A 122,942-nucleotide genomic window follows, 5' to 3' on the forward strand; every position below is an offset into this window, starting at 1 on the left:
AGGTGTAATCCAATTTATCAACCCAAATTAGAAAACTCTAATGCCGAGCATCCATTAATCATATTTTATGACATTTGGATGACCGAAAAATGATAATTGAAAAAAAGTGTCAAAAAAGTAAACATGAAAATATAACCAGCTTATTTTCATAACCCAATAATTTGATTAAAAGATGTCTCAGATTTAACTGAATTAAAATTTTATTGTTTGAAAAACTAAATGCTAGTTCGCATACCAAATATGACGTTTTTTTGATATTTTATTGAAAACAAACATATACTGGACAGCGAAACGACGAGGTCGATGCATTTGACATTTTTACATCATCTTATCAACCGAGATCTCTAACAAATTGCATTGCCATCAATTTATTATAAACGTTTTCCTTTTTAAAATAAACAACATAGCGTATCTTTTAAGCAATTTGGATCAGTCTTGCGATGTGGCGAACAGGCGTACAATCTCGTCTTAACAGCAATATGGCGTTCTATCGTTCAAATAAGGGGGCAGGGGAACTAAAATGAGCAGTTTCAGTGTGCCCCAGAAACACATTTCCAAAAAATTTCGAAATCTATTATGCTGGTAGATAACAGGTTGCACAGCATTATTCAAGGATATATGACATATATTGAAAGAAATTACAGTTTGCATGCATTCCTCCTAAAGAAACAGACTGACAGCAATTTATATTTACCCCCACCCTACAAAATCACACCTTAAATATACTAATATGGGCATCTTGATGAAGGTGCAGGATAATCCAGAATTTACCCGATTTCAATATAAAAAATCACTAACACACGGGCAATCAACTGTCAGTCATACGTTTAGATTTTTCACAAAAATATTATCCAAAGTTTTTAAATGTTTGTCGCCAACTGTCAAAGCTTCAAACTTTTTAACTTCAATTCTGAGAGTCACGTAAAAATGCATACATAAAAAGCTACCAAACTGCTTAGTCTCGGATAAAAAAAATACTGATCATTTCCTACAGAAATGCAATGACAGAGAAATATCAAAAGTTTTCACTGCCTTCAAAACATCATGTATGTATTATTTATAAATTTGAAAGGGGCCATAGTTCAAATATGTCCACGCCCCTTATATGCAATTTAGAGAACTGTCATTTATATGCAATATGGCGACCTGTCGTATGTATTTACACAATGTAGCGATCTATCGTTTTGTAAATGAAATATTGCGTACATGTACTATTTTAGTAAATATGCAATATAGCAGACTACTGTTTTTACACGAAATATGGCATAATACCTTTTTGTGCAATATACAAAATGTATACATTCGTCGTAACTATGCAATATTGCGAACGATCGTTTTTAGACACGTTATGGCGTATTTTAGTTTGTATATGAGACATGTCTTACTGAGATATGTTTTACTATCATTTGTGATTTAAAGAAATATCGCTATAAGAGGTATGAGTGAATATCGTCTATACGATGTGGCGTACTACGGTTAAATATTAGGCGATATTCTTTGAAAAGCGCTGTGTGGCCTATTATTCGTATTTTATCCGCGATATCACGTGATATCGTATTTTTATATGAGATTTGGAGAACTATCTGTTTTATAAACGATGTCGAGAACTACCTTTTAAAATGAGTTTCGTCTTCTTTATCCTGTAATATAATAGTGAGAATCAGATGAATCATTACATTAAAATGTCCATTTCTCAGTTCCAAACGACATATGATCTTATTACTTAACAAGGTCGCAGAGGCGGCTGTCGGTGTAAGCGTACGGTTCGAGTATTCAAATAACAGAAGCGTTCAATTTTATAAATCTCTGGTGATATATAAATCATTTATATGTGTACATATATCTGCACTAACCACTTGCCTGATGCAGATATAATGGGATTACACCAAAACCAAACTATCCTACCTTCAATCATTTATGAATAAATTATATAATTTAAAAGCTTAAAATTTTTTAAATTAGAACCCAGATAAATTACAACTATCTACAAAATGGATTATTAAAATAAAATGGATATTCTATATAAGTTTAAATATACTTAATGTTTGCTTGGAATAAAAGGATATTTTTAAACAAATTTTCAATATAATATTGATCTTCTACAAACTTCCCAACATACATTTGATTTTTTTTTATTTATTTATTTAGAACAGAGATATTGAACCCTTGAATAAGTGTCGTCCAGGCTCGGTTTGTTTGAACCTTTTTGTTGTGCCCTTAGCACCGTGATCATTATAAAAATCTATGTCTTATATACATGACAAAAGTTATATGTTATATGATAAAGTACACATTTATATTATGAATTTCTATGCCATAAATGCATGACAAAAGTTATATGTTATACATTAACGGACAGATCAGACCCATATGAATCATATTTTTCTAATCTATTGTACAAATTATCTTTCGGTACCATATTTAGAAGGGAAAATATAAAAACACACATACAAATGTTGGACAAATATTCTATCAAACCTGCCCCGTCTCACTCTTTAATTAAACAGAACATTAAAGATTAGTTTAAGATTTAAGAATATAGCTCATTATCATTATCATGATAATATATACATGTATGCAAGTAATATACATAATACTAGTATATATAATAATATACTTATATACATATATAATAAAAGTTTACTTTTCACCAAATAGTATCTAAAATCATCTTAGTAATCAATCAATTAGCGTACAAAAATGGCAGAATTATGGAACTAATATGAAACATCAAATTCAAATTTTATATTTAACTATTACTATTATGATAGAATAAGGACAAATATATCTAACACAAATCAGAAGCTAAAATGATTCTTTACAAATACATTATTTCAAAGTATAAATTTTAAAAAAAGGAGATTAAACAGCGGTGAATCGATTAATCGGAAAGGTTACATATGGATAGTTTATATAGTTACGAGAACAAGTAACACTAGTCTTGCTGTTCAAAAAATGAAAAATTCAAAACAAACGGAAAATAAATATTTTTGAAATAACAAAATGTGGGACATTTTAGTACATTATTTCGAACGTCTTTTGTGTCGATAATATTTCTGACGATAAAGTCGTATAATTATGTGGGTATTTTACGAGTCAATAAGTATAATTATATGTTCCAGATACATGTATTATTACTGAAGTACAAGTAAGTGATTATTTGGTACTAAACTAACAATTATTAAGTAATAAAGAGGGCTTTGTAAATTATTTAATGTAGTACTATATTTCTAGGCACATTTCTTAAGAATATTATATTTCTATTGATTTTTCATCTTAATAATTTATGGTTATATTTTACATAATCCTACAAATATTTTAATACAATGCTTTTTTATCCAGTCTTAAAATTTAAAACAATGATCGTTGATTATAAACAATTTCATAATTTTTGACACAAATGTATCTTGACTGTTTTACGAAGAAAAACAAAAACAATTTAAAAAATGTATATAATAAAATTAATTGTAATAACTTGTGAATGCTTTTTTTGGTTTAATTCGTTATATCAACATACAAATTCTACCATATTTATTACAAAATGATAAACAAAACAATAATTAAAATACACAGATTAAAAAAAATCTATTGGACTTTAGAAAATTAAAGAAAAAATTTAAAATGTAAAATTCCCAACAATTTAAAAAAAAAGCTTCCCAGCAAAAAAAATTTTTCTTACACCAACGTAGCAATCCCTAAAAATTGAAAAAAGAAGAATATTTTAAATTATTTTCAAAAAACCCTAAAAAATTTAATCTTACCCTATTCAATTCTCCCCCCCGTTGAAAACTAAAATCCCTTTTAATCACACCGGGGAAACCAAAAAAAAACCAAAATTTTTCTTTTTCCCCCTTTCAAATTTTTCTCGTTTTTACCCGAGTAAAAAACCCAATTTTACGTCACATAGAAAAAGTAATCAAATTTTTCCCCATTAATTAATTAACTTTTGATACGATGTATCAAAAATTCATTTCTTTATAAAAAAAAATGTCACGGGGGGTCGCCGGTAACGAAAGAACTGTATATAACCTTGGAACTGCAACAAAGGTTTTTTGGGTTTTTACCAAATTTTTAGATCCCCTGGGGGCTAGATTCCCCAACAATATCTAAATTGGTTGCCAGGCTATTGTACAAACACACGGGAAAATGATATTGTATAATTAAAGGGATACAGTGGAATTTGGCGTTCGTTATTTTATATGAGCTCGTAAAGACTGATTCCATTTTATCACTGGAAACAAAGCTATTTCAAACAATTGCAGTCGTCATGATAAAAATGATGTGTTTGTTTGGCAGTTGACAAATATTGTAAATTAATAGTGAGTATAGGGCAGTAAATTGTAGTTAAAAACTGGACATAAGTAGAAACTAATTGAGAACAATGATTAATTCAATGACACATGATGTGGGTGTGGTGATCGCATTGTGATCTACATCATTGGAACTATTTTTTTGGTGCGCAATAATTCCGAGAAAATTGGAAGAGTAACTAAGTACTGGAGAATTGTGAAAATATTTGGGGTTAAATTGAATTGTTGCACTATTGTCATCGATATGGGAAATTAAAATTGTGTTCATTGATTCAAGATGTTGTGCTTCATTGTTAGTCTTGCATGCTTTGGTTTGGTCACCGCCTCAGAAACAACGTTAAATGCAGGTAAGAACGACAATTAAAATCAAAATGACATTTGATGTAATATCGGGTTATAAAAAAGATCTGTATTTATTTATCTAAAATAATATTAATGTTGCTTTGTTTATTGATTTATATTTTTTTCAAATGAAACATCCTTGAATGAATGAAATAAGACAACATCAATATACATGCATTTATATGTAATTGATTATATAAAAAATATATCTATATAAGTGTCATTTCATGCCGTATTTCAATGCATATAGCTGCTAATACATTGATATAATTATATACTCAATGCGATGATATTAAAATTAATAGCAATCAATAACAATCATTCTAACAATTTTATGTTATGAAAATTTTTTCTAAAAATTCTTTTCCCTCGTAAATCCCTACTAAATTGTGATCTTATTTTTAAAGGATAAATCTCCCCTTTAAAATTTAAATTTGTAAAACGTGTGTGAAATATTATAAGAAAATGCGCATAAGTCAATCTGCAAGAAATTAATATAGAACAAATTAGTTACCCTGTATTTATATCAATCAAATTTTACAAATCCAGTAAACATAACCTTGTTGTATAATTATTTCCTGAAATAATGCAGCTGCCATTACTTGCGTTATATCATCTTCTATATTTGGTTGTAGATGATGATTTTCTGAATTGTTAATAGTGTATAAAGTCTCCTAAATGATTATTAGATTGCTAGGAAATCTAAACAATTAGATTAGATAATTGCCAATATATTAATTATGTAATATTTAGTAGGTGGTTTTGTTTAACATTTTCATGATTATTTCTAAATTGATTTTGACAATTTTTGGTTCAAGGAATTACTTTATTCACGCTCTAGTTTATATTATTTAACATAGGAAAATTAAATATAATTAAATATACTAACACCTAAATTTTTGTTCTCCTCTAGGAAATTTCAATTCACATAAGGTCACGCTTTTCTTAATTCTTTGTCTGATAAACAGAAAAGTAAATTTATTTTTCCAGTCGTTGTGGGTCATAGGGGCAAAGTGAATATTAATGAATACGTACAAATTGCTGAAGTTCTTGGTAACGGTGAGGATAGTTACTGCAGAATTAACTTCACAAGTCTCGAATACGACACCACAGATGGAACGTCAGTATACGAAAGCCTTAAAGAAGGTACTCTAAATTATATTCAGATTTATTTGATACTGCTTTGAGGATTATTCAACCTATAAGATGAGCGAATCAAACAAGCTTTTAATAGTAATAGATTGCTTTTATTAAACCACATTTCATTTATTCATATACTGTACACGATATGTATTTGTTTGTGAAGTCATAATTACAATTAGTTATTGAGTACATATTTATCATATACTAGTATAATGCATTTCAGTTACTATTGTATTTATACTCAGTTTTCCCCCTTAAGATGTAAAACATATTTATAATGTGTCTAATGTTTTTACCTTTAAAATGTAATATATATTAACAAAAGTGAACAATGACATTTAAATTATGCCAATTTCAAAAATCATTTCTTTTTTACAGCAAGAAAAACATTTGAGGATACACACATTGCAGTTGCAATAGGTCCTCAAATTGACGTTTTTACATCAACTGATTACGTCATATTACACCAGACACTTTTTGTGACGTCATCTGATGAGACTATTACCGAGGCTAACCGAACAATGCCGATTTTACCGGATCCTCAAACTCTGTCGAAGGGCATTGCAGCTATTGTAAAATTTCTGAAATGGCCAAAGGTTGCCTTTCTGTCGCAAGGTTAGATTCGTGGTTCATTAACAGTATTAATAATGTGTTCTAAATATTATCAGTTGTGAGTCCAGATGCAAAATTAGTACGTTTTCATAATTTTTTCGAAAGCAATATAAATATTGCCCTTTTAGAAATCAAAGAAAACAATTTTCACAATTCAGGTACCTTTTTTAATGAACAAGCAAAATTCATTTTTTTATCAAACAATCAATAAAAAAACAGGTGTAAATTAAATGAAGGGTTACTACGAAAAATTTCAGACGATTTCTCCCCCGTTCTTGCTCTTGGTGGAATGGGAATATTTGTGTCCCCAATACGACTGCCATCTAATCTGTCGTCAAGCTATGCTGATACTGGGAAGAACATTAATGGTACAAAGAATGGTAATGGTCATAGAGAGTACGAGAATCCACAGCTACAGCAAACGTTGACCACATTGAGGGAATCACAGATGGACACTTTTATACTTCACTCAATGAAAAGAGATGTTGTGAAAACAGTTTTGCTAGCGGTAACTTGTTTTGTGTCTGAAATACCTTCAAATCATTCACTTTCAGAAATTTTTCAAAATAATAATTTAAATTTTACGCCATCTTTTTTAAAACGATGTTTTGCTTGTCAAAACAAGTTCAATGCACAATTAACTTGTATGTACGGTGAAATAAAAATGTTCTTTGATTGAAAAAAACAACAACACTTCTTACATTTTGTTGTTATTAATTAAATATAAGGTTGTTGCTTAGATACAGAAAATACTAATGTATCATTACCAAAAATGACATGCACGTTTGAATACTTAACTTTATAATATCATTTCGTATCTACATTTTTACATTGTTAATATTTGTATTTTTACAGTTCACTTATGATAGTTGTCTGTCTTAAACACTGTACTGATTGGTTTGTTTTTATTTATATATCTACATATAACAAAATTATATAATCCAATAAGTATTACTAATAATAATCATTTTGTTTGGGAATGTTTTCGTTCAATTTTCAGAATGATTTAGAGCTTTTAAATAAAGATAAAAACGTTATTCGAAAACCATCTTCTCATCATTCTGTAATGTACGACATATTGAGATAAGCGTCATTAAAATTAAAATGGTTTATAAATCTAAGCCATTTTCATTATTTTCAGGTATCACATAAACTTCATCTCCTTCATCATTCTATCAAATGGTTTATCACATATCTGGTAAGTCGTTTAATGTTTTTAATTGATCGAATATAGGCCTACTACAGTTTGTATTATAAATAAATGTTCATGAAACAAGTCCATAGGGTTGTATTGTTTCAAAACAGCATCTTAAGTTGCAATCAATAAATTTGCAAACAGTAAAATATCATTTGTTCTTTTTTTTCTTCTATATACCAGGATATATGAGTTTTAGAATTAATAGTCTTTGTGAATTGATATTTCGTGTGTTTATTTATTTGTCCTTTACCTATTTTACTGGGACCAAGAATTTGATCTTTTCTTTTAGTCGCGCCAAATGACAACTTCGTTGAATTCTTTAGAGGTGATTTTACATGTAGAAGATTGAGGAAGTAAAAGGAGAAAAGCGTTGGATAGATCTCTATAGGACACTTACCTGTCTAATTCTAATCATCAGATGAGTGCATTTAAAATAAAGAAATTGCCACCAACTATTTGTTAAAAAAAGACAAAAGCTTAATAATTTTGGTTATTGAATCTTTTGATATTAAAATAAAAGGTCAGAGAAGGAATCTTTCTGTATTTCCAGAGTTTGATACCGTGTGTATACCAATCTTTCTATACATTACATTTCTTACTAAAATCAATATTTCCTCAACAATCAAGAAACTATGATATCACGTTTTTTGTAGCTTTTAATTTTAAATTTGACATTTAAATTAGGATTTTGCGGATATATCGGACGAGATTCAGGGTATGGCAAAGATCTATGGTTTACAACTTCTCAATTCGGACAACTTTCCTAAAGGATTGAATGGTATGTTTAATATGCATTTTATCTATGTTATGTTTATTTTGTCTCTAATATTATTTTCAAACCAAAAATAAATCCCCGAGATTTAACATTGATTATTTATTGATTATTCTGCTGGAAATGGATACTTCTATACATCATAGAATTGTAAAGATTGTTCCAAAGTTTTGAACATGATTGAAGGAAATTTGCATATCTAAACGTCTGATTTTCAAACACCCTTTGGAAAGAACATTTTCATCCACTGACTGATTTATCATTCAAAAATGATATGTAAGTCTATTTCAACTGAATTTAAAGTGAATTGGTTTATAATGAAAGTCTGTAATACAATAAATAATTACATAGATAGTAGACTAGACATAAAAACAAACCATCAAAGAATTATACATAGAAAATATTGGCAAGTGTGAGATACAGGATCCGATATTACATACATTTATATACCGGTACCGTTGGCCTAGTGGTTAAGGCGTCCGCCTTCGGATCGGGAGGTCGAAGGTTCGAGCCCCACGGGGAGCGTTAATTGAAGGATGAATGTTTCTCGTGGGACTCGTTCCGAAATGGCCGCTTCGTCAGCCGCGAGGTAGTTAAAATGAATGGTTACCGATTTCTATCCGCCTGGCGCCTGGCATAGTGGTAGGAATTGGGAGGTACATGGTATGCAACCAAAATACATAAATAATACATAGATAGTGGCTAGACATAAACAAACATCAAGATATACACATAATAATGGCAAGCTTGAGATACAGATCTGATATACTACATTTATATAGCAGATAATAAAGTGTCCTAAAACAAAATATTATTATCCGTCAGATAAATGTTCATTCTGAATCACTATGAACTTTATCAAAATATTTTTCTTTTCAAACAGCATTTTATAAGAATTACCAAATTATACATTTCTATTGTTTTATCAATACATGTATTTGAATTACTGATGGAAAATGTGCCCATTGTAGACTCGTCCACTTTAATGGAAATTGCTAAATCGAAGAGATTTCAAAGATTGTCATACAGCGCCTAGATTTATCAGCTTTGAGAAGTTTTTTTTTATTTTCGTTTCATATTATTAAAGAAATATTCAAGGGGAACAAATCACGACTGGAGCAAGGATTGATGAGTGACGTAGTTGGTATTTTACGACATTATCTCCAGACCCACGTGCAAGATTGTAAAAAAGAACCTGCAACCAACTCAAGTATGACGGCCGACGACTTCAGACGAGTGATATTAAATGCTGTAAGTTTCAGATTCTGCCATTTTAGATCGACTAGATTTTAAAGTATATTTATTCATCTAGACTAGACCTGTGCTTGTCAATCCTTTATGGTTGTGTTTCTCTTGTACCCGTAGGACTTGAGACCAACGTCTTTCCTTCCTTCATTTTATCATTTAAACCCATTTTTTTCTAAACTCCTTAACAGCTTTGTTTTATAGAGCTTATTGCTAGGAATTATTCAAACTTATTGGTTTAAACATATTTGTTTAAGCTCGATTGCGTAACAAGTTCTTGCAACTTATATTTCAATGTCTCTAAAATTAGGACTCCATGATCCCTGGGTTGAGAGGCAGACAACTTAACCACTAGGCCACCGCTCCCCCTAAAAACTTAACTTATTAATGGTATTGTGTTTGTTTTAAATAAACTTCAAGCTATTAACAAATATTCTATTAATGATGTTGATGTTGTAAGATTAATAGTTAAGTAATTGTGCACGGCATGGCTTCTTTTAAAAATCATTAAGCGTTTGAAAGATTTATATATTTGGCTCGGGTTATATAAGTTTACAACTAATTAAATTTGGCCATATAACATGTCAAAATAAATGTATGACTTATACTCTTCCACTTTTACTTCTTCTGTATTATGTTTATTTCAGCAATGTTTATAAAATTCTCTATTTTTTAGACTAAAACTGTAAGTATGCATGGTCCATATAAATATGAATTAATCAATTGTAATTTGCATTGATTGTTTTACATTTAGTGTATTTACAGAGCATTAACCTTTACAATTTTATTATTTCATAATCAATTTGAAACAATTTATTTTATAGACTATTAAACATACAATTATCTAAAACGTGAATATATTTAGACAGCTACAGAATAATAGAAATCATTTTAGACAAGCAGTCAGGTGAGTCTAATATGATTTCTCTGACTGCCTACGGGTCCAAATTCATTCAGTACAGTGTGAAATCACATAATAAATGTATTTCTTCCCTAGACAAATACATGTTTACTGTAATCTTGTTTGATTTGAAAAGAACATCAATGAATCAACAAACTCAGGCTGTCGTTTATATTCTTTAGCTATATTCTATAGTCTTTACTCTACTGTAACCGAAAGAGCCTATGTCACCAGAAAGGAGCTAGGCCAGCCTGAAAAAGCCTTTATATTGTCGGTAGCTTAATTTGTGTATATTGATATTGAGATCTCTTAAATAATAATTGAACTTTTCCAAACTAAAACATGTGGTCAATTAAGTATCTTACGGAATGTCGGTGGTTCGACTGAGGTATTCCACCATCAGTAAATCTGAAAAGTTGCCATATGACCTATTTTATATTGGTGCAAGGTTAATTCCAACCAAATATTAAAAAAATAGAACAAGACCCGTTCTAATAGTTGAACGACTAAATAACTTCAATAAATACACCAGAATGTACGTACGTAATTTAGTGTAATGTAGTGTAGACAGATAGAGTTCGTATTTCTTTGCCTCCTGAGGCAAGATAACTCAGATGTGACCGAAACTTGAACTTACAAATATGAATTGTTAATGAGACATTTCTAGACGGGAACTAATAGGTTATAAAATAATCTATTAACAATTTACGTAACGGGTTTAAATGTTTTTATGTGTTTAATTTGTTGTCGCTCTCAATTTTATGAAAGAAGCTGAATGAAAACAAGCTGAATGTTCCATTATTACCGCCATTTGAACATATCTGCGGATGTTTTTAAATTCAAAATTTTTTCATGTTGAATACTAATTCAGCCGGTGATGTGGAGCATGGATGATAGTTTGCACTTACAACTGCCGTCTATAAACAATTTTAATCCAACCCAGATTTTAATTATTGTAATTTTGCCGTTTCGGGCGTTCTTTGGAGACTGGCAATTTGTAACGAATTTGATTTTTTTATTGTACGTCTCTATGTTGTCTGATGCTACAAAATTACACACATGTTACTAAAATAAGACCAAACAACATTTTTGTTCTGCTTGACGTTATATATGTATGTACTAAAAATGCAAATAATATGGCACGTGATGCAATGGAATTTTCAAATGTCAATAAAATACGGGACATACTGATAACAGCAAAAAGGTTGATCATATCATAGTTGGGTTTTAGACAATTTGACTACTACTAATAAACTCTAACAAATAACATTATATCATAATTGAGTCAAGCTAGTCTCTACAAATAACATCGGAACAAATGTCCATAGCAGAAAAAATGAGATGATTGAACTATCGTGATTCTATCTGCCACATGGTTATTTGCCGGTATAGGGCACTATCAAGTAGGCACCATTAAAACATCGCTGTATACAGTGTATAGGCACAATTTATCAATGATAGTATGACATGGAATGTTGTTAATTATCACATGCTGTTAATAACTTGCCTTTTTTATCAAAATAAGTAAACACTGATTTGCTTTGTGATCTCATTTCATATCAAAATATAAAAAAACATCATCTTTAACGAACGCACAATACGGCAAAATTGACAATGCTGTAAGTTCGGTTTGATCTGGTCATGGACAATACTGGTAACTGTAAGCTACCACCCAATCAAACCAAGCTAGCACCGGCTTTAGTAGAGTTCAACATTTAAACACGAAAATAGTGAAATGTTGAATTAACGAACATCCGCAAATGTGTTCATACGCTAAAAATCACGGAACCCCCATGCCCCATGTCAGAGTTGTAGATTCGGTTCAACAAAATCTTGTTAATAATATTAGATGGAATTCTTCAAAGAACCCGATAGGCTACCTCTGCGGAAGAAGTTTAATTCTTTACTCATAGATTTTGTTGTTTTGCTATTTCTAGAGGATAGTGGATGAGACGAGCAGATATTTTTTAATATTTTTATACGAAACGGAAGTTTCTAAAATTGTTAAGCACTTGTTTAAACTGAATTTTTGCTTTTACAGTAGCTTGCAGTTACCATTACTGTCTTTCAAGAGGTTGAATCAAACCAAGTCTGCAACATTTTTCAGTTTTGTCGTTTTCTGGCGTTCTTTAAGGTTTCCATATTTAACTAATATATCAATGTGTCAGAAATGAAAATCAAGTTTACAATAATCAGTACTAAAATTATGAGTATATCCATAGTAATGAGTTCATGGCTACGATCTTTGATGTATTGCATGGGAAAATTGGAATCATGCTGCATGGAATAAACAACATTTTAGTGTTTTATGGCCCCACAGAGTGGGAGCATATAGCGTTGCACTTGTCCGTCCGAGTGTCCGTCCGTCCGTCTGTCTGTCCGTCCGTACGTCTGTCCGTCCGTCCGTCCGTCCGTACGTCCCGAAATCTTGTGATCGCAACTCCTCTTAAACCGGATGGCAGATTTCGCTTAAACTTCCAGGGATGAACAACCTTAATGTGTAGATGGTAGTAAAGGAAGGAATTTTTGCTGCGACCAAATTTAACAGAATTATGGCCCTTTGTTGATTTTTTCACTATATACTATGTAGAAATTTTGTGAACGCAACTCCTCTTAAACCGGATGGCAGATTTTGCTTAAACTTCCAGGGATGAACAACCTTAATGTGTAGATGGCAGTAAAGGGAGGAATTTTTGCTGCGACCAAATTTAACAGAATTATGGCCCTTTGTTGATTTTTTCACTATATACTATGTAGAAATTTTGTGAACGCAACTCCTCTTAAACCGGATGGCAGATTTTGCTTAAACTTCCAGGGATGAACAACCTTAATGTGTAGATGGCAATAAAGGGAGGAATTTTTGCTGCGACCAAATTTAACAGAATTATGGCCCTTTGTTGATTTTTTCACTATATACTATGTAAAATTTTGTGAACGCAACTCCTCTTAAACCGGATGGCAGATTTTGCTTAAACTTCCAGGGATGAACAACCTTAATGTGTAGATGGTAGTAAAGGAAGGAATTTTTGCTGCGACCAAATTTAACAGAAGTATGGGCCTTTGTTGATTTTTTCACTATATGCTATGTAGAAATTTTGTGAACGCAACTCCTCTTAAACCGGATGGCAGATTTTGCTTAAACTTCCAGGGATGAACAACCTTAATGTGTAGATGGTAGTAAAGGAAGGAGTTTTTGCTGCGACCAAATTTAACAGAAGTATGGGCCTTTGTTGATTTTTAGTTTTCAACTTGTGGCACATGTAGTCCAAAAAATATTTGACCTAGAGTCATAAGATTGACAGAGCAGTGGCGTGTGGGGGCATCCGTGTCCTATGGACACATTTCTAGTTTATCATAAAAAAGCAACTTGATTTTTTTTACCCAGCATTGCATTACTGTATGTTTCACATTTTCACGTGCATACCTAATAATTCTATGTTGTTATTTATAATTGTACGATTGCATACAATTTATACTTTCCATCCCAATGAAACTAAGTCAATCATAAATCAGAAAATTGATTCAAAAGAAAGCTTTATAGAATTAAACGAAAGTTGTTTTAATAAAATTGTCAAACTTTAATCTGTTTTTATTATTATTATTATCATTATTATTATTATTATTATTATTATTATTATTATTATTATTTTCCTCATATTGTCCTTATGTACAGTATGTTCTGTTCTATTCTGATATAATACCCGGTATATGCATTGTTTGTATGCAGTATTATATTTATGTCAGTAGGCGATTTTGATGCATAAAATATGTTTGAATATTGTTGTTATTATTATTATTATTATTATTATTATTATTATTTTCTAGCTTCAAATAAAGTTTAGGAGGGCTTGTATTTCACCGAGTCTATTTTGTTTATTCTTTTTAATTGTTATCATTATCGAAGTAATTTCAATGCTTTGTGAATTCTCCCTTAATAAGATGCTTTTATCTTATTTTCACCGTTTCACTAAATTTTAATACTTTTGATAATTTTATAATATTTGCGAAAGCAGCAGAAGTTTCTAAAGTCCCTTATAACGGCATAGAAATTGTTTTATTAAAAAAAATGAATGGACTTGACCTACGAAAAATAGAGATCAAGTTATATAAGGTCTAGGTTGAAGTAGATACTGGTCCTGCAAGATAACTGATTGTAACTTCTAGGCTTTTTAGGAAAATTAATAATGATTATGATTTCTTTAAGTCTTAATTTTTGTTTTATCGCATCAAATTCTGACAACAATTTTATATTGAACATGGTCTGTACAGACAGGAATAACTGTTGTCAGTAGGTCAATATATTTGCATACAAACCCCGAATGTGTTAACTTCTATAACATGGAATAATTAATTAGACTAAAACAAAGCAAATAATGTCAGATATCAAACAACTAGGGAGACGATGATCACAAAATATGAGTAAATGATGATCGTCAAAATGGGAGTTTAAACATTTGGCTGTTAAAGGTCTTTTCTCCTTTGAATTAGTAATAGCTATTTGTTTGAAAATATATTTGTACCGGGTCATATCCATATATAAGTATGGATATACATTAATATTTTAACCTTGAGTCAATATAGAGAACTAAATTTTACAGGCCAAACGTGAAGGAGCTAACAATTAGAACAATAATCAGTTGATTGATAGTGATTATAACGTGACATGGAGATGAGCACAATAATTAAATATTTATAATGATTTGCATATTGTCAAATCTAAAGTCACAAAGTACTTAATCATGATGCTTATTCTTATTCTCATAAAATTATATATATATTTGCCCTGACGATGTAGAAACTGGTAGGCATTATATTAAAATACGAAAAATCAGTTAATATCAGACAAGACTAGTTTTGGAACCATCGTGCTTCTTCCTGGTCGTTGCGGATTAAGGACAAGTAAAATTAAATTTCTAAAAGATACGGTACTCTAAACATTGATAATTGTACAAACTGTCACTTAACTGGATGCAATTTTACAATAATAGTATTATTCTTGTAATATGAGTAGACATTTCAAAGTCCTGTTATTATTATTAATAGATAACAACGTAACGAGAAAGTTAATATGATTATGAGTAAATTGAAAGTATCACAATTGGGAACATAGAATAATTTGATTAATTCAATGTTTTTTATTATGAAATGTGCATGGGAAATTTGTATGCTATTATGTTGCATCAATTTAATCATCATTTATTTAATATCAGTATCCACAATTTCTGGAATAGATATCAATTTGAGAGCATCGTTATAGAATAATGCTAGACGATATCTCAATGATAACATATGGAATGCTAGTAGATCTGGGTGATCAAATACAAAACATCTGAACAATAAGCTATGCGTTATTCTACAGTAATGTGCGAACATTTATTATATTTTGCCATTCTAATATGTCAATAATAAAGAGAATCAACTAAAAATTTGCTGAACTACACTGAGAGGTGAAATAATCATAATGCCGCATTTAGTTTAATGACTTAAAAACTGACGTCATATGACGTGTAAGCAGTTCTTTTGAATTCAGTGCATATATATGAGCCACGACATGACAAAACCAACGTAATGCGTTTGCGACCTGCATGGATGCAGACCAGCATGCGCATCCGCGCAGTCTGATCAGGATCCATGCTGTTCGCTTACCAACTCTATTACAAGTAGAGAAACTGATAGCGAACAGCATGGATTCTGATCAGACTGCGCGGATGCGCAGGCTGGTCTGAAACCATGCTGGTCGCAAACCCATTATGTTGGTTTTGTCATGACGCGGCTCATATATATCATGTTATAATGCACTATATTGGCAAGTATGTATAACAAAGAAGTAAAGTAAAGCTTGTAAGACCGATAATTATTAAATTGTACATTACATTGTGTATGTATATAATTTTATATAATTCTTATAATTATAGATATTGTTATTACTGTTATTATTAACCAACAAAGTTTGCATTGTGTTTTATTTCCTATAACATTATTTGTATAATAAACAAGACCAATTTTAAAGGTCCGTTATGCCTCGGAAATGTTTTTATTTTTATTTCTAAAAAGCTTTTTTAATTTTGGTGTATTTATAGTCCAAAATCAAAAAGAGTTACTCATTGGCCTATTACCTAAACCATCTTTTACACATGTTGCTATTTGGCAATAAGTACATTTATAGTGAATTATTATTTTGTATGGAAGTCAAAATACTACTTTGTTTACTACGTTTATGACAATAAATTTCACATTCATCGCTTCTTACTTCAGGTAACGAGCATCTTACATTCTCTTAAATCATGATTTAAACATTATAAAAATCATTTTTGCCTTTTTTGTAAGAAATAAAATTTCTTTGTTTTTGAGGCATAATGTGCTTTTGATATCATAACCAATTCGGTTTATTACATTTAACAAAAAAATTATAATAGTTTGATCTCATATATGCCTGTCGATAATTTACTTCCAAACGAATACTGTAATTGTCGATTTTTGACATAAAAAAGCAGCATATTACGATAATCGATACTGTTGTCACTTATGGGGGTAGGTAAATGAATCATATCATTATTCAAAGGATTTTAGTAACAATAACAACACATCGTTACTTGCATTCATACATAATGCTTCAATCCAATGATAAAGGTTAATGCATTTTTACATGAACATTTTCAATTAAACTGGATATTCGCATGCTTTATTAAAATAATTTACAGAATTTTGTTATTTATATAAACAAAAACGCCAATGAACTTCGATTGTTTTACAATTTCTAAATCAATGCATTGAAATTATAAAAACCGTTTATAGATTATAAACTTAAATTGACATTCAATTATCTAAAACGTGAATATATTTAGACAGCTACACAACAAAAGAAACCATTTTAGACAAGCAGTTAGGTGAATCTAATATGATTTCTCTAACTGTCTACAGGTCCAAGTTCATTCAGTAAAGTACTGTAACAGACGTAACTGAAATTACATAATAGGAGTATTTCTTCTAGACAAACACATATTTACTGTTATCGTGTTTGATTTAAAAAGTACGTCAATGAATCAACAACCTCAGGCTGTCGTTTATATATTTTGTTATTTTGCTGTAACCGAAAGAGCCTATATCACCAGAATGGAGCTAGACAAGCCTGCAAAAAGCCTCTATATTGTTGCCGTTTTGATATTGAGATCTCTTAAATTTCAATTGAACTTTTCTAAACTGTAAACATGTGGTATATCAAGTATATCAATTTAGTAGCTTAAGGGCTAGACTAACGGAACGTCCGTGGTTCTACTCGGGTGGCCGTTTGTGCCTAAAATAATATAAAGAGCGGCACCAGTACAGCTGGAAAGTCGCCATATGAACTATTTTGTATTGGTGCGACGTTTAACTCAAGCAAGCAAGGACAAGACCCGTTCTTATTGTTGAGCGACTAAATTACCAGAATTTACCTACGTAATTTAGTGTAATGTAGTGTAGACAGATAGCATTCGTAATTCTTTGCCTCTTGAGGCAGGCAAGATAACTGAGATGTGACCGAAACTTAAACTTATCAATATGAATTGTTAATGAGACATTTCTAATCGGGAACTAATAGGTTATAAAATGGTCTATTAACAATTAACATAACGGGTTTAATTGTTTTTATGTGTTTAATTTGTTGTCGCTCTCATTTTAATGAAAACAGCTGAATGAAATCAAGTTGAATGTTCCATTATTACCACCATTTGAACATATCTGCGAATGTTTCTAATTTCAAAATTTCTACTACTTAAGCCTGTGTTAGGGAGCATGGATGATAGCTTGAACTTACCACTGCCGTCTATAAACAAATATAATCAAGCCCAGTTTTTTTAATAATTTTAATTTTGCCGTTTCGGGCGTTCTTTGGAGACTGTCAATTTGTAACGAATTTGATTTTTTTATTGTACGGAAAATTCCCTATCTCTGTGCTGTCTAATGTTTCAAAATTACGCACATGTTACGTATACTATTGTTTTTTTGCTTCACGTTATATACATATACTAAAAATGTAATGCAAATAATATGACACGTGATGCAATGGAATTTCCAAATATCAATAAAATACGGGACATAGTGATAACAGCAAAAAGGTTGATCATTATCATGGTTGGGTTTTAGACAATTTGACTACTAATAATAAACTCTAACAAATAACATTATATCGTTATTGAGTCAAGCTAGTCTCTACAAATAACTTCGAAATAAATATCCATAACAGAAATAGTGAGATGATTGAACCATCGTGATTCTATCTGCCGCATGGTTATTTGTCGGTATAGGGCACTATCAAGTAGGCACCATTAAAGCATCGCTGTATACAGTGTATAGGCATCATTAATCAATGATAATATGACCTGGAATGTTGTTAATTATCACATACTGTTAGCAACTCGCCTTTTTATCGCAATATCCAAACACTGATTTGCTTTTAGATTACATTTGATACCAAAATAGAGAACCAACAGCATCCCTAACGAACGCACAATACGGCAAAATGTTCGGTTTTTATTTAGACCTGTTTATGACTATAAGCTACCGCCGACACCGCTAGCACCGGCTTTAGTAGAGTTCAACATGTAAACACAAAAATGGTGAAATGTTGAATTTACGAGCATTCGCAGATGTGATCATGGAACCCCCAGTCCAGAGTTGTAGATTCGGTTCAATGAAATCTTGTTTATAAGTTACTGTAATATATTACATGGAATTTTCCAAAGAACGTGCTGTGATACTTCTGCCGAAGAAGTTTAATTTTATAGTCATAGGTTTTGTTGTTTTGCTATTTTAGAGGGCAGAGGGTGGTGTGGGAGACGAGCAGATATATCTCAATACATCTATTCTTATGACGAAAATGAAGTTGATTACGTGATTAACTTTGTTTATTAGATTTGAGAGCTTGTTAATACTGGATTTACAGCTTGCAATTACCAATACTGTATTTGAAAAGACTCGGTCAAACCGAGCCTGCAGCATTATCAGTTTTGCCGTTTTCTGGCGTTCTTTAAGGTTTCCATGTTTGACTTATATATCAATGTATCGGAAATGAAAATCAAGTTTACAATAATCAGTACTAAAATTATGAGTAAACCCGTATAGTAATGAGTTCATGACTACGATCTTTGATGTATAATGCATGGGAAAATTGGAAATCATGCTGCATGGAATAAACAACATTTTATGTTATTTTCTCATAAAGCAATTTGATTTTTTATACAGCATTGCATTATAACATTTTCACGTGCATAACTAATTATTTTATATTGTTTTTTATATTTGTATGATTGTATACAATTTATGCTTTTCATCCCAAATGAAACTATGTCGGTCATAAATTAGAAAATTGATTCAAAAGAAAGCTTGATAAAATTAAACGAAAGTCGTATTTGATAAAATTGTCATACTTTAATCTGGTTTATATTTTATTTTCCTCATACTGTAATATGTACCTGAGAGAATAAAAAGTATGTTCTGTTACATGTATGATATAATGTACGCAATATGTGCATTGTTTGTTTGCAGTATCATATTTATGCGTTTGAATATAATTATTGTTATTATGCCTGACATAATTCACAAAAGCTTTTCCAACCCCACTAAAGTTGGAAAGACGCCATATGACCTATACTGTGTTGGTGCTACTTAAAGAGCGAGCAAAAAATATTATTATTATTATTATTATTATTATTATTATTATTATTATTTCCTAAATTCAAATATAGTTTACAGTTACTTTCCAGGAACGCCTTGTATTTCATCAAGTCTGTTTTTTTTTACTCTTCTTTTAATTATAATTATATCCGAAGGAATTCCAATGTTTTGAGCATTCTCAATGAACAATTATAAGATGCTTTTATTTTATTTTCACTGTTTTATTTAATGTCACATAATTTTAATTCACAAGGCCGTTTCAGAATGTTTGAGAAACAGCAGAAAATTTTTAATTCTCTCATAACATCATAGAAATTGCATTATCAAAAATGAATGGACTTGACCTATGAAAAATAGACCAATTACATGTATAAGGTCCAGGTTAAAGTAGATCTAAGTCTCACTATATAACTGATTGTAATATCTAGGCATTTTAGGAAAATTGACATTAATTTTGAAATCTGTAAGATATAATTTTTGTTTTATCGCATCAAATTCTGACAACATTTTTGTAATGAACATGGTCTCATAGAAGTTGTAACACAGACAGGTTTAACAGTTGTCAGTACGTCAACATATTTGCATACAAACCCCGAATGTGTTAACTTCTAAAACATGGAATAATTAGACTAAAACAAGGCAAATAATATCAGATATCAAATAACTATGGAGGCGATGATTATAAAAGATGAGTAAATGTTGATCATCAAAGTTGGCGTTAAAACATTTGACTGTTAAAGGTCTATTCTCATTTGAATTAGTAATAGCTATATTAGTAATATTTCTTTGAAAATTCATTTGTACCGGGTCAACTATTCATATAAATATAGATATACATTAACCCTGAGTCAATATAGAGAACTAAATTTTACAGGCCAAACGTGAAACAGCTAACAATTAAAACAATAATCAGTTGATTGATAGTGATTATAACGTGACATGGAGAAGTGCATAATAATTAAATATTTATAATAATTTGCATATTGTCAAATCTAAAGTCACAAAGTACTTAATCATGATGCTTATTCTTATTCTCGTAAAATTTAATATATATTTGCCCTGATGATGTAGAAACCGGTAGGTATTATATTAAAATACGAAAAATCAGTTAATATCAGATATTGTTCAAACAAGACTAGTTTTGGAGCCATAGTGCTTCTTCCAGATTGTTGCGGTTTAAATACAAGTTGATTAAATTTCTAAAAGATACGGTACTCTAAACATTTATAATTGTACAAACTGTCACTTAACTGTATGCAATTTTACAATAATAGTATTATTCTTGTAATATGAGTAGACATTTCAAAGTCATGTTATCATTATTAATAGATAACAACGTAACGAGAAAGTTAATATGATTATGAGTAAATTGAATGTATAACAATTGGGAACATAAAATAATTTGATTAATTCAATGTTTTTATTATGAAATGTGCATGGGAATTTTGTATGCTATTATGTTGCATCAATTTAATCATCATTTATTTAATATCAGTATCCACAATTTCTGGAATAGATATCAATTTGAGAGCATCGTTATAGAATAATGCTAGACGATACCTCAATGATAACATATGGAATGTTAGTAGATCTGGGTGATCAAATACCAAACATCTGAACAATAAGCTATGTGTTATTGTACAGTAATGTACGAACATTTAATATATTTTGCCATTTTAACATGCTAATAGAAATTGAATCAATGAATAAAAATATATGCTGAACTACACTGAGAGGTGAAATAATCATAATGCCGGCATTTAGTTTAATGACTTAAAAACTGACGTCATATGACGTGTAAGCAGTTCTTTTGAATAATTATTCAGTGCATATATATGAGCCACGACATGACAAAACCAACGTAATGCGTTTGCGACCAGCATGGATGCAGACCAGCCTGCGCATCCGCGCAGTCTGATCAGGATCCATGCTGTTCGCTTACCAACTCTACTACAAGTAGAGAAACTGATAGCGAACAGCATGGATTCTGATCAGACTGCGCGGATGCGCTGCAGGCTGGTCTGAATCCATGCTGGTCGCAAACCCATTATGTTGGTTTTGTCATGGCGCGGCTCAAATATATCATGTTATAATGCACTCTATTGGCAAATCTGTATAACAAAGAAGTAAAGTAAAGCTTGTAAGAACCATAATTATTAAATTGTACATTACATTGTTTATGTATATAATTTTTACATAATTTTTTACAATTACAGATATTGTTATTAATATTATTATTAACCAATAAAGTTTGCATTGTGTTTTATTTCCTATAACATTATTTGTAAAATATTAAGAACAATTTTTAAGGTATACTATTCCTCAGAAATGCTTTTATTTTTATTTCTAAAAAGCTTTTTTTAATTTTGGTGTATTTATAGTATCCAAAATCAAAAAGAGTTACTCATTGGCCTATTACCAAAACCATCTTTTACATATGTTGCTATTTGGCAATAAGTAGAGTTATAGGGAATTATTATTTTGTATGGAAGTCAAAATACTACTTTGTTTACTACGTTTATGACAATAAATTTCACATTTATCGCTTCTTACTCCAGGTAACGAGCATCTTGCATTATTTAAACATGATACAAATCATGTTTGCCTTTTCTAAGGAAGTAAAATTTCTTTGTTCTTGAGGCATAATGTGCCTTTAATATCATAACCATTTCGGTTTATTACATTTATCAAACAAATTTATAGTAGTTTCATCTCAAATATGCCTGTCGATTTTTAAACGAATACTGTAATAGTCGATATTTTGACATCAAAAAGGGAGCATATTAAGATAATTTATATTATTACCCATTGTTAATTTCCCATAAACCACTGGGAGTTATTAATACTGTTAATGCAAGTGTACCATTGTACTAAGAAATTTGTACTGCAGTATAAAATCTGGTCACACGGTTTATTTTCTAAAGAAAAAAATTCATAAAAAAATCATCACAGTTATTGCTCCTGGTAAAAAGTCAATAACACATGGGGTTTGTGAGTAACAATAAGAATATCATCCCTCGTAAAAATACTGTATTTTCCTTGGGATCATATTTTTACTGTTACCCACAAACCCATGTGTTATTTATATACTGTTGTCACTCATGAGGGTACGTAAATGAATTCTATCATTATTAAAAGGTTATAATGTTATAAGTAACAATTACAAAAACATCATTACATGCATTCAATCCAATGATAAAGGTTAATGCATTTTTGCATGTACATTTTCAATTGAAATGGATATCTGTATGCTTTATTCAAATATTTACAGAATCTTGTTATTTATGCAAAAACGCCAATGAACTTTGATTCTTTTACAATTTCTAAATCAATGCATTGCTACTATAAAAAGCGTTTATAGATTATAAACTAAAATTGACAAATATATGCCCGTTATGGACCACTTATAAACTATAAGCAACGTGATATTTTAATTTAGTATATTTTATATCATAAAGAGCTGGTGCTTTTCAAGAAAAGGGTAAATCATTATAAGGGTCTATTATGCCTGAGGCAGGTTATTCAAATTGTTGTATACCTTAACGAAATGTGTTTGTTACATGTTAAATTCTCGCTATTATTGTGATTAAGGTGACACCGTACAGTGGAGCACTAGGTGACTACATCTGGCCAAAGGTTAGTCAAAAAGAGACGTCAAACGTTAGAAAAGACTACCCTATCGCAATCTACAGATATATCAATGGAATTGAGAGGGTACGCATTTGTTGTATGAATCGGAACATATTTATTCATAAATAAACTTTAACCCTTCAAAATAATCTGTTTTGAAAATAATCTTGTTTTTTATGCATACAACGTTTGAAAACTTCTATTAAAATATCCTTATACATATATAAAGTATATTTTCTTTTATTTTTTTTATTTTCAAGCCATACAATTCTTATAGACATCACTTCTATGTCTGTAAATCTAATAGATATACTTACAGTTTTATAAATATTTGATTGATGGTATACATAGTATATGATGTATGCAAACAAAATCTAAAACACTCATTATATATTCAAACAGTTTGCTCAGGTTACTTTTGGAAAGAATGAGGCAAAAGTAAACGCCTTTATGCTAAGTGAAGAACCTCATGTTAAGGATCCCTTCATGGGTAAAAAGTTTGATGTCATTGCTAAACAGGTGAGAAATAAAGTGAACCATTTTTCATTTTTGGTACATGTATAAGTCATTTTTTATGTTGAACATTGTTCAATAGATTCATTCCAAGTACGTATGCTTATGCTTCAGGAAAATAAAAGTACTTTATAATAAGTTATTGTATATTATATACCATGATTCTTACAGAATAAAAATTAGTTAAATTACATTGAAAAAGTAACTCGAAGACAAAAAGGCAATCAGTCATTTCACATGATCTAAGTTATAATAATTATTGTCTTTAAAAGTACTACGCATTTATTGGAACGTCCATTACTAAAGTTTTATATAAAAATATTTATTGCACAGGATGAGCCGTTTGTTATGAAGAACGGTGATAAATACGAGGGTTTTTGTGTTGATGTCTTAACAGAATTATCAAGAAGTCTGAAGTTTGACTACGAAATTTTTGAACTTGAGGGTTCAACTATAAATCAAAACGGGAAATCTACAGTCTGGGATGATATTATAACGCAACTTAAAGTCGGGGTAAGTATGATTTTCTTTGATATCGTTAGTAATTTTTAAATATATGCAATCCCAATACGTTATGTTATTTCTATGAAAGCCGAGACAACGGTTATTTAATGTCACCATACGAAGACACGTGTATCTCAGTGCTAATATTTTGTCTAGTCCTTGGAAATCATTGATTCCAATATTGTATTGTTTCAGACTGACTAATGCATTAGACGTTGCAAGAAAAAGGAAAAGTTGCGCCTTTGTTCATCCATCTATAACATCATGAATCAAAGCTTTATTATTTTATGACAGTTGATCTTACCTTCCAGATTTTTACATACCACAAGTTCCATGAAATCCATTGACGCAATTGCAATACGTTTATATTTTCATTTTTCATTCTTATATAGAAAGTATTTATTTATAATGGTTTTCTTCTGAACAATTATCAAATGTACTTTTCAGAATGCTTCGATGGCAATAGGTGCATTTGCAGTCACTGCTCAAAGGGAAGCCAAAATATCGTTTTCGTACACTATAATATCGTCTGCAGTCAGCTTGCTGATGAAAAAGCCCCCGGATACGACAAACTACTTTCAGGTATGTTTTTTTAAATTTGGTATGATAAAATTACCATAATTTTAAAAACTATATCTTCTAATTTTTATGAATCAATAAAATTCCTAATGGTTTCAAATCATACAAAAATGATGACTTCTTTTATGAAATCAGCACCATGTAAGAATTAAAAACAACTCGCAATAAGATATTACTCAAAGCCCTGGATAACAATATTTCAACTTTAAAGAACATTTTACATCTACATGTAATTTATTTGCTAAAGACATGAAACAACCCATATTAAATGGGAAACAACTCTATCAATAAACAAAACATCTAGTTGTCTCAGTTAGTGATCTTTCTAAGTACAGCTTTTTGATTTTAGTTTCTAGGACCATTTTCACCTTTGCTGTGGATGATGATCGTTGTGTTCTTCTTATCGGTTGGTCTTGGTCTGTACTTTATGGCAAGATTTGATTCTACCCAAGAAGAATCTGAACAAAAGTTTGACCTCAAGGAGAGTATGTGGTACTCTCTGACAATTTTACTGCAAGGTATGTCGTGAACGTTCCTCTATTACATGTATAACTAGAAAACGTAACATCTACGATATCAATTTCCATTTTCCATTAGGCGTTTTTTTACCCAATTTATTTGGACATATCAGTAGAAATGAATTACTCAGTGCTAATTTGCATATTTCAATTTGAAGCTATATAGTTGCTGGCATTACTTTAAAATTCTTTAGTGTTGTTGAAATTAGTATTTTGTAAAAGTAATAGTTACATGAAATTTTAATACATTCAAATACTTTTAATAGCAATGAAACGATATTTAAGATTTATGTTTAGAGCACATATTCATATTACAACCTGGAACGTTTTTTTCAGATGTTGGAATGTGATGTATCGGACATCCACCCTGAAAAGTTTTTTTTTTAAATTATTTAAACAGTAATTAAATGTATAGTTATTTTTCAGGTTCTGCCGAATACTCACCACAAACGACATCCATGCGCACTATTATCGCGTTTTTCTGGTTCTGTACTTTAGTGATAAATGCTGCATACACTGCAAACCTTGCAGCATTTCTTACCCTCCAACAGATTGACAACCGAATCAAAACTGTAGATTCTTTGGCCAGACAATCAAACGTCAAATACGGTATCCTCAACAACAGTGACCTTATGCAGTTCTTTAGAGAATCCAGGCAAGAGTGACTTTTTGTCAATGTTGCATGTTAATAACATCTTGTTCAAAATAAAAATACTTTTAAGCATTTTAATAGGTATTTACGCGCATACTCCTTTTTAATAAGCAATGAAGGTTATATTCTGAGTAATATAAATAAAGAAGTTTACATACTCGATGATGTAGATAAAAAAATCGGAAAAATAAACTGTAAATGATTTAATGCAATTAGCCCTGGATTTTTAGTCTGCTTTTTTGGAATAAAAGTATCATTACAATTCAGTTCATTAAATTCGTTTTTTATTGTTTAAATGGTTATTTCAGGGTTGTGGTAGGTTTACACATACTGTTTATGACATTACTTCAGCCAACAAATATGTAACACTTCTTTATGAGTTAATGCTATGTCTAAAAATCAAGTTTCACTTAACTTCACAGGGATGACACTTATGAACGTATGTGGACATTTATGAAACTGTACGAAGACATCTCATTACTTTCTACAAGGAAGAAGGGTTTGGACTTTGTTCAAAACGGAGTACCAACTTCTAGTGGAAAAGCGGAATTCATTTACCTTGACGACGGCGTTATAAATAATTATAATGCACAGCAGAACTGTGAGCTTGAGTCTATAGAAGAAAATTTTGGAGTCAAACACTTCAGTATAGGGTTCCCAAAAGGAGCACCATATCGAAGCGATATCAATAGAGCTCTTTTACAACTCAAAGAAAACGGGGTCTTAGACCGACTTAGAGACAAGTAATTTGTTTTCTGTATTTGCTAAGTAAACAACTGAAAAATTGTTCTTTAACGTTCTTTAACAGTATCAATGCTATAACTTTCTTTTTGTCAATACTATAACACCATTTAAATCTTTCTGTCGTAAAGCATAACTGCTTTTATTTTTATATTTTCATTAACAAATATTTAATTATGTTTGGTATGTTAAACAATTAAGATAGTTGTTTCCTTTAAATCATGGATTGAGCCTGTGTTAGGATCATTTATAACTTTGGCACGGTTGCTGACAAGTAAATAAATCACACATATCAAATAAGTATGTTGACATCCTTTATCGACTTTAATTCAAAGCATTTAAGATTCTTTCATCTTATTAAAACACGAGAATTCTATTTTAAATATATCGTCAGATGGTGGACAAGCCAAAAGTCAAACTGCACTGTCAAGACTTCGGACGCTGGATCCAAGACAAATACAGCATCAGAGTTGAACATTTCTAACATGTTTGGTGTGTTTATTTTTCTAATTGCCTTCGCTGTTCTTGCTGTGTTGTACGAAATCGGTTTGATCATCTTCAAGTTCACTCAAGAGAGAAAAAAGAAAAAGGTGGTTGTTATAGTTATTTAGAAAGTAAGATATCAAAATAACGAATATTTTTGTATAATATTTTACAATAGCGAGACAAACAAGTACATGTATTTCTAACGTAAAAGAAAGATGGCTAAAAAAGGAAATTAACGTTTATGTTTTATCAGATAAAATTATTCTAAAATTATTCTACTTATTTCTGTCTGTTAAAATTATATTGCTTCACTTTTGTATTTAAAAGTTGCATTTAGTACAAATTATGTACTCGAGAAAATTATAAGCAATGTGAAATGTCCAGTTTTTGTAAATGTTATCTAAACTTGAAAATAATAATAAAAAGATTATAGACAAACAATATTTTCATTAAAATTATTCATTAAACTTTAAATACAGTGATGTATAATTACAAACGTATGTCATACAGAAAGAAGAATCTGAAATCGAGGAGAAAACAAACGGAAATAGTGTGCAGTTTGGTGACACCACCTACGTCGATGAAAATTAACGGAAGAGGTTTTACGAATAGACTAGGGATGTTATGACTGGAAAAACGCACCTTATAGACGCATCTGTACATAAGCGACGCTTGTAGAGTCAACAATGTAGACGCTTTGGTGGTTTTCTGGGCTTTTTTAAGTTGATTTCGGAAGAAATTGTAACCAGATTGAGCAGAATTGACTGACATCCTGTTGACGGATTATTAAGAATACATTGTATTGATATGGGGTTCCGCCAGACAAGTTAGTGTGCAAAATGTGTAAAAAGACTTTATTGTCTTTTAATTTTGACTTTTCATTTTACAAATACGTATTGTTGTTTCCAAATTACTATTCATCAAATAATTAATTATGATTGCCTTGCCTTATCTTTTTTACGTTTATATTTTTCTTCTTAGACCAAATTTTCAGAGAACTAACTTTCAAATATCATGTTAAAATGTTTTATATGATTTGGTCTTGAAGATGATTATAAAAATTAAGCCGATATAAAACAGTATTTGAAAATCTGATTTGTTGTCGTATATAGGAGAAACCTATATTTGTTCGAATTACTGTTCCTTCTTGTATCACAATCATCATCATATGCTTTAAGATTTGTATAAAACGTGTCACTTGTTTGTAACTTTTTCTTCTATTTTTTACAGAAAGTATTTTATACTAGTTTCTTTGTACAGTGTTTTTCATTATGCTTGATAATATACTTTACCAAGGATTGGTATGTTTAATGTGTCTTTACTTGTTTAATTTAAATAAAACATGTACATCTTATCTAATTGTTACGTTTTTGCCCAAGGTATTCATACAACAACATAATAGCTACTCGTATAAACATGAAATAATGTATACAGTGGTGAAAGTTCAAATAAAACGTAATGCATGTATCCTAAAGATTGGTTATCATCCCTTTTTGTCAAAATTTCACGTCATTTTTCACATTCTTATACTGGTATTTTCACTTTCTCATATAAGAATGCGTCTTTATTTTTTATTGTAAACATGATATATATTGATTTAAAACATAAAATTCTAAACGAGACTTTGTTTACATATTGTATCATTTTCATTTAAGTGCTACTTGAATAGCATGGTTAGTTACGTTTTTGTTGTATTTTGATGTAATTTTTAACTTACATGTATGCAGGAGTCAAAACCAGGTGTCAAGGATTTCATTGTCTGATACAGATATATGAGTGTGATGATTGAAATTATGCCTATGGTAAATAATGCCACCATACCAAATAGAATCCCTTTAAACCTTCTACATTCTAAACTGACGACATGTATTAGTCCAAAACCCAATGAAGTGCTATTTAGAACATCTTCGTAAATAATCAAAAGTGTCGATAAATGCATATAATATAAAACGTAACAGAGAGCTTAGTTTATCTTTAACGCCAGTCTTATGTTTTGATATTACAGTTGATTATGTGAATCAATATTTGAGCCGTGTCACGACAAAACCAACATAGTGCGTTTGCGACCAGCATGGATCCAGACCAGCCTGCGCATCCGCGCAATCTGATCAGGATCCATGCTGTTCGCTTACCAACTCTATTACAAGTAGAGAAACTGATAGCGAACAGCATGGATCCTGATCAGACTGCGCGGATGCGCAGGCTGATCTGGATCCATGCTGGTCGCAAACGCACTATGTTGGTTTTGTCGTGACGCGGCTCATTTGTTTTTTTAATTAAAAAAACTGTAAAGTATAAACAACAATAAAAAACATTTGAGATCGGCTGAGTAACAAATACTATTTAAAATTTTCGTAACATCTTTAAAAAGCTAGATAATGTAGATTTAGCATTTGAAGGAACAATATCTCATATATATGAGAAGATTGTAATAATTGCATCATTTATTTGAATTTGTAATTTTATTTCATCCCTCGGTAAAAATTCTTTTAAAAACTTTTTGTTCGTTATTGTAATATACATCACTAAAATAATATCTTTTAGCAATGCTTTTAATATTATTTACACTAGTTTTCAATGTTTTCTAGTGGCTCTCAAAAAACAATGGATATTTACAAGCCTGTGGCGCACAAAAAGACCAATAGACATTTACAACAACGATATAAACGAGACCAAGGATTGATTTGGTGTAATTGGAAAACAAACGAGCTGTTAACTTATCTATTCTAAACCAACTACAGAATGTTGTCTATATAATATATAATTCATAAATCTATTTCCTAGTACATGTATATAAAAATCCAGAGTAGAAATACAATATTATAATGGCATGAAATGAACGATCAAATATTGACTTCGATTGACTGGCACATGTGGATTTGAACATTACATGTTTGTTTTTCAAAGACAAATGATACAGTGATTACAGGAAACCATAAAAACAAACATTACTATGTTGCTTCCTTAACACTGCATAGCACAATAAATTATTGAAACTTTTCTGTTATTCTGAAATTATTCATTTTTCAAAATTCAAACAAAAAATTATACATTGTATACTCAAGTCTGTAGGGATTTAACTTTGTAAAATTTTAACCTTTCCTTATTTATGTTACAACATATTTGCCCATTTTCCTGCATTTGACGTTGTTTTTATCAAGTTCTGTCGCTTGTAGAAATGTATCTTGCAAATGTTGATGATTCAGGAAATCGAAAACATTGCAATCATTGTTAAGGTCACCACTGCGACAATGACCCAGCCTGTGAAATTATCAATTTTGCCGTGTGAGATAACGGGCAAGGTTTATTTAAGTGATGTTTTGTTAATTAGCCAACAGTAAAAGGCGGCTATGCGAAAATGTGTAAGAAGAATGACTTGATGAAAAGCCTTTTATAGCTAATTGACCCTTTTATGATAAAATGAAAATGAAATGGAAAATAGCATGTTCATAAATAACAGGAAGCAATGTTTTATGTTGGTTACTATAAACATTATATTTTATTCAGTGTTACTTCATTTTAGAAATATGTATTAATTTATAAAAAAAGGACAGTCTAAATCAAATAACATTGTCAGGAAAAGGTCGCAAATTACCAATGCCTGAACACATCGATGATCATGTTATGAAATATGTATAAGAATATTGAAATTTACCTGCCGTTTATCTGTAGGTAAAATACAATCAATAATTTTCATTCAGTCTACTTGTGTTTTTTTAATTCGCCGCCTGATAAATTACACGATTGCATTTTTGAGTTTGGAAAGTTTTCAGTTTCGTTATTAAAGTAAATTTTAAGCTAGTCTAATTCAAACGTGGTACCTTCAAAAGCAAATATGGATTTGGTTGAATTTGACATAGGTGGTACAATCTTTAAAACGAAAAGATCTACTCTCAAATCCATAGATGGAAGCTTTTTGTCGAATCTTGACGATACAAAAGATAAATATTTCTTTGACACAGATCCTGTTTTATTTAGACATGTATTAAATGCACATAGAAAAGGAATCATTCATGTGCCAAGGGATGTGTGTCCATTGTTGTTTAAGGAGGAAATACTATTTTGGAAATTACCATTAACACTAGTAGCTCCCTGTTGCTGGAAATATATGTATGAGGCTGAATCAGACAAGGACACATATAAAATTCTTCTACAGAATAGAAACAAGTATGACTCTTGTAATAAAGTTGACCAAACTAAAGCTGAAGCATGTATAGCGCATTTCATCTCTTCGGATGACGAGAAACGTACCAGTGACAGAAGTAATACCAATGGAATTGTGGATGGGATCTCTGAAAATGAGCAGACGATGGCTTTCAGGATTTGGCTTCTACTTGATGAACCTGGATCTTCAACTGCTGCAAAGGTATGTTTACATGTTGACATTTTTAGATTAAACCTTTGCTTTGTATTTTATGTCATTATAAATTTTCAAATTAAACTGACACAAAATAGGACGAAGCGTAATCAAGCAATGAAAGTCGAAAATACTGAAAAAGACAACGGTTGTAGATTTTAACTTTATATACTGTTTTAAGCCTCTGATAGAGATATAAGTAACAATAAAGATGATGCAAATTACGGACATTACTTGTCGAGTTAAATTTTATCACGCGCTTCACTTTATTCTATTTAAAACTTTTTATCCAAGACTTGCGAAAGTGAATAAAAACGCTTAAATCAGCGTGTTTTATTGTATGTAACGCAAATGTCGTCACGTCAAATTGTTATTACGCTAGTGTAAAATTATAGTTTTTATCATATAACCGTGCCCGTAAATATGGTATTGCACGACCGTACATATACTTTGACGTGACGTCTTTTGCGTTACACACACATAGTGTAAAGACGCGCTAAATGTTAGCGTTATACTGTAGGCGCGTCAATGAAAAATTACTCTTTTTCACTTTAAACGGTCCTTATTTTTGGTACGTGCTAAATAGAATATTAAATTCATATAAGTTCATTACTGAATTTATTGAACTCGTTAAATAAAATAATATTATGCTCGCCAGAAACTCGCATAATAAAATGTTATTAAACTCGTTTAATGAATTCAGTATTAAACTTACACTTAGAATCTTCTATATACGAGACATATAGAACAAATATCTATATGAGTAAATATGACTTCTTTCTACATTTAATATGGTGACCAAGTTACATGAAAATTAAAGTTATACTGCATTGATGTGAACGTATTAATGCTTCCGAGGGATCACTTTGTTTCCAGATCTTGATACTGTATAGTAATTCATCATGATCTGTTTCAGATTTGGTGTTATTTCTACATATTTATGGTTGTACTGAGTGTCGTTGTGTACATCATTTGGTTGGACCCATCTGTCAGAGTCTCTCCATATCTTACAAAAGACGTAGAGTTAGACGACGTGCTTGAAGATCAACAGTTATATGACTATTTGGTCTACATAGCCGACATAAATGAGAAAATCATAAGGCTGGTATTACTGGATCCTCATCAAGCATTACTATGCCTGGATCTTTTCTGTGTGGTTTTCTTTGTACTTGAGACTATCGTCCATTTCCTTGTATGCCCCATAAAACGGAAGTACTTCTTAAACGTTTACAATTGGTTAAAGATATTTCTTTGTATTGCAATGTTGGTGTCCGTTGTCTTGGAATTCAGAAAAGACCTACTAAAGGTAAATGACTATGCAATCGGTGAGATGTACCATTTTTTCAAAAGTTGCTGTGCCTTACGGCTTCTTTTGATATTCAGACTTCATAAAATCTACGATGCCCTACACATAATGCTTCTATCTGTGAGGTACAGTGTGAAAGAACTATTGCTGTTATTATTTTCATTTCTGATTGCTGTTATTGTGTATGGTTGTCTTATATTCGCTTCCGAAATAGAATCGACAATGTTCGCTAGCCCACAGATTTCCATGTGGTGGTCTCTCATAACCATGACAACGATTGGATACGGCGACTTTTATCCTACCACTACAAGAGGCTATGTCGTTGGGATATTATGTGCTATTAATGGAATCATTGTCCTCGCATTGCCAATTGCAGCAATTGCTTCGACATTCAGTAATTTGTATTCCAGAAATGCAGAATTCCAGAAACATCTGACTGAAGTGAGAAAACAAACTCTGGATACAATTTCAAAGGACAACATTATACATCACACCGATGACATTAGCACCGTTTCGTGTGAAGAGAACGCAAAATGAAAACAATATTAATCCACAAAACTGTGATATGTCGATACAGAAAACATTTGAATGCTTGTTATGTCATAAATAATGTTCACCGATTTATGTCATTACATGTTTGCTTTCCTTTTTTATTTTTATTTTTTCTTGTTTTCTTAAACATAAGATAATAATTGTTTTAATTGTTGAGCGTCTAATTATTAAAACTCTAATAAAGTGAATGTAACAAATTATTGTTTTCAGTTCTAAAACTGCGTATATCCATTGATGTAAATGTGAAGTCATTTGTGTATCTTCCATATAGTCAAACCCCTTCTAGGGACTTACACTTAATGCTTTACTAGTAAAAATGATAAAAGTAAGATAAAAGCTTAAAATAATAAAACGCTTGCCCGACGTGTATATAAGGTGAGGCATGCTCAAATTGGCTTACATGTATTCCGATGAAAAATGGACTTTGGGCAAATGAGTATTTGTAGTAGTCGATAAGTGTTTTTGAAATTACTTGAACGCAATAGGATGGGGAATTCGAGTTGGTAATAATGTTGTTAATGATCACAGCAGTCAGTTTTATGTGTAAACTACATAATTAAAATATAAAGTAAGAATGCATTCAACGTACTGAACGGTGATACGATACATTGTTAATTTTACCTGTTGTCCTCAGGGAACGAACTTTCACCATTTAATGTAGTCTTTCCCCATTCATACGTACAAGTGGTGTTCTTGTTTATTTAATCGCACATACTGGCTGATGTGTTCCTTTTAAGATACTAATATACCTAAAGAGTTAAGTAAATATTTTATACAACGCAATGTATATCTAAATGGTTTGATGGAGTTTTATCTTCTGTATCAATAACAAATCCAGAAATAGCTTCATATTTTCTTTGATTTTCAAAATAAAACGGAGCAAAGCAAATAAATGTGCATTACAGTGTTTAAACATAAACCAATTATTGATGATGATTTCTAAAGTGGATACATTATCTCCATTATGCTCGACCTACATCCCGACAAGTAACTATCTGTAACCTGCTTTTACCAATGAATAAATATTTATATAATCCTGTTTTCAAAACGAACATTGCCATGTAGCTGATACTGATGAAGGATAAAGATGCCGTTGTGATGCAGAAAAAGAAAGTGGAATCGAAATGATAGCTTTAAAATCGTGAAACTGTGTTGTCATTTTAAGTTAAAGGTTTATTAAAGTGTTTCTTGCAATGCAACAAAAAAGAGTAAAAAATGATACTTATGGAAATCACTTATGTCATCGTGTGTTATTAAGTTCTATTAAAACTCAAAGAATGGACTAGAAATAGTATTTTAATACTGTATTGATTTCATTTATGTTAAAGTTTTATAATAAATTTATACCGTTTAATAGTTTTTCTCCTGATTCATACTTTTGTTAAAAATGGAGAAGACCCTTTCGTTAGATATAAGTGGGGAAGTGTTTAGAGTAAGAACTGTTACACTGGACAATATTCAAGGAACACTTCTAAATGAATTAGACACCGACATTAAACGTCATTATTTCGAAAGAGATCCACACTTATTCAGACACATCCTCAATGCGTATAGATATGACTTGGTTCATGTTCCAAGGGATATTTGTCCTCTTCTATTTAAAGAGGAACTTCTATTTTGGAAGATTCCGCTGACTTTGGTTGCTCCTTGTTGTTGGAAATACCTGTATGAAGTCGATAGTGACATAGAAACTGTAAAGATACTCATCCAAAATGAGAAAATATTTGAAAAAGATGAACCGATTGTAAAAGCTACAGAGAGCATTATAAAGACAGTAAATATTGCGGATCATTCAGATTTACCCGACAAAGACAAACAAATGGAAGAGAAAGATAAAATAAACAGGCTTTACTCCTTTTGGCAATTTCTTGACGAACCTGCATCATCGCCTGCCGCAAAGGCATGATATGTTCATTGTAAAAGAGCTCTATATTAATTAATACTAGTATTCTCTACTTTAACAACTTAACAGATGTTCGAACAGAAGTAGGAAAATAATAGATTTATACTACATGAAATCTTAACATAGGGTGTCTAAATTTGTAGACAAAGCGCTAGTACATTTTGACACAAAATTGGGGTCACAATACATTAATTGTGACTTGTAAATTATATAATTATGGTTTTTATTGTAAACTAATTATAAAAATAACTCTTTGAATAAAATTATAACAATCCTTATTAGCAGATAATGTAATACATATTATTTATAGATGTGTATTAACTTTTCAGATGTGGTGCTTTTTCTATAGCGTCGTAGTCTTGGTGAGTGTAATAGTGTTCATCGTTTGGATGGACCCCAGGCTTCGAGTTTCGCAATACTTGTCCGATAATCCTGAAGGACTGGATGTTTTTGCAAATGAGACTATATACAAATACCTGGTGGATACGTACACAGAAAAGGCGGTGTTAATGACTTTTAGTGATCCACATCCTATCTTATTTGCTTTGGATTTGTTTTGCCTGACATTTTTCATAATGGAAACGATCCTTCACTATATCGCCTGTCCAAACAAACTGAAGTATTTCAAAAACGTTTATCATCTGGCAAAGATCTTATTATGTATCGCTATGATTATCTCTACCGGACTCGAAATTCGGAAAGACACGTTCTATTACAACGATTCCTACGGTTATGTGTATTACATTTGTAAGAGCTTGAACGTGATCAGACTTCTACTTATTTTTAGGCTTCATAGAGTTTACAACAGGCTTCATGTAATGATTTTGTCCCTTACTTATAGCTGTAAAGAACTTGGACTGCTTTTGTTTTCGTTCTTCGTTGCTGTGATCGTGTACGGATGTATGATATTTTCGGCAGAAATCCAATCAACAATGTTTGAAAATACGTATATTTCGTTGTGGTGGTCACTCATTACCATGACAACAATTGGTTACGGAGATTTTTATCCGACGACGACGTATGGTTATATAGTAGGCATGATTTGCGCAGTGAATGGAATTGTTGTTTTGGCCTTACCAATAGCGGCAATAGCGGGAACGTTCAGTAACATGTTCTCGAGAAACGCGGACTATCAGAGGCATAAGACTGCAGCAACAAAGCAAATTGAATTTAACAATAAGTCAGATATTTCACCCGTAAAAGATCAAAATATTTTGAAAACAAAAGAGAACATTGATTTGTGCCCCACTGATAATGGTGATAGCGGTGACGTTAAATCCAAACAAGTCAATGAAAGGCAATTTGAGACATGCCTTTTGCCGACTATAAATTGTTAAATACCTAGAACAAAAGAATTGACATCAGAATAGTAATATTAATACTCGGATCAACTAAAAAATAGACCAATGTGGACACGTGTTATTTCGAATTTAATGTTTAAATGGGTGCATTCACTAGTTCATTTTACAAGAAATTTTGAAGTTAGTTGAAAAAGAGACCATATTAAAACATAAGGCTTACACAAGTTAGTAACAGAGATAATGAAACTCTATTGAAATTATACAGGAGAAAACTATCCACATCTTTCAATGTATCAAATGGGACTGCATGTATATATATTTTTCATATTTCAATACCGTTTTTTGTATGTCTGAACAAATAACTTGGGTGGAAAATATCAGATCATTCACTTACTTTGCTGGTGTTTTTTATTGTTTAATTGTTTTTGTTGTTGTTGTTGTTTTTCGAATAATTATTCTAATGATGCAAAATTACCAGAATAAAAAGCATTTAAACTCAAATCGAGATTGAAGTTGAACAAAAAAATCGATTGTACATTCAATTCGAAGTGTATTTATTATCTCTGGTTCTCAGTGTCTCAGTTGAATTTCTAATTATCATGTTTTTTTAGTCTTTTAGACCTCAGAGGAGTGTGTTTTTATTCCTCTGGTACGGTGACAACAAACTTTTTCATACGCTAAGAAATTAAACATGTAAAGAAGTATTTTTATCCTGGGAGTTGATGACTAAGTTTATTCTAATATATCCAGTAAAAGCCGTCCTAAATAAAACAAATCTATACACTGTAACAGTATGTAACATCAGTGGGCGTTTTTAAATCTATTATGCTTGTCGGACATATTTCGGTCATATTTCATATTCTAAACAGTTTCGGTTTTTCATATTTCATTAAATCCGTACGCATGCGATACACATAAATAGAAATTTTATCATTTGATACTTGTACAATTGTTAAAAGGCCTTACTAATATTAATTTATTAATTTATAAAATGTGGCATAAATTTATTCATTCGTTCAATTATGTTTTCAACATAACAGCTTTAGTGGGGGAAGTGACTGGCAGATACACAGTAGTGCATTAAGTACACATTCCAACTTTGTTGTAAACTCATTACATTAACGTTACCATTTAAGGTTTATTGTGACTCAGTCCCGTAATTTGACCAGTTGAAGAAGACCTAAAGCAAATCTTTAAGACAATAATCACATGCTTTCTTAATTCTGACAAAACAGAACGTTTATACAAGAGCGCCAATGCCATGTTAACGCTCATCTGTTAAAAATTCTTAGTTTAAAACGGGCATAACTCCAAAAATACAGCTTTAAGAAAAATGACCATTGTCTCTAAAAACTACACTTGTCATGATAAACAAGTTTTCCAAAATTAATGTTGATAACTTAAAATGTTTTAATAATGGGTTACATTAAGGTTTTTGCACGGCGACGACGCCACGGCGGTCTGATCATAATAGCTGACTTTTTTTCGAAACAGCTCAGCTAAAAGGATTCGCTAATTTATTCAACATAAAACTGATGAGACTCCTTTGATACCATGTTAATGATTTAAACATCCATTTTAGAGAACCATTCTATTGGCGAGTTAGTTATATTGTTACACTTATTAGCACACACATCACGGCTTATATCAATACAACATCTTACAACTGTATCAGGTTATTCTAATCCCCTAGGTAAGTGAATGTCGGTGAAAGGCATAGGGCATCGGCAGAAGATCAAAGAAAGATTAAAGACTGGGTTAAAACATAAATAATCAAAAGCAAGTTATATATTATGTATTTTATTTATGTCAGATTCTCTGATGAGCATTCTTACAAGTACATCAAAAATATCTCATATTTTTATCAAAAATTTTTAATTGGTTACCATTTAATATGTGTATGTGTAATCATGTGCATGTACATACCAATTTATGACATCATATTAATTTATGACATTAATGTATACCATCATATTTATCTATGAAAAATTCAAAAAATGCAGATTGAGTAAAATAAATCTTTATAAGTAGCTTCATATTCAGCATTGGAGAATCAAACTGTATTTTTACAATTATTATAATAAAAATAAATGAACATGTATGCTAAATTTGTTTCTTTCCTTTCAATGAAGTCACAGATTTAAAATCCCTGATGAAGTCAAGCAAGATTATAATAATATTATAATTTCCACATATTTTAATACCAATAAACTATTTAAACATTCTGTAAAATGAAGTTTATGATATTTAACCTATCTTGCATTATATGGTATTTTACCTTAACAGTTTTGGTGTTTTACTTTACCTTTTAGTAACATTTATAATTTCAATTGTCGGTATACAAAATATGACTTTCAATCAAAATTTTCTATAAAAGAAATGAGCTTGTGACTTAAAAACTTGCCACAGAACCCATTAATACAAGATACATCATACACATATCAAATAGAAACCTTTCTCATTAAATTTGGTAGATTTAAATGCAATTAAGGCAACAAAAATGCATTTTTCAACAAGTACTTTATCAAGCAAACGCATCAAAATTGAGGCAAATATTAATCAATATCAGAAAAGAGCTGGAAGAAAAACCCAAAGAAATAAATTTCATTATCATTTGATTTGATTTGCCATTATGACATAGGAATAAAATAAACCGCGTCACGACAAAACCAACATAGTGTGTTTGCAACCAGCATGGATCCAGACCAGCCTGTGCATTCGCGCAGTCTGATCAGGATCCATGCTGTTCGCTAACTAACCCTATTACAAGTAGATAAACTGATAGTGCACAGCATGGTTCCTGATCAGACTGCCCAGATGTGCAGGCTGGTCTGGATCCATGCCGGTCGCAAACCCATTATGTTGGTTTTGTTATGACATAAGAATAAAATAAACATCGCTTATTTTATATGTCAAAATACAAATGTTTACACATTTCAACAGCATACTATGCATTTTGTAAGCTTGCACATATCTAAAATGAAATTTCTAGAAAAAAACAACACAACAACAATCAATATAAAACATATAATAACAACATAACAAAATACAATAACAAAGTGGCTTTGTCATTAAAATACTGTATCATTACACTTCTGCAACAAAGAATGTATGTATGTAAAATGAGGCGTTCCTCCATATTTAAAGAACCATCTTCCTTATTAAATTATGCTTCTGAAAAGAAACATTTGATGTCACACTAAAATATCAGCAATGCTGGTTTTTCATTTTCTAAAAGTGGATATATTCAAATTAAAATCAATGCTAGAATTATGGATTTTGATATTTTCCTGGAAGTATAACCTCCAAAACATTTGTAAAACTCTCAAGCAATGACTTTCCGTGATTCTTGCTACAGAGCAAATAATCAAAACACTAACTTTTGGCAAGTTTGGTTCATCCTAATTGACAGAATTATATATCTAAATAAAACATTTTAACATATATATAAACAGAACTGACATTCTAAAAACCCATAACCTGCCGAATCTGAAAAAGATAAGGCTCCACCACATTTGTGCAGTCTGACCAGGCTCTATACTATATTATTATTACTTCTTTTTTAATATTGAAATCCCTTTTTCTGATTGGACTGTTGCAAATTCTTAGCAGAGCTCAGCAAATCAATTACATTAAAGTACTTCAGATTCCTTAATTATAGATTAAAAGTTTTACATGTATTTGAAAATCAGAAAATCTACAACTTGTAATTGACTAGTCATAAAAAGTTCCCTTTCCAAAATAAATAAATTCAAACATAATTACCAAAATCCATGATGAAAAGCACAAGTATATTTTGTCACACTCATGGCAATATAGCACAAAAAATAAATTCATACATGTACTTAAGTTTAGCTTAACAGAGTTACAAAAATGAGGAGGCATGCTTATTTCTAGTTTTGACTTCAGGTTCAAAAATATTTTGCATTTATGATTAAAATACAATATCTGTTTATAAATGTACAACAAACAAAATCTCTGAAAAAATATTTTATATTTCTTTCTTTCTTTTTTTTTTCAATTAAGATTCTCCTTTTTGTCAGCTTAACTTAATATTCATGCAGTTACATTACTTACATTGAGGTGAATATATCTATATATCTATATCATAATAAAAACTTTGAAACTTTGTGTAACTTAGAATAGATTATACTTTGTAAATTGTTATTTATGTTTCTGTTTTGGTTTATACAGAATTTATCTTAGTTTGATTGTGTAGGACGCTATAAGCTTATAGACACACTTTCTAATCCGTTCCTGGAACCAACCAGTACTGAGCAATGAGTGTAAAGTTTCAAGGAAACAATGACTTGCCCCTGACAGGGTTTGAACCCATGCGGTTAGTGATCATTAGATTTCTAGTCCCGAGCATTAACCACTAGGCCATGCCTTCACTTATGTTTCTGCTTTGAGTAAATGAAAACAATTTTATAGATATAATTTTCATTTTTATAAGTCTGCATTTTTTTTTTAAACAAAATGGTTCTCAAAAAAAGTTACTGATTTATTTATTTTCAAACAATGTCATTTTGAATTTTTTATTTTTCAAACATTGTCAGTGAATCCGTCATTTTATTAAAATATCATTTTTCAAAATTTGTCACTACAATTATCGTTCTTCAAACACTGTAACTAACCTAAATGTTTTTCAAACACTCTCAATGAATTTACAATTTCTTCCTACACTGTCACCAACTAAATAGTATTTCTGTATACCATGACTTTAGGCAAATCACACTCAATTCAACTTGTTATACATTTAGACTAGAAGATTCAGCATGCGTGAATTTTAGCGTGTGTGAAGTCAAGTTGAATACGCCTGCATTCAAGTTGAATTCACACACACATTCAAGTACAAATTCAAGTGAGAAAATTCAACTGGAAAATGTCTGAATTAAACTTGTCTGAATTTAACTGGAATAAGTATGAATGTACCTAATTCCTTTAACTATTTATAATGGAAAACAAAATGGTGAAACAAATTTTTCATCAATGGAGATGCCTTTATTGTCTTCAAGGTAAGAACTGTTCATTATACTTAAACCTCAAAACAATGTAAACGCTCGTCTATTAAAAATTCTAAGGGGCATAACTCCAAAAATTCTGCTTTCAGAATTTTGCCCCTTGTTTAACAAATGCAATAAGCAAGTAGTCCAAGTTTCATGTTGAAACCTTTTGAAATCTTTGAATAATGGTCTACATTAAAGTTTTTGCAAAAGACGACACAGCAACCATAAAAGCTAGACTTTTTCTTCGAAACAGACAAGCTAAAAATCAACAAAAAATCAGTAATCACATTTAAAATAGTTTTTCTCCATAACAAAAGTAATTAATACAGGTTTAATTCCTTTAAATCCAACCATGGAATTAGTAGATATACATCAAATCATAACAGATTTAATTAGCAAATGCATCATACACAAAATAAATTGTTCAGCTTATATTTTACAGTTATTTCATTATCTCGAAGTTTGCATGCAAACTCCTTAAGCAGTAAATATGATAATACTCTAAATAAAGTCTTAAATAAAGAATATATTTACACATGACAAATGAAATATAAATTATTCTCAATGTTTTTATTTTCTTTTTAAAACAACAACAAAAGCAAAGCCAGGTATCTATTTATAATAAAGGACATTTTAGGAAAGAAAGGTTCAGTCTCTAGCAATTAATATAGAGGTATGATTCCTTTCCCAAGAAATAGTTCAATTTCAGGATACAGTAAAGAGGTGAGAAGATCATGAAAACCCTGTTTTAGATTTATATATAAGTATATGTAAACATCTAAAGAAAACTAGAATGTGATGTGGAAGTTTAACTAGGCCCTTTATTTAAATAGAAAATAAACTGACAGCTAACAGGAATAATTTGCCTCACTTGGAACACAAAAAAAACACCATTATGACATATAAAATGTCCATATAAAAATGTTAAAATACCCAAACATAGCCAAATAGAACAACAAAATATTTTCTTCTGGCAAATTTAAAGTTCTTTCGTAGTCTCAGTGGAATAAAAAATATTTCATTCAATGAAACATAAAATATTAGTTCAAAAGCTTAAATATAAACTTTTCCTTTTTTCCCCCTTAATAATTTCATACAATAATCAATGCTTATATAAAAAAAAATTTCCTTGAGTTTTAAATTGATTATCAAACAATAACCACCTTGCTTTTCTTACACCCCAGTCAATTGCAGCCCTGGCCCTTCATAACATGGAAATGGCAGGAATTTGAAGTTCCCATATTCTACATGGGTTGGCGGCCACTATTACCGTAAACTGGTGATAAATAAAGGTTTTCTTATGCAACACTTCTTTAAATTTTGATAATATATGGTATTTCTAAGAAGTCTGCAATTCAATTTTAATCTAAAACAGGATTTTCATTATTCTTTTCTCCATACTTCATGGATTTTACCAATTTATTACTTTACGTAACATATAAAACCATATCTCAATTAATTAACATTTGATTGTTGGGGAAAAAAATCTTTTAAAAATATATTCTGTATCATAAAAAGTCAATTAACAAAGTAATTATCAATGTTACACAAATATTCTAAAAATGACTGTTCACTTGAAGTCATATATAAAATATGAAAACTATACATTAACAATAATCACAGTGTATGCCAATTTGGAACCATGTGGTACTGATGAAAAGTAAAGACCAATCCCTCCAGTGTTTAAGGACTCAGTGCCATATGTCCCAAAACAAATCAAACTCATAGCTTTAAAAAAACAACAACATAAAGGTCTTTATGCTTAAACACATCATACTTAAACTTGATAATTACAAATAACAAAACAAAAACAATAAAATGACATAAAATCACTACACTAGTTGAAGCTAATGCAATTTTTAGTGATTAAATCATAAGCCTTCTCTAAACAAGGTGAAAAGTTTCATTACATTTTTTTTTAAGTCATTACAGGCTAAAATATGATATTATCTTTATTTTTTGGAAGCTATTTTATTTGGTGTGCTGTTGCAGTTCCGAAAAAGTTACTCATTGGCTATACACCTGTTTCAACTTTTGCTTCTAATGTGTTTTGGCTATTAATTTAGTATTTTGTATGGACAACAAAATATCACTTTGTTTACATTTTGCTACTTTTATTCCAATTAAGTGCTAAATTCTTTGGGTGACAAGCATCTTACATATTCTAAATCCATTATTACGACATTATAAAAACGTGTGTGCCCTTTACAAAGACAGAAAATTTATTCATTTTCAAGACTTAAAATGTGCCTTTAGGTTCATAAAAGCATCTTTGAACTTATCTGAGCTCATAAATCAAAATATTAACCAACCTAAATATATGTCAAAGTCCAATAAACAGTATAGATATGAACATACAAAAATTACTTTTGGCAGGAAAAAAATCTTTGCAAGAAAAAACATAAAACATTGCGTATTCTGACTATTCTCCATTCAAACAGAATGTGTCAAATGAAACAATTTGACAATATTTAATATACATTAATGTATTGCAAAATGTGCAAATGCACATAAAAATATTTGTTCAATTAAAATTGATAATAAACCTGGAGAAATTGGTCAAAACAGTTCATCATAATTAAAAAAGGGGGCAGGTCTATCCTGTAAAAGGAGGTGTGTCTATCCAGTCAGTGGGCGTAGATCAACTCGCACTTTTTCACAACTACTTAACATTCCTACAGTTGGATAGAATCCACCTTTTGGTATACTTATTTGTTTATATCCTATAATTTTTCCATTTCTTGTGAAAAATATCTGAAAATAAATATAATGCAAAAATCAATGACGTATTCAAAGTAGAAATTAATAACATGTCAACTTGCAAATTCATCATTGAAGCTTCAGGTCAAAGTTCATATCAACATTATACTCTATAAAACTTATAGAATAATACTTATACAATGTATAAAATTATTGTTCCTCAAAGCTATATGCTTCAAGAGAAGAAAAGACATTTTCAAAATATAATATCAAACAAATAAAATTATGTGTATATGCAAAAACTAAAAAATGTACAATTCCAATTCCATTTGTATGTAAAATTTGACTGAATTCCTTATTTCTATCACAAATCTACTACCTCACAACTAACTATTAAACATTGTACTGTTAGTAGATGTGTCAAGGTGAGCAAATGTAAAACAAGAGCTGTCCGTAAGACAGCGCGCTCGACTTTTTTATTGCTTGCCAATAAAAAAAGTTTTTGCAGTAAAAGGCAATACAAGAATCTCTGTATTTTTAAAGTGAACTAGTTGTTTGATACCCTTGAATATTACAGCAATGTTTATATGACATAATTTATGGTAAAGTGAACAAGTGGATAGGAATGAATTTTTTTAGATTTTTTAAGTTTTTTAGTGCTTGCCTATAATACAAAACATTGACAGTTAAGGGCCATAATTCAAATAAAATCTTTGACAGAATTACCTTCTCCTGGACATGTTTGGGAATCATGATTGTAAACAAGTATTCCAACTTTCAAATTAATATCTCAAACAGTTCAGTCAAAAAGTGGACTGGTACTAAAAACTTAACCAAGATTCTAAGTCGATAAAAGGCCTTAATTTTTAAAACAAATCCTTGACAGAGTTACCTTCTCTTGCGTACAGATGGGGGTAATGATGTGAAATAGCATTAAAAGTTTCAAAGCAATATCTCAAAGGGTTAAGGCAATAAGTGGATTTTACCCATATTCAATGTATTTTCTAAGTCAAAAAGGGGCATAATTCTGTCAAAAACCTTGACAGAGTTATGTCCTCTTGTCTGTTGATGAAGGTCGTGATGGTAAACAAGTATGGTCAGTTTCAAAGCAATACCTCCAATGGTTTTGAAATAAAGTGAGGTGGTACAAAAAACTTAACCAAGCTCAATACACTTTCTAAGTCAAAAAAGGGCCATAATTCTGTCAAAAACCTTGACAGAGTTATGTACTCTTGTCTGTAGATGGAGGTTATGATGGTGAACAAGTATGGTAAGTTTCAAAGCCATACTTGTAATACTTCTGAAATAAAGTGGGGTGGTACGAAAAACTTAACCAAGGTGTGACGCCAACGCTAACGCCGACGCCGACGCCGGGGCGAGTAGGATAGCTCCCCTTTTCATAGAAAAGTCGAGCTAAAAAACATTGTATTTTGTTTAATTATGAATTTGTAACACATTTAAAAGTTTCATATAATTTAGCATCATTCAAATGATGAGCTGCTTTAAAAGACAAATGCGTAACTTTCTTACTCCATCAAGATAGCAACAATCTGTAAAAAATCTTACAAAAAAACATATAATAATTTCAGAAGCATATTTGATTAAATCCACTTACTTGCACTTTTGTTCCAGTTTCAAAATCTTTATTCCCGCCCCAAAACTCCTCCTCTTCAGAATCTGACGAATGATATGGCTCCTCCTGGAAGTCGGGACTCTCGTTTTCATCCGGTGATAAATCACTGTCTACCTCGCTGTCATAATCAGGTGGAAACATGATACCACATCCCATCAAGTCACCTGTAATCATAGTTAACAATTTGAATATCCTGAGCAATGGTTTTTTGTTTCATAATACAGGATATATCCATTTTTTTTTCAAAATATATTTCAATGCACAGCAATAATATGGCAGTTAAAGTGAAAAAATGTAATTGGATTATAGATATGTTTGCATTCCATATTGACAACATTTCATACGATATAGCTTTAAGAAATTCTTGAAGTTGACACACATCACTCTGCAAGAGAATCATTGTATGTCTGACTCAATATTAACTATTTTACATGAAAATTAAACACTGGCCAATTTGGTTAATGCAATAATATATATATTTATCATAATACCTTTATGACATCTTGGCCCAAAAGGATCTCCAATTCCAGACCCTACAAAAATTTTACCATCATCTGAAAATGTAAATAAAATTCTGATTAAATTACATTTTCATGTTTTTTGACAAACTGAAAAGTACAATCCTAATCAATTTTACTAAATACTAACACCAGAGATTAAGGAACATTGTTATGGTTGACTGCACATCTTCCTTTATAAATACAAAACATTTGCTAAATAAGTGAATCAATTGTTTGGCTCAGTGGTCTAGATTGTTTTTACTTTCGCTTATAAGCAGGTTATGAGTTTGAATCCCAGCTATGGCCGGAATCTTTTATGGTGCATTTCCACCTTTCTGCTACAAAATGACAAATTTCCTAAGAACAAATGAGCCACTTCATGACAAAACCAACATAATGGGTTTGCGACCAGCATGAATCCAGACCAGCCTGCGCATCCACGCAGCCTGATCAGGATCCATGCTGTTCACTTACAAACTCTATTACAGTTAGAGAAACTGATAGCGAACAGCATGGATCCTGATCAGACTGCGCGGACGTGCAGGCTGGTCTGGATCAATGCTGGTCGCAAACACATAATGTTGGTTTTGTCATGACGCAGCTCAAATATATTTGAGAAGAGGACAGTCTGACAACATACCTGCATGATATGCTATAGAGCCTTTGTTCCAACCAGGATGTCTGTCTTTTGGATAATTCTAGAAAATATGTAAAATAAAGATAATAATAAAATGACTTCCAACATCTATGTGCATATGATAAATATAGAACTATATTTTTTTATATAATAAAAAATCTTTTAATCAATAAACAGCTTCAACATTGACAAATCTAAGCTTGTACAAATGACCTTTATCAAATCAGTAAATGAATACAATTCTTTTATTGTGTATTCTGATTTTTTTTAATGATTTCATTTTTAAATTTGACTTTCAAGTTTGAGGGTTAATGTTATTAACTTCAGTTAGTCAACATTAAGCTACTGTCAAGAAGTTTATGAAATGAGGATAAACAGCTAAGCAGAAAAGGAAATTGTTTGCAGCAAAACAAACACATTGTCAGACATGGTAAATCAATATACCTTACAATCTACTGAAAGGGGGGGGTATAATTTAAAATGAATGTTTATACTTACCCTTCTTGCTACACCTATAGCTATATAACAGCTTTCACCAGGGTCTATAATTTCTATTTCAAAGTAATGATTCATTGTATCTAATGGATGTTTAGCCTGAGCCAGGCCTACGTCGTGAATACTTTTCCCTCGACCAGAATACTCCAATGTCTGAAATAATAACAAACATAACAGCATATTATTAAATATTGTGCCAGATAAACATAGGTAAATATATTTTGAAACAGCTTTGTTCATTTTGTTAACAAAACAATAATATGTATCCTGTATTCTTTATCTAACAGAAAGACTAATAGTATGTCTCAAGCCAATTTTCCCACTATCTCACAGAACTTAAGATCATTCAATAATTCTTCTGTCATTATTTCTAGGATGGCCACAGACAGACTGCATCTTAATTACACAAGAAATATTCTAAACAACTAAAAATCATCTTGTTTCATGTTGCCTAATAACAAGTCATATTATAATAACTTTTTCAAATAAGAACTTGTCAAAGTAAATGCTGCATTCCCCTTTAAGTATAAGGTTGTCTCACTCCCTACCCAACCCATATAAATGTCATGGTGCATATCCATATCGGTACCCTCTTTGCGAAATCTGCTGAAACGGTACCCTCTCTGAACATGCACAGGTCATTCTCTGCTAAAAACAAACCAGCGACGGATACCAATCCAGTAAAATTTCATTGTAATAAGGAAAGGAGGTATGTCACGTAGAAAAGATGTATACCACGGAACACTAGGATGTTTTATTTATGTGCTGATTTGTCATGTGCCCGATTTTTATGTACTGCAACTTCACAATAAGCTACAAAAAATCGACATGTCTTGCTTCGCCCATCACCTCGACATATTTTTCGGGCTGAAATGAACCTATGGCTTGATTATATATGCATCATACATATTTAATATGTTCATTTACATATCATCTTCGGACAAATGGCAGTATATTGTCAAAAATAAATATAAGATTCATAAAAACACCCTACTTTCGGTTTTGCAGCGGCACGGGCTACCTCTCTTCATTTGAATTTTTATATCACAGGTACCCTCTCATTATTGAACACATAGGAACCCTCAAATCACGACATATACTTTTATTTGCGTTATTCGTTAAGTGTGTATGTAATACTTTTTACTTTTATGTAAATAGGCCTATTACATACTTAACGATTAACGCAAATAAAAGCATATGTCGTGCTTTGAGGGTACCCATGTGTTAAAAATGAGAGGGTACCTGTGATATAAAAATTCAAATGAAGAGAGGTAGCCCGTGCCGCTGCAAAACCGAAAGTAGGGTGTTTTTATGAATTTTACATTTATTTTTGACAATATACTGCCATTTGTCCGAAGATGATATGTATACGAACATATTAAATATGTATGATGCATATATAATCAAGCCACAGGTTCATTTCAGCCCGAAAAATATGTCGAGGTGATGGGCGAAGCAAGACATGTCGATTTTTTGTAGCTTATTGTTAAGTTGCAGTACATGAAAATCGGGGACATGACAAATCAGCACATAAATAAAACATCCTAGTGTTCCGTGGTATACATCTTTTCTACGTGACATACCTCCTTTCCTTATTACAATGAAATTTTACTGGATTGGTATCCATCGCTGGTTTGTTTTTAGCAGAGAATGACCTGTGCATGTTCAGAGAGGGTACCGTTTCAGCAGATTTCGCAAAGAGGGTACCGATATGGATATGCACCGTGAATGTGGAAATTGACATTAAAATTGTCTCAGATTTTTAAAGGTGACATATAACCTGGCCTGACAGACCAAATTTACGGAAATTGATTTAATTTGAGATAAAGGGAACAAATGTGAACTTTTTAAGTAATATTTTTGTAATACTTTTTAAGTATATATCGATGTATGATCCTTATTCTACTGTTTTTACTATTCTGTTACCATGGTAGCATAAGCATTTTGAAGTTATCATAGGACTCAAAACCACTAATGCATCATTTTCACTTTTCTGTAACCGCAAAAACATTGTGACATTTTTGGGGCGAAAGAAAAATTAATGTGCATAATCCCCATATTGTCCTTTATTTACATACTACGTTTTTTTTGTGTTTATTTTCTGGATTTTACAAGTTAATGTGTCTTTTGGCTATATTGTGATGGTTGATACACCTAACTAGCTTTCCTAGGTAATAAACCAGTTATTACTAATTTCTCTGCAACTGATCACCTACTTATCTTACAGTGAGAGACAAATGACCATTAGACACAATGTCTGATATCAATTGTTACAATGAAACTCAGCTTTGTCTGAGGATAGAACTAGACCCCCTGGATTACAAATCATATGCTCTCTACTCCATATTGAGCTAAGCAGGCAGGCCATATACCAAATATCATCAACCTTGCTTTTGTGCTTTTTCAGCTATGGTTGGATCCAGATTTCTTTGGATGGACAAATTAAAAGATGAAATGATGAACAGAAATGGGGTAAACCTATAATCCCCTCATGTGATGTTCCCAAAGAGAAACATTCAGTGACAACTAATGCCAGAATTAAGGTTCTTGGTCACTGACTTACAATTATGACCAAGGAGACATGTGTGAAGTTATATTGAATACCTTCAATGGATTATCATATACGAAGTGAGAGATCATGATGATATACATAAAAGACTTTACAAAGCCTTACACACAAATCCAAAATAGTGTAGGATACTTGCACAATTTTTATAATATTTCAGCTAAAGACATTAATGTTTGTTCAATAAAATTATATTTTTGAGTTAACTAATCCTCAATTAATCTCCAATTACCATTCCATTTAATTTAACATCATGTAATCTGGACCATTCTTCTTCCCCACTGTCGACAGCCATATGTACCAACTCCTCATACTGCCAGTCAGCATCCAGGTTTAACCTCACCTCCTCACCGTCTGAATGCATACCGACAGCCGGGTACAAACCACCTGGTGGATTAGGTACCGTTACTGTGCCAACCTGAAAACAAACACAAAATTTCATAGGTATTGCAATATCAATATGTTCTTTAAACTATCTAACCTTTTTTAATATTGTCATCTGAAATACTTGAAAATAGTTTGCCTCGTCCACCTTATCCTCATTTAGTTTGTTTATTTAATTGGGTTTTACATCACACCGACACAGTATAGATCATATGACGACGTTCCAGCTTTACTGGTGGAGAAAGAACTCAGGTGCCCTTTCCTGCATTATTTCAGGCACAAAGGGCACCCGAGTAGAACCACAGACGTTCCTTAAACTAGCTGGAAAGCTTCCTCATATGAAAGAATCTAAAACTCCTGTAGGGAATCGAACCTACAGCGGTGAGAGGCAAGTGATTTGAAGTCAACGACCTTAACCACTTTGCCATGGATGCCCCTCCTCATTTAGTAATATCATTCAATATGTTTTATAAAAATAAATTAATTCATCAGTGATATTTGATCCATTCTATCACTGCACCTCTTCAAAATGAAAACCGTTAATGTTTCCATCTACAAAAATTAGAATAAAATGTAATTACAAAGGCAATGCCACCAGTATAAAGTTAGGCCAGCTTGTTCATACATACAAGTTGGATGAGTTCATTCTAGAAGAGTTTATTTGTTTAGTCTCTATCATTTCCAATTACTACATACAAGCTATTGGCATAATTTGACATTCTTTAAAGCTGCGTGCCATCAGATGAACCAAATATTTCAAGAAAATAAAACTTAATAAAAGTACTGGTACTGAGATTTTAGGAAAAGTAAAAAGATTTAAGACAAAAGTAACAAGCATTTGATAGTATTGCGGGCAATACAGTAGTCCCCTACCGGTCCCTCAAAAAGTTCTTTAATTGTCATACACTCCTGTGTATTGCCATTTATAATGAATTTGAGGATGAAGTCTGTATTTGAAAATATCGACCACAAAACATAATAAAATAAGTTTGTCTATATCACAGTAATGTGTTAAGTTTCCATGCTTAGTAAGGAAATTATGTTTATACAACCTTGTCATATTATTACGATGTGGGATTTTAAAGTAAATCCTATAAGGAATGAAGAAGTTGGAGTGAAAATACCAGTTTCTCGAAAAAAATCTAAGTTCAAGGGGGACATAATTCTGGAAATAGTCTTGCTAGAGTATTTAACCTTCTCAAAAATGTCGAGTGTTAATAAGAAACATATATATGAAGTTTGAAGTAGATACATTAGGAAATAAAGAAGTTATTAAAAAAAGACAACATTTTTTCCCCTAAAAAATCTAAGTTCAAGGGAGGTAATACTGATATTTTTTGTGCTAGAGTTATAAACCTTGTCACATATGACGTGGTTGATGACCAGAAACTTATATTTAAAGTTTGAAGTAAACACCTTAAGAAATAAAGAACATATAGTGAAAAAGCTGAAAAATTTAAATCAGAAATCTTGAAATTCAGGCTATTTGTTGCCATAGCAACCAGAATTTTCAACATAAGAAGAAAAGAAAAAGATGTGCATAATCTCCAGACTGCCATCTACCCATATTTCAAGTTTCATAAAAATATTTTCAGTACTTTTTGAGTTATCACTGGATCCAGTTTATGTGTTAAATTTGCCATATTTTCAGACTATTTGTTGCCATAGCAACCAGAATTTTCAACATAGGAAGAAAAAAAAAAGACGTGCATAATCTCCATACTGCCATCTATCCATATATCAAGTTTCATAAAAATATTTTCAGTACTTTTTGCGTTATCACTGGATCCAGTTTATGTGTTAAATTTGCCATATTTTCAGACTATTTGTTGCCATAGCAACCAGAATTTTCAACATAGGAAGAAAAAAAAAAGACGTGCATAATCTCCATACTGCCATCTATCCATATATCAAGTTTCATAAAAATATTTTCAGTACTTTTTGCGTTATCGCGAATCCAGTTTTGTGGACGGACGGACTGACGGACTGACAGACAGACGGACAGACGGACGGAGGGTAAACCTAAAGTCCCCTCCGGTTAAACCGGTAGGGGACTAATAATTCTTTGTCATGTGCGACTTATGACAGACATTTTCACCATATCTGTACTGTGTTACTAATGCAGTTTGTGCTATTTTTGTATATTTTGGCCTCTTTTTTTGTAATTCACATTGGCTGTAAGAGCTGTTTGCAATGTGAAAATTACTTTCTGTGTTCACTTAACAATATTTTACTTTTAAATACATTTTTAAAGTTTTCATGAAATTTAGCATGAATCTGGAGCCATGCTGCTTTAATACATTTTATATTTTTTAAATTTACAACATAAGTATTAATTATATATAAACCTACTATCCTTCACCACATGGTATTGTGTAAGAAAACTTTTCTTGCTTTGAATTCGAAACAATATATCATCAATCTCAAGGGTTTCAATTAAAACTTGATTTAAAACCTAATTGAGTATTAAGTCTTGTTAGACAGTACAACTGTGTAGAATTAATTGCCTGTGGCAAAGTATCACAACTAAAGTCAAGTGTCAATGAAATCTTTAACGCCAATTGTAACATTAACATACCTCTTGACCATTTCTCGTAAAGAACACTTGGACAGCTTGTTCAGGTTGAGGCCTCTCATCTTCATTCCTCTTGAACTTAATACCACAACCCATCTTGTCCCCTATATTACACTTAGGACCAAAAGGTCGACCAAATCCACTTGCCTTAAATAATCTGAAAATTTATGTAATGAGTCATCATACTGTACTCACAGATCCCAGAACTAAACAATGATATTATTATATATAAATAACATATAGGTTTGTGAGTAATGCCTTAGGCAACTGTATTGTCCTTGGGATGATATTTTTACTGTCACAAACAAACCTATTCACAGTCATGTGTTATTTATTTTATTACCCCAAACAAATACTTTATTGGGTTTTTTTCTGTAAAGATGTAACAGTACAAAACTGTTAGTCACATGATACAATTGAATTAACAGGAAGAATAACTCCAATTTGGCCTATGAGAAATTAACATTACAAAAATATCGAGGGGTAATAATAGAAAATAACACATAAACTAACTAGATATATTTTCTTGTCTACTTACTTTCCTTAAACACATGCCTTGAAGAATGTTGAGGATTACCAAAATTTGTATTAAGTTAGGACAAAACAATAATTTGTGTTAGCCATAGTTTTAAATATGTTTTCACACCTTTATAATTTTTTGTTAGAAGTTCAGGCTATAAAAGTATTAAATGTTATAGCCCTAATCATACATTCAAGTTGAACAGGTATTAAATAGCCATAGAAAGGACACATCAAACAAATTGATGTGTTTTCATCACTGTAGGCCAATCCTACATACATTCTTACCTGTGCTAAATTTTAATAATTAACATCCTGGAACAGTAAAGTCAATGTTTAAGGGACTTTAAAATTGTAATACAAAAACAATTAAGCTACTAACAGTATCAAGCTAATAGGTATTATTATATGCAGACTGGCCTGTTTCTATACTCGCTTTACAAATGCTTATCACATCTGTTTTCGACAGGTAAAAGGCTAAAGAAAATACAGTCATTATAAGTTAACCATCATGGACATAGCACGGCATAAAAACAACTTCCATGTATTAACAATTAAACTTACTGTCCATCATCAGCATGGTAGCCTACAGAGAAAGCTCTCCATCCTGGCTGGGAATCCATAGGATATTTATATGGTACAAGGCCTATACCTGCAAATTGAAAAACAAAAAGTCAATTAATTCAATACAGTACCAGTGTAAGAAATTAGGATTTGAATCGACTAGGCTGGTCAGACTACCAGATTGGAATATTCACTAGCCCAAAAGACATTCACTAGCATGATTCATTTGTTCAAAACAGTTGTCTATATTGCCTCTGAAAATACAGTAGCCTGGTCGGGTTTGTTACTGTAAAAAGTTGGTAGCCCCAGGAGAAATTTAGTAGTCAGGGGCTATCAGACTACTGCTAATTTCAAACACTGCAGTACCAATTAGGGATTCCCTTTAAGCATTCTAACTTGCAAAACACATATAATTCTATACTTGTATACGTTAATAGCTTGAATATAATTTTTTTCTTAGTTCACGCAAATTTAAGCAGTTCCAAGCAATTTTGACAGACATAATCTAATTGTAACAATAACTATTCTATACACATACAAAAAATGCTAATTGATAAATACATTCTGTCCATAAATGTCAATCATAACAAGATAGCAATGTATCACTCTCCCGACTATAATGGCTTGAAATGACAAGACAGAGAATATTGGTAACTATGATCTAAACACATGCATCAGGTCAAAATCTAGGTCAACTGATACTAGTATACCTAGGTTTGAAATATGAGCCGCGTCACAACAAAACCAACATAGTGCATTTGCTACCAGCATGGATCCAGACCAGCCTGCGCATCCGCCCAGTCTGATCAGGATCCATGCTGTTCGCTTACAAACCCTATTACAAGTAGGGAAACTGATAGCGAACAGCATGGATCCTGATCAGACTGCGTGGATGCGCAGGCTGGTCTGGATCCATGCTGGTCGCAAACGCACTATGTTGGTTTTGTCGTGACGCGGCTCATATGCTTCTTTATTATGTGCATCTAAATTTCTTAACTGTAGCTTTTAAAACAAAAAGTATGTCACTGAGTCATAATCTATGTAAACTAAAACTGATATATAATATCATGACATAATGTCTAAAATGTCCAAATTTATAAACCTGTAATCCTAAAATTAAAGGTTGTAATGCAAATTTAATTTTCGTACAGCGAAAGGTAGTACAACACTATGCAATCATTATTGGTTCATATGAATCACCTGTACATGTAAAATTACATTTATAACTTATCATATTTTCTTAATCATATTTGGAAACATACCAATGGCAGAAATTAGCCCTGTATCCACTATTTCAATCTCAAAGTAATAGTTTTCTGGTGACAGTGGCTTTGCGGCTACATAGAGCCCAACTTTGTTTAGTTCATTTGTAGCAAAACTGCAATACAAAAGGTACATGTACATTATTGTTAACAGTTATGTAGAGTCAACTTGTACTGAATAATTTTGTAAAAAAAGAAGAATGACACATTACATTTTAAGTCTAAATAACATATGTTCAGATAAAATTGTATCATACAATGTAATTCATTATGTATATATGAAAAGTTATATTCAATTACTAACCATTGTTGACACTATTTGTTAAAAGAAAAATAAGTAATGAAATCTAACAAAGGGTATAAACAAGAATACATTATTGACTTGTGTATGGCTAAAAAAAATATTTTATTCATGATGTTCACAAGAAAAAATATTGTCATTTCTAATTAAAGTAAAATAAAATTATAAAGAATAAAACAAATACATGTACAACACTTAAGCTTTTATGATTTAGAGTACAATACCTAAGGTGGTCATCATCCACTGTAATTCTTTCATATCTCACTTGTCGTGGCAAGTCTCTAGGGGCTGGTCCTACAACATCTCGTATTCTCGCCATACGGCGTCTATGCCAGCCATTTACAGCAATATTTCTCTCCTCACGTAGTTCCATAGTGATTAAGTCCTTACAAATAAACAATAACAAGTTATGTATAAAAAATTAAAAAGAAAGAGTTTTTTTACTATATTGCTAGAAATAGTTTAATCAAATTATTCTATTCCTAATACATTTTGTATTTGTGGCCTTAAAATGTGCTCTACTATCCATCAGTCAAATGTTTCACTAGGTATCGCTCACTTTTACTGAAGTGTATTTACTTAGATATTAAGGCAGTGTAACCTACATGGAAATCTCAAATGGATTTTTCCCAGTTAATACTATATTATGCTTCTGTGTCTATAAAATATTCATATTTAATATTGTGTATATAGAAAATAAACATTTACTTAAAATCATTATCATATTAATACTTGCACCTACAAAAGCAGCATTGCAACTAGGAAGACTAACATTAATCATACTAATCTATAATAATTGATGAGCAATTTTTCTACAGCTAGACTGATAGTTTGATGATCTATATAATTAATTTGACAAAACCCTATTATTATATATGTTGTCCCTTTTTCTTATGATAATTAATGTACAGTTATTCACCTTGCCAAAACAGGCCACTTCTTAATCTTACATAAATTTCGACACACAGATTACTGATTTTACAAATTATAAGACACATCATTTATTTGGCACTTTCTGGAGAAAAGATCTACCTATATTGTAAGTCAGTGTTTTATCATTTTATATTCAGAAATCTGAGTGACCTGTGACCTACATGCTTTAGTGTTTCTCTGTTGTTTTTTTATTCATTGAATGACATATATAGATATAACTAACATACAGATGTGAATCATATTATTTTGAGTGATGATACATTAATTGTTCTTTAAGTAACAGCAACTTCAGACTATTCTAAATTATTCTCCTTTTACAGGCCTGTAAACCATTGGTATCACCTACTGACTACTGCCTGCAGTTGCTCTACTCCCTACCCTAGAGGAGTTCAGTGCAGCCATAGCTTGCATAGACACTCTAGGTTTTGTTTTAAAATTTTTAAAACAGTCTTCTTAAATCTTTCTTTAAACAACTCTTTGTAACTTTCTTGCGATTTTCACGCAAAAACATGTCTACATGTACTTCCCAATGTTTGGTTTGACATTATTGGAAGATAGCTATATCTACATGTACTTCTCCGCGTGGGGTTTGATGTTATTGGAAGATAGATAGTAGTCTAGATCTTCATTTTTGTTGATTATTTCCGCATTCATCATTTATATTAACAAATATGAGGCTATACAAGGTCCTATTTATTTGCCCAGTTTTGATTATGAATAATATGAAAAATGGAAAGCCTCAAAGCGAGCTCAATTTTGTTTTACCGTAAGATAGTTTAAAATAATCGTTCATTTTTATTTTACATTTTCCGTTTTAAAATTGTCATTTGGTATTTTATACACTGCTTCCCTTTATTCTGGTTCCCCCTTTCTAATATGGTTCCTATATAAGTGCTAGGACACCAGTCTACGCTTCCGTTTTCAACCAGAGTACATCGGCTTTTATCGTTATCTTGTAATTTGAAAAGTTGCGATGTGTCCAATTCGGTACTTCGAATGAAAGTTTTCAAAACCATCACTTAGCAAGTACTCGCTTTGCGAGCAGGCCTTTCGGGCCAGCTCGTTGAGCTCGCTATTAAGGCTGGTTAATTGGTGCCGGATGTGCTTTTTTTTGGTAACCCTAGCAGGGAATTCTGGGAATCCCTGCTTATATTAGCAAGCAATTATTCAAAACATTAATGTTGATTATGAACGTGTGTAAAAAGGAAAATCCCAACTTTCATTTCTTCAAATTCTTGTTTGCATAAACTTTTCATATGACTTTGGAAAAGAAAAATACTGAGAGAATCTCCTTTATCAGAGCCGCATAAAATTTCACTTTTCTGTTTTTAATCTGTAGAAAGTGGCATATACAGACATCATTATTTGGGAACGTGCCGAACCCCGAATGAAATATCGTGTTTTGGTAAACAAGTCACATAATCAATTTTTGGTCTTTTCATGATGTACATAAATTGACATCTATTGTTTCATTCGTGTCATTAAGAGTTGTTACCTGTAAAGATTCTATAACATCTCTTCCGTTCATAATATGATCAATCAAACATAGTTTCAACAATTTTCAGAGAAATTTTGTCAACACTGAAAATAACTTGAGTAGGTGGCGCTTTTCTGTCGAGAGACGCTTGCTTTTACTTTGTCAATCATTTGGATAACACAGATGAGCTGAATAGGACGCAAAGAAAATTAACATTCAAAAAGTAATAAAAATCACTATAAAGTAAAGTAGACACACAGCATAGCATCGGGTTTATCAGGAACCCGAAATTCTATCATCCATCCATCCATCCATCCATCCATCCATCCATCCATCCATCCATCCATCCATCCATCCATCCATCCATCCATCCATCCATCTATCTATCTATCTATCTATCTATCTATCTATCTATCTATCTATCTATCTATCTATCTATCTATCTATCTATCTATCTATCTATCTATCTATCTATCTATCTATCTATCTATCTATCTATCTATCTATCTATCTATCTATCTATCTATCTATCTATCTATCTATCTATCTATCTATCTATCTATCTATCTATCTATCTATCTATCTATCTATCTATCTATCTATCTATCTATCTATCTATCTATCTATCTATCTTTCTATCTATCTATCTATCTATCTATCTATCTATCTATCTATCTATCTATCTATCTATCTATCTATCTATCTATCTACATGTATCTATCTATCGATGTATCGATGCATTCATTCATCCATCCACCCATCTTCCATTAATGTCAAACCCCTCGCGACGTAGGTCTACATGATTCTAGACTAGCCACTTCAGAGAAAGCACGAGATACATGGGTTTCAGGGAACCAGTCCCTATCTCTTATTGAAAAGACCCCTTGGTTCTTTTACATGCCCAATGTATAGCACTGTTACATGGATTACCTGGTTTTCTTACCAGTACACCTCTATAATTAGGTGGGAAGCACTGAAAGTGTCTCTGAAAAATCCCAAGGGTGTTACCCAGGATCGAACTCGGGTCCTCAGGAGTGACAGCCAGTGGTCTAACCAACTGAGCTATCGCGCCACCCAAAATGAAGCCTCAAATGTGTAATACTTTGTCATAATAGTACCTAAACGGAAAGGAACTTGTAGTATACAAATGAACTTTGTCTGAAGTTCATGAGGTAGCTTTATTAAGAACATTGTTCTGTTTACGATTGTTAAGACATATAAAGTAAATGTGGTTTCCTTTGACTATGAAACGGGCTAAAACTGACTGGACAGTTCAACCTTGAAATATGCCATACGATTCTTTTCTCAGGATTCGTCTGATTTCAAGAATTTGTGGGGAGGGGGCACGGCACTATGTATTTACAGGAAACGATTCGAAAAAATAATTCAAACAAAATGTATATTATAGTTCAAATACAATGTATAATGGGAAATACCATATTTGCCTTTTTTCTAAACTTTGCTTCTTTTATTCAATTATACTGTATCCTGTCGTGCTAGTAACTGTGTTTACCTCAAATATATCAAAATGGCGCTGTATATAGAACAAAATGGCACTCTCCATATACATTCTAAATGCTTTAGATATCTAGGTGAAGTTTAATATCGTCACATCTCAGTGAGTTTTAACAAACATAGTTCTTCCTTCTCATGAGAAATTGTATATACATATGCTGCAAATATTATTATACCACCAATATGTTGGGCGTCCGAGGCCAGTGGTTAAGGTCGTTGACTTCAAACCACTTGTCCCTCGAATCCCGACAAGGACCTTGGATTCTTTCATGTGAGGAAGCTATCCAGCTAGCTTACAGAACGTCGGTGGTTCTACTCAGGTGCCCGTTCGTGCCTGAAATAATGCACGGGAGGGCAACTGAGGTGTTCCTCCACCTGTAAAGCTGGAACGTCTCCATATGACCTATAATTTTTCGGTTTCACGTAAAACCAAATTAAACAAACAGTACCACCAATGCGTAAAAGGATTTTTATATCAGTTTTCATGAAGATGATATAATAATGAGAAAATCTTATCATATCTTAAGCATATATTTGGAATGACCCATAAAATGGCGGCCAGAGGAGGTAATAATTGGTATCTGAAAAACATCTATAGAGTTAATAAACTCTAACTGGGCCTCTATCCAAATAGCAAGTATCTACAACCTAGCCTTTTTTACTTTTGAGTTTTATCAGTGTCCAGATTTGGTCAGTTTTCATTGGATTTCACCATTTTCGTAACAAAAGCAATCACAATTAAAAATAAATAAAATGCGTGCATAATTTTCATAAGACCCTTTATACCATTAACAAAGCATTTGTACTCTTTTAGTTATGGCAAGAGCGACAGAAAGGCGGTCGTTCTTGTTTAATTAGTTTGACGGACAGACGGTGGTAAACTGATAGTTCTTTCCTGTGAAACTGGTAGTAGGCTAATAAATCAAGAAAAGAAAATGAAGATGTATAGAGATTTTAATAGCAATATCTATTTGCTGGAACTGCAGCAACAACAATGCGTAGTATTAAATGTGACTATCCAATATAGTTTTTAATGTTGCAGAGCTCAAATTTCCACCACATATAACTAGCGCTATATTTTTGCCTGAGAATTTATCCTTCTGACTTTGTAATGCTGCAACTACTACACCAGCTGAGCCTTCAATCAACTGAAATATAGCAGAGAATCACAATTTGCGTAGTTTTCATCATCAACAGAAAGCAAAGGAAAACAAAATATGAAACAGCAAAAAGTAATTTTAACACGCATGGGACATTAAGATTAATTTCAATGCAATAGAAATATTTCAAATGGAAATTTAAAAATACATACAGTCAAATTAAGTTTCATATACATTTTGTAATGATGATTATAGTAACACAAATGGTTTTGCGAGTATTTAATAGTAAAATGAATAAGTAAAAATGTGAGAAAACATTATCTTAAGCATATTGCAAAACCATAAAGAATGCAACAATTATTGGCTACCTATACAGTATTATTACTTTAATAAAGAAAAAAGTATAGCATTACGAAAATCGTTTGCTTTACTAAGTAAGCTGTTAAATCTGCAATGGCATTAATACAAGAAATAGAGGGTATTGAATGAATGTAGGTTTAAAGTCAGCTGATCAATAATGTATTACCTGTAATACATGAATAGTAATTTTGTTGATAGTATTTTGTATCAAACATATCAACCACAGTTTTCTACGAATGAATAATGTATTGATTGTGTTGCTAATTGTCAGGTACTTGATCCGGTATAACATAATTGAGCCGCGTCAGGACAAAACCAACATAATGGGTTTGCGACCTGCATGGTTCCAGACTAGCCTGCGCATCCGCACAGTCTGATCAGGATCCATGCTGTTCGCTATCAGTTTCTCTACTTGTTATAGGGTTTGTAAGCGAACAGCATGGATCCTGATCAGACTGCGCGGATGCGCAGGCTGGTCTTGGTTCATGCTGGTCGCAAACCCATTATGTTGGTTTTGTCGTGACGCGGCTCATATCTATATAAAGCAGATACTAATTTGTTCTTGGACAAAATATCATCATTCAATACAAGAAATGTTCATACATAATCACCTAGAACTCATCATCGTATTTTTTAATGTTCTAAAAGGATCTCCAAATGAAATATTTCTATTGTTTTTTTTTTGTTTTTTTGTTTTTTTTTAGTTTCGTTTTTTTTTTTAATTTAAAAAAAATGGAAACTTTGTCCATGTTACACTAGACCTCTTTAAGAATGAATTTATGGGGTACGAGTATGCCAAAAAGTTAATAATTTAATTCAAGCTATGAAATGGTGTAGCTATCTGGCATTTTTCTTACTCACTTTATCAGCCATTCTCCTATAATTGAAGCACTTTTTAATAATTCCTGTCTCCACTTTTAAAATCGTAGTAAAATTTACAGACGAGCTTAATCCTTTGTGACAAACATTTAAATAAGTACACTGGGATGTTCTCAGCAGCTTAACTTAAATTTTGTAGCGTGGATGCTCCTCGTTTTTCATTTGTGTTAAACTGAAAAGGTATAGTAACTGCAAAAAAGCGCTGTCGCTTGACCAATTAAAGTTTAAGATTGGTGAAAAAAACAATCCATTTCTATGTTTTCCAACAAATTTTTGCCTTAAATCAATACAATATTGATAATAGATTACGAATTACATAAGAAGTTCGAGACAGAGACCCTTATTTTCCATGATTTTCTTTAAATGCTGCCGTCGCCGAAATGCAACTATGGTACCGTAACGATTTTAAACTGGAATGTAACGATCTTGAGATGCGTTATATTCTTTTAAATTTGTACTCAAAACAATATCAAAAGACTATATTTGGAATAAAATTGATAAATTAGACTCCTGCGATGATACATTTCAACACAAACCGTTTTATTGTAAATAATTCAAATGTCGCGTTTAAAATGCTATGCCTCCGTAACGGGCGTTTACTTTTAAATATACATTTTACCAATCAAATAAAAATTTCAAAATATTGTTTTGTATTTCTGTAAATGAAAAACACCAAAATGAGATGTCGTTTGCACAAAAATGTGATAACTCTGACCCGTAGAAGTCTAATTTCACTATGTTTCCATAACGACTATTTTCCGTAACAAAAAGATCATCCGAATTTCGGTACAGTACACGGTTCAATTGACGGTGCGTCTTTTTTGCCTATCACCGCTCCCAATGATACGTCACTTAGAGGTATGCATGCAACAACTTAATTGACTTTTATGATACAATTAAGCAACTGGAGGTAATTGGCAATCAATGTACTTTTTTTTGGCAACCACTGTTTTCGATTTGATAACGATGTTTTCACAATTATGTTACTTACACGAGAAATTTTACTGATAAAAATCGATTGCAAGCTTTATTTTCAGCAAACCACAGAGTCAAAAGTAGCAAGTTGGTGCTATTTATATTTTTTTTACCTGTTTGAAACATTTGTTACGGAACATAGTTAATTATTTTGAGATCATAATCTGATGTCATAAATGTACTTTATTCATAGGTATTTAACAATTTGAAATGAATGATTGGTTTCAAACATGGAACACATATTTTGATGAAAAAGAAGTGCACAGTTTATCAAATAGTCAAAGGCAATTTGTTACGGAAGCATAGTCTCCTATCATCTTTTTTCAGCACCATAATACATATATTCAGTTTGTTTATAAAAACTGTTCCAGTGTGTTTTTTTATTATAAAGATATATGAAAATAGTGTCCAATATTAACTGGACGTCTTACATGATTTGTATTGTGTTGAAAGGTTGCAGTTTTCCGTTACGGAACATATCAAATTTGTTACGGAACATAGCATTCATTCATGCTATGTTTGAATATGATTTTTTTATGTTTTTTACTATTTATAAAATACCAAAATTGTATCATTATGTCACTTACATTATCTAAAAGTTTTAGAATAACAATTATCATGAAAAAAGTAATATTAATAATGATATTTATGTAATAATGATAAAAATGATGATTATTATGTTATTGTTATATTTATAATAATCATGATAAAAATAATTATTTTAATGATATTCATGTATCAAGGTTAATATATTTATAATAAGCTATAATTTTCTATTTTAGAATGGTGCTTTTAAAAACAGAAATACAAGAGACAAAGCAGAGAGGGGAAAACAACAAATCATTTAAAAGAGAAAGAAAGCAGAAAAAAGTATGTTCCCATTCAAAAAAGAAAAAGCACTGGTGAAGAAAATGTAGAGGAAACTACATGAAACATTATAACATTACAACAAATTTGTTAAATTAGGCAGAAATAAAGCAAATAAAAGTGAAAAAAAAAGAATTCTTGTTCATTTTCAGTGAAAAACATAATATTCTATTTTCCATAACATATGTTCCGTAACAGATATCTTTTCCTGCACTTCTCACTAAATTAAACTGTTGATGTTATTTTTAATTGATACAGTGTTTTATGATTGATGTTGTTTGTGAAGATACCACATTTAAATTGTTTAAGTAATTTTAAAGAGTGAAACTATTGAGTTATAAATCCTATGTTTTATCATTTTTCACCTATGTTCCGTAACAGATCATAAGGTCTGTTTGATGATCATTTGTGCAGCGTAGTTTTTTTGGTAACGTTACACCGATTAAAAGTTATGCTTGATTTGTTTTCTGCTTCTATTTTAGATATAATTCGATAACTTTTATGGCAGTATTTGTTTGTGCATGATATCGAAACAATGTCAATCTTAAGTTATGAAAATATTTGCTTATACAAGCTTTTCAAATACGAAGTATACACATTTCAGAATAAGATATGGCATAAAATATTTTTGCTAAAGGTAACCATTGGTCTTCAACTTTTCAATGCATATTCTTTTGGATTGTTTAATTTAAAATGTTAGTAAAACAACACCTCCAAAGTATTTCCTATGGTATATATATGTTCCGTAACAGTGTAATTCAGTAACTAACTTCAAAAGCTTTCAGTATACAAACGGAGCGAATGGTGTGTGTTAAACTTCCACACAATCTGTCCAAGATATTGAACATTAAAAGCAAATCATAGAAAACGTTGTTTATGAAAGTCAGATTTTTCATTTTTTGTGAACCAAAAGTGCTTCAATTATGGGAGAATGGCTGTTTATGATGTTTATCTATCATGAAGAATACAGCATCAGAAATTTGTTGTTCGTCTACAAGAATCCAGTCATCGACAAATCTGGAACACACAGGGAATGTCACCTGCAATGCATGAATGATTGACTGACATTTCATCAATAAAGAAAGATATCACCAGACCAAAAAAAGTAAATCTAAGAAAATACAATGAATAGTATATTTTGGGGATCGTATAAATCAAAGATATATGCATAAATCGTATTTATTATATACTTACAAATGAAATATTGAGAAATATTGACGAAATAAAATGTGTATTTTCATTTTCCGTATTTTCACTGTAAAAATTTATTTTTCACTGCAGTGAAACATATTTTCCGTATTTTCACTGGTGTCTTGCCGGACTACTTTCTTTTAAATTCTGCCAGTACACAAAATTTAAGAGAAAGTCTATCAAATTTTAATGTCAAAAAAGAGAAAAATGTATATAATAAACAGAAAATTCAAGTTTTTTCTATAAATCATGATTTATTTTCATCTTGTGGCATGAAAATTACCATATTTCACTCGTGGCTACCGCCACTCATGAAATATTTATTTTCATACCACTCGATGAAAATAAATCATGTATTTATAGACAAAACTTGAATATCCTCTATGTATATAAGTAAAGAAATCAAATAAATGTTTGACAAATATACACCACTTCGATAATATATTGCGATAATATATATGCATCAGTAATTCTTTTTTTTAATCTTTAGAAAAGTCAAACATGTGTTTAATAATGCTTTGATAAAGATTAGGAGCATGTTTGATGTTTAACATCTGAAGAAACATGCTATACGTACTGCGTCATAGAGGTAGCAAAATTTAAACAAAGTAGTATTTTGACTTACAAAGTACTAATTCACTATAATAATACAAATTACCAACATAACTCAGCAAAGGATTGTTTATGTATATGGCAAAATATTAGTTTTAAGAAATGAAACTGTAACAATAGTTCCAAAGTAAAAATCATTTTTAAGAAATAAAAATGACAGCATTTGTTAGGCATAAATGGGCCACAAAATTGTACAACTTCTACTCCTTTTACCGATCCGTCTTCAATATCTCCAGCAGTTCCATCTGACAGAGTATCGTAAGATGCCTCATGCTTGATATGACCCGCTTTAACAGATTCATACATTACTTTGGAATTCCTTGGCTGACAACCTATTATCTATAATTAGTAAAGCATTTATTTAAATGAATATATGTTTCAGATACAACCATCTTTGATATACGTATATGAAAAGGAAACAAAGAGGCAAAGCAAACCCAAAAACGAAAAAGAAATTAAAGATGTTACTAGTAACTGTCTTACGTTGCTTTCTATTTATTACTATCAATCAATACTGTAGTAACCTATTCTTTTTTGTAAATATATCACATTGGTCGCCTACATTTAAATATAAAAACTTCTACATGATTCTGTCAAGAGAATAAAAAAACTGACTGGATTAGTGATGTAATATTTCAAAGTTAATTTATACCTGAATGTTTGGATTTTTATTTTTCAGATAAGCTGCTATACCACCAATAAGACCACCGCCACCAACTGACACAAAAACACAATCAACTTCTGGTTGCTCCGCATATATCTCATACCTTAACAACAACATAAGAAATGCTAAATAGAATTTAGAAATATCGATTTTACTTGTTGTAAAGTTTTTTTTCTTAAAGCAGTATGCCTCCAAAGCGGTCTAAATAATTTAACATCTTCCGCAGTTTTCAAATAAACATTATTTTTGAAAAGAAAATTGCAGACCAAAGACTTTTTTATTATCTATTGTCATCGGGTGTGTTTAAGCACGAAACCCTTCTTAAAAACAGATATGCACAGATATTCGTTTTCTGAAAAAAATGTTCACATGTAATATTTGTGACATAGGTAACATTCCAAATCATTTCTTATAACAACTTAACTTGTATTTGTCTTTAGACTTGCGTTATTTTATTACCCTATCGTTCCTTGTCCTGCCATAACATCCCAGTCATTGTATGGTGACAAATATATTTGATCTCGTTCCTGAAATTAAATCAGAACATATATATAGTATAAATTCAAAGAAATTGAATGCCTTCGTATATGTTTAAAAGAGGTTTGTCTTTCTTATAAGATACAGATAAGCGTGTAAAAAATAATGAAATAATAAAAAAAAAGTGGCATAAAAAGATAATCTTTTTATACAAAATATCGGATCCAAGATGGAAGCCAAAATGAGTTTAGTATAAGGTGGAAAATGCTTGGTGGAAGTCAGTAACTTTCTCATCTCGCCCCTGGCACATTCAAATCACGAAGAGACACGGGGCATCGGCAGAAAATAGAAGCTCTTCAGCAACGTGTCAGACGTTAAGGCGTACGACTAAGCTTGTTAGAAGTTAATTGTCCATGTCCCGACTGAAGCCAAGGGAAATGGCCTAAAAAGTAAGCAGGGATGACCGACCAGAAAGGGTAGTAGGATGCTGTGCAGACAGGCTCCAACAGGTTTTATCAGGGCTAACTTCCATCATTGCTAATTTATCATATAGGTGAAACTATGGTACAAGTGTGGTCGTGATGTCGTGGATTTATATATCATATTAAAAGCAGCATCATAAGCTAGGGAAAGATATAACTTTTAAAACGAATCATTTAATATTTTCCACTTACAACTGAACCAAGAAATTCCTTAGGTTTTATTCTAATTGGACTGCCATTAATACACAAATATCTCTTTAATTTGTATAAGACTTACAATGACTATAAAACTAATTTCAATACACAGAATCATAATATTTCACAGCAAGTGTTAATGAGCAACGATGTCGGATTATTATGAAAATGACACTATTAGGTATGTTCAAAGAGGAAAACACATACACACACATATAACCAAGACAGCACGAAATACAATCAGAATACCTGCGCTGTCTGCCGAGCCTTCACCTCGGCTTCCATGCAGTCCTTTCCATATCGGGTGATTTTAGCATTATATACTAATAAAGTCTCCATCTTAGATTGTGATATACTTTCTTGGCTAAATACCTGGACAGAACACCTGCATGTTTTCCCCGCGTGCATCTAAAAATAACAAATATACGTTTACTCACTGCATGTTTTGGAATATCACATAAGCATTACCATGTTAAAAATGGAAGACAAGACATTAAAATGAAATTGATTGAATTGACTAAAACATCATATTTTCAAAATATTAAATTTTACGTTGAAATACATTGACTACAATATTTGAGAAGCCCATACGAAATAAAAGTTATCATTTAAAGGTCCTCTTACATGACCGGAATTGGCATATTTGTTTCAAGAATGGTATACCATTTGATGAAGGACTATACTCAATAACTCGAGTGCAAAATTCTATATTATTCACTCAGTCCGTTTGTACAAAATAATCAATTTCATTGTGCATAAAGGCCTTAAATGAAAAGCTTTGCTTTTAACTCAAATCCAGCTGGCTAAGGGTCGTAATAAACATAAATTTTCAATTTAATTCCGAGTATATTTCTTTACAATTGTTTTCATATTTTTCCGTTTGAAGTGCATCACTTGATCAATATAAGCTTTTGAATTAAGTTTTTAGGCTTTTTGGACATCAAAGGAGCTTCTTTCAACCCGTTTCTTATCATCTACAAAAGCAATAATTGTTTGATTAAAATAAATAAAGAACAATGAGATGTCAGTCCTACAATGATAATGGCTAACGTCTTTAAAATTATCTATTTAGATGTACAATATATTAGCAAAGGATGCCAAATGACGTACGCAAGCTATGCCATGATTTCCTGTTGACGCCGTTATAATTCCTTTCGTAAGTTTTTCCGGTTCTTGGTCTTTCAGCAGAAGGATTTTGTTAAATGCCCCGCGTATTTTGAACGATCCAGTCACTTGTTCGCTCTCTGTGTGATATATCAAAAGTAAGGTCAATTCAAAGTTCAATGCTAGTATGTTTCAGTAAATTTTTATTTTTAACTACAGTTGAGGTGTAATATGCCCTTTTGACAAAATCCTATTCAGATGAAGGAATGTTTTTTTTATTTATTTTAGCAAGAACACAATCTTTTTAAATGCAATGTAAATAAATTTCAAATAATTGCCACACAATAAATATCTATAATACATGAAGCAATATGAACCAAAAAGAAACAAAATTTCTCACAACACATAAGTGTTCTAATGCATTCCAGAATTATTTATATGTCCTTACTCGTTAGACCGGATAATGCACATGCGGCCCATTTGACCGTGTTCGTGTGATCTTTGTCTAGCAAGGAAACATGTAGTTTTTGGGCTAGATACTGTTATAATAACTCTATTTTGCCGAATTTTTACCCATCACATAACCCGTATATGCTTGGTCTTACCTAATTTTAAGTAAACATTAGCTCCGGTATCACTACTTAGTTCTCTGGAAAACATCAATGGCGTCTTATAGACATACGATTTAATTCTTTCGTAAGCTGATTCTACGTCATTGTACACACTCGACACTTTTGATTCCATCTCTTCTTCCATATTTTAAACTCAGGTTAATCTATATATGTTACGTAACGCTTAAATACAATTAAACAAGTTATTCGGTTGAATTAACATTTATAAACATATTTATTTTACAAAAAAATCAAACGTAGTAAATTTAAAAACATGGTTTATCATATTTGTATCTATCTTTCATATTTTTTTGAATTTTAAACATAATAATAAAAAGTTACATGAAAAAGATTTACACAACGAACAGTTAAATTTAAAACAAACTAATCGAATGTGATAAACATAGAACGATTGTATTTAAATAAAGTGTAAGTGATAAGTTTCTATTTAGGTTACATATCAGATTGAAAGATTTATAATAGTGTCAAATCTTTATCTCATTCTGATATGTGAAAATGAAACTAGTAAAAGAACCGTAACTCGGCAGAGTCCGTAAATCGTCATGTTTTTATTTTGTTCTCTCCCTTTCGATCACGTGAGCCGAAAGTTTTTGAGCGGGCATTTTTTGAAAGGTAAACAGTTTATTTATATTATGGTTTGTATTTTATATCCATTAAATACACATCGTCCTCGCAAATGACCATAAAAAATCATCCCAAAAACATGCTTTTCTTCTACTCTGTCGACGACAACACTCAAATGCGAAGTGGTATTCCGTACCATGCAGACGATTGATTATCAAAGGAAACACGTGTTGATGTTCTGGAATATTATATTCTGCAGCAGTAAGCTCCCTTTGATTAAAAACTGCTCTTATGCGTAGCTTTTGACAAAGAGAGTAATTGACGACTCCGGGACCCTATTGACGAGTTACTGTTACCACCATTACTATACTTATCTTCTGAATTTCTTCAATAACAGTAACTATGATAAAAATGTAAAGGCATTGTTTAGCCAAGATTCTTTGTTGTTAGATGTCTATATTATCATAGCCTTAAACAAAAAAAAATATTGAAATTTGACAATTCTTCAGATACATCTGTGATATACAGATTCAGGACAGAGCTGTTACAAAGTGATATATAAAATATAAAATATACATATAAAAAATAAAATATATGCTATAATTAATTTGTAGACATGATGGCCCAATGCACTGAGACCTCTGAACAGCTCAAACCTAAGCGTGCAGCCCGAAGATGGAAACTAGAAAATATGACGGCGGCTTACAGAGCAGTAAAATCTGGGTCAATGAATATTCACTCAGCTGCTTTAAGGTTTTGAGTTCCTAGAATGACACTTTCTGATAGAGTGATGGGTAAAGTTAAGATGGACGCGAACTGGGGTAACAAGACTGCATTTACGGCTGAAGAAGAAGACAGTTTAGTGTCTTATATTGAATACATGGCCAAAAGGGGGTTTCCGCTAACAATACCACTTGTCTCCGGATTTGCGTGGTGTATTGCCAGGCAGAGAGGAAAAGGCGACGTATTCACTAAGTCTGGTCCCACCAAGAGATGGTGGCAAGGTTTCCAGAAACGCCACCCACAGCTTCGTTTGCGCAGACCTGATTCCCTTGATCGAGGAAGAGCATCGATGGGAAATGTGTACTCCCTTCGCGAATACTTTGCACTACTTAAGGACACGCTGGACTACAATGATCCTAATTCAAAACCTCTCCTGGTTTTCAACTGCAATGAGGCAGCCATTAATCTTAACAAGTCCGCTGGCCAGAGGGTAGCCGTACCAAAGGACCAGAAACAGGCTCATAGTATCTCCTCAGCAACGAACGAACATGTAACTGTACATTGCTGTGTCAATGCCGCTGGTGGAACGATACCTCCGATGGTAATCTTTACGAAAACTTACCCTGGAGGCCCATACCAAAAGAAGGGACCTGTCAATGCCACATACGCTGTGTCAGATACAGGCCTCATGGATCAAGAGTTGTACTTTCAATGGTTCCAGAAAACCTTCCTGAAGTACGCTCTACCCGAACGTCCCCTGCTACTTATACATGATGGAGCCAGCTCGCACATGAGTTGTCCTCTCATTCAAAGCGCAATAGCAAATGATGTCATCATCCTTTGTCTTCCCCCGAAGACCACCCACATTACACAACCTCTTGACGTGGCAGTGTACCGCAAAATGAAAATAGAGGCTGCCAAGATTATGAGCCAAGCAAAATTAATCAAATCCGACTTCTGGGTAGCAAAAAGGAATGTATCGGCCATGTTCAAGCTTATCTATGAATCGAGCTTTTCCATGCGCAGCATAACAGGGGTTTCGCAAATGTGGGATCTATCCTTTTGACCCGAACGCTATAGACAAGACCTTGCTGCTTCGTTCGTGTGATGTGGTAAACAAGGAGGACATAGATCTGTCAGTTAGTACTGATGACGCCAACGTTAAGTCTGAATCTATTCCTGGGTGTGTTGGTGACACACAACCTATGACATCAACACCTAAAAGGTTGCCCAGTGGCAGCGAAGACGTAGCATTTGATGTTAACAGTGTGCTGTCCTACAGACAACCAAGGTTTTATGTTTGATGACATCACCTAGGTTAAGACGGATCACTGACACTTGCTAGTGTAGAGCCTCAACCAGTCATCAATGATATTGAGATGGCTGATGGTAATAGAACAGAATGCCCGCCTGAACTGGCTTTGGCAGCTGTAGAGATGACACTAACACCAAAGCAAAAGAGGCGTTACCATGAATGTTTGAACTTTAATATTGATTTGCCAGGTGACAGAACCTATCAAACATGGAAGGCCTTGAAGGAAAAGGTTGTTGCCCTAGAACCAATTGAACAAGAAAACGAAATACTTTTCGCTAGGAAACTAGAAGGGGTTGTCTCTGAAAGTACAATTGCCAAACCATGTATACAGCAGAAATCGCCTCAAGAAACGATTAAAATGCACCCACTCGTAAAAGCAGGGCTAATTTCAGAAGATCTCGCAGATGTTTTGATCACGCCAACTTTTGATGCTAAGTGCAAATCTGCTCCTGGTAGTGAAGGGAAAAGAAAGCGCGGATATTTTAACAACAAAGGAAGTCGAAGAAGTACTGATTGAAAAAGAAAACATAAAAAAAGGAAAAGGAAGAAAAGTCCAAAAATAACAAGCTGAAAAGGATAGAAAGAAAGGTAGCATTAGAGGCGAAGAGAGAAGAGATACGTAAGAAGAAAGAAATAAGGCTGAAAATAAAACAGAAAAAAGAGAAAATCAAGCAAGAGAAAGAAAATGTCAAGAAAGCAAAACGAGTTAAGCGAAAGTTGTCTGACTCAGAGTGTAATACAATTGACACAGAGGCATCAAGTGAGTTAGATGATATAAATATTGCGGCATCTGCCACTGCCATGAGTCTTATAGAAAAACAGAGACAGGAACTGATCAAGACAAGGAAGGAAAAAAGATGCTCAGATAACGGAATTTACATTTAGTAAAAACATTAGGACTGATATTCAGGATTGATACATGGTTAATGTAGATAAAATTGAAAGCTTCTCCTTAATTTCGTGTTATGAATGTACAACATAAGCTTAATGTTACGGTGGCATAGAGGGAACGTGTGTAACATTATTGTAATCTCTTGGCTACGATATATTTATCTCGTGATCACGAGGTATTATATCGTTGGTCACACATATTTATCGCGTGACCTTTATGTCACCGTATAATGGAATATTTTAACCATTTATTAACTTGCATTTCAATTTATTTCAAATGTTTGTTTGTTTATTAAAACTTAAAAATAATTTCAGAAGTGATGGACTCATGGCCGTACTTTCCTGTAATTAATACCATTACTCTAATAGCTGCTGCATGAATTTTACAAACGCATCATTGTTTGCTGGTAAAAGTAACGTTTGTGTAAAAATAACATGTTGATGTTGTTTAACCCATTTTAAATGAATTTTGATCAATAAAATGCGTTTGCTTACTGTTTATAGGTTTTATTTTGAGATTTTAAAATAACATACAACAATTGACGAGTTAAGGATCCTACTGACGACTTAATGTTACTGGTACTGACGAGTTATGGTTGTTCGACCCCTTTAACTCGTCACCGGTACACCTACCCCATTTAGAGGGCATTTATGATAATTTTCTTCAAGAAATCGGACTATGAAAGGTTGGAAAAGGTACAGAAAGGGTGCATGTTTATTTTTAGACAAAATATGAAAAACAAAATTTTGTTACATTCCCCGTTTGGAGCCAGATATGTAGCTAAAAGCGACGACTTACGGTTCTTTTACGTTATAGGCCCCTACATATTAAGATGTCTACAAATTGCAAATGACAGCTACTAATAGCAGTCCTATTCTTCTATGTGCAAGTATCATCGTTTCAATCCTTTTAATATAATGGAAAAAATATACAAGAATCTTACTAACCTTTCGTGTATGGAGAACATAACAAAATCAACGTAATGCGTTTGCGACCAGCATGGATCCAGACCAGTCTGCGCATCGGCGCAGTCTGATCAGGATACATGCCGTTCGCTATCAGTTTCTCTACTTGTAATAGGGTAGCATGGATCATGATCAGACTGCGCGGATGCGCAGGCTGGTCTGGATCCATGCTGGTCGCAAACCCATTATGTTGGTTTTGTCGTGACGCGGCTCAAATGTAGTCAGTATAAAGATAAATCAACAAAGCGGTAAAGGGAAACCACTCTTGTGAAACAAATAGTTACAAAGCAAATCATGACCCCAAAACAGCATTAAAGTACAGCACATTTATACACTTAGTACATGAATGACATGATATTTGACAATACATGATCATAATTGAACTTAATTGAAAACTTAACTTTCAGGTTAGATATGAGTGATGAGCATCTCAAACATTTATGGATAGTTATTTAAAAATCTTTGATTTGATTTCCAATTCCGACATTAACCAACGTTTTTTTTGTTTAGGAAATAGATATCAATTCTGAGTGCATTGTTGTAGAATAATGCACGGTTTGAGTTCAAATGCGTAGTAATATAATCACGAAGGCCGATAGGCTTGAGTGATTAATTACAAAGCATTTGAACGAAAAAACGTGCATTATTATACAATAATGCACGAAGAATTAATATCTATTTCCATTCTAACACGTCAAGAAAAATTAGAATTATTATTATAAAGTTGGACTTTATGTTTGGTGGTTAAATTTGTTTTCGCCTGAGAGTTTCCCATAGAAACGTTGGCTGTTCCAGGGGGTTGAAAGAAACTGTCGTTAAATCTACCGTGTGTAGAATAACGAATTTTGAAAACGTTGGAAAAACTTTGTTTGTTTATTTTATTTCACTTTATAATTTTTCAAGCGAAATAAAAATTATTAAAAGTGAAATAAATGTAAAACTGAACTCGTTTGCGACATTAAAATAGCGTACTTGATTTGATTGTTTTGCACGTGCTGTTCTGCGCTACATTGTGACGTCACGTAAACAACACTTAAAACGTCTGTACAGCGTTAACGACTGAATTAAAGATATTGGTGTTCGGATTCATTTTCTTTGTTAGACCATTTTCTTTCATTCTAGATAGCTTTCACAACAAAATTCGACAAAAAATGTTTTTATTTATCAGATTTTTTAAACAAAATGGCGCCTTCAATGTGAAAATACACAGGGAGGTAATAAGAACGGCGAGTGCATTGTTGAAGAATAATGCACGCTTCTTTGTTTATATAGAAAAAAAAATCCGATAGTGTTAGAATTTTGTTTTTTGTTTTTTTTTCTTCTTTTTTTATTAAACTAACATTATGGACGGAATAACGCTCATAAACCATTTTATGTTTGCCAGGACAGACAGGCGTTTCAAAGTCTATTTGCCATCTTTTTTTGCATTCAAAAATGATACTGTTGAACTTTTTGTCAAAAAAAAATGAAACGTTTTATTAATAACATATTGTGAAGAGAAGAAAATGTTTTAAAAGGGATTTGATATAAGCATACAATGTATATATAATTGATCAGACGATGATATTACTCGATTTAATGGAGAAAAATATTTTTAATAAACTATTTTTTAGGAAATTATTACTGTTGACACACAGGATAAGCCCGCATAATGTCACACATTAAACTGTACTTGTTTGTTTATAATGCATTCTATTCTAAATAAACTTTTGCCATTGTGACTTTTCAGTTTTCCTATTTTATTGTTGTAGTCATGGCTGGTTTCTTTAAGGCAGTCTAGACTAGAAAGTATTTGTATTTCTTGTTCATAAGAATTTCTATTGGTATTAACATAATTGAAGTGTGGAACGGCATAACACATATAATATTTATATATCATTTTATTTACCGAGATGTGGTTACATGTGACACAATTCCAAATATCATAGATCAAATCTATTAACGACAATACATTGTATTATAAAGTTATCATCGATTCGTCCTCTGTATTTTTTAATTGTCAGATGAAGACATACTATTTGAATAATGAGCTACAGTATATATTTTCATGGAATATTTTGTATATAATCTGCTAAGAAACAGTTACACTTAGGACTTTCACCTATAATGTATGCGTTATAAATGACTGTCTAGTACTGATTTTATTGTTTTGGCACAAATATTCCCTCCGCATATAACCAAAGCTACATTTTTGTCTTTAAATCGTTCTTTGTTACTTTGTAAAGCTGCAATAACAACACCAGCAGCACCTTCAATCAACTGAAATAAAAACAAGTAATCAGATATGAAAAGAAAAATGAGCCGCGTCACGACAAAACTTGTAATAGGGTTTGTAAGCGAACAGCATGTATCCTAATCAGATTGCGCGGATGCGCAGGCTGCTCTGGGTCCATGCTGGTCGCAAATGCACTATGTTGGTTTTGTCATGACGCGGCTCAAATATTTTAAAACTTCATTTTTATAATATACATATAAACTTAAAGTTTATAAAACTGTATACTGATGACTGTAGCAAGCAGAATTATTCTTCAAATTTAGAAAAATAAACGAAAAATAGTTACGAAAAAATAGAGGAAAGATATATTTTTGTATGTAAATGATGTATGTGTACTAAATAGTAAGAATCCTACTCAAAATAGCAGAATACAATGTAATATTTTGTTCCAGAACATTTTATTCTGTTCAAGCACAATGACATTAATTCATAAATGTTTAATAACAATCATGTTTATCTTAAAACTGTTTCAACATTTTACCAGAAGGCGGTGGGAAGAATATAATTTTACTGTTTTTAAATCTAGTATAATTATTTCATTTGACATAGCGTTCAGGATATAACGTACTTACAATATAGGATCAAATCACTCGAGAACAATTGCAAACGCTATAATAATCAACATAATGTGAAAATCGCAGAATCGATCTGCTTAGGAGACAAATGAAAGTTAAATGAGCTTTTCTCTCAACCTTAAAGGTGCTGCAAAGAATGCCGCAGTAATCAACAGCAGCATAGGGTCACTTGGAGTCAACGTGGTCCCTGTGCTGCTGCAGTGGCCCCTATGCTGCTACCAATCTTTTAGAAATATTAAAATCAATGGTCGTTTTGGCGGTCTAGTGGAAATGCGAGTTGTAATATATTTTTTCCTTACTTTATGGTGTTTATCTAGCATAAAGAATATAGCATCAGAAATCTGTTGTTCGTCAACTAGAATCCAGTCGTCTGCAAACCTGGCGCACACGGGAAACGTCACCTGAAATGTTTAACTTGAAATATGATGTATAAAGTTCATAATTCATGAAAGTCCTATTACATTTATAGTTTCGCAGTGTAAGGCGACGTTAAGGTAGAACGCGACACTTTGCGAACTTTCGAGTAGCGTCTTGAAAATTGGCATGCAAAAAATTGACCATATTTCTGATTGGATTTCGTTGATTTTATTTCAATAGTTTCAGCCAATTTTTGTACACATGACGTCAAAGTTGACCATCAAAGCCCGTTTTTGAACATGACGTCGTTGCGTATCCTTGGCAACTGTTACGGGTATTTCAACGCCATTGGCGGACAAAATATCATAAATTTTAAAGCATTCGACGGAAATTACTTTTGCCTTTAAGCTGATATAAAATTTATCGTTTTACACCGAAAATTGTTTGAGTAATGGAAAGAAAATTGTCAATTTTGTGTAAATTTTGACGTTCAGTTTAGCCGCATTTTAAGGCTTAAAATCGGCTTATTAAAAAATTCCTGAAATAAATTTTTGATTTTTTTCTTTAAACGTCCTTTAAAATGTATACTTAGTCAAAATAACTAAAAAAAAATAGGGGGTCACCGACTCAAATTTTTCAATACACGTGATTTTATTTCCCCCACCCCGTGAGTAATTTTGTAACGAAATTCGAAGTATGCAGATACGTTTGAGATTTCAAAGTGCGGCAATAATGTTTAGGTTATCAGGAGAATTGTCTAGAGTTTTACTAATACATATAAAACAACAACAACAATGTTCCATTGCAAATTCTTAACATTGTACGAAAAACAAGCGATTTTTTTTTTCTTGTTTTTAAGCATGAATAATAACTTCATAAGGAATTGTAAACTGACGCATGTAAAGAAAAAATGACGTCAGGCGTTCAACGGCAACGCGTACTCTGCGCAAACAAAAATAAATACAGCTGAGAGTAATCATTAGCGGTGTTCCTTTTTGATATTGTAATACAATAAGATTAATTAACTTGAATCGAGAAATATGCCATAAGGAACAAAAAGCAACTATATATTTTTATGTAAATTTAGAAATTTACGGAAATTCAATCATAAAATAATACGTAGTCTACAAGAAATTCTGCAAATCCATACATTTTGCATTACCCACACTATGAGTGATATACTGTGAGTGATATGTATTTTATTTCACCTATTAAAAACCAAAATTTGAATTTCACTTGTAATCAAAAACTATTGCAAAAATTTGACAGAATTGGCGAAATATTGACAAATTAAAATATACCGTTCATATTAGCGTGAAGCAAACAGTCATGCTTGAAACGTTAGCTCAGTGGGTGTTGGATTACAGATGTAGCACGTTCGATTCTACAAGTAAATAAACATCTGTAATACATATTCTCTCGTTTTGCTTATCATTTTAGAATATTATAATGTTAAAAATAACGCTTAATTGAGGATTCACCATAAACGCTGTATTAAACACATTACTATCAAATCGGCCTTTGCAAATATTTATTATTCACTATATAGCCAAATTTATGGTAGAATTTATTTTGAACAGGAAAATTTAGAAACAATATTTTAAACATGAAATATAATGACACGTTGTAAATACATGTCTGCGGATTTTAGCGAACCGGCGGCCCTGAGCTAGATACTGCACAAAGGAGTGTTGCGTTGTAAATCTTTATATAAAATAAAGATATTTCAATATATATATTGTCATTTTTTTGTCTGTACATGCTACTGGCACTGTAGAGGATCTGTCGATGTTTCACTAACTATTTAATCAGTATGCAACTGACATGTTAATAAAACCGAGAAATATTACATTTTACTCAAAGTTTTACTATGTATTGTTATTCTGACAAATATCAGATCAGGCTATTATTTCTTTCCTCTTGTAGAAAGTGGGTAATTCTGAAGAACATCTTTATTCTCTGTTTTATATACAAAATCTATATTTACAAGAATAAAAAAATCATATTGTGGTAATATCTGACCGTGTAATTAAAAAAATACGCATTTTAGTAAATACGGACTTCATTCAAAGTTCCCGCATGTTACGAGTGTACGGATCACGGTATATTAGTCATATACGTATTGCATGATATACGGTCCCGTACATCAAGTTCCACATATTTTCACCTGTCCATCTATAATATACGGAATTCCGTACCCTTTATTGTATCCATATATTTTCCACAGTGGTCATAATAGCGTAAAATGCCGTAAAAAGCGGGATTTTGACACAGGGCGATCTTTTTAATAACATCAAAAAACCAAACGCCCCGTGATAGCGTGACTTTTATCCAAAGGGGTGGGGGAAATAAAATCACGTGTACCGAAAAAAATGAGTCGGTGACCTCCTAATGTTTTTAGTTATTTTGACTAAGTATACATTTAAAAGGACGTTAAAAGAAAAAAATCAAAAATTTATTTCAGGAATTTTTTAAAAAGCCGATTTTAAGCCTAAAACTGCGGCTAAACTGAACGTCAAAATTTACACAAAATTGACAATTTTCTTTCCATTACTCAAACAATTTTCGGTGTAAAACGATAAATTTTATATCAGCTTAAAGGCAAAAGTAATTTCCGTCGAATGCTTTAAAATTTAAGATATTTTGTCCGCCAATGGCGTTGGAATACCCGTAACAGTTGCCAAGGATACGAAACGACGTCATGTTCAAAAACGGGCTTTGATGGTCAACTTTGACGTCGTGTGTACAAAAAATGGCTGAAACCATTGAAATAAAATCAACGAAATCCAATCAGAAATATGGTCAATTTTTTGCATGCCAATTTTCAAGACGCTACTCGAAAGTTCGCAAAGTGTCGCGTTCTACCTTAAAGGAAGGTACAAAACGATATGGAGATGTACTGATATATTGCGATGCAGCGCCAAGCGATATATACCACGGTACAGAACACGCATAGTGCTGCGATATTTCCTTCAATATTTGTCTCTGTTTGATCAAAATATACATTAACGTATTTTGACTTTTTCTATGCTTGTAAATGTGCAAAAACCAACATGGATTGCCTTGTTAATCTAATTAAACAATAAGAACACCGTAACAAAAAGGTTTCAATGCCAGTGTCATTTGGGTTTTTTTTTTTTTTTTTTTTTTTTTTTTTTTTCTTCATTTTCTTCTTCATGTTTTCCTTTCAATAGCAAAAAGACAGGAAAAAGAAAAAAACAAAACAGTAATGTTCACTTTAATAACTATCAGAAAATACTGAATAAAGATTGGATATTATTCACTTATGATGTGCATAAACGTTTATCTTCTTCAATACACTATAAAATATGATAATGATATTAAAAGAATAATCAGAAATTGAGACAAATACATTAAATTACCGATCCATCTTCTACATCACCTGCGGTTCCATCTGACAGAGTATCAACAGATGGCTCGTCATCTTTTATGTATCCTACTTTCACAGATTCATACATTACTTTAGAATTTTTCGGTTGACAGCCAATTACCTTAGATGGAAAAAATAATAGCATTATGAAATAAATGGAAACAAAAATGTTAAATGTAAGTTTTCATGTATAATATATGATATCTTAAATCACAATACAACCTCATAAATTATTTACATTTAAATGTTTATTTCTTTGCTTAAAAATGAGTACAGATATATATTTGGAAATAAAAAAAAAAAAAAACCACACACACACACAAAGTTATGGCTAAAATAATTGCATCATCAACACACCGGATATTCTAAATCTATATAATATGTACTTGTAGAAACCTAACCAAAAACATTGACATTAATAAAAGTTCGTTTCAAATTAGTTGCGACATATATCATTTCAAATATAATCAAAGGGTAAACGTTACAGAAAACATACAAAACAACACAAACATGTATGATACTAACGAAGCTTACCCGAATCTTACTATTTTTCATCTTTAGATAAGCAGCCACTCCACCAAGAAGTCCACCACCACCAACTGACACAAGTACATAATCAATATCTGGTTGTTCGGAATAAATTTCGTAGCTTGTAAGATATACAAAGAATCATGTAAAATATCATTTATAACTACTAAATTATGGTAAGTGACAAAATGTTATTACAACAATGTAATCCATTACGAAAAATAATGTATTATTATTATTATTTATATAAGTTTTTTCATGCATTACATGTGACTGTCGTATTTGATGATGTAATTGGCTTTTCCTAAAGTCACGTGCTCTTTTAAAACGAGTAAAGTTTATAAGTAGAATGCTGACCTTTCATATGTCAAAATAATATGTATTTCATATGCCAAAATAATTTGTTTAATATTTTACTTACATATATATGTGTTTATACAAAATGAGCCGTCACTTACCCAACAGTCCCTGATCCTGTCATTACGTCCCAGTCATTGTATGGGGAAACATATACCTTGTCTCTTTCCTATTGATAATATAATGTTTTAAAACATATTTTAATGTTTACAGTATCTTTGAATTTAGTGAATAATAATGTAATCAAATAGTCCTGTCTCAAGCATATAGCGCATATAATATGAAAGGAATAGTCAACAAGGGAATGCGTCAGTCACCACGGGAATGGATTCTTATTTCGTTCAAATATAGTTTCACATTTGTTTAAACATATAAAATATATAAAATCTAACTCGTTTATGATGTACACGTTATGCTTATTTGAATCGCTCTCGGGGTATGTTTTTGGAATTGTGTAATATGAAGAAATAAGGTAGTGGCCCGAGTAGGGATCCATTTTGGTAACGTAATGGACGGAGTATTTCCAGTGGGTGGGCACAGTGTTGTTTAGTTGAAAGTTAAAATTACCAAAGAAAATTTCTTTTGGTCATGTATAATAAAAAAAAATAGTCTTTATAAGGTATACAGTCAATAAAACAAATAATTTAGCACAGCGAAGTTACAGACCTAAAGCTTTAATAATTCGTGATTTCATTAATGACACAACGTGTCATAGAAAAAATATTGCTAAAATACCTGCGCTGATTTTCGAGCTTTCATCTCCGCTTCCACACAGTTTTGACCATAAAGGATAAATCTAGCTCCAAACGACGTTAACAAAGTTTCTATCTTAGTTTTCGACATAGTTTCTGGACCATACACCTCTACAGAATGTCCGAATATTTCACCAGAGTGCATCTGAAATTATAAAAAAAGAGTAATCACCCATTGGTATTGCTTTGTGAAGCAAAGCAAAATGTTTTGAAACACTAGGAAATGTATACTCTTAAATTTTAAGATAAACTATAGTAAATATACTGTAAAAGTTGTACAGCAACAAATGATATTAGTACAAAGCTTTGTGCAGGTCAGCTTAGGCACATTTGAAGTTCAAAACTTAATACATGTCTCTGAATATTCGTTAGATACTATTGACTTATTTCGTAAAGTTATTTATTATCCACATTTAAAAGCGCTATACGTTTTTCCAAATATCCTCTAGTATATTCTGCAAATATTTCCTTCACAAAGTTAACATACTGAAGTCAGATAATCGTAAACTAACCTTTAAAAAAATCGTTGCAATCTGAAGTGAGTTTTTAAACTTTTAATGCTGTATTTCACAAGCTACCTAGAATATTCTTTTAAAATAATCTCCAATTTTACTGATATAAAAGTATATATTAAAAAAACAACATTACACAAGCTATTCCATGGTTACCGGACGACGCTGTCACTATACCATTCGCAAGTCTTTCAGGTTCCAATTCTTTCAGAAGAAGGATTTTATTCAATGCTCCGCGTATCTTGAATGATCCAGTAACTTGTTCGCTCTCTAGTAAATAAGAATAATCATAAAAGAAACAAAATAAAATTGATTCTTTCTCTTAATTTGGCATGCAAGACTTTGTTTCCCTCATTTCCGTGAGTTGATATGAAATGGCACGACAGTGTTACATTTCAACGTCATGCGTATGAACAACTTAACACTGTTGGTAAATCAAGTATCATTACGCAATAAAAAATGAATTATGTTTTTAAAACTCTGGAAACAAAGTGATCCCTTGGAAACATGAATGACAAAAATACATGAAAATTGTTGACTCGGATTGATTAAGTATGCACATGAGGGATACTGAATAAGTGCAACATCCCTCACGTCCACAACCACCGGCTTGAGCGGTACTCAATTCTCAACGGCATCAATGATCCGGAAGAACCAGAAAAATATAACAACGTTAACACTGAAGTGAAGTACGGGGCAATGAGTCGACGAGATGAGAGTGGCCTGCATCTACCATTGACGTCCATGAATAGTATAAATTGAATTAAACCGAGTCTGCATATTAATTACAGGTATGTCGTCAGGATTTTTGTGAACATTGAACTGTGACTGAGTATGCTCATAAAAGAAAAATAAAAAAGAAAATATATATTTACTTACCAAGTTTCAGGTAAACTTTAGCTCCAGTGTCATAACTTAGCTCTCTAGAAATCGTCAATGGTGTCTTATAAATGTACGTTTTAATTCTTTCGTATGCAGACTCCACATCTGTACAAATACTATATAATTTTAACTCTATTGCTTTTTCGTCCATTTTTTTAACCATTGAACTATTTAATGGTTTGAACTATGGGTCAGTACTAGATGCAACTTTACGTGAATCTAATGAATTATTCAAAGTTGTAAAACGTATTTTCATAAATAATAATATCATTTATGTTACTTTAGTGTTGCTTCAACAAAAAAAATCTTAACATCAGTCCGTCACGCACTGTCATATTCATATATATAAAAACCCATGAACCATGAAACGTAAAAAATACGAAGGTTAAAGGACTAGGAGTAATTCGTATTCATATTTCAATACATTTCATATATGTCCATATACAGTTTACAGTTTGATCATCATAAGTTATTATATTATTTTACTTAACGCGTTTTTCCATATATATTCAATTAAATAATTTATTGCTGAACGCTGTGCTAATATATGTTATTGTATCATAGTTTTGGGGACCTTTCTGTTGAAAATGTGTCAGAGTTAAATCGTATACATATACATGCACAGTGCGTAAACTGGAGTGCAGGAAATAGTTACCAGCACTCCAGAGCACGCCCATTGATTGGCTCATTTTTGCCGGGGTTTGCTTATTGTGACGACAGAGAAAGGGAAAGCGACAGAAATATCATACTCAGATGCTCGTTCATTGGTTACTTTTTGTCTGGGGTTTCATATTATGACAACAGGGAACGTGTTTTTGTTTGACTATGATACAAAAGAGAATTATTTTATTTCATTTATAAACAAAACTCATGGCCCTTAAGGGCATAAGAGTGAATAATCAACAAAACAAAAAATAGTAATACAAGCATGGCATGAAGTAAATAAGTAAATAAGGAAGATGACTTATTGAAATTTCAGCATTATAGCTTTGACAAAAATGGCTAGATTAAATAAAGTATTTCTGTTGTCGCTACACATTAGAGCCTGAAAATTTAAAGTACTAGGAAACCTTGAATAATAGTTACTGATATACCTGTGTCTTTCATGATTAAAATAAGTACATTTAAAAATATAATGAAATTCATCACCTATTTCTTGCTGATTACAAAGTGAGCATGTTCTACTTTCTCTTTCAATACCAAAATAGCGACCTTTCTCTATAGGAATATTAGAATTGAGACATCTAAATCTACAGAGAACAATTGCTAAATTTCTTGGTAAACATATAAATAATGTTTTAATTTAAATTGAGTTTTATATATTCTATAGTTTAAACACTTAGCAGAATCAAAAACATCACTATTCCATACTTGTAAAAACTGATCACGTAATCGTGATTTTATTACATATTTAAAATTATTAAAATTTGCAACATTCTTATCCAAAAATCAGAACAACCGATATTATTCAAAGTAGATTTACTTTCTCGATCCACTGACAATGTAAAATACCCTTTTCATGAAGATTATACATAGTGCGGTACAAAGAAACACATATTTTATCATTTTTACCATAAACTAATTTACTCCAAAAATTTAACATTCTGCAAGTAATATCAGTTTCAATAGGAAATGCACCTAGTTCTCCCAAGACCATAACCGAAGGAGTTGACATCTTAAGTTTAAGTATATATTTATAAAATTTCAATTGAAACTGAGAAATAATAGAATTATTTTCAGATCCCCACACCTCCGACCCATACAATAATATTGGCTTAACCATACTATCAAACAACTGTAACTGAATATCAATTGGCAAACACAATTTCTTAATTTTAGTTAAAATACTAAACATAGCCTTCCTCGCTTGATCTGTCAAGTGCTTTTTTGTTTTATTAAATTTACCATTAAAGTTGAATACCACACCTAAATAACTAAAGTCATCTACAGCTTCTAGAGGTGCATTATTGAAATAAAATACAGGCTTATTTCTTAATTTACCACGAGAAAATACAACAACTTTTGTCTTATCGGTATTAACAGTCAAATGCTATAATTTACAATAATCAAGCATGCAGTTTAGTGCTGTTTGAAGGCCAGTTTGACTTTCCGCGAAAACAACTGTATCATCAGCATAGAGTAATAAGTACAACTTCAAGAATACATCAACTTCATCATTACTCAACTGTTCATTTATCTGGTCTGATAAAAACTGCAAACCTTCACAATGTGTAGACATATAAGAAACCAAATCATTAAGGAAAATTGAAAACAAAATTGGCGGAAGATTTTCTCCCAGACGCACACCTAAACAGCTTACAAATGTATCCGACAATGCATTATTCACTTTAACACAAGACTTAGCTTTGTCATAGATATTAGAAAGAACATCAAAACACTCGACAATTTGATTAATACTCGGGGGCTACGCGCCCGAGTATTAATCAGAAAGCCTCGTGTTTCGATGCTCTTTCTATTAAATAATTTGTAACATTGTTGTAGGTTCCCTGGTCCTTTGTGGCGGTTTTCGTCGCCCAGATATGATAAAATACTATTTATGTACATGTATTAACGTGGTAAACTTTGGTAAAATACTATTTATGTACATGTATTAACTTGGTAAACTTTGGTAAAATACTATTTATGTACATGTATTAACGTGGTAAACTTTGGTAAAATACTATTTATGTACATGTATTAACGTGGTAAAATTTGGTAAAATACTATTTATGTACATGTATTAACTTGGTAAAATACTATTTATGTACATGTATTAACTTGGTAAACTTTGATAAAATACTATTTATGTACATGTATTAACTTGGTAAACTTTGATAAAATACGTACTATTTATGTAAATGTATTAACTTGGTAAACTTTGATAAAATACTATTTATGTACATTTATAAACTTGGTAAACTTTGATAAAATACTATTTATGTACATGTATTAATGTGGTAAACCTTTCTGGCAAATAAATATTTTTTTTTTATTTTGTCATACAAGAACACAGGGCCGAAGCTTTAAAGTAAAACAGATGAGGTAACTAATTTAAAAAAAACAACAACAAATTTAAGACAAGAAAATGTACTTACAACCACATTATCTATATTAAAGCTGCGTGCCTCCAGATGAGCCAAAATATTTCAAGCAAGTCAATATTGAGAAAAAATGCTCTAAACTTTTAACAAAGGTAAAAACAGTTAAGATCCAAGTTATATTTTACATATTATGTTCGGTTTAAAACTTTATCACCATATTTCTACTGCGATACTAACGCTGTAAGGGATGTTTTTGCATATCTTGACCACTTTTTGTTAATTTTCGTGGATTGTAAGTGCCTTTCGCAATATGTAAATTACTCTATTTGTTCACCTCACAATATTTTACTTTGAAAAACATTTCCAAAATTTCCATGAAAATAGACATGAATCTGGGGGGGGGGGGGGGGGGTGCTGCTTTAAATCAATGTCAATATCTACCGGGCACTAAAGGTATGTGTACTTCACCCGTTCTGCCAAATTCCTTTGGTAACATCAATTACTATAAATTGGTACTACTGGTTCACCTTTGGTACCAATATTTATTATATTGCCAATGACACAAACTGTATGATAAAATACGTTCAGAGTAAACTTTTAACCAATGAAAATGAATGTTACCAATGGTGTTAAGTATTGGTACCAATGTGAATAATCAGAACGCTTCGTAATCCGTTTGCAAACTAATCTACCAATCGCAAAATTTGTTCAATAAACCGGGTGGTAGAATTTGGTATTCTATAAATATTCTAACAATCCATCGGGACTAGCACCAATTCATACTTCGTTCTGCTTTCTCTGATCAATGTATGTCTTACAACTAACACGGTTTCAACCATAAATATGGATGCGGGACCATAAATGGCAAACATATATCAATAAAAGAAGAACTATTTGCAATATTATATCACTTGAATTTATTGAAAACAAGTTATTTTGTGCTTGTCTTTTCATTTGATTTTAAATGCCATCAGGACATCTCGGGCGACTTCATTTTCTTAACAAAGCCGACTTGTTGCTTTTAAATGTTTCAGGGAAAGGGATGTGTCAGAAAATATTGGTAATACCGGTATTTTACTAACACGTACACATCTAGATAGACAAATGTATGAAAACGTGAAATACATGTTTGGTGAACACTTTAACCCTTTACCTCATATATACGCGAAACAACGCAACGACCCCCACCCCCCCTTTTTTAGGCCTCAAATAGTGAAAAAATGTCCTATTTGGGCCCCAAACATAAGTTTTCGTTTGAGAAATGTTGCTTAAAAAATTGAGCACTTTTTCGGCGCCGTCCCCCATCCAAAAGATACATCAGGGGGTTGCCAGAAGGGGGATGTGCCCCCTTCTGTTAGGGGGGTTTGAAGGGGGCGGAGTCCCCCTCATCGCCAAGAAAATTTTGGACTTGTGAGAGGCTAAAAATGACCCCAGGTCGATCATAATGTAACGTTTAACCAACGGTGAAAAGCCTTTGACTCTATCTCAATCCCTTGAGCAGTTGCAGCACTTTGAAATAAATTTTGATGGAAAAAATCGAGGCAAAATAGTGTTTTTTGGCAATTTTGATATGTCCCCTCGTTGCCATGGTAACAGGAAATTTAAGACTGAGCATGTCGTTACAAAGGTAATGGTCCAGTCAACATTTGTGCCAAGTTTGATTAGTATTGAAGCATTTTTCATAGTTTCATAGCAGTTTGAACTTGTAACAGGAGGCTTTTCAGTGAAAACGGCCATTTTTCACAATATGCTCATGGGGGAAAGGGTTAATATTTGTTTGATATGTCAGAGAAAATGCGGTGTGTTATTTAAACGACCCATACATGTAGATAAACAAACTTTAATATAAAAACTTTCAGAGTATCGTGTCAGTAATTTGTGAAAACTGATTACGAACCGAAGATACTTATAAATGTTATCTGCAATATAGATAACCTGCAGATGTTCCAGTAATAGCAAAAGAGATCGAATTTCTCTATTTTTCTATACTAAATTCATTGCAGTCTAATTGAACGGACACTTTTTTGTTGTTGCTTACAACCTTAAATCACTACATAAAATAACTCTTTAACCGATTGACTAAAATTAAGACACATCTGTTAATTCTGCATAATTATTACAAAATTTCAAATTAATTATTTAATTGCACGTTTAATTTGATAAACGAAAACATGCCTATGAAATGTACTGAACCTACAGAATGCAGAGGGTATCATTTTTTTTTTTTTTTTTTTTTTTTTTTTTTTGGTAAAATATACTTCAAATGTTTTCAAGCCAACTCTTAGTCAAGTTTTAAGAAATGTTCTCTTCACATTGTGTTTGTAGTTTCATAGCAATTTGAACTTGTGTAACAGAAGGCTTCAATGGAAACAGCCATTTTTCACAAAATGCTTATGCAGTGATGGGTTATCCAGGTACGTATGTTAATATACATGTACGTACCTGGGTTATCCAAATTGAATATTAATGAATTAATTAACTTTAAACGCCGATAAATTTACATTGCCGAAATATGGACTCAATTAAGGTACATGTCTGCTTTAGGTTATAAAAGTTGTGCATTTAAATTTAAGACTAATTTTCTTATTATACTCAACATATCTACTTTCATGGAGCTAAATATAAATTGTTTATATATCTGTGCTATTTACCAGTAAATACATTATTTAATAATATAAAGATTAAAAAAAGATGCAGTATTTAGGTGCATATACCACAAATTGGAAGAACTTATCTTTTCTCAGCAAATGCAAATAATATGTATCTAACGTTTTAAAAGAACATTATTAAGAACATGGTGGCATGATGATAATAGAAGCGGGGCGAATCGTCATTGACCTGGGACGAATCGTCCTGTACTGATAAAAGGGAAGTAATCACTGCGAGAAGTTTTATCCCGAGTAATCCAATCACATTTGTCTTAACAAATACTCATTAACCAATGAAAGATTTGATAGCATTTTGGCTCCAAATTTGAAAACAACAACAACCAACTCTGCAGTGGAAGTCCACGAAAACGTGTCCTACGGGACGGTATGGCAGCAGTTGCCCTACTTTCATCTGAAAATTCGATTAGCTAACAGCATTTACTGATGCCTTTAAATAGCTGCCGGTGTCCTTTGCAAGATGAGTGTTGTAACTTGTATCACAGTTTCTGTGACCAACCAGTTCTCAAACCTGTAAGCTTTAAAATTCGGTTTTAGCATAAATAAAAATACATCTTTTTAAAAATTATTACATATAGAAATCACTGTCATCTTTTCCTTTTTTATTTTATGAAATAGCGAATAATATGGAAGAAATGATAACTGTACAATTTTAATCACATGTAGTATCACATGCATTTATAAATAGTTTTTCTAAATGTAAATGATTACCTTTTTCAGGTTTACTTAAAAGTACCATTGTGGGACCATGGTTTGTGGCAAAGACACCTTTAATCAAGCAAGAACTTGCCTAAAAGTTGCAACATTTTCAGACCATTGACCATATTCAAATTCAAACCAGAACTTTTTGTACTGTCCATGAACTTGAAAGCAAAGTCAACCACAAGTGAATGTCATAGACAAAAAAAACAGAAAGAAACTTTATTATTCAATAGCAGGCACCATGACAGATCTGTGTTGGAAACCATACTGGATTGAAATGACATTCAGATTTGATTTAATAAACAAGGCAACATAAAGTGAAAACAAGAAAGTTTTTATTTACATCTATGCAACAATGTCTAATTGAAAAAGAATGAAGAGAAAAATTATTACACATGGGAAAACTATTGTGTACAATATTTGCAGACAAGCATATTCCATCCTATGTATTATACATTTGTAGTTTTTGTTGATGTTTAGTACAATATTGTTATTTAAAAGTATTTTTTCAAATGAATATTTGTCAGATCACAAAAGTAAATACAGATAGCGGAAAATTTAAAAACCGGAAACAGTCCTAGCTATGATACTTTGTATTACAACGCCATTTTCATTTAAACTACAAAGAAATTTCCCCTTTATTGGTGTTCAAAGTGAATCTTAATTTTAAAAAATGGCCATATGGCAGGTTATTTTTCAGAATTTGTGAAAACACTGCCTTGTGACAAAAACATCTTAAGAATACCCTATGTGTTCCTAAATTAAATTTTCCGTCCAGGATTGACTATTCTTTCATTAATGCAATTTGTTTACTTTGTTAAGAGTATGTTTGTTGTGTGCTAATGAGTTAGTTTAGAGATTCTGATTGTGTGGTTGAGTATGCTTTAAAATTGAAATACAGTATTATGTGATTGAACATGCTTTACAATTGAAATACAATATATATGAAAGTATGAGTAGATCAAACTGATATGGTTCTTTGCCAATTTATACGGATGAGATGAATATTAGTGTTTGTTGTAATATATCGGATGATTTGACTTCAAGGTTAATTTTTGCATACAAGTTTTAAAGTTCATTGTAAAAGTTAAATGAAACAGTATTTTATCGTGTTGTTTGTTTCTTTGTTGTTTTTATTTTAAACTAAATGTGGACATGTAAATATTTATTAATGAAAAACAAAGTTCATTTGATTCTTCACAAAACTAAACAATTTTATAACCTGTTAGATTGATAAAGAAATCATTCTTTTTCAATGTAAATTTTCTTTTAAATATATTGGATGTAGGCATTATTGAATTGTGTTTAATAAAGTTGTATGTTGTATTGTTAAGAATGTGCAGATGTAAATTTTTATTGTAATTGAATGATAATATGTTGTAATATATATGTTTTATTTTGGATATTTGATCTAACATTGTCGGGATACTTTTTATAACTTACTACATTTTGTAGCATTAGAAATGATTATGATTTTATAACCTCTGTATAACCTCTGTAAACCTTTAAGCTCAAGTTTGTAAGACCTTTGTATATTAAGCTCTACAAAGCCTCATGGACTCAAATGTTTCCTGCTGTTTAAGCTTGAAAATTATGGTAGAACCAGTCTCCATTATAATTTTAATGTAAGTTACTGTGCATGGGAGCCAACTTTAGGAAAGTGCAGAAATTAACTTAAACTACTAAGTTTCTTCTGACATCAAGGTTGTAAAACTTTTTTCCAAGTTCTGTCTCAAAACTCAGAATTTTCATTGCTTAATATGCATTATTTGTTTGTTTCTGATCAAAATATCTTAAGTATATAATCCAAAATACTTTGTTAAAATGTTGTTCAACGAAGTGGTCTATCTATAAATAAAAACAATATAATGTGGTTGAATTCAGTAATTGAGCAACATTTTGTTGAAGTTGTAAAAAGTATATTGACATGTTTATCATCATTTTTCAACAGGACCTCTTCAAAAGGCAGCAAACCTGTACAGTGTTCTATTTTTAGCATTTTTATGTGCATGAATGTCTATAATCAGTAGAATTTTTGTTCATTCTTTAGACTGGTCTGGTAAGTGGTCCCTATTCAATTTGTTCTAGATCAAATGTTCCCCATTAGATTTACTAGAATACATGTTCCCAACTGAATTTGCTTGAACAAATGTTCCCAATTCAAATATCAGAATATCCAATTTTTGCGACAAAAATTATATAAATTTCATCATTAAAAACATTTTGACTGTTGTCATATTTAATTTTTCCACAATAATTTCATAGTGTGTAGTTTCATCAGAAGCTTCCTACATTGGTATTTGGACCAGTGACTGACCAGAACCCATTCCAAAACAATGATGAAAAATCCTACTGCTTGTGTGTTTGTATATTTCTTTGTTATGTTTGTCAACATTTGATATCATACTAAAGGGAGTTTAAGAGTTGTTAACTTGGTGTGAAGAGTTGTTAGCTTAGTGTGAAGAGTTGTTAACTTAGTGTGAAGAGTTGTTAACTTAGTTTGGAGAGTATAAAGAGTTAATAACTAAGAGTGAAGAGTTGTTAGCTTAGTGTGAAGAGTTGTTAACTTAGTGTGGATAGTATAAGAGTTGTTAACTTAGTATAAAGAGTTGATATCTTAGTGTGAAGAGTTGTTAACTAAGTTTGAAGAGTATAAAGAATTGTTAACTTAGTGTGGATAGTATAGAGTTGTTAACTTAGTGTGAAGAGTTGTTAACTTAGTATGAAGAGTTGTTAACTTAGTATGAAGAGTTGTTAACTTAGTGTGAAGAGTTGTTAACTTAGTGTGAAGAGTTGTTGACTTAGTATGAAGAGATGTTAACTTAGTATGAAGAGTTGTTAACTTAGTGTGAAGAGTTGTTAACTTAGTATGAAGAGTTGTTAACTTAGTGTGAAGAGTTGTTAACTTAGTATGAAGAGTTGTTAACTTAGTGTGAAGAGTTGATAACTTAGTGTGGAGAGTATGAAGAATTATTTACTTAGTGTGGATAGTGTGAAGAGTTGTTAACTAAGTGTGGATAGTATAAAGAGTTGTTTACTTAGTGTAAAGAGTTGATTACTTAGTGTGATTATCTTAGTGCGGATAGTATGAAGAGGTGATAACTTAGTATGGATAGTATGAATAGTTGTTTACTTAGTGTGGATAGTATGAAGAAGTGTTTACTCAATTCTTTATACTCTTCAAAAATAGTACAACCTTCAAAACTAATGATGAAATCTAACTCTTGTTTGTATACTATAGTTATCAACTTGTATATACTAGTCAAGTGCTATAACTTAGTGTGAGAGTATAGAGTTGATAACTTAGTGTGAAGAGTTGTTAACTAAGTGTGGATAGTATGAAGAGTTGTTATCTTAGTGCAGATAGTCTGAAGAGTTGTTATCTTAGTGCAGATCGTATGAAGAGTTTTTTAACTTAGTGTGGATAGTATGAAGAGTTGATAACTTAGTGTGAAGAGTTGTTAACTAAGTGTGGATAGTATGAAGAGTTGTTATCTTAGTGCAGATAGTCTGAAGAGTTGTTATCTTAGTGCAGATCGTATGAAGAGTTTTTTAACTTAGTGTGGATAGTATGAAGAGTTGATAACTTAGTGTGAAGAGTTGTTAACTAAGTGTGGATAGTATGAAGAGTTGTTATGTTAGTGCGGATAGTCTGAAGAGTTGATAACTTAGTGTGAAGAGTTGTTAACGTAGTATGGATAGTATAAAGAGTTGATAACCTAGTGTGAAGAGTTGTTAACTTAGTGTGGATAGTATGAATGATTGTTTACTTAGTGTGGATAGTATGAAGAGTTGTTTACTTAGTGTGGATAGTATAAAGAGTTGTTTACTTAGTATAAAGAGTTGATAACTAAGTGTGAAGAGTTGTTAACTTAGTGTTTATAAGGTTACACTAAACTTCATTCCATTTTAAAATTACTGTTTTTTTTGTGAATGTGTAACTGTTATGATATTTTATGTTTTTCAATGCTCACATGTTGATAAGCTTTTTGCAATGTGCTGGAAAGAAATGTTTGGTTAATCATACATAAACATTTTAAAACATTCTATTTATTTTGTACTTCTTTAAAATGACCTACAAAGTATATGTACAGAATAACGATGCAAGTTTTTCTAACAAATTGCTCCCTTTTACTTTGCTATAATTCTTGTACTGTTTTGACATTAATCAACTTTGTTGCGGGAAAATAAATATATTAAATATGTTTTGGTTAATTATTCTTTAAGCAAAGCTTAAGATAAAAACCTTATGAGGAGTTTTAAGATAAAATCAAATCATGAAAAGCTTTGAAGATTCTTGGCAAAATATGGTTGAATTTTACCATTTTCAGATGGTCTCTTTCAGAGAAAAAGTCAAGCTATTTTGATCTCTGCAGCATTGCAAGCTCAATGCGGTAGAACTGTAACTCTGCGAGTTAATGCCCTTTTAAACTTGTGTGACAACGTGAGATTTTGTGATCACAATTCGTCCGGCGTCCAGCCATCTGTAAACTTTTACGACATCTCCTCATAAACTGCTAAGCCAATGTCATCCAAACTTCAGAGGAATGTTCCCTTGGTGGTCACCTTTGGAAATTTAGATATTAAGCATGAAACATTTTTGTGAGTATCTACCAAAATTGTTCAAACAAAAGCCCTTGGGTCAAAATTGGCCCCACCCTGAGTGGTCATTATTTTTTCTTACATGTTTATTGTAAAAAGCTTTAAAAAATCTTCTTCTTTTTCAAAACCCAAAGAGCTAGAGCTTAGATATTTAGCATGAAAGATCTACCAAGTTTGTTCAAATAAAGCCCAGGGTCAAAATTGGCCCCTCCCCAGGGGGTCTTTGACTTGCCTTACATAAATATAAACCTATACATGTATAAAATTAAAACAAACAAAAATCTTTTTTAAAAACCCAGCTAAGTCGTCTTTAATAAAACCCCAAAAGCTAGAGCTTATATATTTAAGCATGAAACATCCTCTAGTGGGTGTCTACCTAGTTTGTTAAAAAAAAGCCCTGGGGGTCAAAGTTGGCCCCGCCCAAGGGGTTATTTATTTTCCTTATATGTATATAGTAAAAACTTAAAAAATCTTTTTAAAATCCCAAATAGCTAGAGCTTAGATATTTAAGCATGAAACTAATGAGTGTCTACCAAGTTTGTTCAAATAAAAGCTCTGGGGTCAAAATTTGCCTGCGAGCATTAATTTTCTTTATATGTACACATCTTTTGGAACTTGTTTTCCTTAAGCAATAACAAGCAGGTATGCTTTTACACATGCACTTTTTCAGATACAAATACGAACTTTGTGATATAAGTGTAAGATTTAGATTCTATATCTGCTTTAATGAGTACATGTAGTTTACAATGTTTCTTGTCATGGAGAGTTTTAATATTCAGGTGAGCGATTTTAGGGCCATAATGGTCCTCTTGTTTCATATTTACGCTTTGAACTTTGTTCAAGACATAACCCCCGAAACTACAAGAGATATGAGCAAGAAACTTAGTAAGTACATGCAGATAGATTTAATTGTGTAGAAGTGTCCAGTGTCAAAGAGCATCACCTGGTTTGACCATATAGTCTCCTGTTATTATTTATTTACAGAAAATCGGAATGTTTGTTCTGAATTGCACAACTGTCCAGATTCCAGAATAGGGTTAGTGGTGTTCTCTACAAAAAGGTGTTTGAAGTATGCCAATGGAGAAACAGTCTTACTCTTAGGAGTCACTTGTTACACAGAATACTGAAAAACTCTAAAACTGTGTTATTTGGCATTCAAGTTGTAAAAATAATGTCCGAGGTGTAAAAATTGTTCAATTGCGACCAATTGAAATAAAGAAAACATACAGACTTGAATTATTTACATGACTCTGAGTAAAATTCACCTTGTTAGAGGGGTACATATACTTAATACAGGTAAAAAAATGGCCTCTGCTATCAATTTAACCATGTTCTAGAGATACATACTGTAAAAATGTTTAGAACTATAGAAGGTTTTGATCTTTGATACTTTGAACCGCAGCATTAATAAATATAAAGGGCTTCTACCAAGAATGTTATAATCATGAGTGCTTGGGTCGAATTCACTGACCCTCGGGAATAGCCGTATTTTTTATTTATTTTTATTAGGGGTTGGTTACGTCAAGGTCACCAACACTTAAGGTTAAGGTCATGGCGATTTTCCAGCTTTACTGGTGGAGAAAGACCTCGGATGCATTATTTCAGGCACGGGCGGGCACTGAGTAGAACCACTGACGTTCCGTAAGCTAGCTGGATAGCTTACTTATTTAAAGAATTTAAAGTTGCTGGCGGCATTTATACCTACAGTGGTGAAGGGCAAATGGTTTGAAGTCAATTTGCCACGGACGTTCCTTTGTGTTTAACCGTATAATTAATGTGACCGTTACTTCCGGTTTCATATGTGAACATGCAGATCTCGTGTTGCAATGGCAACTCATAGTTATACATTGAATTATGTAGGAAAAACTTATGTTTTCTCTAACATTTTACGCCCGATTTCAATTTAATTATGCATGTTACATGTTCTTTGGGCGAAAGACTTTCGAAGTTGTCCGAAGAATTTCATTCCATGAAGTTTTGGATTTGCCATGGCAAAGCATCGCTCTGGGATGTACTATAACGTATGTTCCAGCATCGCTTGACATTGTCGAGCAATCAGAAATACAGATCTTGATAATGATATGTGAAAAAAACGATAATGGTGCTAGTACGCACCCCGACAATACAAAGTGACATTTGAATTATGTCGTGTTTTTTAAGACGACATTGACAAATGAAATGTTTCGTTTGGCATTGTCGAGTGCCATGTCGCAATCACATTGCCGTGTGTCGACCCTAAAACGCGATGGACGAATTTATAAATGGCATTAATTAAAAGGACACTGTAGCATTAGGCTTTTCTATTTTGATGATATACAATGATTTATCGAAAATTAAGTATAGAAATGCAAGAAATACTATGGTATTTATAAGTGAAAGTAAATCTGAGTACATGACATAGATGACTGATATGATATTGTCAAATTTCGAAGGCATGTCAAATTAAATATCTTAAACTAGTATCTCTGACAAAAGCATGTAGGAACAAGTACATGATAAAGATAATGAAACATAGCTTGCAATGATCTACTAGGTCTATAAAGATTGCGCCAAATGTCTCATATCATCGAAAATTACATGTAATGCCATTTCCAATCCAGATTATTGTAAATTAAATCTTTTACAGTGACATAAATCGGTAAGGATCATTTCGATGTATACTTCGTGAACGATTGGTTAGTCGAACCACTTGCCCCTCCGCTTTGGTTCCGCTGTGTCTGATATTATGCACGTAGGGGCATCTGAGGTCTAAAGGTGGAAAATTCGCCATAATACCTTTAAAGTGTCGGTCAGTCAAAAGAAAATGTACACTTTAAAAGCATACACTTGATTATGCTGAAAATGTTTAGGAATACATTTAAAGCACGACCGGACAGATATACATGTACATTGATTGTCTTACGATGTCGTACATAGTTCTGGACCGTTGTCTTGTTTTCCTATAGTACGGTGTGACATTGCTTTTTTAATTCTTTATCATGAAAAGCACGATAACGGAAACGTATCCAGCTAAAACGTGCCCCGGGTTCTCACCAAATGTAGACTTGTTTTCCAGTTTTTCTCAAAACGTATACATTTTTGTACTTTGCGGTAAAAGCATGTTTTAATAACACCTTAAGGCCATCAATGTTTATTTAAGTTTTAAAATCGGTACGTAATTCTTAATATATAACTACGCTGCGTGTGACTGTTATATTATGTAAGTAAACTAATTTTATCCATTCTAAGGTTGTATTTTTTCGTAAATGTTTTTCATTAATTAATACATAATAACATTTTTGTGAAGTTGTATATACTTTTTTTCTTTTACCTTTTTGTAAAAACTCAGAAAAATCAATAAATAACATTAGATGTTTCTCATTTAAAGTGGTTTTGAAAAAAAAATATGGTAACTTTTTATGTCTATAAATATGCATTCTATTTTCGGCGTTCTTTGAAAATAAACTTATCCTTGATCGTTTACAAAATAATGGTAACCATTCATATGTTTTGTCATTACAGAATATTTCTTAAGATTACAATGGATTTGACACCATTTCTACTGTTGGCCACATTGTTTACAATTGTCCAATGCTTTCATACCAGGAACACATATGGTATGTTTGTACTTATATTAATGAATAAATGTTATATTGTTTCCGTCTTTTAAGTAATATATGTATATATGGCGATTTTCCAGCGATAAACCACAATAGGTGCACCTATAAACATGCATTATTTCAGACATGGCCCGGCACCTAAATCCACATTTTCCAAATGTTTCTCTAAAAGCTTCCACGCCTGAAGAAATTTCTGTAAAAATGATCACCTTATATACTACATGTAAAAAGTTCTTTTTTGAAGATATGATAAATGCGAAGATAACGTGATTTAAATTTGTTTGTTGCCATGCATGTGCTGAGCAACAAAATATACTTTTACATTGATTATTATTAGGTTTCCTTATTACATTAAGTTGTTGTTTAATTAGCGCTTTCTTAAAAACCTCTTATCTTTTGGAGAAATAAATTTCAAAAGCCAAAACATGGAATGACTGGACTTTTTTTAAACTGAGGGTAGACATGTTTACTTTGAATGACTCCGGCATCTTGCATTTTTCATCTGAACAACATGCGAAACCACCAACATAAAAAAAAACAAAAAACAATTGTACATTTTAGCCGCGCCATGGCAAAACCAAAATAGTTTGTTTGCGACCAGCATGGATCCGCGCAGTCTGGTCAGGATCCATGCTGTTCACTATCAGATTCTCTTGTAATAGGGTTTGTAGGCGAACAGCATGTATCCTGATCAGACTGCGCGAATGCGCAAGCTAGTCTGGATCCATGCTGGTCGCAAACGCAATTTGTTAGTTTTGTCATGGCGCGGCTCATTTATCTTTTTTCTCACCAGAACAAAGTCAACCAGAGGGTATGGATGAAGCTATAATGAGGGGCAATGTTAAAAAGAGACTGCACGACACAGACATATCAGTGCCTGAGATAAACAACATTATAAACGATCAAACATTGGAGCCCTTTCTGTCATATTCTCTACAAGAAAAACTTTTACGTAAGCAAACTATACCGAAAGCTTTCTAAAATTCCTATTTAATAAATTTCAATCACATCATAAATAAAAGTAAACTGGTTGATGTTCGCTAAGTGACGGATCTAGCAAACATTTTATATACAATCTCTAAATCTAAATTCATAAACTTCACGCAAATGTAAACATGTGTTGTTGTTTTTTAATAAAGACGTTTTCACTTTATATATTCAGGTAGCCCATTTACCTTAGACAGACAGAAACGCCAGGCTAAATTAGATTCCGAAAGGTTAAAACGCATCTTGTCAACAAAGAAGGGAAGAAAAATGGCTGAAAAATTATCAAGAAGAAAAGCTCTTTTAAGAATGATACACAGGAGAAGAAAACTTCGTAAACAACGTAAATTAAGCAAAGGTAAAACGAAAGAAGAGAATGAACCGCCGAAACCGACTGTTTCAACAGAGGAGTCTGCTGGCCAGCAAAACAATCCATCCTCTACAAACGAAATAAATCTTACAGTTCAAGTAGACATGAACAATCCTCCAAAGGCCATAAATACCAATAAAAGCAGATCGTCACTTCCACAAGGTAACAACAATCAATCATCGTCACCATCATTGGAAGGGTTACATCAAGACTATCCAATTACGTCGCAAAAAGTTCAAGCCCCTCCTGACACAAATATTTTTGGAGTTATGCCAAACATGAATAGTCCGTTCCGCACACGAACGGTCCCAGATATTTACAGAGAATCAAGCCGCATGTATCCAAGCCTACCAGGATTAATATCGGGACAAAGCGTCATGAAAAACAAAGCTTTTGTTAACCCTGCTTTCCCTAAACCGTTACTTGATGCAGGACATTATGGGAACTTTCCGAACAGAATTTTACCTTTATTTGATAACCAACAAGCAACATTATTGCAGGAAGGAACAAGACATGAAATTTCCGCAGGTGAACAAAAATTCGAAGACGGGGACGACAAGAAAGACAAACGAGTATACGATCAGACTAACCCGGACAATCAGCGTGAAGCTAATCTCGATTTTGGTCATACACAGCCTAAAAGAAATCATGATGAATCGAATGCTCCACCTGAAAATGTTCATATGAACGGCGAAATCAAGAACTTATTGCAAGATATCAAAGATATATTGAATACTCGCCAGCCAGCTGAAATAAAAAACGATAATGACATGGTGCGACAAGAAGATGAACAAAAAATGGAAAATCATTCGGATATGAACAACAGCGTTGAAATACAATCAGATTCTTCATTTTTATCACCAGTAGTACAAAAAGAAGATGCAAATATTTTGGACACAGCGGCAGACACAGAAAACAAACAACCTGATGTCCCTAAAATGCAGCAGTATGATCAAATTGGCACTGATGTGATTGCATCTTTTACTGAAAATTCCGATGATGAATTGAACAAGGAAGAGGTTATCCATAATACTTCTGATCTTGTGCCAAATCCAAATATTTCAACTGTTATTTTAAAAGATCCAAACGCTAAGTATGAGGAGAAGCTGCTGGGTATGAGTACCGAGGACATCATTAAAACTCTACAAAACCTTAATTTGATAACAAAAAGGGAAAAGAAAATAATACAGAGAATGGCGAAAAGATGGAACAGTGATGACAATTTTCAAAATATGTTAGACCAATTAATGCGACGGCGATACTTTAGAAAATCTCTTCGCAAGGTTCTGGACAGAGCAGGCGTGTCTACTGATGACAAACTTTCTGGTCATGACCTCATTATACAATTACTCAGAGCAGAAGATATTCTTATTCCTGTAGAACAACACCATTTTGACTCTTTTGAAAACTTTCGGATTCAAGATGAAAACATTGCAAGATTTAAAGACAATAAAGCATTTCCTGGAGACAATGAGCACATATTTGATAATCATCCTGGAATAAACTTTCCATTCAACAAACAAACAAGAAAGCACCAATTTTGACATTGATCAACAGGTCGGATCTTCATTTGACGAAATCAATCAACCAGACTTTACAAAGATCCAAGATGGTTTATCTAGAATAGATAATTTAAATACCTTTCTGCCCTTTGATAAAATAGATGAGAAGGATCTTGCAGAAAATGAACATGTCAATCCGTTTTCTAGTCATGGCATTTAAAACAACTCTTCCGACCATGACCATGATGAAGACCATGGACTTTATAACAACTCGTCTGATCATGAAATTGACAAGAACCGCTTTCATCAAGAGAGTGAAGTTGGCAACAAAATTCCAAGACACGGATACAAATTTGACACGAACTTTTCTAGTCATGATCATGAAATTGACAAAAACTATTCAAATGATGATGGAAGAAGCAACAACTTTCCTAGTCATGAAGACGAATTTGACATCAGCAATAACTTTCTTACAACTGAAGGCAAATATCCAAGCAACATTTCTTCTCATGAGCCCAGCTTTGAAAACACATTTCGTAGTCAAGATCATCAATCAAAATAATTATAAACACAATCATACTTTCCTTACCTAGACTACTTTTACTCAACCGTATATTTCCTGTCAATGGAGCTAAAATTATGAAATGTCATGTATTTCTTGTTATTTTTTCTGTCTTATTAAACAAATAAAAAGACAATATGATCTTAAATCTTGATTGTGACTCACTTCATTGAAGTGTTCAACTTAAATACGTATTCCAGCTCAGAATATGGAGGAAAACTCAAAGTTTTCCTAAAGAGATATCTTGCAGAATAGCTCCCTCAGAAAACAAAAAACAAAGCAGTAAGGTGCTAATACTTTTATGCATTCAAATAAAAGCTTATATGAACCATTTCTCCTCAATTTACTCCGAGTATATGGTATATCAATAATCCGAGATCTTTTTTGACAAGCACAGACTAATATTTTGATCTAGACACAAAATTGTGCACAAAATTCTTTATTTTCCTTTGATAGGAGATTGTTGAACATTTCTTTAAAATTTGTATTAAAACATACCGGAACTTAATTTTGCAGTCAACTAAACTTATTATGTGAAATCCTCTGGCGGATATAAATATAACAATCATTTCTCTTATGGACCATACAATTCATATATGACAAATTTTATATTAAAAGAATCAACGCCAAGAATGGTTTTATGATTTTATTTTAGAGTGCCATGTACATCAACTGCACTACAAATCTTTATATACAAAATGTTCACATACTTTGACACAATGAATACCCAACATAGATTTACTAAGTAATGATCATCAGAGTTGTTGATTTTGCATGAATTTGAACTTACTTAAGAACATGTTGTTAAAATGACATGTGCCTAACACATCAATTTTTATTCACATCTTCATAATCTTGTCAAGTATTAAAAGGAAAAAGTATTCTAAGTATTTACTTTACTAAACCATGCTGAGTACCAGTTCTTTAAATCCTGAACTTCCAGAGTTAATTCAAGTGATGTTAAATATTTAAATGCTTAAATAAGGCATCTAAAACAGTGTAGATTGAGGTCAGACAAACACAAGTGTTGGATGGCATAACCATACAATGATGGCAGAATAGGAAATTTCTTATCGCCAACAGTGTATTATAAAGAAACAAAATAAATTACTAGACTAAACACGATATCGGAACAAATTTATCTGCTAAACTCAACTAATAATCAAGTGTTTTTCTACCACTATTTATTATCTACTGGATCAGTGTAATGAATCTCCCTAGCATTGAATTCAGAACAAACAATTCAAAATTTAAGGGATTTTAATAGCATAATACACAGATTGAGCTATTAACTGTATCTATCATTGACAGATTGAACGGATGCACAGGCTGGCATTACTCTATACTGGTAGTAAAAGCTAATAACTTTCTCTTCCAACCAGGTAACTGTTATAAAACAATTTATCAACACCTTCATAAATACAAGTTAAAACTCTTAAAAGTATATCACATTCAAATGTTTCATATATCAATTTGATACTTTACAAAGTTCAATGTTTATATAAGATTTTAACAAATATGTAGATATCTAACTTTACATATGCAATCTCAGATCTTCAATTAACTAATGAGTACAATAATAATTGTTAATAAAAATATTATAGTTTGTTTGTTTCATTTTACGCCTTTTCCCAACAGTATTTCAGTCATATAGGCGGGTAGTTTCCTAACCATTGTTCCTGGAGAGTTACACCAATACTAGACTACCTTCCTCCGTGCTAAACTACCAAAGCATCTCCCGGGATCAAACCCACGCCTGAAATATTATAGTTAAACTAAGGTAGACTAAAAGTCTCAACTATTCCCCCAGTGATTCACATAAATGCCCAATTACATGAATAATAATAAATGTTGTTCTATAAAATGAGTTTCCGCTGCAATTCACCAATTCTGCAAACAGCCAAAATATATGAAAGTGTAAGGAAAAAAAATAAATAAAAGCATATTTTTTCTGTTGAATTTAAAACAAAAATTACATTAACTTACAGCTGATTCATAAATCCAGATAAAAGTTGTGAAAAGATTTCTGGAACATTAACTTTTCTCATACAGCAATGCCATTTAATATTTCACGACAGTAAAAAAATGATAATGTATACAAAATATTACTCCATTTTCAGTTTCATCCGCATGCACAACATTTAATACAGTTAACATAAATAAACATTACTCAAATAACAAACAGGAATAAAATAAAATACTCTTAAAACATTAATATCTAAAAGCACAAAATCACATTTTTTCTGTTGTTTTCCAATACATGAAATTTCAAAATTAATATCTAACAATCCTTTTCAGAGTTGCTGTGATTTTTAAAAAAGATTTTGCTTCACACATAAAAATGATTTCTGCATGGTTCTGAGAAATTAAACTTGTATAGACTGTACATGCTAAATACTGAACTAGTACTGAATATTACAAATATACAGGGACAAAATACATCTGGAAAAAAAATGTAATGGTATTTCATAGACTTTTAATTGAAAATATGTCACATGAATAATGTGAAATCCATATCATTCAATTTATACTCAATACGCAAAGGTGGTAAATAAAAAGACAATTAATGGTTCAATTTTCTACATGATTATATTTATACATGTATCTATGTGCCTATCAAAGCAAAGTCAAAGCAATTAATTTCAGTGTAATTTTTTTTTAAACACAGCATTGTCTCTAACAAGAATGCATTATTATTTTAAACACTGAAAATTATAAACTGTTATGTTTTAAAAGTAACATTAAACATATATATTAAAAATCTTTTTTTCAGCAAAAATTTCAGGTGTACATAATTCATATATAATGCAATATAACATGGGACAAATAGCAAGCAAGTAAAAATGAAACTCAAAATATACAATATGACTCTTAAAAAAAAATTCTGATATGTACAAATATTTACAAATGACTGAAAAAAAGCACATAATATTCAGTCAACTCTCGTTATCTCGAAGTCATCGGGACCGTCCAAAAAATATCGAGATAGCGAAATGTCGAGATAAACATATTAGGGTTTGGACAAGGCAGAAACTTATTTTTACAAAAGACATGTGCATACCTTATGGCAATTAAACTGTGATATCTCCATGTCTTGTTTTCATAAGCCTAGTCAATATTTAACAAAGTAACATCAGCAGATGTTTACCAGCGGAAATACGGGTGTCTGTGATAAAAACACATAGTGAGGTTTACTCAGTAATACACCAACATAGTGGAAAAATTGTTTCCTGTGTAGTTGATCCGGATACCCTCCCGGGTTAGTTATCGGGTCCTTCTCGAGATTGTTTGATCGCTGTTTGATTTGTTGATGTTGTGAAACAATATTGTTCCAATAACGTTTCTATACTTTCACTATTTCATTTACATTTAAAGTCATAATGAATTAATACAGTGTTCGAATATTTATAAAGAACGTAAAATTCACTCATTTTGGACATCAGTCAATCAACACGCTACTTAGATTAACTTTTATAATAACAGCTCATTTTGTTACAAACATAATCATCATTATGACACGCGCTATTGAGCAATTATCGTCAGGTTTGTGTTTTTCACATGTCTTAAGGGAACAGACAAAAACTATTAGTCGAGATAAACAAAGGATAATAGTGTGAAAATAACTGTTGGGGCTGAAATTTTACATCGAGATACTGAAAATATCGATATAAAAATATCGAGATAAACAAAATATCCATAATAGATAAAAGAAGGAAGAAAATCGGGACTTTCATAATTTCATCGAGATAACGAAATATCGAGGAAAGCGATGTCGAGATAACGATAGTTGACTGTATGTAACTTTTCATCATGATAATTTGATGCAAAATGTATATTACATTTAAATGACAGAATAAAGTCACAGAAGTCTTACATCATAATTAAACTACCCTCATGTATTAAAGTAAATCCAGCCTTCCTTTAAAACAAATAAATTCACTAGTAAATTCATATTATTTAAACTTGGTTTCTTTGCCTGTCATGATTTTCTTAATAATTTTACATGTACTTGTTTCTTGACATCATTTCATAAATTTTTCAGAATCTTCAAGTCATACAATCAACATTTCTATTTTCACTGTTATTATTAATGAATACAATAAATTTGCTGATGTATTTTTCTTTGTCTTGCGAAATAAATCAGCATGTAAACCCCGGGTCAGTGGTTTTTAGCTCTATATGGGTAAAGACCTGGTTTCTCCTTACATGACATCTGTAATGGTTAGTTTTCCAAAAAGTAGACTTGAAAGTGATAAATACAAGAGCTTTTTTCAATTTTCAAGCAAAGGTATTCATGTATCTTTTCCTTAATCAATTTACTTATCACATGAATAATAATATCATGCCAAATAATGTGTTTGTTTGTTTTCATCTTCATGTTTATTCATCTTTCCTTGACTACATTACGATAGGCCTTACATAATGATATTCTCTCCCCTGTTTCATAAATACCATTAAAAATATGACAACATAAGACTTAATGAAGTCTCATTATTCATATATAAATAACATGTTGGTTCAAGTCAAACAGATCTTACAAACTCATATTTCAATCACAAAAGGATCTATACGAAACTTCTTGCAAAATGATTGTGAAGACTTCTTTTTCAGTTAACTTTACACTGCTCATTATTACGAAATGAATAAACTAGGATCCTTTCCACCTCCTTATCATAAGCATAAATGTTTGTCTTAGCAAGGAAAATATTTTTCAAATCATTCAGGCTACAGACACAACGCCATAATTTCAATACTTAGTTTGAAAAGCAAGTTTTCTTTGTAGTCTCATTCCTTCCAATCTTATTCTTGGAAACAAACATTTTCTGACTTGAAACTCATAAAAACAAGAAAAGTTTGTCAGCCAACCATAGCAACTTGTTTTCAATGTTTAAAACATCAAAAGTTCACACAAAAAAAAGGACTTTTTAAACACATTATCCAAATATCCCTCTAAAAAAAGTCCTTATTTTTGTTGTCACACCCGCAATATTTCGAGACAGTTGTTATAACAAATGGCAATCCAGTCTGGCTGTGTAGATGACCACTGTATTTGGTTGATTTCTCCTGCTGCAGTGTAAGCAAGTATAGGATCCTCAATAGCTCTAGGCATCTGCTGTATATCCCAGATCAATGCCTGGTGATCATCACCTAAACAAATAAAAAAAAAAATATTTAGAGAAACTATTTTAATGCAATAATTACTACTAAAGTATGCAATCAAAATTAAATCTACATTTTTTTAATAATTTTTAATATAATTATTTTACACTAGGATGGAATGTGATTAGGTTACTCCCCAACAGAAAGAGGCAAACAAGGTTTACAAGCTACAGTTGGTTGTTCAAAATTGGTATTTTGATTTTGTATTCCCTTAAGTTTATGATTAAAATTTCAGAACCAAAGCAAAACAAGTTGATTACAAACAAGAGCTGTCCGTAAGACAGCGCGCTCGACTTTTTTATTGCTTGCCAATAAAAAAAGTTTTTGCAGTAAAAGGCAATACAAGAATCTCTGTATTTTTAAAGTGAACAATGGCCATGAGCATTAAGATATTTAGTGAAGAATTATTTTACTGAATTGTGTGATACCCTTGAACACTGCAGCAAAGTTTGAAATGTTTAAGTCAAAAGAGGGCTGGTAAGAAAGAAAAAAAATCATGATTGTAAACAAGTATTCCAACTTTCAAATTAATATCTCAAACAGTTCAGTCAAAAAGTGGACTGGTACTAAAAACTTAACCAAGATTCTAAGTCGATAAAAGGCCTTAATTTTTAAAACAAATCCTTGACAGAGTTACCTTCTCTTGCGTACAGATGGGGGTAATGATGTGAAATAGCATTAAAAGTTTCAAAGCAATATCTCAAAGGGTTAAGGCAATAAGTGGATTTTACCCATATTCAATGTATTTTCTAAGTCAAAAAGGGGCATAATTCTGTCAAAAACCTTGACAGAGTTATGTCCTCTTGTCTGTTGATGAAGGTCGTGATGGTAAACAAGTATGGTCAGTTTCAAAGCAATACCTCCAATGGTTTTGAAATAAAGTGAGGTGGTACAAAAAACTTAACCAAGCTCAATACACTTTCTAAGTCAAAAAAGGGCCATAATTCTGTCAAAAACCTTGACAGAGTTATGTACTCTTGTCTGTAGATGGAGGTTATGATGGTGAACAAGTATGGTAAGTTTCAAAGCCATACTTGTAATACTTCTGAAATAAAGTGGGGTGGTACGAAAAACTTAACCAAGGTGTGACGCCAACGCCGACGCCGACGCCGGGGCGAGTAGGATAGCTCCCCTTTTCATAGAAAAGTCGAGCTAAAAATTGTGAGGTACCAAAAACTTGATCACAGCCTTAAATCAAATACCAGTGGGGATAAGTTGCTTAATGATTAATGTGTCTGCCTCTAAACATAGGGATTGTAGTTGTAATTTTTTATCATATTTCCTCATTCATTTATGACACAGGTACTGCTTAGTTCAAATTTAGAGACTTGTTCAAATTAACTATAACGTTTCTTCAAACTCCAGCTTAAATAAAACTATGTTTAATCAAATGCAAGTGTATGTTCACGCTATAAAATCTTATCAACATGTTATTAAATCCTAATCAACACATACCAGCAGTACATATATGGCAGCTGGAATGTGGTGCCCATGCTATCCCATTTACACAAGCTCTATGGTTGTTAAGTCTGGCTACAGGGGTACAAGGTACCCTTACATCTAAAATAATCACCTGTTAAAACAAAATACAGTTGTATAAATTATACATATTCTGCCTATCATTTTGCCAATATAAACAAGAACTTGTGACCAGGACCACAAATTCCCAGGACCCTGTATCACTAGCCTCTTTTTGATACAACTGTTAAGTCTGATATTCACCTTATCTATTGAATAACATTCTCTTATATACAGTTATACTTAAATGAATGTTTACTTTTGCAAAGATTCATTTTTAAAAACAGTAAATTGCACAAATAAAAGCCTGATTCTAATTTTCTACAGTAAGTGTATAATCATAATAATAAAATACACAACATCGTAATGATAATACAGAAAAAAATTATATATATAATTATAATTTTACTGTCATAAAAGTTACACAAACCTCTAAAGCGTCCATTGCCATGGTAGCTAGGTAGTTAGGATCTTGTTTATTCCATCCCAGACGTAACAATGGATGATGTTGGGGATCCTCGTATATAATGGTGGAGTGCTCAAGATGACGTAGATCAAACATTCTTACTGAGCCATCAGCACCTGTGTCATGTATCATTAATGTTATTTTCCAACATTAGAGTAAGATGTAAAGTTATTCCCAATTTTTGTTGCGATTTTAAATCACATCAAAACTGTTGCAGTCATATAGCAATAATGCTTGATAGAGTTACCTCCTCCTTTGTACACCTTGATGGTGAACAAATGTGCAAAGTTTCAAAGCCATATATCAATGTACATGAAAATATTTGAGGTGGTACAAAAACTTTAACATAATTGGTTACGCAACGCTGACACCGATGCCGAGGCTCGGTTGACTAGGATAGCTCTACTTATTCTCATCGAATAGTGGAGCTAAAAAATGAATTTATTCTCATTACTTATAAAGTAAGTTATATATTGTTTTTACAGAAAAAAAACTAAAAGCCTGAGAAAAGTTGTTAAAAGAGAAACAAATTCTATTTTTTTTCTAACCAATTCTGCCCTTTCTAAACAATTTCAATACTTTAAAAATATTTAAATAACAATGATAAATCAATTAAACAGCAAAATAAGAAGTGTAACAACAAAGAAGGCTAAGAATGACAGCTTAAGTTTAATCAACATAATCAATGTTTGATATAGAAAGCTAAATAAGTAACAAGAAATATTTACTCACCAACACTGGCAAACATATCCCGTCCACCACCAGCTCGACTAAATGCAATATCATAAACTTCCTTATCATGTGCTATCAACTGAGTTTTCACATGGCCTGACACAACGTTCACACGTCCTAACACTTGCCCTGTCTATGATACAAGATGAGAAGTTTATTCACAAGCTTATGGTGAAAATCAAAATTGGGATTTATCTTTAAGGTGAATGTTATTAAGGAAATACAGTCATATTTCAATGTACCAAACAGTTCCTATCCAGAAGTAAGTCATATATATTGATATTCTAGCAAAAATCTTCAAGTAAACAGAATGAAAATGTTACTGCCAAGGTTAAGTTGTCCGCTTGTGGACTGGAAAACATAACATACAGCATCTAAACAGTAACATGTTACAATGTTTCTGTATACTGAAATCTACATGATTTATGGCACAGTTCAAAATCCTTTCTATATTCTCCTAAAACATGACACACTTCAGTCTAATACCCACATTGAGGAATAAACTCTTTGCGACAAAAATCCCCCCCCCCCCAGATAAGTCTTTATAATGAATTCAACTTCTATAGAGCAACAAATCTTAAAACAACTATAAATCTGTCTCCATAAAACATTAAGGGTGTTACTCTACTGGGGTTGTACAGCACTCTACTCTGTGCAGCTTCTTTGCAAACACCAGTTGTACATTGCCTAGAATCAAATGACATATCATGTTGTGGATGAAACATAATTCCTTACCTCAAGTCCCCAGATTGTACATGTTGTATCAATACTTGATGTCCCTAACAAGTTAGGATCCACTTCATTCCAATCAAATGACGTCAAAGGAGCACAGAAATCAGAATTCTTGTTCTGAAATATACAAAGTATCAACTGTAAATAGTGTTTGAAAATAATATTTACTTTAAACACTTTAATACACAATGGGCTACTATATTGTCAAAACAGTGTCAACTGCAATGTATTTATATTATTAGACACAATTTTTTCAATCAGTTTTCAATTATATTACTTCCCAGCAAACACCCGACGTTGACACAACGTTGGTTCAACGTTGAATTTTGGTCGCGACGTCGGTGACCTTCATACAACGTTAAACCGACGTTGAATCTCTGACGTTTCATTTTGACGTCGACTCACGTCGGGTTTTGGTCGGTAATCTGACAATAGGTGAATTTAATTTATGAAACCAATATATATATATAAATGAAAGCATAAACAGCTAGAATTTTAAATTTAAGTTTAGAAAGGGAAAATGATATATTTATTTTCTCCATCAAAACAATAACAGTATCACGTGGGTGGCTACGTACGATATTCGATAGGTGGCGCTCGGTAAACGAATAGTCACAGATCAGTATGAAATATATTTGCTCTATTTTCGTTTAAATAATATCTTATCTCCTCGAATTAGTCTAAGATCTTTTATATAATTTACAATGAAGTTTTTATCATTTTTGAGGGCTTTATTTTATAGCGGTAAATAATTTAGTAAATTCGAATTGGCGACATATATCGGATTTGAAATTCAATTGTATTGGCGGACAAAAAAAACAACGAGTTGACAGACAAAGTTGAATATTCCAAACAAAATGAAAAGGTAGGCAAACATTATATATATTGTTTTTCAATGCTTATTTACCGCATGTTTGCATGGATTCGATGGCTATTTGATCATTGTAATGTTTGACTGGTAAAACCTAATGTCACGTGATTTCGCGAGATAAACATTTTTGTTTCCTCGTAAGAGCACTATATTATTTACTATAGAACAGTCTGTATCATCGGATCATTTTCCCCACACTATATCGCCAAGCCAAATAAAATTTTAAAATGCACAATCAATGGTAGTAAATATCCGAGCAATTGAAATCAATAAAAAGTTAAATGCAGTACCTTAGACTCTTATTATTCAAATGCTGGTAAATAAAATTCCCTCTTATTTCTTATCAACATGAATTTCCCTTACATAAGGGGCCAGTCATTTACACATGTATCAGATGCACAGTTTGATTAGTTGTTAAACTACTCGTTGTTAATTGAAGTACTTTACCGATACTGTAAGCATACCATGTGTTTCTTATATTATGATAATGATTCATGGCATTTGATACATGTAAATGATACGACTTTGGTAAGATATATCTGAAAGCACATTGTTTTTGACTAGCTATCTTTTTATTAATGTAATCAAACAACATATTATAAATCAGAAAACACATTATCATAGTCATAAATCAATAAAAGTAATAGTTTGTTAATTAGCCTGCTTATCAACCAAGTTATATGTTCATATCATAAAACGTTTGTACACTAAGCCAGTCTGTCCTATATACACTTAGCAGATCGGATCATGCTGGGCAGAGATGATATCTATAAAAATGACAGTAACATGTGAATTTCTTTGATGTTGTATGAAAATTTGTATAAATTACATTGAATATAAAAAATAACAGTATCATTTTTTTGCGGGAGTAGAATTAATTTGGTATTTGTTATGTTTGTTTTTCATGCCCTTATGAATTAACTAAGCTAGATTAATAGTATTTTGATTTTGCCTATTGTATTAGACAAACATCCTTCCACCACATGGTTAAATTCTAAAATGATTATATTTCGTCTTTCAGATTGTGGAAATTATGATTATTCAACATCCTGCAAAAGTTCAGGAGGAAGATGAAAGTATTAAGAGGAAAAGAAAAATGAAAACCTACCAAGATTTTGTGACAGGTATATTTCAAAATATTATAGAAAATACAGTGATCTGATTACCCTTGATTTTATAATGAAATTCACGAAGCTATTTTTATCAAAATCAATAGATATATAGGTACACTTAACTACATATGGTTTAAACTAGATAGAAAATATTAAATATCTTTTTTTTAAGTAGCTGTAGAGTTTGTTAGAATTTCGTTTAATTATGATATGTAAAAGTGATTTATTTCTTGCACTTGTAATTGATTATTTTATTTTTTTAATTTCAGAAAGTGTGATGAGATCTCAGGTTGGAAACGGTAATGATACGCTTAAAGTATGCCCCAGATCGACACAGTGGAGGAGGACGAAAGAAAATACATAAAAATTAATAGTATTTATAGTAATAACAAAATATTCAGAATATTGTTCCATTTAACATTCAGATCTAGATTCAGTTATAACATACAAAGACAAATATACAATCAGTGGACTGGATAGATGATTGGAAAATCCCAAAATCAGGGTGATCAGATCATGATCAGTGGTGATATAAAAAAAACACATGCATGGATGTTTACTATACAAAATGTCAGTGGTAATATTCAAGAAGAATTTTGTGTATCTAATTTCTAAAACATGATTATTTAATTAAAGTACATACTGTCAAGTTTAATAGTTTCAAAAAATATTATGTAAATCTTGCATTTGTTATCGTACCACATTTCTTGTTTGGAACTTGTGATTCCGAGTATACAAATAAATTGCTAAAATTATAAGAATGCTTATTTGTTTACCCTATTATGAAAAAAAATCGTATTCCAAAAGTTTTGAATGAGGTAAGAGTCTAAATCATGGTCAGAAAATATGGTCAGATAAGGTTGGATTAAGGTCAGATAATGGTCAGAAAAGGTTGGATTAAGGTCAGATAATGGTCAGAAAAGGTTGGATTATGGTCAGAAAAGGTCGGATTATGTCTAAATAATGGTCAGGAAAGGTTGGATTATGGTCAGATAATGGTCAGAAAAAGTTGGATTATGGTCAGAAAAGGTTGGATAAAGGTCATTATATGACGTTGTATAGACGTCGGTTTTCTGACGTCTAAAAAACTTTCAAATCCAACCTTCTGCCAACGTTTACCCAACGTCAGGGTCTAACGTCAGTACAACGTTGGTACAACGTCTTTTGTTTGCTGGGTTGCAACTCATAACTGTATTCTATTTAGAACTATACATATGTCACTGTTGCCTTGTCAACACTTACATGTTGTTTGTATAATACTGTTAAAATGTTGTGTATGTGCCAAAAATCTTAATATGAGTAAACTTAAATTGAACTGAAATGTCACTAGACAAAGCAATTAAAGTTTATAGCCTGGAAAAAGTGCATAGACTTAATTAAGTTTCGTTTTTATTCAGGAGCTGTCTTTAAAGTGCAATAGAATAATGAGCCATTTGAAAAGCTTCACCTTACTTAAATAACTTATAAAAAGTTTATATAACTATGCTAATAATAAAGAGGGTTAACAAGTCTTTAAAGATTGCCTTAAAATATTAATGATAAGATAATGATAAGAAATTGAAACTTGAACACATTATTTTTGTCACTGCCATTATTAAACCTGAAAAATATTCATATATAGAACAAAGAAAAAACTTACATTATTGAGTAAACATTCCAGTCTGGTTTCTGTATCACCAACTCTCCACACCCTTAGATAATCTCCACTTGTTGCTAGGAGATCTGGAAATACCCCTTTCTGTAACAAACAATTTTATAGAATAGATGCAAAACATAGAATAACTCAAACGAATAGAGAATAGAATGAATAAGGTGAAAATTACTGAATCAAACAACACTCAAACTGTTCACAATAACTAACCATTACTCTAAAAAGTATAAACACATAAGAGCGTATACATGAATATTTTGGGTGGTATGAAAAATTTAACTAAAGTTCAGATCATCAGACTTTGGTGAAAATTTATCCGATGTTCATTCCTATAGTTTCAAAAAAAACCTACCACATATCTTTAAACCTCTGGAAAAATTTTAGCAATTTTTGACCCGAAAGTTCTTACACTATAACTGAATTATAACAATATTTGATCCTTACCCTGCTGAACTTGAAAAATAGACATGCCTACATTGAATTGGAACTCTATATTAAACAGTACCCGGCAGTATAGAATCTGTTCTCATTGCACAAATTTGTGAAATTCTTGTTTGTTTAATTGGGTTCTACGTCACACCGACACAGTATAGGTCATTTGGCAACATTCCAGCTTTACTGGTGAAGGAAGACCTCAGGTGCGTTACTTCAGACACAAACGGGCACCTGAGTAGAACCACCGATGAAAGAATCCAAAGACCCTGTCGGGAATCAAACCCACACCAGTGAGGGGCAAGTGGTTTGAAGTCAACAACCTTAACCACTCGGCCGAGGACGCCCTGTGACATTCTTGTAGGCAAATCATTAACTCAATGGATTAATAATGTTAAATTGCCATATATATGCTGACAGGGTTCGACATTAACGGGATCCCGGGATTCCGAGGATCCCAAAAAGTCGGGAGGAATCTCTGTGATTCCTAGCTGGGGATTCCGTTGGGATCCCTGAAAAATTGCTGTGTAAATTTTTGAAATTGTCTGAATTAATATTGAATCACAAATATTCAAGAAAAATGTTTTTAAAGACTGGCACAACTGCAATGTTCAAGAAAGAAAAGTAAAATCCCGCCGGTAAAATCTACGCTCTTGAATCATGTACGCCAGATTTCCTTTGTGCAGTGACTGCTATCAACTCGTTTGCGATATATAATGAAAGGTATTTTGGCTAAAGAAACATTCTTGAATAATTTTATATCATACATTGACTTCATAATATTAAGTTGTGAAAATTCAAGAAAGAAATATAATTATCGTATAATTTTTTACACGAGCGGTGTGTACTTCAAATATGTGCAGATCGATTAATGATGATATTCTTAATTGAATTAGAAAACATTTAACATAATAATTATTATTTATAATACAACATAATCTTAATAAAAATAATTATGATTTAACACTTATACACAAATTCTTAATGTAATATCAATGATACGAAGATGGCCGAGTTCTTGACGGTGAGAAACTGAGACTGACTTCTTGTCGGTATAGATATTTGCCTATAAACATGGTTCACAACGAATTTATTATGTTTTTAATGTAAAAATTATTAGGAATTGTTATTTTTAAATGATGAATAAGTGAAATTAATTCGTATTTTCCTATTTTTACTTCTTGTCGGTTCTTGTCGGTTCCTGACGGTTCTTGTCGGTAATTAGGGAGACCGCAGATCGGCGTTGCCGGCGGTAGCTAGGAAGTTAACAAGTACGTGTTTGTTTTTTTTGTGTGCCAAACTTCGGCATTTGTGATCATTGTAAATTTTCGTAAAAAAAAGTGAAAAAACAAAAAGATTACTGATGTATTTTTTTTCTCCCTGTAGTACAGCAAAAGTATAATTAATAAATAGAATAAAAAGAATCCATACTTTTCAGTTTAAAATCCTTTTTGAAACTCTGCAGCCTTAAATGCTAAAAAATATTGTCTAACTAAAGACTGAAGTGTTCTAAGGTCAATCAAGGTCACGCATAATTTACCGACAAAAAAATAGAAAAATCCTTAGGTGAAACATACACCAAATGACGTATATTTCATCTGACAGTTCTTTGGGCCAATCAGTGTTCTGAACTACATGACTGCTGTATGCCGTGAGTGCCTTTGATGTGGCATATGTCAAAACTTAAAAAAAATCAATACACATAGGGAGGAAAAGAATCGGAAACATTTTAGTGTAAAAATTGAGAACAATAAATTTGGATATTACACATCCTGTCATGGAACTTGGTGCAACTTTTTACTTTTAAAAACGAAATCATTTGAAGGTACCTACTTGTAATGCAAACAAAACTTTTTTCTTGATATTTTAGCTTTAGTAAAATTTTAACAAAATATTTTATTTACAACAATCTATGGGATATTTCCTTTTAAACACACAAAAAGTGTACAGTAAGCTGAAAATCACTTATTTTTTTAAAGTGATCATAATTAAACTTTTCTTTTTAAATGACATGAAAGTAAAAATATTTTCTAAAAGTTATCCCATACCAGAACTTACTGGAATTTGGAGCCTAATCATTACCTGTAAGTTTTTAAAGATCTACAGATGATATGTTGGCTCTATTTCAGTGAACCCTAGGCTATCTGGGAAAATGTTTCCCAGTTCCTACTTAACTTAAAAAGTTCAAACCCTAAGTCCCATTGCCCAGTCACTTGCATTATACCTTCATTTACAGAAACTGGTTCAACAATTATCAACACTAGGGAGAAAACAGGTTTTATTATTTTCAAAATCGAACTCTTGTTCAGTGGGTGAGCTTAATGTTATTCTTTTTACGTGCATGTAAAAATGTATTAATGTTTTAATTTATCTTAGCAGTCCAATTATATATATACTAGTAAAGTTAAACACTTTGAAACACTTTTAAAACTTTAAACAGCAATATTTCCAAAGGGCTCATATGGCCAGTTATGTGTTGACGTGCCGTAAAAATCCAAGCAAACAAAAAAAACCCAAAAGGCTCATAAACTACATTTTCTGCATCTGAAACAAGGCAATATATCATGTATGTGGTCTTTAAAAAAAGAATTTGAAATCGGATTGCTGCACTCCCTTGTTATTCTTCGCCTTCATATTTTACTATTTTGATCTGAGGAATCCCTGACATTTAGGAGGAATCCCTGAATTAAATCTCAGGGATTCCTATGGGATCCCTTGTTAAAACAGTTAGTGTCGAACCCTGGGCTGAAATTAAGATGTAGGTATATTAACACAAACTTACTGTATCTGGAATCCACATGATTTTAGTAGTTGGATAAGGGTGATCAAATGTTCCTTTGGACGTAAATTCTGATGTGTCCTCATCTAATGACACAATTTGTACCTAAAATAAAACAACATCTTCTTTTCTTACGATAAAGTATCATATCATATTAATTCAATTACTTTACTTGTTGCAGTTTTACAACAGTGCTTTCTTACAGCTTTTTTAAAAAGATTAAAATGAGATAAATATATTATATGTGACACTTTAAAACTGTTTGTACTAAATTTCTTAATTTTGGAAATATCAAGATAAAAATTCAAAGTTAGTCAGTCAAAAGTATAGAGCTACAACTGCAAAGGGTACCAGAATGCCCGTCTTTGGTGGCAAGTTTTAACTTTTGGTCCAAGACAAAGTTTAAAGGGTTTTTTATTTTTTCAATCCCCCTTGTGAAAAATTTCACTGAAAATTATGTTTAAGCCATAACACTTTACAGAGACAGTGACTGGTCATGTAACAACACATAGTTGCAACTGTAGAAATCTCTCTTAGTCCTTAACTGTTGGTTGAGAGGCATCATTATGATATACCGCAGGGTTGTCATTAACATTTTTTTTTCAGAAGGTTTTGTTTTGAATTGAGGGGTCTTTTTTGTCTTTTCGATAACAAAAAGGGTTTTCTTTTTTGAGGGGCCAAATGATTTAGACAGGCAATTTTGGCCCCTTTCCGCCCTTTTTAAAGAAACCCCGTTATACCCTACTTATTTTATATTTTCAACGTGCCCAAAAGTTTGTCGCTTTTCAGGCGGATATCCGTTATACTGTATACACACCAAGGTGCCTCATACTTATAGATCTCCTTCCGCTTTGGCGCCCCAGGTTGGCTGGGCAAAGAAGTCATTTTTGTGTTCTTTTAGGAATTAATGTTTCTGAAAATAGTAATAAAAACACTTTTAGTTGCTTTCTATGAAATTTACATGAAGAAATCACAAAACTTTATAAATTCAGTTTTGTCAATGCATGATTAAGAATAGAAACAATAGTGATAACTGTACATTTCACAAAAGAAAAGTAATATATACTTCAGGGCAGTTCAAGCGGGGAAGCTGTGTTACCTGTTTTTTGTATATTTAGTATCTATATTACGACAATATTAATACATTTACCTGTCAAAATATTTTTTTTGGTTTCTGATATTGATTTACTGCAAAGACTGAAACAATTCAGGTACCCTAGGGTACACTTTGATTTTGGTTAAACTCCAACTTGTCAAAATCTTGCAAAATAATGGAGATAATCGGCCACTTTGTCAAAAATGCGGAGAGCGGAACAGTGCAAAGTAGGTTTTGTACTTTTAATTTTTGACAAAATGGCCGGTCATCACCGTTCGGCGTTGTTTTATAACAAGTTGCAGGGGTTGAAAGTTGTTTAATCCATAATGATAATCCAAAGTCTATCACATTTATATCAAATTTAATGATGATTGCAGGGAATTTTTTTGGCTTATTTTATAGCCATTTTTGGGTCATATTCCAAATTGAAAATAGTATATTATTTTCCCAATCCACAGGAAAAAATTCCCAATTGAAAGTTACAAAATAATGTTGAATAAAAATTCTAAAATCTTTGAAAATAAGGGCTTCTTCACTTTAATAGTTTTTAAATGTTTGAAGATGCCATCTTGGACAGTAACTGTTTGTATCCATTTAATCACAGTAAAATTTCGGTCATGCATTTTTTCCCAATCTTTAACAAAACATCGCTGACATTCCCAATTCCATGGGTTCCCAAAATCCTGGAAAAAATCCCTGGATTGATATTTTTTATAGCCATTAAAGATCCTGTATGTTGTGATCAAAGTGGTTAATCACACTAAGTGAAATTATATATATGTACATAATTATGCAAATAAAACAATTTTCAAACATCGAAGAACATGTAAAATATGTAGCTGCATATATTTGTGCATATTATTATATATGTTATCATTAAAATTTATGCATTCATTTCTTACTTAAACTTTATAGAAAATAAAATTTTTATTACCTCCCTTTATTTACTTGAAATGTTAAATTCGGTAATATCTTTATAAATAATGATTTTTGGAACCTACAATATTGATAATCTTAATTGAGTATTCATATTTATGATTTAAAACCATACAAAAAATATCCGTTTTTTAAGAAGACTTAAGGTATTCTTTAAATTCATTTAATTACTCTTAGTATTTAATTAATTTACTTTTCTAAGTAATCAACGGTGATAAACAGCGGTCTTTCCTAGACTCATGTGTATAATTAGTTAGTGACATACAATAGGCCAGTCAAATGTTATCATGGGATAACATAAATCAATAAACATTAATATTATTATATCATGATGTAACTTTTATATTATTAGCATTGTTTAATAATTAGATTAACAGTACAGCTCAAAGCAATTTTTGCATTTCCGCTCTTTCCACGCTGACAACTTTAACAGCAAGTGTCAAATCACTGAGGACAGGTTTTAGAAAAAGAAAAAACAATCCAGATGGGAAAATCAACCAGAGATTTGCCGTGCTTTATAATATCCCATATAAATGTTCATTTACATGTACAATATACAGTTCTTGTTAGAAAAATAAAAGCTTAAATAACAACCAAAAACTTTATCGGATTTTTAAGTTCCTTTTTGCGTAAATTTTTTTTTAAATATCAAAATCAAATTCACTTACAATAATTCTAGATGTCAATCATACATGAAAAAATAACATTTTTTTTTTTTTTTGACTAAAAAAAAAAAAAGGTAATTTTTTCTGACAAAAAAAAGACATTGTTTCCCACTATAAAAAATGGGAAATCAATTTTGTGTTGGCCTTCTTATATCTGCAGGGGCTACAGTGTTAAACATCAAAAATTGACAGATTCTTTTTAAGACCGACTATTTTTTTCTGAGGTTATCTAAAATGTAAAAATTTTTTAATCATTTTAAAAATGGAATATATATTTTTTTATTTATGGACACTTTTGAGGTTTTAAGAGCTAGGGAAATTTTAACAATCTCAAATTTAATTTGTAATAACAATTTAATATTTAACTGTGCAAAATCTCCATAAAAGTAAGTCAGGACGACTACCAGGAGCACTGTATTGTTTTCGTACAGCACTTTTTAAAATTTTATGGGAAATCGAAAATTTATATTTTTATTTTGTGTCTTTTAAAAAATTTTTAAACAATTCCGCTTTTTTCCTCGTTTTCACTTTAATAAAAATGCTCCATCATTTTTGTAAAAAAAATAATATGAACATCTTGTTAAAACTATCTTTATAAAAGGTCAAAGTTGCATTTTATAAGTTATAATGTCATTATTTTTTAGCTTATCATTTGTTTTTTATTTTCAAATACTAAAAAATATCAAACATAAAAGCACAATCAATTAAAATTTGCCTTAATTTAAAGCCCCACCAGGGGCTGACAAAAAATTTTTGAATGAATTTTACTAACTTTCAGACTTTCCTTAAATGGACAAACTTCCCTTTTCCGTCACCCGGGAATTTAGCAATTATCAGAGCCAAATTTTAAAAATTTTTTTCGGTTTTTTTTTTTCTTTTTAAAGGGTAGAAAAAATTAAAATTAATGAAAAAAAAAAAAATTTTAATAAAATTTTTTAAACTATTTTTAATTGGTGTTATTTAAATGCAACCAAAAGCTACTTTTTCTCGACATCTTGAGATGACAAAGCAGAGCTCCAGATAGCGTGCGTATCAGCGTAAAATACGCATAGAAAATCTAAAATACGCATCACTTTCAAAATCCATGCGTCAAAGTTACGCACAACAAAATGAAAATACGCTTGTATGTCAAAATTTAAGCGTGAAAGAATAGAAGTGTAAACATTTGATATTTAGAAAGAGGATGTTTTTAGCATAAAAATCAATATATTTCCATTTTATTGCTTTGAAAACTAAAAATTCTGTTGTCAACAACGCATGTTAAAAACGAAAGTAACAGGAAGTACAGAAGGGAGATAACTCTCGTAGATCCAACCTGTGAAATTAGCCAGCTAATCATCATAGGATTTAACATAGTATTGTTTGTTTAGGCATCTATTGACATGCTTATGCCTCAATATTATAACAAAAATATATTTTAATTTCTTTCACTTTTGTTGTTGGAACAAAATAACATGTTTTTCACCTGCAGTTTTGTACTCAATTTTTTCGTACCCAGTCTACAGTTACGGACAATTTTCTCTCAGAGTTGTCTGAGACCAATACCTTTTTAAGGAAAGATAAAAAATCTTGTTTATTTTTCTTTAATTATAATTTCAACTATAACTGTTCAAACTGGAGTACATGATAAGGTACATGCCAACAGAAATAAAGAAAGAAAAATATGGACTCCTAGAAAATAAAATAATTTCAGGGCTTCCACTAGTGGAAGTTTGGGAGTCATTTATTCCTTCATTTTGGCTTGTGACTTCCGAAAATCTAATACTTTTCCTTCTTTACCTATATAATGTGACTTCCAATATCAGAGATTTTAATGTATTTGACTTCCAAATTTTGAAAATGGAAGCCTGATAATTTTGCTGTGTATCCTAAACTTGAGTTCCAGTATACTCTGGGAGTCTGACTTTGCAGGGCATGTTTTGTATTCACATGTGAAACAATAGTATTGTTTTGCATTGAATCAGTATTTTATTTGTTAAAGGTTTTTCTAAAAAAAGAAAATAAACAAACAAACAAAAACAATCAGTTTAATTTGTTTTTAAAAAATGCAAAATGCTTTTTGAACAGATTTACCCCTAAGTTTTTTAAATTTTAATTTTACCCCTCACTCTAATTTTGAGAGGTAAAACCCCTTGGCCAAAAAAATTATCTGGAGCTCTGCCCAAAAAATCGAAAGCCAAACAAGCTATTAATCGAATCCGGTCAGCTCGGCCCTAAAACGTACTCGGCCCCCCAGTCAGCTCAGCCCTATTCCAAAAATCGGCACGGGTCAACTCGGCCCACTTTTCAATAATCAAAATTTAGGTTTGTGTTAACATATTTATTGAATTATTGTATTATTATAATACACGGAATTGACAGTTCGAAACTAGCAGCAACAAGCTTTCTTATCAGGTATATTGCAAGTAAGATAACCGATTGCGTAATCTCACTGTAATTTCTACAAAATTTAACTTCTGTTCTGTCTTTATTTTCTTTAACTAGATAATGCACAGACAAGGTCTTTTCTATTGATAGGAAGAAAAAAAAACGTATGACACGTGCCAATGAATTCGGGGAGCAATCAATGCGCTTTTACGGAAGATTTAATTAGAAGCTTATGATATTAATTAAACACATTTTTTTCATATTTTTTAAATATTACTTTACAAACACATTTTATTAGAATCTAGATCATATTTTAATTTATCGAAATCTGCAAGACAGAAAACCTTTTTTTTCTAAATATACTTTTTTTCAGAAGAAGTAAATGTATAATTATATAATAAAAGATATTTCTCATTATTCATTTACCTTAACAACATGCAAAGCAAATTTAATAGTAATTATTTTGTAAAGTGGGGGCCCCC

The 122,942-nt window shown here is 31.7% G+C and overlaps 10 protein-coding genes and 2 long non-coding RNA genes across 13 annotated transcripts; 8 read left to right on the plus strand and 4 right to left on the minus strand.

Moving 5' to 3' along the window:
- Positions 1–4,106: 4,106 nt before the first annotated feature.
- Positions 4,107–7,289, plus strand: LOC132742625 (uncharacterized). Its single transcript, XM_060731079.1, has 5 exons — positions 4,107–4,657; positions 5,643–5,798; positions 6,174–6,410; positions 6,665–6,915; positions 7,263–7,289. Exons 1-5 carry the CDS (start codon positions 4,588–4,590, stop codon positions 7,287–7,289), a joined length of 741 nt encoding a protein of 246 aa, XP_060587062.1. The 5' UTR covers positions 4,107–4,587.
- Positions 7,290–7,558: 269 nt separating this feature from the next.
- Positions 7,559–29,154, plus strand: LOC132742626 (glutamate receptor ionotropic, kainate 2-like). Of its 2 annotated transcripts, none has more exons than XM_060731081.1 (12): positions 7,559–7,605; positions 8,290–8,383; positions 9,465–9,628; positions 23,769–23,891; positions 24,210–24,326; positions 24,654–24,833; positions 25,272–25,406; positions 25,753–25,921; positions 26,348–26,576; positions 26,996–27,316; positions 27,709–27,928; positions 28,311–29,154. In XM_060731081.1, exons 2-11 carry the CDS (start codon positions 8,323–8,325, stop codon positions 27,923–27,925), a joined length of 1,716 nt encoding a protein of 571 aa, XP_060587064.1. In that variant the 5' UTR covers positions 7,559–7,605; positions 8,290–8,322; the 3' UTR covers positions 27,926–27,928; positions 28,311–29,154. The 2 variants fall into 2 exon arrangements, with proteins under 2 accessions (XP_060587064.1, XP_060587063.1); XM_060731080.1 differs by having other exon boundaries at positions 27,709–27,904.
- Positions 29,155–31,523: 2,369 nt separating this feature from the next.
- On the plus strand, positions 31,524–34,212 carry LOC132742622 (potassium voltage-gated channel protein egl-36-like). The gene is made up of 2 exons (XM_060731075.1): positions 31,524–32,166; positions 33,074–34,212. The coding sequence occupies exons 1-2, from the start codon at positions 31,636–31,638 to the stop codon at positions 33,998–34,000; spliced, it is 1,458 nt and encodes a 485-aa protein (XP_060587058.1). The 5' UTR covers positions 31,524–31,635; the 3' UTR covers positions 34,001–34,212.
- A 1,112-nt stretch (positions 34,213–35,324) lies between these two features.
- On the plus strand, positions 35,325–37,452 carry LOC132742633 (potassium voltage-gated channel protein egl-36-like). Its single transcript, XM_060731085.1, has 2 exons — positions 35,325–35,915; positions 36,248–37,452. Exons 1-2 carry the CDS (start codon positions 35,403–35,405, stop codon positions 37,253–37,255), a joined length of 1,521 nt encoding a protein of 506 aa, XP_060587068.1. The 5' UTR covers positions 35,325–35,402; the 3' UTR covers positions 37,256–37,452.
- Positions 37,453–39,003: 1,551 nt separating this feature from the next.
- Positions 39,004–58,950, minus strand: LOC132742627 (SPRY domain-containing protein 3-like). The gene is made up of 11 exons (XM_060731082.1): positions 58,793–58,950; positions 56,589–56,749; positions 56,064–56,179; positions 54,802–54,889; positions 53,722–53,875; positions 50,992–51,177; positions 48,197–48,346; positions 47,702–47,759; positions 47,053–47,115; positions 46,544–46,725; positions 39,004–44,982 (listed from the first exon to the last, which is right to left on the minus strand). The coding sequence occupies exons 1-11, from the start codon at positions 58,823–58,825 to the stop codon at positions 44,848–44,850; spliced, it is 1,326 nt and encodes a 441-aa protein (XP_060587065.1). The 5' UTR covers positions 58,826–58,950; the 3' UTR covers positions 39,004–44,847.
- Positions 58,951–61,227: 2,277 nt separating this feature from the next.
- Positions 61,228–70,060, minus strand: LOC132742628 (L-threonine ammonia-lyase-like). Its single transcript, XM_060731083.1, has 8 exons — positions 69,801–70,060; positions 69,202–69,335; positions 68,341–68,499; positions 67,397–67,464; positions 66,926–67,040; positions 66,487–66,612; positions 65,409–65,510; positions 61,228–61,437 (listed from the first exon to the last, which is right to left on the minus strand). The coding sequence occupies exons 1-8, from the start codon at positions 69,949–69,951 to the stop codon at positions 61,294–61,296; spliced, it is 999 nt and encodes a 332-aa protein (XP_060587066.1). The 5' UTR covers positions 69,952–70,060; the 3' UTR covers positions 61,228–61,293.
- LOC132742629 (uncharacterized) lies at positions 62,619–64,602 on the plus strand. The gene is made up of 2 exons (XR_009627450.1): positions 62,619–63,486; positions 64,386–64,602. It is a non-coding gene; the product is annotated as an uncharacterized LOC132742629 (long non-coding RNA).
- A 1,100-nt stretch (positions 70,061–71,160) lies between the features above and the next one.
- LOC132742634 (uncharacterized) lies at positions 71,161–72,180 on the plus strand. Its single transcript, XM_060731086.1, has one exon. The coding sequence runs from the start codon at positions 71,161–71,163 to the stop codon at positions 72,178–72,180; it is 1,020 nt and encodes a 339-aa protein (XP_060587069.1).
- A 4,126-nt stretch (positions 72,181–76,306) lies between these two features.
- LOC132742623 (L-threonine ammonia-lyase-like) lies at positions 76,307–84,407 on the minus strand. The gene is made up of 8 exons (XM_060731076.1): positions 83,913–84,407; positions 83,170–83,303; positions 82,505–82,666; positions 81,871–81,938; positions 81,419–81,533; positions 80,877–81,005; positions 77,436–77,537; positions 76,307–76,545 (listed from the first exon to the last, which is right to left on the minus strand). The coding sequence occupies exons 1-8, from the start codon at positions 84,076–84,078 to the stop codon at positions 76,402–76,404; spliced, it is 1,020 nt and encodes a 339-aa protein (XP_060587059.1). The 5' UTR covers positions 84,079–84,407; the 3' UTR covers positions 76,307–76,401.
- A 5,358-nt stretch (positions 84,408–89,765) lies between these two features.
- LOC132742630 (uncharacterized) lies at positions 89,766–93,078 on the plus strand. Its single transcript, XR_009627451.1, has 2 exons — positions 89,766–90,135; positions 90,343–93,078. It is a non-coding gene; the product is annotated as an uncharacterized LOC132742630 (long non-coding RNA).
- Positions 93,079–98,430: 5,352 nt separating this feature from the next.
- LOC132742624 (uncharacterized) lies at positions 98,431–102,067 on the plus strand. Its single transcript, XM_060731077.1, has 3 exons — positions 98,431–98,522; positions 99,319–99,477; positions 99,688–102,067. Exons 1-3 carry the CDS (start codon positions 98,447–98,449, stop codon positions 101,421–101,423), a joined length of 1,971 nt encoding a protein of 656 aa, XP_060587060.1. The 5' UTR covers positions 98,431–98,446; the 3' UTR covers positions 101,424–102,067.
- Positions 102,068–102,574: 507 nt separating this feature from the next.
- LOC132742631 (DDB1- and CUL4-associated factor 7-like) lies at positions 102,575–118,322 on the minus strand. Its single transcript, XM_060731084.1, is given in 9 exon segments — positions 102,575–107,091; positions 108,559–108,676; positions 109,052–109,203; positions 109,820–109,952; positions 110,555–110,668; positions 114,174–114,272; positions 117,400–117,501; positions 117,564–117,567; positions 118,142–118,322. Coding segments are annotated over 9 exon segments (1,035 nt in total). The 5' UTR covers positions 118,282–118,322; the 3' UTR covers positions 102,575–106,918.
- Between the last annotated feature and the right edge of the window lie 4,620 nt (positions 118,323–122,942).

Source organism: Ruditapes philippinarum, unplaced genomic scaffold (genome assembly GCF_026571515.1).
Source record: "Ruditapes philippinarum isolate M1 unplaced genomic scaffold, ASM2657151v2 ctg3407_1_1_1_1, whole genome shotgun sequence".
Taxonomy (NCBI): Eukaryota; Metazoa; Mollusca; class Bivalvia; order Venerida; family Veneridae; genus Ruditapes; species Ruditapes philippinarum.

Excerpts from the sequence above, each read along its gene's own strand:
- LOC132742625 (XM_060731079.1), top strand. The coding sequence starts at position 4,588 with ATGTTGTGCTTCATTGTTAGTCTTGCATGCTTTGGTTTGGTCACCGCC. Across the intron at positions 5,799-6,173 it reads ATACGAAAGCCTTAAAGAAG|CAAGAAAAACATTTGAGGAT; the intron begins GTACTCTAAATT and ends TCTTTTTTACAG. Across the intron at positions 6,411-6,664 it reads GGTTGCCTTTCTGTCGCAAG|ACGATTTCTCCCCCGTTCTT; the intron begins GTTAGATTCGTG and ends GAAAAATTTCAG.
- LOC132742626 (XM_060731080.1), top strand. The coding sequence starts at position 8,323 with ATGGCAAAGATCTATGGTTTACAACTTCTCAATTCGGACAACTTTCCT. Across the intron at positions 9,629-23,768 it reads GACGAGTGATATTAAATGCT|GTGACACCGTACAGTGGAGC; the intron begins GTAAGTTTCAGA and ends ATTGTGATTAAG. Across the intron at positions 27,905-28,310 it reads AAGAGAGAAAAAAGAAAAAG|AAAGAAGAATCTGAAATCGA; the intron begins GTGGTTGTTATA and ends TATGTCATACAG.
- LOC132742622 (XM_060731075.1), top strand. The coding sequence starts at position 31,636 with ATGGATTTGGTTGAATTTGACATAGGTGGTACAATCTTTAAAACGAAA. Across the intron at positions 32,167-33,073 it reads GATCTTCAACTGCTGCAAAG|ATTTGGTGTTATTTCTACAT; the intron begins GTATGTTTACAT and ends GATCTGTTTCAG.
- LOC132742633 (XM_060731085.1), top strand. The coding sequence starts at position 35,403 with ATGGAGAAGACCCTTTCGTTAGATATAAGTGGGGAAGTGTTTAGAGTA. Across the intron at positions 35,916-36,247 it reads CATCATCGCCTGCCGCAAAG|ATGTGGTGCTTTTTCTATAG; the intron begins GCATGATATGTT and ends TTAACTTTTCAG.
- LOC132742627 (XM_060731082.1), bottom strand. The coding sequence starts at position 58,825 with ATGAACGGAAGAGATGTTATAGAATCTTTACAG. Across the intron at positions 54,890-56,063 it reads AGGGCTAATTTCTGCCATTG|GTATAGGCCTTGTACCATAT; the intron begins GTATGTTTCCAA and ends TTCAATTTGCAG. Across the intron at positions 48,347-50,991 it reads ATGTTAAATTAAATGGAATG|ACATTGGAGTATTCTGGTCG; the intron begins GTAATTGGAGAT and ends TTATTATTTCAG.
- LOC132742628 (XM_060731083.1), bottom strand. The coding sequence starts at position 69,951 with ATGGAAGAAGAGATGGAATCAAAAGTGTCGAGTGTGTACAATGACGTA. Across the intron at positions 69,336-69,800 it reads TAATGTTTACTTAAAATTAG|AGAGCGAACAAGTGACTGGA; the intron begins GTAAGACCAAGC and ends TATATCACACAG. Across the intron at positions 67,465-68,340 it reads AGGCTCGGCAGACAGCGCAG|GAACGAGATCAAATATATTT; the intron begins GTATTCTGATTG and ends ATTTAATTTCAG.
- LOC132742634 (XM_060731086.1), top strand. The coding sequence starts at position 71,161 with ATGACACTTTCTGATAGAGTGATGGGTAAAGTTAAGATGGACGCGAAC.
- LOC132742623 (XM_060731076.1), bottom strand. The coding sequence starts at position 84,078 with ATGGTTAAAAAAATGGACGAAAAAGCAATAGAGTTAAAATTATATAGT. Across the intron at positions 83,304-83,912 it reads TAAAGTTTACCTGAAACTTG|AGAGCGAACAAGTTACTGGA; the intron begins GTAAGTAAATAT and ends CTTATTTACTAG. Across the intron at positions 81,939-82,504 it reads AAGCTCGAAAATCAGCGCAG|GAAAGAGACAAGGTATATGT; the intron begins GTATTTTAGCAA and ends TATTATCAATAG.
- LOC132742624 (XM_060731077.1), top strand. The coding sequence starts at position 98,447 with ATGGATTTGACACCATTTCTACTGTTGGCCACATTGTTTACAATTGTC. Across the intron at positions 98,523-99,318 it reads TCATACCAGGAACACATATG|AACAAAGTCAACCAGAGGGT; the intron begins GTATGTTTGTAC and ends TTTTCTCACCAG. Across the intron at positions 99,478-99,687 it reads TCTACAAGAAAAACTTTTAC|GTAGCCCATTTACCTTAGAC; the intron begins GTAAGCAAACTA and ends TTATATATTCAG.